Source organism: Schistocerca americana, chromosome 6 (assembly GCF_021461395.2).
Source record: "Schistocerca americana isolate TAMUIC-IGC-003095 chromosome 6, iqSchAmer2.1, whole genome shotgun sequence".
NCBI lineage: Eukaryota > Metazoa > Arthropoda > Insecta > Orthoptera > Acrididae > Schistocerca > Schistocerca americana.
Genome location: NC_060124.1, coordinates 306035173 through 306179351, shown reverse-complemented (window position 1 = coordinate 306179351; position 144179 = coordinate 306035173). Strand labels below are relative to the sequence as shown.

Sequence of the window (144179 nt, the reverse complement as noted above, 5' to 3'; positions counted from 1 at the left end):
TGAGGGTGTTGAAGCAGTACGCGCTCCATTTACGCACAACACACTGGGTGCAGCAGATGCGGCACTCCACATTGTCATGGAAGCCAATGGACTACTGCCAACTGCTTCCACCAGATATGCTCCAGGTCATCACGGAGAAAAATTGGGTCTTTTGTGAGTGGCAGATCACGAGACACCCCGCCGCCAAATGGCTGCTAAACCGACTTCGCGCCAAGAACATGTCAGCAGTCGCCAACCACCGCAACTGAGACTGGGTTGGCAAGACCATCACACTCAGGGTCGATGGCGGCAGCGCCTGCACGATGACGAAGCAGTTCATGAGGCAGGATCGGCGCATCCCATCACTCCAAGTGGAACATTACTTCAATTCGGAGTTGGACGCCAAAGCCAGCGTCTTAGCTGACACCATTGTGACTTGTTGTAGGAAGAGGTAGTCGACAAAGACCACATCCGCTGTGTGGCGAAACGACTACAAGTGTTCCTGGGTGACAGAGATAAAGCTAATGAGATAGACAGCATCATAAAAGAAGAGGTGCAGCTAGAATTCACACACCTGCAGTCCAGAAAAGCAGAGGGATGCGACAAGTTCAACAATATACTTCTGAAGCAACAGCCACCAGACGCAGCGTGCATGTTGACAGCGATTCTCAAGTCCATCCTCCGGACTGGCAGCTATCCATCCACACAGAAACATGTGGAGGTTGTAGCCATTCCAAAGGCTGGGAAAGATATAAAGCTGCTTCACAGCTTCCAGCCTATCAAGTTGCTGCCATCTCTAAGACCTATGAGAGGCTCAACTGCAAATGGTACACCAGACAAAGGCCTGCTTTCTGATGAGCAGTTCCGATTTTGAGGGGGGCCATATTGCACAGCACCAACTTCTGTGGCTGCTGGAGCAGACAATGGGAGCAATGAAGCATGGCGAGTGCTTTTGGGCGTTGTCCTCGACGTCTCCAAAGTCTTTGACAGTGTGTGGCATGACAGTACCCTGTACAATCTGCTTGTACTGGGGTTATCTCTCGCATGTCCGTCTGCTCCAAGATTACCTGAGTAGGCGCACCTTCGATGTGCACGCTGATGCCGGCGCATCAAATGCACGCCCCATCACAGTGCGAGTAACATGAGGTCTATGCTCAGGCCATCTTGTACTCCCTCTTCACCAAAAACATCCTGAAGACATCGAGAGTCCAACTAGCACTCTACACAGGTGGTACGACGCTGTTTGCATGGAGCGCGAACGAGCTACTGATGCACCACCTCCTGCAGCTAGCTTGCAACAAGCACGGAGCCTGGGCCACTAAATGGCGACTCATGTTTAACGCAGCCGAAATTCAGGTGGAAGTCATCACCTAGTAGTCCAGAAGAGGCTGCCAACAGACTTTCAGCCAGTATGAATCATAGGTGGTCCCACTGGCAAATACCTCAGCGTCACACTGGGTCGGCGCCTGACATGGAAGGTGCACTTACAGGAGGTGAGGGGTAAATCGCTGGACAGGATGCACTTGCTGTACTGATTGCTCACCCATCCAACAACGCTGCCCTCACATTGTGATGTCTCGCTGTCCTTGGTGCTCATCAGGCTGTGCTGGAGTACACTATCATGGTGAGGGGAAATGCGGCAGATATGTCACCAAAGATGCTGCAAGACTTCAATGCTGACGGTCAGGGGCCGCCCTGTACTGTGGAGAGTAATTTTAAAAACCACGTGAAGTCAATGGTAGGTGTCACTCATCAGTTCCGAAGTGCTACCAGCAGTCCAACTAGCACAATAACTGTGTGTAGGGAGTTAAAAAGATTGGGATGTTTCCATAATGAGTTGGTAGAGCACTTGCCTGCGAAAGGCAAAGGTCCTGAGTTCGAGTCTCAGTCCGGCACACAGTTTTAATCTGCCAGGAAGTTTCATATCAGCACACACTCCGCTGCAGAGTGAAAATCTCATTCTGGAAACATCCCCCAGGCTGTGGCTAAGCCATGTCTCCGCAATATCCTTTCTTTCAGGAGTGCTAGTTCTGCAAGATTCGCAGGAGAGCTTCTGTAAAGTTTGGAAGGTAGGAGACGAGGTACTGGCAGAAGTAAAGCTATGAGGACGGAGTGTGAGTTGTGCTTGGGTAGCTCAGTTGGTAGAGCACTTGCCTGCCTAAGGCAAAGGTCCTGAGTTCGAGTCTCGGTCTGGCACACAGTTTTAATCTGCCAGGAAGTTTCAACTGGAATTTTGTTAAACAACATTTTGCTAACTTAACAATATATGAATATTTAATGTTTTGTAAGGAATGATTGTTTAGAACTTATGTAAGCTGTTTCTCACTTTGGGCCTTTTGCATTATATAAACTTAAGCCCATAGTGCTTCCCCTCTTAAAAAGAAGTAAGTTTTGGCGCACAAAACGTGGCTGGGGCGAGGCAAAAGGTGGGCTAGAAAAGTCGTCGGAGGGTAACTACCAAAACAGTCGGGGGGTAGTAGCTATAGTGGAGTTAACAGCCAAAGTGCCGAGCGAGGCTTGCATTATCTGTAACTGGATGGAAAGCCTCGGGTGAATGACCGACATTAAAATGTTGCTCTAATAATGGAGAAGATTATAAATGTGGAAGTATGTCACCAAAAACACTATAACAGAGCAATACACTTCCACCGGAATGCCCACCTGCCGTTACTTGCTCGCCACAATATTGTGCGGTAGTTTTCACCAAAGGTGAGAAGTTAATTCTTTGTAAAGTGAAAATCAGCGACTGTACCAAAAGATTTCAATAACAAGGTACCTACTTTTAATTATGTGTAACAACCCTGATTTGTTTCTCATCTTGGTACCTCCTAGGGTCATATCCTCATAACTACAGAATTCCGAGTGTCACAATTAATGAACAGTGCTGCTTAAATGACTGGCTTTCATTTCTTTGTTTAATTGAGTTACAAGACTTTCTTAAAATTGACTTGAATTTTCTGGATAACAAGGGAGGAAGTAATTTTGCTTTTGTGAGTGATTGCTAGTAACTGAGTAACATCATTTAAAGTTTTGCATTTTAAAGTTTGTATACCTAAAATCAGTTTGAAAAGTGCAGACAATGTACAGATAAAAGAATTTATTTGGATTAGTTACATGATACTCTTTTAAAAAGCTAGGTCTGAAAGTAAAAATCTTATGCTACCTGTTGAAGAAATACGCTGCATTCATCTCCTGTAAAACATACAAGCTGAGCAGAAAAGTGTCTGAAGCTTGTATTCTGCTATTTGTCACAGAAAATTATGTTCAGGTTATTTTGTTGGGACAGTTAAGATTACAGTACCCCACATCTGGTTTGCTAAAAATGCTAATTACTATTTGCTAAGAAATATAGTAACTGAAGTTGAAAAAAAAACTGTTGAGCTTTGTGTAATTTGTGTTCAGTGTAAATTCAGTTCATGGTCTCCCACTTATATTTTTTTTTCTTTAGTGACAGTAAAATTTACTGTGTCACATTCATGGAAATAGTGCACAAACTTGCTTAATCGATGAACATAGGGACTAAATGTGAAGTAAATCTGGAATTTTGTGTAATTTGTGTGAAGGAAAGTGTCATAACAGTTTGTGGATCTCACCTTTTTCTTGCTCTTAAAGAAATTAAAGTTGCTATGAGTTATTTATTTATGAATGTAGTTACAACTTTACTAATTAATGAATCTGTTCATTTTATTGCAAGTGAATGTTGATCTATAAATGTTAATTGAAAAGAATCAACTGAAATCAGGTCAGGTCCATGCCAATATTTTGTTGAACATTGACTGTCACTGCCTGTAATGATGAAACCACTTATACAAGGTAAGGTATGTATGGTGATTACTAAAGTGTCTTTTATGTGTGAAAGCTTACATTGATATCCGTTACATTATACGTCTGCTTGTGTAAGGGGTCATTGCACTTCTGTGGAAAAGGAAAACAGGTTGAGTTTCAATAGGATAACAGTTTACTGATTAATTAAATGAATGGAGTTTCACTTCTGTGCCTAATTAGGCTGTCGACCATTATTATTTCACTTAATTAACTTAAATGTTTAAAAACATTCTTCAAAATTTTGATAACATATAACTTTCTGTATTTTTATGCTAAATTCATTTAGTCAATTCATGGTCAAATCTTATAAAATCCTCTCAGAGGGTAACACTTCCTGCATCTAAATACCTCATTTGGTAAACAAACTGTATGTTAATATAGCAAAAAGGTGCAGTTATAGTGTTATAAGTCCTTTCTGTTTTCATTCTTTTGATTGGTCTCATGCAGTGCCCCATTTCCCTCTGTTCTTCATCCTTCATTTGCAAATATTCTACGGCCAACACCTTCATTAATATGTGACTCATTTCTGAGTCTCTGTCTTCTTATACTATACCTATCCTTCGCGTTTTCTTGCAATAAAAAGCTCCCATGACTCCTGATATGTCTACAGAAACTTCTAGCCTTTTATCACTAATCTTTTCCTGCAGAGAAATTTTTCTATTGTTGTTCTAAAAACGTTGAAACTAAGTATACGGATATTTTAGTTAGTAATGCCAGAACATTAAGCTGCCACAAGGTAGTTTCTCAATCCACCCAGAACTTGCAAGTTATTTTGCTACATCTATTGTCTTCTCACTACGGTGTCCAACAGGTTCGTATAGATGCATCTGGAAGCAAAATATCCCACACTGTAATAGAGACTTTCTAGAGAACATTCTGAAGTCTCTATTAAATGTGACACATTTAAATCATGTAATGTGATGTTTTTCATTTGTTGTTCATCTTCTACCATTGACAGTGTTCCTCAGTGCCAGACATAAGACCTGTGAACAGCTGGAAGTCAGGCAGTTTGAATCTCTTCCCGTTGCGGCTGCTAAAGAGTTGTGTAACTGGACCCCAGCAATATTTTTTTTCGTGATTTCGATGCAAAATGGCTTTTCGGTTCCAGTGGCAAGGGATGGTCATAGGCTCTGCCAACTTCTCCTACCAGGGTAAAGATATTTACAAGGTTCAACTATGAGGTCAATACATACTTCAAACTGTAATCGTGTCTTAAATCAGAAAAGCAAACCTAACAGTGAGCATATTGCGGTGAATACTACAATTCCTTTTGTACAGGAAGTGAAGTTTTATTCTTTCCCACTCTCACTTTCTTCACGTACGTGGTAGAATCTGCTAAGAATTTCCTCTTGTGTCTCCACATACAAACCTTTTGAAATAGGTTGTTTGTCATCAGGTAGGAGAAAGCAGGGTAGAACAGGATACTGGGGCGGAATGAAGATTGACGTTTTTGGGTGTCAAGGAGGTGCTGTCAACGAGTGACAATAACTTGAACTAGATCACCTTGGTGCTCTTCGTCTACAGCAGCCAGTTTTGTCATGTTTCCTTGAGCTCTTATATGTCAAGTTTCCATTGTGCGATATTTTGCTTCTGACTTGTAATTTCTTCATTACAGCTATTGTTAGTATACGGTTAAAGTAAATTCAGTAGACTGTAGTTTCGTATTGTTGAATGCTTGTTTATGTATTTTTCTTGAGTGCCTTCATTCCCATAACCTATATCAGGTCCCTCGGGCAGAACGGATGGAGCAAAACGGGGTAGTACCGCATTACGACCCGCATTGGTCAGAAGTAAGTAGAGCGCTAACTTATTTTTCTTTGATTTCAGATGGTTCAAGTATATGAAGACAAACAAAACGGCAGTCTTGGTCTACTGAGGCAATGAACAATGCTGCGGATGAGATTAGATTATTTCTGGCCAGTATGGATATTTAAAGGCTTCAAAACAATTTGCTGTTCACTAATAATAATAATAATAATTTTATTGTCATTCGGCCATTACAGCAATAGACAACATCATATACATACTAAAATACAATTAATAGTTTGAAAGAAACAACAGGTTTGTTGTTGACATTATAGTATTATATTACAGTTGATAAATTCTCTTATATCATAGAATGGATGGAGGACTAGCCAGTCATGAATTGTTTGTTTGAATAATTGTTCAGGTAATTCTTGAACAGATTGAGGAAGATTATTAAATAATTTGTACCCCATGATTTCATAGCTGTTGAGTGACTTTGACAATCTGTGGTAAGGAATATAGAGGCACTTATTCCTTCTTGTATTGTGGCTATGTACATTTTCTCTGGTTTTTGTTCCTGGTAATTTCTTCTTCGTATAAATTAGAACATAGTATATGTACAAGTTTATAACAGTCATGATTTTCTGTTCACAGAACAATGGTTTACAGTGTGCCTTGCAGAACCAGTAATTATCCTAATAGCTTTTTTTGCAGTATAAATATGTCATGTACACAGCTACAGTTCCCCCATAAAATAATTCCATATGTTATTATACTTTGAAAGAATGAAAAATAGGATGTTCTAACATATTCTTCAGGAACACAATCCATAAGTCACCTTAACAGGTAAATAACTCTTGACAACTTACCACTAATATATTGTACATGTTGACCTCAAGATAATTTATCATCTATTTATACCCCCAAAAATTTGACATAACTTGGATCATCTGACAGAAGCTTGTCTCTAAGTCTACAAACCATCTGCTGTGTTTTGTTTTCATTCAGCAGGAATCCATATGCCTTGAACCAATAGGATGCTTGGTCAATTGTCTTTGCTGCACAAGTTTTAAGTCTATTGAAATCATCACTAGCATGAAGAAAAGTTGTATACAAAACAGTGGTGGGCTTGATAAATGATGGCAGATCATTTATCATTATCAGGAACAAAAAGGGGCCCAGCATAGATCCCTGCGGAACACCTACCTTGACTTGGTCTATATTCGACATTTCTTTCCCTACACAAACAACTTGCTTACAATACTGAAGATATGATTTTGTTAATTTAAGGCTGTTATGTCTAATGCCATAGAATTCCAGTTTTTCTAGGACTGGCTAATGCTTTACACAATCAAAAGCTTTGCTTGGATCACAAAATGTGAGTTAAGTTTAGTCCTTATCCTCAAACACTTCATGTAAGTATCTGACTACAAAGTCTATAACATCCACAGTAGACAACTTTTTCCTAAAACCTTATCAAGATTCACTAATTATTCTTAATATTTCAAAATAAACAGATAGCTAAAACTTCCTGGCAGATTAAAACTGTGTGCCCGACCAAGACTCGAACTCGGGACCTTTGCCTTTCGTGGGCAAGTGCTGCCAGGAAGTTTCATATCAGCGCACACTCCACTGCAGAGTGAAAATCTCATTCTGGAAACATCCCCCAGGCTGTGGCTAAGCCATGTCTCCACAGTATCCTTTCTTTCAGGAGTGCTAGTTCTGCAAGGTTCGCAGGAGAGCTTCTGTAAAGTTTGGAAGGTAGGAGATGAAATACTGGCAGAAGTAAAGCTGTGAGGACCGGGCGTGAGTCATACTTCGGTAGCTCAGATGGTAGAGCACTTGCACGCGAAAGGCAAAGGTCCCGAGTTCGAGTCTCGGTCGGGCACACAGTTTTAATCTGCCAGGAAGTTTCATATCAGCGCACACTCCACTGCAGAGTGAAAATTTCATTCTGTAAACAGATAGCTGTTGGCAAATTACACATTCCAGTATTTTAGAAAAAGCTGGGAGTATGGAGATTGGTCTGTAACTAGAAGGTGAGTCTATATCTCCCTTTTTATTGTTGAAACTGCCCTAGCCACTTTGAGTTCTTCGGAAAAATATCCACCAGATATGCATTTATTTATACAGAATGTTAAGGGGTACACAATATAGTATATTACTTTCTTTAGTAAATTACAGGATATGTCATATATATCTACACTGTCTGAAGATTTCAACTGTTTTACAATGCTTAGGACATGACTAGGTCAGACCAGGGAGAACATAAACGTACCTGTGCCTGTCGGTGTTCTGCAAACATTTTTAGAAAGTAACTCTGATGAACTGATATCAGGTTTGATTATAGTATTTCCTACATCTTCAACAGATTTGATACAGAAATCATTGAATTTTTGGAGACTTATATTAATTTTTTTTTGCTTCTTACATCTTTAGCAACACCATTTATTAATTTCCTTGCAGCTTTGCACTTATTTGTGGAATTATCAATGGTATTGAAATTATGTGCTTTTTTGGCTTCCACGATGGCTTTTTTATACTCATTCTTGCATTTTATATAGGCTAATCTGGCATGTTCTGTTTTCTGATTGCTACATATATTGTGCAACACCATAACTTGGTTTTTCATATTTGATAACTGTTTAGTGAACCATGAATTTTGTCTATTTGTAGCCGTGCTTGTAAAGTCTTTGTCAGTTAATTTGCATTTCTTTATGGGAATGTTGTCATTAAATTGTGTCAGAAATGTTTTAAAAAATCTCTCAAATAATAGTTTCCCTGACAAATCAGCACTAAGACTATAACTTGTGTCACCATGACATTGGTTGAACCAGTGTCTCTCAGCAAGGGACTTACAGAGCTGAACAATTTTGTCATCTGTGACAGGTCTGGTGAATATAACTTTTGGGACAGGCTTAGGAATATACTATTATCAATACAGAACCTACTTGTATAGTTTAAAGATACAGAGTCATGATCTGAAAATGGAAACGCTGTAATATCACATTATTCTTCTGTAGTTTTAAAGTTGACAAAAATATTGTCAAGACATGCTTTATCTCTTGTGGGCCTGTTATTGATTGAGTGCAAATTGCACTGTCTTAGAAGGTTTCTCAACTCAGTCACAGTACGTTTATGTGTTGTTATATCAAAATCTGCATACAGATCTCCACCAATTACTATGTCATAATGCAGCCATCTGGTCCCTCTAAGTACATCTAACAGCATGTCCAATTTTTCTAGAAATACATTGATGACACCCTTAGGTGACCTATAAAGGGATACTATTACTAACTTAAAACTGTCCATAACTATACCAGTGGCTTCAAAGTTCTGTTCCTCACATAAATAATCTAGGTCCAACTTAACAATGGAGCAGCTGAATGACTGATTAACATATATTGCCACACCACCTCTTATATGTAATTTTCTACAGTAACTATTTGCTACATTATAGTTATCAAGTTTGACAACTGGAAGTACACTCTCAGTAACCCAATGTTCACTTAGACAGAAAATATCAAATTTGTTATCTAGTCCAAAACTGTTTACAATAAATTCTTTATCTATTAGTCCTTGAACATTCAGATAGCAAATTTTAAGATAATAATTGTTGTTCATTTTAGGTTGAACGTTTTGGTGAGGTGTTATGAAATTAGTTACACTACTTATCTCGTGGGCTTCTTCATCTTGCTGCCTTCCACTAAAAAATGATTTAGACTAAGAGGAGGTGCTGTTTTCTGTCTACCTGTAACATTTGATGCTGCTTCTCCTGCTGCAATTCTCTTTTCTCCTTTTAGAGACATTGTAGTTACTGTTGCTGGTGAAACTTCTGCTGTTACTGCTATTGTTACTTCCTTTTCCACTGCCGCTACTGATAATGCCACTGGTGACTGTGACGCTTTACATGTTTGCACAGATGTAATTTTTTCATTATAGAGTGTATCTGCATATGTTTCTTCCTCATATGCTGTTGGTGCACTTTTCTGTTGTCATTGGCAGAAAATCTGTTGCAGGTAGTGCTATTTTTACATAGGCATCCACTCCTAGTCAACTTTGTAAAGATACGTTAGAAAAAGAAGAAAAAAACCTGACTACGAAACTGAGAACACTGCTGGAAAGTTTAAAAACGTATTTTTCAGAGGACAGGAACTTGAGCTTGTTAAACTATTTAAAAACAATGGACCCTAGGTTATTCAGTCTAAGACCTGCATAGCCTAGCTTATCAGCTGACTATAAAAAACGTCATTTTAAAAATGCTATTACAGTTGAAGATTGAGTTAACAGATTCCTTAAGAGATATCCTTAAGAGACGGCCATTCCACCAGGACGGAGGTACACGGCTCATGTTGTCTGTAGTTCAACCATGCCTAGACATTCCATACCACAGCTCGATCGCGTCCACTTTGTTACTTTGTACCTGGAAGGGCTCTCAACAAAGGAATTGTCCAGGCGTCTCGGATGAACCAAAACTATGTTGTTCGGACATGGAGGAGATACAGAGAGACAGGACTATCGATGACATGCCTCGCTCAGGCCACCCAAGAGCTACTACTGCAGTGGATGACCGCTATCTATGGATTATGGCTCGGAGGAACCCTAACAGCAACATCACCATGTTGAATAAAGCTTTTCTTGCAGCCACAGGATAACGTGTTATGACTCAAACTGTGTGCAATAGGCTGCATGATGCATAACTTCAATCCCAACGCCCATGGCAAAGTCCATCTTTGCAACCACGACACCATGCAGTGTGGTACAGATGGACCCAACAACATGCCGAACGGACCGCTCAGGATTGACATCACGTTATCTTCACCGATGAGTGTCGCATATGCCTGCAACCAGACGATCGTCAGAGACGTGTTTGAAGGCAACCCGGTCAGGCTGAATGCCTTATACACACTGTCCAGCGAGTGCAGTAAGGTTCCCTGATGTTTTGGGGTGGCATTATGTGGGGCCAACATACGCCGCTGGTGGTCATGGAAGACGCCATAACGGCTGTACAATATGTGAATGCCATCCTCCAACTGATAGTGCAACCATATTGGCAGCACATTGGCGAAGCATTCGTCTTCATGGATGACAATTCGAACCCCCATCATGCACATCTTGTTAATGACTTCCTTCAGGATAATGACATCGCTCGACTAGAGTGGCCAGCATGTTCTCCAGACATGAACTCTATCGAACATGCCTGGGATACACTGAAAAGGGCTGTTTATGGACGATGTGACCCACCAACCACTCTGAGGGATCTAGCCAAATCGCCGTTGAGGAGTGGGACAATCAGGACCAACAGTGGCTTGATAAACTTGTGGATAGTATGGCACAACGAATACAGGCAAGCATCAACGCAAGAGAACGTGCTACTGGCTATCAAAGGTACCGGTGTGTACAGCAATCTGGACCACCACCTCTGAACGTCTCGCTGTATGGTGGTACAACATGCAATGTGTGGTTTTCATGAGCGAGAAGGGCGGAAATGATGTTTATGTTGATCTCTACCCCAATTTTCTGTACAGGTTCTGGAACTCTTGGAACTGAGGTGATGCAAAACTTTTTCTGATGTGTGTGTATTAGACTTTTTATAGGTTAAAATGTTTTTGTGGCCCAAAATTCGGCAGTCTTGACTGCTGGGACATTTGCTGATATCAGGTACCCCACCGTGCAGGCTTCAGGAAACTTTAGTTTAGGTAGACCGAGAGCTGTTCACTGTCTTGAAGTTATCTATATCTGCAGGTTGCATCTCCAGTAATGTAGTCCCACTGCTTCAAGTTTTGTTTGCACCGTGTCACTCCAGTTCTCAGTCTGTTCGAAGTCTTCCACATCTGGCAGGTAGTTGGAGACCAACAGCTGGTTCTCCCTTTATGTTTTGTTTATTACTTCCCATTGCCCTGTTTCGCCACAGTTCTATTCGGTGAGCGGAAGGTGATGATGTACATCTACATCTACATCCATACTCCGCAAGCCACCTGACGGTGTGTGGCGGAGGGTACCTTGAGTACCTCTATCGGTTCTCCCTTCTATTCCAGTCTCGTATTGTTCGTGGAAAGAAGGATTGTCGGTATGCCTCTGTGTGGGCTCTAATCTCTCTGATTTTATCCTCATGGTCTCTTCGCGAGATATACGTAGGAGGGAGCAATATACTGCTTGACTCTTCGGTGAAGGTATGTTCTCGAAACTTTGACGAAAGCCCGTACCGAGCTACTTAGCGTCTCTCCTGCAGAGTCTTCCATGTAATGGCTTCAGCTGTTCGGAGAAAACTCTTCTCGACTTACCCTAGGACGTGACGTTTTGATTTCAAACATGAGATGCCTGGAATCATTTTCCTGTTTCTTCTTCTCAACCTCTGTCAATCTTCTTCGTCTGATATCCAGAGGTGCTATGCCTATAAGATGATAGATTTTGACTTGACCAGCATATTCTGCCACAGAGAAACATAGACACAGAGCAGAAGCACATAAAACATTTGATTGAGTCCCCATGTGCTGTTAGTGTGCTTGCATATAATGCTGTTTCTGTGGCAGACTTCGAGCTTCGTGTTCTCGGAATTGTCTTTGAGAGTAAGTGTGTGGTCATACTTTACACCGAGGTGCGTACGGATGACCCAGTGTAGTAGATACTTTCCCTTCTAAATTACTTCCAGTTTACTCCTAGCTTGCCTGTTTCTCAAGTGAAACCCACAGACCTGTGTTCTTTATGGATTAGGCTTTAAATGGTTATTGTATAGTATCCTGTCAGATTTTAGAGGGCTGCAATCAGTTTCATTTCTACTTTCTCGAATGTCCTTCCTTGGGCTGCTACTGCTGGGTCATCGGCATGTATGAAAGATCTTGCGTCTCTTCCACCAGGTTCGTCATTCATACAGATATTGTACAGCAGCAGTGCCAGCACACTGTCTTGAGGAAGACCGTTCTTCTGGACTCTCCATCGGCTTTTCTTGTGGTTCAGGGTGACAACAAACTGCCTGTTTTGTATTAAGAGTTGGATGAACTGAGTCAATCGGTAGTCCTTGGTGATTGTAGAAATCTTCCTTGCGAGTTTGTTATTATTTACTGTGCCATACACACTGGTAGGTTCACGAATGCCATGCCTGTGATCTGCCCTCTCTCGTATCCGTTCTCAGTACGATGGTTTAGGTTGAGGATCTGGTCACACCATGATTTTCCTGGGTGGAATCCTGCCTATTGTTTTATATGGATCTGGTCTACTTTTCTAGATATGCGATTCAGAATTGCTCTTTCCAACAGTTTGTGTATGTGACAGAGAAGCGAGACTGATCGGAAATTCTTGGGGTCTATCCGATCTTTCCCAGGTTTCAATATGGCTACCACTTTAGCTTTACGCCAGATTTTAGGTATCTGTAACTTCCAAATGCAGTTGTTAATTAGACTGAAAATCCACTTTTTAGTACCTGGTCCAAATTTCTTTATTTGTTCTACTAGTAGGTCATCTAGACCTGGAGCTTTGTTAATTACGATGTAACAGGCATTTCAGTGAACCCTAAAAACCAAATTAAAAAACATAGTTTGTAAGGTGAAACTTCAAGTCGTATCGTTATGATCCGCAGAAAACGGCAAAAACCTAGTGATGTGGTGCATTGGTTAACACAATGGACTTGCATTCAGGAGGATGATGGTTCAAACCCGTGTCCGGTTATCCTGGTTTAGGTTTTCCGTGATTTCCCTAAATCGCTTCAGGCAGTTCCGGGATAGTTACTTCGAAAGGACACAGCCAACTTCCTTCCCCATCCTTCTCTCATCCAAAAGGAGCGATGACCTCGCTGTTTGGTCCCCTCCCCCAAATCAACCAAAGTGGGGAAACTGTAATCTGCTTTATTCGTATATCGGCAATTGGAGCTTACATGTTCCCGATGCTCATTTTTCCTTGAAAGAAGAAAGAGAAAGGACCTCAGTTAGGATTGCCATCAGGATGATGGACTGAAGTATACAGCACTGAATGGATAACTGCAAATACATAAAGACTTCCCAGTTCTTCTCATATCAGGTGGCAACTCGACACCAAGAACCATGAAGAGTGGTGTTTCGTTGCTATGTCTACCACCGCATTGCTCTCACAGACTTCAGCCGCTTGATGTTTCGTTAATGATGCTTTTAAGTCTTCATTACAGCAATGAGCTTCAAAAATGGCTATGAAGCAACCCAGGGAAAGTCATAACTCTCTTTCAGATTGCGATCCATTTGAATCAGCTTTTATCAAAAGTGCAACAATGAAAACTGCTATTAAAGCTACCAGAATGTGGCCAACTGACCCTTCTATATTCAGATTTTCTCCCAGCAGATACAATTGATATTTCATCTAGAAGGCCTCTAAGTAAAGAAGTAATCATTTCTGGAGCTGATCAATTGGAATTTCCTTTGTGGGAGGTGTACACCAGTTAGGAGAGATGTGCCTGCGAGGTTAAAGCTGGCGAGGTTTCAGGTGATTGTAATGATTGCGCGCTAGCTAAGGACGTGTACTTTAATGAGGCTAATTGTTCCCCTCCAGGTTGCTTTTGGATGACAATTGACAAAAGGGCTCCTTCATTTTATATTTCTCCTGAAATTAAAAAAAAAAAAAAAAAAAAAAAAAAAAAAAAAAAAAAAAAAAAAAAAAAAAAAAAAAAAAAAAAAGAGAGTTAAAAGCTATTCTTAAGGAAAAAGAGGAAAAGAAATTTGTCAAAGATGAAAGAATGAGGAAGAAACTATTTAATAACAACAACAAAATGAGGAATGTTAAAAGCAAAGGTATGAGCCTGATGATAAATTAAAAAAAAAAAGAAAAGAAGAGAGAACCCAAAGCTAATTAGATTGTTCTGGCTGAATATTTATGCTGTGGTGATCTTTATTCAAAGTCAGTCAGAGGCAGGGTCGTTTGTTCCATGTACAAAAAGTGGGTACACACGCATGTGTGGGACTAGACAGCGAAAATGACGAGGCTGTCCTAGTGTGTGTATTACACCAACAGGCTTAAGAAAAGGACACAGGCGCTGAATACTGTAATTAAAACTTTATAATCTCTTAAAACAAAATAAATGTAGCACAAAAAATCTGTATTTCCACTAGTTTTGTATGTTTTTATAGCTGCTTGTCCTTACTGCTCCATTCTGCCTCATGCCTGGGGCAGAATGGGACAAATGACATAGTTTCCTGTTTTGGAATTTAAAAAGTTATGTTATTTTATTTTCCTATGATATTATTGTAGTTTTGTGATTATTAAACGATAATGAGTTCACTGAAAAACTTGTAGCTCTTTTAATTAACCATCTCATATTTTTTAAAAATATTTTCAACTTTGTTTCCCATTCCATCCCAGGTTCTCTACCGTGGAATTCATAACAAAAATATCGTAAAAGATACTGGCAGGCATGCTGAACACACTGTCAATTTCTTCTGGAAACTGTTGGATGATAAATACAAATAAATAATTTCAGGATACAGTACGAGGGGTGTTTGAAAAGTCCATCCAAAAATAAAAACTACTTACATGTTTGGGGAAAAACTCTTATTTTTTGACATAGTCTCCTTTTAGACTTATACACTTCGTCCAACGCTGTTCTAATTTATTGACTCCTTCTGAGACAAGCCTCGTACAACACAACTTAATGTGTATTTTTTTTTTTAACTGGACATAGTTAAAAACCTATAATTGAAACTTATATGCTTTCGTAAAACTGGTTTTAAATATTAGTTTAGCAAATCATGACAATATCTATGACATGATTAGCATGCTGAAATATTTCTGTTTTCATAATAAAATTTCATGAAATATACATCCATAACAATAATTTAACTATTTATGTTAATTACTTTACAACTACAGCATAACTTTTGAACTTAACATAAATCCTGTGTCTTCACAGTAGGCTCTGTTGTGATTACTGTTACTCTTCAGTACATTAATTATTTTGGCCTATGTTTACATTATGTTTGATGTATTTTTAGTTTGGAAGATAATCTTTTTATAAATATGTCAGAATTGAATATTACTGATTAATATGATCATGAGTCAACCAGTTTTCATAGATACAGTAAGCTGGCAATTTTACAATTTAAACATCTACATATACAATCATGTGCGGAAAAAGCAAAACACCTTGAACGGATAGAGATAGGACAATCATATCACAGGGCATGAACAGTAGTATGATCTGCTGAAAAGTTTAGCATTTGAACAATGTCAGCCCTCGGCTTCAACATCAACATCACAGAGCAACAGAAACTACAGGTAAAATGTGCCTGCAGCTCTCAGTGTTGCTATAACCCAGAGGTAATGGATAAGTGCGACTTGGGCAGATGTGCAGGATGCCTCGCAGATGTATGTGTGAACCATACCATCAAATCAGTGATTTTGAAAGAGAGCACATTATTGGTATGAGGGAATATGATACGTCCATCCACAAAATTGCTGCTAGTGTGGGACAAAGTGTTTTGGCAGTGCACAGGCATGTGCAGAATGATTCACGAAAGGCTGTAAAACATGATGAGATGGGTCAGGTCGTACCACCCAGACCACTCCCTGAGAATACTGACAGCTCATCCTAATGGCAATGTAGGACAGTCCTGCATCCTCTTCGTCTCAGGCACAACAGTGGAACATATCACAAGGGTGACAGTCTGTCACTGTTTGTTACAGCATGGTTTACATGCATGCCATCCACTTCTCCAGCTACCTTTGACAAATGTGCAGAAACATGCCAGGTGGCAATGGTGTATGGAATTAAGTCACTGGGGATACAAATAGCATCAGATAGTGTTTATGGACAAATCCAGGTTCCATTCGTTTGACCGCATTTTGGTTTACCGCAGACAGGGGGAGTGGCATCACAGTGACTGCATTCACACAAGACATACAGTGCCAGCTCAAGACCTTATAATGTGGACTGCTATTGGGTACGACCACAAATCATAGCCGCTGTGTGTCCAGGACCCTGTGACCAGTATGACCTATGTGAATGACATCATGCGACCTGTAGCCATACCTTTTCTGCACAACACCCCAGACGCCATTTTTCAGCCAGGCAATGCATGACCACGTGCCTTTTTGGTGTCACAGGATGTCAGCCTTTTGCCCTGGCCCATCAGATCACCAGACTTGTCATCAATCTAAAATGTGTGGGATATCATGAAATGACAGGTTCAGTGCTGTGACCCAATGCCAACCACAACAGATGGACTTTGGAATCAGGTGAATGCAGCATGGATGGCTATACCACAGAATGCCATACGTGCCTTATATGCATAGACACCAATGTGCATGGAACAATAACATTATCAAGACCCATGGCTTACCATCTGCTATTAGGCAGCAGGGCACATGCTGAACCGAGGTGACTGAAATGCTTATCATTCCTGCAGAAAATATTAACGTACATGTCCTGTGGGCATGAACATCCTGTCTCTAGTCATTCAGAACATTTAGACATTAAAAAAAGGTAAGTACAAGAAATACGTTTTATTATATACATCTGAAAGAGCGACTGACATACTACTTTTTCACATAGTCACCAAACACATTGAGGCACTTTATTATAGCAGTGGACAAGCTTTGAAAGACCTTCGTTGTAAAATTCTGCCACCTGAGACGTTAGCCAGTGAGTCGCGCACATCTGGAGTTCCGCTTTTGAGTGACAGTTTCAAATAACAAAGGCTGTGAAACTTGTAGAAAAGAAAGTGCAAGCTCCGTTATTGTGGAGTGACAGTTTTCACAAATCGTTCCATCAACTTTAGCGACAATATTGTGTCACAATGCTCGGGCGTCCCCTGTTCTCTTCATCATGAACGTTGGTTCGGCCATTTTTAAACTGAATGTACCATTTGCGGACAGAACAACATTGTTTCTGTACATTTCGCATAATTCATTATAAATTTCTATGGGTTTTAGGTTTTTTTGCCAACAAAAACCGTATCACAGACTGCACCACACAACTGGTGGGATTTTTGATTGCAGTGCACATTTCAAATTCGAATATCGAAAAAACCAGATGCGCAGAGACATCACGAATGGATGAAGACTGAGTTGCCAAGCAAGTTCATATCAGAATCTATCCGATCGGCGCACACCTAGTGGCATCAGACGGAAATGTTCCTGACTTTCTGAATAACCCCCCCTATTACATTACACGGCGCTATTAAGGAGTAGCTTGGTACATAACATTCAGAGAGTTACTAGAATCAACAAATCCGAGATAGATGTAAAATTCAACATACTTACTTTTTCAGCTTTAGTGAGTCATTATGATATCTTATTGATTGAAACCATGGAGCTTGAAGTCTTGCCATCACTTTCTTGAATCTCCTAGTCTTGATCGAAAATCTTTGAGGTTGATACTGCAAAAACTTTAAACTTTCAATGCAAGATTTTGTTGCAACATATTTAAGCCAATGCTCCGTGCTGTCTTTTAAAATCAACAATTTAATTTTACAATTAGACAACAGAGAATAAAATCACAACAACATACTGAATTTCTGTAGACAGTAACAAAGACAAATAGAATATACTGTGGTCCAAGAGAGGTGCTAACACGAACAGAATAAACTGTGGCTCAAGAGAGGGGCACGGATTCGCTGTGCCGAATTGGTCTGTGCACCACAATGTTGTACTTGAGTAGGAACTGAACTCTCTGCTCCATGGCATGTATTTATATAGCCCCAGGAGGTAAAACATAGATAGTAAAGAAGCAAGATCATTTGAGGCTTTTGTGGGTTAGAGAGAAAGGAGAGAGCACAGTAGAATGTTCATGGCAAGTGTAGATAATGTGTGTGAATTCGTAAGGGACCAAACTGCTAGGGTCTGTGTGTAGATAAGACATGAGTGGATAGTGATAAGTATGGAATTGCCAGATACCTACTTGCGAAAGCTAAATTCTTTTGTTTGCTGTTTTTTTATCATAGCATTATTGTATATTTATTATGCTGCTTGTCACCTCATTTCAGCTATTATACACAGAGAAAAGATAACATTTTAAAAACCAACATTTGTATGATATTTATAAGAGTTGTTTATCTCATTGTGTGACAAGACTTGATGTGCTTTGTTCTTTTGGTAGAAATTATTTTGGTGGAGCTCTGACAGATATCTTGTGGAGCCTCAAGGCTCCATGGAGCACATTTGTGTATCATCTATTTACATAATATCATATGTAAACTATGAAAAACTGAAGGGAGTCCACTACAAAACTTTTACTGCAATGGCAAACAAGTGGAATCAGCGCATGCATCCCTGTACACAAATGAGATGTTTTCGCAACAGCAAGTTTGAGGTACAGAGCATGGCCTGTTGTTCACCGTTAAGTGAGGCACACATCCTGTGTAATGACAAGTGACAGCACTAGATTTTTATACGTTGCAAAATATTGAACATATTCTGAGATGTGTCAAGAAAAATGATGTTTTTTTTTTAATTTTTATGTACATTATAAATGTTGTTCTTATTGTTGTGCACATGGTTATAAGCTTCTCTCTCTTCCTGAATGTCCATATAGGGCACCTTCTCCACTTTAAGCAAAATCGTAAGATTATTACTAATATTAGTAATGCTGTGTCCTTCTGTGATTATGTCTACATCAATACTCCACAAGCTACCTGACTGTGTGGCTGATGTTCCTTCTGGTAACACGAACTGAGCTTTCCCTTCTCTGTTCCATCCATGAATGGTACCTGGGAAGAATGATTGTTGGTAAACCTCATAGCTCCAATTTCTCAAATTTCCTCAGTGTGGTCACTTCAAAAGACGTACGTTGGAGGAAGTAGTATGTTGTCCAATTCTTCCTGGAAAGCACTCTTGCCACATTTCAATAGTATTTCTCTCCACGATGCACAATACCTCTTGTCGCATCTGCCACTGGGTTTCGTTGAACATCTCTGTAACACGCTCACATGGACTAAATGATCCAGTGATGAAATGGGACTGCCGGCCGGGGTGGCCGAGCGGTTCTAGGCCCTTCAGTCTGGAACCGCGCGACCACTATGGTCGCAGGTTCGAATCCTGCCTCAGGCATGGATGTGTGTGTTGTCCTTAGGTTGGGTAGGTTTAAGTGGTTCTAAGTTCTATGGGACTGATGTCCACAGCTGTTAAGTCCCATAGTGCTCAGAGCCATTTGAACCATTTTGATGAAATGGGACTCACTTCATTGGATCTTCTTTATCAGTTCTATTAGTCCTACTTGGTATGGGTCCCAGATGGCTGAGCCATACTCAAGAACTGGTCAAACAAGCACACTGTAAGCCATTTCTTTAGTGATTGAATTACATTTCCCTAAGATTCTTCCTATGAATTTGCCTGGCATCTGCTTTTGCTACATTGTTTTATGGGATCATTTCACTTAAGGTCACTCCAGGTAAATATTCTTAGATATTTTACAGTAGTTAACTGTTTCCAGTAATTTGTCATCAATGGTGTAATTGTAAAGTAGTGGATTTCTTTTACTATGTATGTGCAATATGCTACATTTATTTACATTCAAGGTCAATTGCCAGTCCCTGCACCATCCATCAATCCTCTGTAGATGCTTCTGCAAATCATTAGACTTCTGATATTGCTATCTTCTGACAAGCAACCACATCATTTGCAAACAACCATAAAGAGCTTCCAACACATTCTACTAGATCATTTATATACATTGTAAAAGTTAGTGGGGAAACAAAGGTGAATTTATATTCTCTGTTTTTTCCCCTTTTTCTTTATGTTCCTTGTATATGATTTTGAGGATTCTGCTTGTTTTGCTAATATAAAAAGCTTCACAATGAGTCCAACAGATTCGATGCATACCAGCAGTTGCAAACTAGTTGTTGGTTTTAAAATTATGTGTAAGCAGCTGACCTACGATAATGTATTAGTGGCCTTGAAAGCAATTCTAGCATTAAACCTGTGGAAGAATGTGGTGAACTTACATGAAACTTTAGCATAAAAGTGAAACATGACAAATTTTAAACATTCTGCAGAATCATTATCATACAGCATGTCCTAGGAGAAACAGTCAATATTCAGGGATGTGATAGGAACGATCATTCAAAGCAAAAAGGTCTAGTAAACATGGACTCTAAAATACATACCTTAAGAGCTATAAGCATGTCATCATCTCTGATACTGGGAAACAAACTCTTCTACCACAAGCTCTTTGCTTTCCATATTTTGAGAAATTATTCTATGGGCCAACAATAGAAAAATGTTCAGTAAACATGGGCTCTAAAATGGATACCTTAAGACGCACAAGCACTTGTTCAGAAGAAGTGATGTGTTTCACAGTAGCAAAGGTGAATATGTGTTCATAACTCTTAAGATACACATTTTAAAGCCCACGTTTACTAGGCTTTTTTGCTTTGAATGACCTATCCTGTCATATCCCTGAATACTGACCATTCCTCCAGCGGCATCTTGTGTTTGTTGGCTGTATTCTAAGGAAGGCCAAGATTTTATGGAGCAGTGAAAGCCATTTTGGATGCAATATGGTGCAACTTATCCTTTGGTGGTTTCATTAGTATTTAGGCATAATATTAATATTCTGCTAATCATTCCCCTAAAGGTTTCTTCATGTTGTAGTGGACGCCATGAATTCTGGCAACGTATGACATCTATATGGGCTTATGATAAATACCAAAAAATTACTCTGATTGACATTAGTAATAAAGAGCTTCAAATGCTTAATCGATATATTTTGCTGATGTTCTACAGTAAAATTAAAATTATGATGAAGTACATTCATCTTACAAGCTAACAGATCAACATCACCCTTAAATCCTTGCTGTAACAGAATATCATCCATATGTCTTTCATGATAAATTAATTTCTGTGCCCCCTTGCAGACATCCATAAAAAAGGAGGTTTTCAGAATAATTAATATATTGGTAGTAATGTCAACAAGTGGAGAGCTTACACGCAGTCCTGTCTGTATAAAAGTTTTATTGATTTAACACAGTAGTTATAATAAGGTACTATTGTTAATAATTTGTGCATCCTGTGATAATGTTTACTGAAAGACAAGATAGTTTTTAAGTATTTCATTGGTTTCATTTACAGGGATGTTGCAATCTTGTTTTCAGTTGGTTCATTATTTTGAGGGACTTCATTTCTTTTTGATTAAGCAAAAAATTACAGTTTCAATCACTTTTCTAATTTCAAGTAGAAGCTAGAAAGGCCACTGAAAATTATAATTTGTCACACACATTTAGGCAAAATGGACACTATTATTTGATATTTATTAAACTGAGGAGCTAATAGCTCTTACGATATTAATTTTTAGAGCCCACGTTTCTAGGAGCTGACAGTTGAATAAAATATCTCAGATGTTCTCAGCACACAGAAATCGTTCATCAAACTGAAACAGAAGCTGTAGAATTCTGCATTTTTAATTTCTTACTGGGCAAATTTTAAAAAAATCTTTGCAGTTATAATGAAAATTGATTTCAGTCATAATCTCTGAATTAATCAGTTTCAAGCTGCTGCTACTGTTTCTTTGATCAGTCCACTTATTGTTCGCAAGAGAAAAAATTCTTTTGAACCATTGCAAAATCTTGTTGTGTTGTACGAGTCGATTAAGAAATAAATAACATAACAAGAGTGTTTAAACATGAACATCTCTGTAATCCTCTTTCATGACTCCTCTTTCAGGATTCCATGTAATTACTGTGTGTTATTTGTACTTCGACTGCTGACTAGTACGAGGCAAGCGCATTCACTGGCTGCCGTTACTGACCGAGAAACAATTAAACATTGCCCTCTGAAGAACCTTATGGACATGTAGGATATGTCATTCTTCCCATGTTCCTCACATTGCCTTGAGCAAAACAGCCTTCCTTCTGTAGAAGCACAGACAGAAAACAGACCATATGTTGACAATAGTATCGAATATTATACTAAAACTTTGCGATATGTCGGTCATGAAGCTTGAACTACTGATAGTACTTAGCGATCAATATTTACAACAGTTATCACTGTCAAAATATACAGGAGAGAAAGGCATACCATAAGGGAGCTAGAAGGATTTTAAAAATATTGTTATAATGCGGGAAATCCCAAGAAATACAGGAGAGTCAGTCACCCCCACCCATGAATGGTGTACCTGGTGACCGTAGTGATGTGGTTTGTTGATCTTCTCTCTATGAGACTGGTAGGTTTCAGCATCTGGAGGCACCTGGATGTTGAACGGGGATGTGAACACCAAGAGGATCTGTTGCTGGCTTCCTCATTGAATATCAGTGTTGGCAGCACCTTGTGGTGTGGGGTTGTCACAAGACAGTCAATGTCTCCATCAGGAGATGATAGGCAGCAAGCAGCAGGAATTTCATAAGGTGAAGATCATCATCTTGTGTACACCTTCAATTAATTCATAGATTGTGCTGGAACATCTAGGACATAAATTCACTACAATATCGTAACCATGGAAGCGAGTGCTATTACTGTGAATGCCACCGACCCCAATGATGAATTCATGATTAGAGCTGGAATCTGGAGTATTTAGAGGGACATAGCAAGAGGCTCTGTAATGACTGAATGTGTCCTCTTTTTCCTGTTATATTCACTTAACAGGCTGTTAACTACTGTGTCAATCCTTGCTACAAGCTCTTGTGTACAAGACCGAGTTCCTTGCACCATGTCTTACAAGCTAACAAATGTGTTGTCATGCTTCCTTTGCTTTCCTGTTGCAGTCTTCTTTCTTCTGAATGCGGACTCTCACTCGGCAGGCAGTGTCACAATGTGTCGAGGGCCTGACCCACTTGGACACAGCGGCTTGCTTCCTGCTTTGCATGACTTGATTTTACCTACGGCAGTGTAAATAAGTTTCAATAAAAATTTCTAATTGCCCACCCTTTACTGTTCTATGCCTTAATGCATCCTTCCTTTTTACAAAAATTTGGGCCAAATTTCCTCTTTCTTTCACTTGTTACTAACTAGTCTATACCTAGTCTATATTACACTATAACTTTTCTGGGTTGCTTTCAGTCTGTCTTGAATCTTGCAATTAGCATGATTAATCTAGTTTGTCATTCTGTCCTGGTTGCATACACTATTTACACTTTCCATTTACATTACTTATTACTAGCTTGTATCTGTTTACCTGGTGGAAGACTGCCTCATTTCAATGAGGCACCTTACACTTTATACAAAAGTAAGATGCTCAAATAGACACTAGAACTAAGATTATGCTTGTCATTGATACACTGAAAATAACTGTATCTTGTCTACATTTATTGTGATAGTATTTCACATGCTGCAATATTCAATTGACTTTATTCTGTTTCTGAAGTTATTAATTTGTTGTAACAAAACGGAATCCTAGGTATCGTCAGTACAACATAGGTGGGCACACATTGATCATTGTTGTGCCCATGACAGCAGCTGGAAGGTGAATTGTCTTTCTGCTATTTCACATCTAGTTCCATTAATTAACAATCCATTGCCCTATAATTCTAGTTTCATTGCCCTCATTGGTTTATCACTTTTATAGCAAGTGATAATTACTGTTTCGGGTGTAAATATGGAGTAAATCCAGTGATCTCCAATTTTCTGGAATTATGGTTCAGAAGCTAAGACTTTTTTCTCTCACTCTAAGCTTCCGTCTTCCTATCCACGATGTGTGCCAATCTACTTTTTTTGTTTCCTCCAATAACTCTTGTACATGAACTGTTTAAATTCTTAATATCCTCACTACAAATTGTTCCAAAGGCAGTTTTTAACTGTTTCACTCCTGCACTTAAGCTCTTTTACGTTGACTAGCAAAGTCATTTTGATAACTTCGTAAGGTCCACAATATTTCATTAAAAACTTTCCTTTTTCTTGTTTGCACTTTGGGGTGTATGGAAATAACTAGCAATACCAGCAATACCCACTGTCCTATTCTGTAATGTGTCAGTTTGCTCGTCCATTGCCCAATACATTCTTGCACCTCTAAAACTTTTGTGTTGGCACACTTTACATTCTGCCAAATTTCTTCACAAAATTCTTCATCGGTTCACCCTGTGGACCCAATTTAGATTGAATTACATCAAAAGGTGACAGCATTTTCTGCCTCTATATTATTTTGTATGGTGAGAGGTCAGTTCCAGTACGAACTTTTGAATTACATGCACTGGCAATAAATCTTAAATATACATCTCAATCTGAATCTGTGCATTTGTGTCATGACTTAACATATTGGATAATGGGGTGATTGGGTTTCGTGTTCCGCTGAATAGGTCAGGTGTCCACTATACGCAGGAGGTGGCTACACGTGTAGCAGGGGCTGTGTGGTGTGAACTGGGCAGTTTTTTGGGTTAGAGGGTCCCGGGAAAACACAAGAAGGGCTTCAGTCACAAAGGGTGCAGGCCGAACACAGGAAGAACATAGATACAGGAATCGTTGGTGTAACAGTTGTAAATTGTCGTAGCTGTGTTGGGAAAGTACCAGAGCTCCAAGCGCTAATAGAAAGCACTGATGCTCAAATTGTTATAGGCACTGAAAGTTGGCTGAAGCCGGATATACGCTCAGCCAAAATTTTTGCGAAGAACCTAACGGTGCTCCAAAAGGATAGGCTAAACACAGTTGCTGTTAGAAGTAGTTAAGTAGTTTAACTTCTCACAAAATTGAAGTAGATACTTCCTGTGAGTTAGTATGGACAGAGGTCATTGTTGGCAACCGGAATAAAATAACAGTAGGATCCTTTTACTGACCTCTCAGTTCAGATGATACAGTTGCTGAAAGGCTCAAAGAAAACTTGAGTTTGATTTCAAACACGTACCCGACTCATACGATAACAGTTGGTGGTGACTTTAATGTACCCTCAATATGTTGGCAAAAATACATGTTTAATTCCGGAGGTATGCATAAAATATCATCCAAAATCATGCTAAACGCATTCTCTGGAAATTATTTTGAGCAGTTAGTTCATGAGTCCATGCGAATAGTAAACGGTTGTGAAAACACACTTGACCTCTTAGCAACAAATAATCCTGAGTTAATAACGAGCATCAAAACTGATACAGGGATTAGTGAACACAGGGTTGTCATAGCGAGATTGAATATTGTACTCCCCAAACCCTCCAAAAATTATGTGAAAAACATACCTATTCAAAAAAGCAGATAAAAATTCACTTTCGCCTTCCTGAGAGACAATCTCCACTCATTCCAAATTAATAATATAAGTGTAGACCAGATGTAGTTTGAATTCAAAGAAATAGTATAGGCAGCAATTGAGAGATTTATAGCAAATAAATTAACAAATGATGGAGCTGATACTCCTAAATGGGTTAGAACACTGTTGCAGAGTCAAACATGCCAAATTTAAACAGACACAAAATCCCCAAAATTGGCGATCTTTTACAGAACCTCGAAATTTAGCATGGACTTCAATGCAAGATGCTTATAACAGTGTCCACAACGAAACTTTGTCTCGAAACCTGGCAGAAAATCCAAAGAGATTCTGGTCGTATGTGAAGTATGTTAGTGGCAAGAAACGATCAATGCTTTCTCTGCGCTATAGCACTGGAGATACTATCGAAGACAGTACTGCCAAAGCAGAGTTACTAAACACAGCCTTCGGAAATGCCTCCACAAAAGAAGACTAAGTAAACATTCCAGAATTCGAATCTAGAACAGCTGCCAACATGAGTAACGTAGAAGTAAATATCCTCAGAGTTGTGAAGCAACTTAAATCAGTTAATAACAGCAAGTCTTCTGTTCCAGACTGTATCCCAATTAGGTTCCTTTCAGAGTATGCTGCTGCATTAGCTCTGTACTTGACAATCATACACAACCGTTCGCTCGACAAAAAAACTGTACCCAAATACTGGAAAATTGCACAGGTCACACCAACATTTAAGAAAGGTAGTAGGAGCAATCCACTAAATTACAGGCCCTTATTGTTAACATTGATACGCAGCAGGATTTTTGAACATATATTGTGTTCAAACACTATGAATTACCTCGAAGAGAACAGTCTATTGACACACAGTCAATGTTGTCGTTGTTGTTGTGGTCTTCAGTCCTGAGACTGGTTTGATGCAGCTCTCCACACTACTCTGTCCTGTGCAAGCTTCTTCATCTCCCAGTACCTACTGCAACCTACATCCTTCTGAATCTGTTTAGTGTATTCATCTCTTGATCTCCCTGTATGATTTCTACCCTCCACGCAGCTGCCCAATACTAAATTGGTGATTCCTTGATACCTCACAACATGTCCTACCAACCGATCCCTTCTTCTGGTCAAGTTGTGCCACAAACTTCTCTTCTCCCCAATCCTATTCAATACCTCCTCATTAGTAATATGATCTACCCATCTAATCTTCAGCATTCTTCTGTAGCACCCACATTTCGAAAGCTTCTATTCTCTTCTTGTCCAAACTAGTTATTGTCCATGTTTCACTTCCATACATGGCTACAGTCCATACAAATACTTTAAGAAACGACTTCCTGACACTTAAATCTATACTCGATGTTAACAAATTTCTCTTCTTCAGAAATGCTTTCCTTGCCATTGCCAGTCTACATTTTATATCCTCTCTACTTTGACCATCATCATTTATTTTGCTTCCCAAATAGCAAAACTCCTTTACTGCTTTAAGTGTCTCGTTTCCTAATCTAATTCCCTCAGCATCACCCGACTTAATTCGACTACATTCCATTGTCCTCGTTTTGCTTTTGTTGATGTTCATCTTATACCCTCCTTTCATGATACTGTCCATTCCGTTCAACTGCTCTTCCAAGTCCTTTGCTGTCTCTGACAGAATTACAATGTCATTGACGAACCTCAAAGTTTTTATTTCTTCTCCATGGATTTTAACACCTACTCCGAATTTATCTTTTGTTTCCTTCACTGCTTGCTCGATATACAGATTGAATAACATCGGGGATAGGCTACAACCCTGTCTCATTCCCTTCCCAACCACTGCTTCCCTTTCATGTCCCTTGACTCTTATAACTGCCATCTGGTTTCTGTACAAATTGTAAATAGCCTTTCGCTCCCTGTATTTTACCCCTGCCACCTTCAGAATTTGAAAGAGAGTATTCCAGTCAACATTGTCAAAAGCTTTCTCTAAGTCTACAAATGCTAGAAACGTAGGTTTGCCTTTCCTTAATCTAGCTTCTAAGATAAGTCGTAGGGTCAGTATTGCCTCACGTGTTCCAATATTTCTACGGAATCCAAACTGATCTTCCCCAAGGTCAGCTTCTACCAGTTTTTCCATTCGTCTGTAGAGAACACACGTTAGTATTTTGCATCCGTGACTTATTAAACTGATTGTTCAGTAATTTTCACATCTGTCAGCACCTGCTTTCTTTGGGATTGGAATTATTATATTCTTCTTGAAGTCTGAGGGTATTTCACCAGTCTCACACATCTTGCTCACCAGATGGTAGAGTTTTGTCAAGACTGGCTCTCCCAAGCCTGTCAGTAGTTCTAACGAAATATTGTCTACTCCCGGGGCCTTGTTTCGACTCAGGTCTTTCAGTGCTCTGTCAAACTCTTCACGCAGTATCGTATCTCCCATTTCATCTTCATCTACATCCTCTGCCATTTCCATAATATTGTCCTCAAGTACATTGCTCTTGTATAGACCCTCTAAATACTCCCTCCACCTTTCTGCTTTCCCTTCTTTACTTAGAACTGGGTTTCCATCTGAGCTCTTGATATTCATAGAAGTGGCTCTCTTTTCTCCAAAGGTCTCTTTAATTTTCCTGTAGGCAGTATCTATCTTACCCCTAGTGATATATGCCTCTACATGCTTACATTTGTCCTCCAGCCATTCCTGCTTAGCCATTTTGCATTTTCTATCAATCTCATTTTTTAGATGTTTGTATTCCTTTTTGCCTGCATCATTTACTGCATTTTTATATTTTCTCCTTTCATCAATTAAATTCAATATCTCTTCTGTTACCCAAGGATTTCTACTAGCCATTGTCTTTTTACCTACTTGATCCTCTGCTGCCTTCACTATTCCATCTCTCAAAGCTGCCCATTCTTCTTCCACTGTATTTCTTTCCCCTGTATTTGTCCATTGTTCCCTAATGCTATCTCTGAAACTCTCTAAAACTGGTTCTTTCAGTTTATCCAGGTCCCATCTCCTTAAATTCAGTTTTAATCTACAGTTCATAACCTATAAAACCTGGTTCCTAAATCTCTGTCTTACAATTATGTAATCTATCTGAAACCCGTCAGTATCTCCAGGCTTCTTACATGTATACAATCTTCTTTTATGATTCTTGAACCAAGTGTTAGCTATGATTAAGTTGTGCTCTGTACAAAATTCTATTAGGCGCCTTCCTCTTTCATTTCTTAGCCCCAATCCATATTCACCTACTACGTTTCCTTCTCTCCCTTTACCTACTACCTACCGTATTTACTCGATTTTAAGCCGCACTCGAATCTAAGCCGCACCTTAAAAATGAGACTCGAAATCGAGGAAAAAAATTTTTCCCGAATCTAAGCCGCGCCTGAAATCTGAGACTCGAAATTCAAGGGGAGAGAAAAGTTTTAGGCTGCACTTCCAAATTGAAACAAACTTGGTCCATTGTAATATGAGACACAATTTAGGTTGAATGAATGACGATACAGCTGTAGTAGTTTGGTTCGAGTCGTAAGCTTAGCAGTTAAGCTTTACCAGGTAGCCGTTGTTATGCGTCAGGCGCTCCATCCGTATTTATACGGGTACCCTTCCTTTTTCACGTGCTTTGTCTGGTTTGAATTGATTGCTTATTTTTCTTTGACCTGACAAGTGCAGTTCTCTTTGTTATAGGTGTTTCCGTCACTCAAAGCTGAAAATGCATTACTGTACTGTGTCATGCATTGTTTGTCGCATTCTGAAAATGAGGGTTTACGGCCTGTCGCCGCTCGCGGCATGGCTTGCTTTTGTGCATGCTACCGCCGCTTACAATTAAAAAAAAAAAAAAAAAAAAAAAACAAAGAGAGGAATCGTCTCATTAGCGAAACAATGGCATGAGACTGCTATTCGTTGCTACTTACACCGCTGCTTTCTTTGATAATGATCAACAAGAATCAAAAATAAACTGCGTATGATAGAAGATGTTCTGAACGAGAATTTAGCGAAAATTTTTTCCGTTTGAAAATCTTTGCAGACGCCTCTTTAGTACATTACATTGTGCACAGAAATTAGAGTCATCTTAGATTTAAAAATCTAGTCAATTGCCGTGCTTCATTTCTGACTGTATCACTATTAGACATAAGAATAATACGAATATAAACAAGACATGGTATGTATATTCTTCCGCATCTGCTGTTGTCTCACTCTAGTTTCGTAGTTTATTAGGCGGACAGGATTTAAATGAGATAGCAGCAAACACGAAAGAATACATGGCAAAATGTTTATATTCGTATTATTCTTATGGTGAAGAGAATACTGCATGTGATTCACAATTCATAAAAGTTCCTATTAGCAACCATTTCTTCTCACAGTTAGGAAAAAATTCAGAAAGCAGAGTTGGCCATATTGACAAATATCCCAAACAGTCTTGCCAGTAGGATTTTCATAGTACATTGAAATGCTGCTACGTTCGAAGAGGAACAATACGGAATTTGTATTTACTTCGTTGGATAATGTATGAAAATGCAGTGGTGGAAACTCGGGGCGGGGAAAAAAAAGCTCGTCTTCCACCTTTTTATTATTTATTTACTGATGCAGAGGTTTTGGTGCCAGTATTTGTCTTTGTGCCTGCGAAGCATGCCTGCGTAGCGCTATATATATTCGACGATAGAAGTTAGTTGTGGCGGCACCTACCAACATTTTTCAGCACTTCCGCTTACTTTGCACTCGATTCTAAGCCGCAGGCGGTTTTTTGGATTACAAAAACCGGAAAAAAGTGCGGCTTAGATTCGAGTAAATACGGTAATTCCAGTCTCCCATGAATATTAAATTTTTGTCTCCCTTCACTATCTAATTAATTTCTTTTATTTCATCACACATTTCTTCAATTTCTTCGTCATCTGCAGAGCTAGTTGGCATATAAACTTCTACTACTGTAGTAGGCGTGGGCTTCGTGTCTATCTTGGCCACAATAATGCGTTCACTATGCTGTTTGTAGTAGCTTACCCCCACTCCTATTTTTTTATTCATTATTAAACCGACTCCTGCTTTACCCCTATTTGATTTTGTATTTATAACCCCGTATTCGCCTGACCAAAAGTCTTGTTCCTCCTGCCAGCGAGCTTCACTAATTCCTACTATATCTAACTTTAACCTATCCATTTCCCTTTTTAAATTATCTAACCTACCTGCTCGATTAAGGGATCTGACATTCCATGCTCAGATCTGTAGAACACCAGTTTTCTTTCTCCTGATAACGACGTCCTCCTGAGTAGTCCCCGCCCGGAGATCCGAATGGAGGACTATTTTACCTCCAGAATATTTTACCCAAGAGGACGCCATCATCATTTCACCATACAGTAAAGCTGCATGACCTCGGGAAAAATTACGGCCGTAGTTTCCCCTTGCTTTCAGCCGTTCGCAGTACCAGCACGGCAAGCCCGTTTTGGTTAGTGTTACAAGGCCAGATCAGTCAATCATCCAGACTGTTGCCCCTGCAACTACTGAAAAGGCTGCTGCCCTTCTTCAGAAACCACACGTTTGTCTGGCCTCTCAACAGATATCCCTCCGTTGTAGTTGCACCTATGGTACAGCTATCTGTATCGCTGAGGCACCCAAGCCTCCCCACCAACAGCAAGGTCTGTGGCTCTTGGGGGGGGGGGGGGGGGGGGGGACAGTCAATATGGGTTTAAAAAATATCGTTCCTGTGAAACACAACTAGCTCTTTAGTGCTATTGACAAGGGATACCAGATCGATTCCGTATTTTTGGATTGCTGGAAGGCTTTTGACACTGTACCACACAAGCGGCTTGTAGCGAAATTGCGTGTTTATCGAATATCGTCTCAGTTATGTGACTGGATTTGTAATTTCCTGTCAGAGAGGTCACAGTACATTGTAATTGACAGAAAGTCATCAAGTAAAACAGAAATGATTTCTGGCGTTCCCCAAGCTAGTATTATAGGCCCTTTGCTGTTCCTTATCTATATAAACGATTTGGGAGACAATCTGAGCAGCCATCTTAGGTTGTTTGCAGATGATCCTGTCATAATCGGCTAATAAAGTCATCAGAAAATCAAAACAAACTGCAAAAAGGATTTAGAAAAGATATCTGAATGGTGCAAAAATTGGCAGTTGACCCTAAATAACGAATAGTGTGAGGTCATCCACATGAGTGCTAAAAGGAATTCGCTAAACTTCGGTTACACGATAAATCAATCTAATCTAAAAGCCATAAATTCAACTAAATACCTAGGTATTACTATTACGAACAACTTAAATTGGAAGAAACACACAGAAAACGTTGTGGGGAAGGCTAACCGGGATCCTTACCAGATAGGACTGACGGAGTACATCGAAAAAGTTCAAAGAAGGCTAGCACGTTTTTTATTATCAGGAAATATGGGAGAGAGTGTCATAGATATGATACAGGATTTGGGCTGGACATCATTAAAACAAAGGCGTTTTTTGTTGCGATGGAATCTTCTCACAAAATTACAATCACCAACTTTCTCCTCCGAATGCAAAAATATTTTGTTGACACCGACCTACATAGGGAGAAATGATCACCACGATAAAATAAGGGAAATCAGAGCTCGTACGGAAAGATATAAGTGTTCGTTCTTTCCGCGCTATACAAGATTGGAATAATAGACAATTAAGTGACATAACTGTTTCATTGGTTTGGATACAAAGTTAGTTCCCTGGTCCATAATAATGGTTCCTAGCATGCCAAATTTCAGTAACCATTTGTTTACCATTACCTATCCTACCATAATTGCTGTCTTACCTGTGTTGGCTAACACAACTAAATATCTTGAAAAATGGTCTAACATCACAAGAACATATTTATTACCTGCTTGTGTTCTATTAAAAAGTTCTAAGACATCCATTTCTAGTGTATAAAATGGTTTGTTAGCTTCAGGCAGTCTCTGTAACTGAATTTTCTGATGACTCCAATCTACTCTTTGTACACATGGGATCACAGCAATGCATTTTCCACTACACGTCTATCTGGTGTTCTTTTCCCTCCATGACCGATAGCATATGGTCCTGCACTTGACATAATACTCCCATGCTCACTGCTGCAGGAACTACAAAACAAGGTTTGCACTTTTTAGATCTGCATAGCAAGCCTCCTTGCATTTCAAACTAATATTGTGTTTGAAACAATTGACACTCACTGTCAGCTGATTGTGCCTTTATCCAATATTCTTGGCTTCCATCTACTACTTGTAAAACTGCTATCTTCCAACTTAGAATATCAGCATTTGCAGGCCTCACTCCTGGTTCATGAATTACTTCGTAATCGAACTCATAATTAGTTTCATCCTTATATGGATCTTTGAACCCCAATAATGATTTTACAGACATATGGTTGTAATCACTTTGTACTCCTGACCATACACACAGCAATGAAAATAAGAGAGAACATTTCTTTTTCGGTTGTCAAATAATCAGTTTCGTCCTTATTCAGTTGTCTGCGGCATATGCCACCAGATATTCTTTCTCACCAACATTCTGTCTTAAAATATAGCCAAAAGTATTGTTGGAGGCATCACATGAAAGTATAAATTGCTGTTCAAAATCAGGGAATATTAACATTGGATCTTATATTAATATTTCCTTGAGCTTCTCGGATGCTTCTTGACACTGTGCTGTCCAGTGAAAACTAAAACCATTTCATAGTAACTTAGTTAATTACTATATAGTTTCAGCAAATCACTTCATGGGCTTACGATAATAATTACATAATCCAACAAACAAATATAATTGCATAGTAGTTCATGGTGTCAGAAAATACATTGACAGATGTAAGTCAAGAAAGGCCAATGGAATTGCCGCAGTGATAACACCGGTTCCTGTCATATCACCGAAGTTGAGCGCCGTTGGGCTGGGTTAGCTCAGCCCTTGAGGCAAACTGAGGAGCTACTTGATGGAGAAGCAGTGGCTCTAATCTTGTAAACAGACATATGGCCGGAAGAGTGATGCGCTGACCACATGCCCCTCACATGCCCAGTGATGCCTGTGGACTGAGGAGGATATGGTAGCTAGTTGGTACTGCTGGGCCTTCATGGCCTGTTCGGGCGGAGTCAAGTCAAGGGTCTGTCCACCCCCATCTTGACTGATAACATGCCGAAGATAACTTATTTTCATTTGAGCAACATGGCATTTCTACACACTAAGTGTAAGATGTGCTGTCGACAATCTACTAAATACACATGGAAGTTTGGGTCTGGCCATGAGTTGTGCTCGAATAGCCAAATGGTAAGGCGACTGCTTGTGATAAGTAGGAAATCCAGATTCTGTTCCCAGTCTGGCACAAATTTTCATTGTCATCATTCCATTTTACAACTGATGGCTGTCCATCTTTGCAACTACAAATACATTTCATGTACTAAATACTTCATCCAGATGTTTAACATGATGATCTATAGTTCTCGAGTGGACAATAATATAGTCAAGATACACTGAGGTGACGAAAGTCAAGGGATACCTCCTAATATTGTGTCAGACCTCCTATTGCCTGACGTAGTGCAACAACTCGATGTGGCATGGACTCTACAAGTCACTGGAAGCGTCTGCAGATGTATTGAGCCATGCTGCCTTTGTAGCTATCAATAATTGTAAAGGTGTTGCTGGTGCAGACTTCATGCGCGAACTGACCTCTTGATTATGCCCCAAAAATGTTTGATGGGATTCATATCGAGTAACCTGGGTGGCCAAATAATCCACCTGAACTATCCAGAATGTTCTTCAAACAGATTGTAAACAACTATGGCCCAGTGACATGGCACATTTTCTTTGCTAAAAATCCCATCATTGTTTGGGAACGTGAAGTCCATGAATGGCTGCAAATGATCTCCAAGCAGCTGAACTAAAGCAGGACTCAGTCCATTCCATGTAAACACAGCCTACACTATTATATAGCCACCACCAGCTTGAACATTGGTTTGTTAACAACTTGGCTCTGTGGCTTCATGGGGTCTGCACCACACTTAAACCCTACCATCAGCTCTTGCCACCTGAAACTGGGACATGTCTGACCAGGCCACCGTGTTCCAATCATCTAGGGCCAAACCAATAGCCCATGAGCCCAGAAGAGGTGTTTTGCTGTTAGCAAAGGTGCTCGCATCAGTTGTCTGCTACCATAGCCCATTAACATCAAATTTTGGCACACTGTTCTCACACATAAGTTCATAGTACATCACACATTGATTTCTGCAGTTATTTAAAGCTGTTTTGCTCGTCTTCTGTTAGCAGTGACAACTTACACACTGCCACTGCTCTCAGTCATTAAGTGAAGGCCCTCAGCTACTGCGTGGCATGAGGTAATGCCTGAAATTTGGTATTTGGTATTCTCTGGCTCTTGGTACTTTTGAAGTGATTGTATATTTCCATGTCTTGAAGGACACTCATGACTCTCAAAAATGATCCTGATAACCTTTTAAATGACCAAATCGACTTGAGACAATGCCTAGATAATTTTTTACTCGATCTTACAGTGTACCCACAAATAGTAGCTCAGGTTAAAAAGCAGTATTCAGAAGGTATGTAATCATCAAACACTATTGACATCTGTAGACATATGGCACTAAGTTCCCAATGTTATGCACCCATTTCTGAACCCAAAAAAACGCTATTCTACAGATGAACACAGCCGATATCTACTGATTAGGCTAACATAATAAAAACATTATATTACGATTATCATAAAATGACAAAATCTCATCTTAACGAGAATGTGCACTACTTGTATGATTAATTTAGTTATGTAACAATTGCCTTTAATACTACATCTCATATGTACCTGAATTTATGCCTATATGTCGATGATCAAGCTGTGTGCTTAAAATATGTGTGAAGTTGGCAGAATGTCATGCCAACTGTGTTTTAATTAAACGATGTAAACCTTCACATATTTTAACTATGAAGTTTTTAAAATACCTATGACGAAATAAATTATGTCGTGTTCCTACACCCATCCAACATTAAGAGTAGGTATTGTAAGAAATTATGTTCCATAATTGTAAAATGAGTGCATAACTCCATGCTTGCTAGTACAGTCGCTGGACTGCAACGGCGCTGTGCTCAGAACAAAAATAATATTTGTAATCCATTTATGCACCAAAACAGCTACCGGTAGTCTGTAAACAGTAGTTCGCTGCTGTGGTTTAGTGCGAAAGTTACTAGTGATGGTGGAACGAACATATGTATGTACAGACTTTACGATATATGGACATGTGTGCTCGCACTACTTAGCAGTGTTATGAATGTATATAACAGCAAACAACAATGACATATAAATGTGTCAGCTTGTATAAAGTAGACATGGCTAAAGCCAAAACATGTAAGTAAACATTGTTACATAGTTGCATTTTTCATTTTGTGTAATCGGCCGAATGTCAAAACACACAACAATTTTTGTAAAATATTTTATAAACATTTTGTATTTCAGCTGCACTTGATAATGGCCTAAGGCCGAAATTGCAATGGTGGGTATAAAAAGCTTAACAGTCACTGGCGTAAACATGATGTCTTTCAAGAAATTTCAAATGACTGTGAATCCCAGTTATGAAAAGTTAATAGACAGTTTGTTTGATGCTTCTGTCACCTCATGATCCATTGCCATCCTCATCCTCTAGTATTTCTAAACTCGCTATAATTAATCATCTGTCCCCAAGTTTTCAAAGCTTTCCAGAATCGTTACTTCCTGGCAGATTAAAACTGTGTGCCCGACCGAGACTCGATCTCGGGACCTTTGCCTTTCGCGGGCAAGTGCTCTACCATCTGAGCTACCGAAGCACGACTCACGCCCGGTACTCACAGCTTTACTTCTGCCAGTATCTTGTCTCCTACCTTCCAAACTTTACAGAAGCTCTCCTGCGAACCTTGCACACCTGAAAGAAAGGATATTGCGGAGACATGGCTTAGTCGCTGCAGAGTGAAAATCTCATTCTTTCCAGAATCATTAGTTCCCCATTAATGTTGGTTTTGCGCACTTTCATCTACTGCTTCATTGTTCCACAACTGCTCAACCACACAAAATGCCTGCTTTGGCACATCGGCATCTACAGTTAGCCGAACCAGCCCCCTATACCAACAGGCACTTTGTCAAACATAATTATCTTTAATGTACATGTACGCAGTTCAGTTGGTGACACCTTAGTAATTGGTATACTGTTGATATTGAAACATTTGCAGCTGTTTAGCTCAAATGGAAACAAGCTTCCGTCAAGCATGGCTGTGTCCTGTGCAAGATTAATTCTTGCATGATGTGTATCCAGGAAGTCAACTCTGAAGATTGCAGGATACCCTTATCCACTGACAGCAACACTTCGATATGCTCATGAAACTCTATAGCTCCAACCCTAAGAATGAGCTGCATTGTCCTAAGTGATATCAAATCATTATTTCCCACCCAACATAATTTATACCTTGGAGTCCCTAGTCTTCTCTTACCCACGAGGTCTAGACTAATCGCAATCCATGTGCTCTGGGATCAACTAAAAATTTACATTCTTTACCATTCACAAAGCCCATCAAACAGCAATCCATCTCTGTATTAATGTCTGCAGTACTCTGGCTCACTGGGAATGTTTCCAATGGAAAAAAACACCCCTGTTTGTTTTTAACGTTTTCCATTGCTTATTTCCTTTATCCTGCTTTCTGTTTCCACACTCGTTTGCCTTCGGACCAAAACACCCACATCTATAACATCACGGTCAATTGCATTGTGCCTTCAAATGCCCTTCCTTCCCACAATGATAACAATTCTTTTCAGAAGCAAAAATTCATTTATCATTGCATATTGTGTAGCAGATACGAGATAACAAAGTGTTGCAGCAAAATCCTCTGGATTTTCCATTCATCCTCTTCATGAAAACTGCACCAGGATTCCTTGCAAAGAAAAAAACTTTTTTCTGCCACCCTGAGTACGACATGATCCGCTTCTGGATCTCTTCTCAACTTGTATGTTTATGCATTGACTTTACAGATTCTGTCTGAATAAGTTTCTACATTCTCATTTGCCTTCTCCGTCAACCCACTCAACTTTTCTCTACAATAACCTGGCACTTCTCTGCTTGCAGTATCTCTGATGCAAACCTTCCACTAATTGTTAAGAAGTACTTGCTTTGTTCAGCATTTCGTGATACATCACGATGTCTTGGCTTCACCCATAAGGCATAAATTGGCCATCTCTAAAATAGTTTCACTTGACCAATTACTCATTCCGGCTGTAGCCAATACATCATTAATGAAAACTATGTCGTCCTCTGTCATGTTGCCAGAGAAAGGTGTGATTAGGTTAGCTACTGAAAAGTGGGACACTGCTACTCGTGACTCAGATTCACTCGCACCAGACTGACGCTTTTGCACAGCCAGCAAAGATTCTAATTGAGCCACGAGATCACAACAGCGTAACTTCTGTTGAGCATTCTCCTCTAACAATTGTGAGTCTTGCTCCATTAAAGTGGCTATACTACCACTAGCAGTAGCTACTATCACTAGTAGCACAGCTATGGGTACTTTCTTATGCCAACCTGTTTACAGGCCATCTAGAGGAAACCTTCCAGCATCTCAAAACCCCAGTCTCCTGGTCTGGTTCAGGTTCACTGGTGACAGCTTCATGATCCAGGCTCACGGCCAAGAAAGCCTATCCCGATTTCTCCACAATCTCAACACCACCTCTCCTGTGGTGGCTACATGCACATATCTGTCCACATTAAACCCACCAACTGGACCTGCACTTCGATAGCTGCCATCTCTTCCACACTACAAAAATCCCTCCATACAGCCTGGCCGTACTGGCACAGTCTATCTGCAGTGACAAGAAGTTTGTCTCCCAGTATGCTGAAGGTCTCCCAAAAATCTTCCAGATAAGTACTACTCCCCAGACATAGTCCAAAAACAGATTTCCGGTGCCATGTCCCCATTAATCCCTAAGAACCAACTACAAAGGAGCACCCCCTTCATCATCCAATTACACTGCCCTCCCCCTCACCTCCCTCCCCGGCTTCTTGAAAAAGTTTTTATTTGCAAATTGATGGCTTTTTGTGCAGGATTATAAGGTTAAGTCATGAATTTTCGAAATATGTGAATCAGCAGACTGGATTGCTGCTCTTTATTGCATTACAGGAACCACAGTCTTTTTGGTGCTATGCCCAGTATCACTGTACTGTTGGAAGACAATTTTTTCAGCTAAATCTTTAATCTGAGAACATCATACAGTACATGGCAGAGGATAAATCATGCACCACTATTTTCACTCCAAATATAAACTGCTGCAAACAAGTTCATGTATAACAACTGTGTCTGAGACCAAGATCTCTGAACTGTTTGTTATGCAGCAAGTCGATACACAGCTTAACCTGATAGCTACACTCCTAGAGAGTAGTACAAAACTATTACACCAATTTGCACACTAGTCAGTGGAGGGTGGCGCAGATTAACATTTCTCAAGATACTTTACGAGATTTTTGTGAGGCTTTACAATACTCCCATGAGTATGGCTCCTTTTCTCTGGACTATGGGATGAAAAACTTCCCATCTCTACCTAGAAGCATGCTGCATCCCCGTTCACTATGATGCCAGTAGTCCATCCCTGCACAAAATGCAGTAAATCCAGAGAGCGTTAAGGAGCCATGATCTACGACCATTCAGCACTCATCCATAACCCAAGTACATTGATCGTAGGGAAGTCCACAAAATATGCATCTCCCTTAAAAAGTTTTCAAGATGTTTTCAATTTTAAAAAGTTTTCAAATAGGATTTTCATCAGATAACACCAGACTAGTTTACTTGCATCCATGGAGTGTTTCTCGAAACAATGGAGCATTTTTCATGCTGTAGTTACACATAGTTTGCAGGATGTTGTAGGTGAACAAATTAATTCACATGGGACAGGAAGTTTCCATATTGCTAACCTGTAATGATGGCAGACTCATCAGGGGCCCCATGGAAAACTGCATTGTCCCATGTGGTTTTTTGATGTCCTAGTACCACATGATCAGGCAATGCCGCTAAGTACCATTTTTTTCTATGCTCTGGGCATAAAGTTTTAACATTCCTACACTAATGCTAATCCCTTTGCCCTTAAAAATGTGTGTGGTGAAGATACCATAATAATAATAATAATAATAATAATAATAATCGCAATCCAGTACTGCATGGGGAAGTGACTTGCTGCTATACGTGCCTTCCACCCACTGCCATAAGGCACAACAGTCACCAGTTACCCAAGTTGTCAAAATGTTGTTGCTATGGTAGTTGGACAATGGCAGCTGTTTTTTCCTGAACTGATGTATGTACCCTTGACAATCCAACACATTAAATGCCTATTGCCAGCATGACCTTGGAGATTGAATTTCTAGACATTAGGAAGCAGTGTTCTGCCAAATCAAGTTTCATTAAATTTTGTCTCTTGCCCAGCATGTACTCTGCCATCCCAACACATCACAGCATGTAACACACAAAATCATTCCACTCACCATTGCAACAAGAAATTAGCATTGTTGTAAACTGCAGCAATATGGACATTAAGGTGATATCATCGCATACAAAATTGCTTTTGAGATATGTTCCCAGCCACAGAGGTCCCTTGAACTTCCCAAGATTAAGATCATGGTAACGCTCAGTAACACACCGTTTCTTAAATGCACACTCATTCTCAGTAATTTGAAATACTAAATTACCTATTATTATTAATTTGTTCAGCAAAATTTGTCAGCATTTAAAAGTTAATGCATTCACTGTCATGTGATAACATCAGATGCCCTCATTGTCTGCCGTTTGGGCAAGCATAGCTCGTAATGTGTTAACCCATTAATTTTTTTCCGAACAGTCAGCAAGACCCCTCTCCATTTATAGTTTCTTTCAGCCAAAATACTCCTTTTTTGTATGTAAATTTTAAAAGCATTTCTAATGTAAGAACTGTCAGTTTTTTACTTCTGTGGATTAACTTTTCTGCAGTTATGAGGGCCAAGCATACTGTCTGCCCGTCCAGCTAACAGGGACGAAAGTATTGTGCACCTGGCCGGTGAGTGACTTTACTGCCCGACAACCTCTTCAGGTTATGGCCATTCTAGGTTAATGGCATGTTCCACTGAGCAGAGAACCAATATTCAGTAACACCTTCTACAAAATCAGTATCACATTACACATTCACAGTGGTTTCAGCTAACCATGAAAGAGAGCTTTAAAACTAACCCACACTTTCTGTTATAAGTGTATCCGGGGCTGAACAAAACACTTAAGAAAAATTAAAGCAATTTTTTTTTGTGATTGAAAAATTCTGTAACTTGAGGTCTACATCAACAATACATGTGCCTGTAACTTATTAAAATTTCATAAACATCAGACAAATATTTTTCACATAATTCTAAAATGAGCAGCACCCAGTGACTTTGCAGGGGGAAAAAAAAAACTGGCAGTTCTTACCATCAATAAAAACTAATTGCTGAACTTTAAAACAACATTGTCTCACACCTAGCCTGATGCAGAATTAAACACCAAAGATATTGATATAACTTTTTGTGATAGGCCTATTGGTTCATCTGTAATTAAAGCCTACACTCGATTCTCCATAATAAAAAGTCTGACAGTAGGGAGTTTACATGCTTCCTACTACTTGTTTCCTCTCAACTCATGTTCAGTATGATCCAGTTTAGCAGTTTCCTGTCGTCATTTCGAATCAGGCTTAGGACTGCAGCTGGCAGAGTCTCTTTTTTTCCCTACATTCCTTTTCTTGGAACATATTAGTTACTGAAACAACCTAATACTTTCTTACAGTATGATGTTTTTCAAAACATGGACCATCATACTTTTTGCAAAATGTGTGTCATTTTTCATTGTGAATTAATAGCATAGGCTGCAAAGCATCTCTTGTAATCTCCTTTTTCTCTGTTCTTCCAAGGAAACCTGGATAATGAATGTTCTTTATTTTGCAAACTAAATGGTCTTTCTTTTTATGGTGCCTGTGGGAACTCAGTTTTACATGTTGGTTCATGAAATTTATTCAGCAACTGCTGGATTAGTTTCAAGTGGAATTTCAAATTGATTTCTTCCGTTGCTTTTCTATTTCTTTTTATTCTGCACAAAGAAGTCACTCAAATGAAAGAATACTTTTTGTGGCACTTAATTGTCTTTCAATAGCAACATACGTAACTTAACATCCTGTCTGTCTTATCAACGGCACCCATTGACTTATTAACTAATTCCAGAAGAGATTTTTAATTTATTTTGGCCCGTTTTATGTTCCTTTTTCTCTGTCTGAACAAAATCTAGTCCATTTACAGTGCAGAGGCTCCAGACTTTCGTTTGTCCATCCATCTTAGTGCCAAGTGTTCCTCTTAGGCAACGGTGGTAAATGTTTCCCATTTTTGCGTATTGTTCTGATGGCATTGATACCTTTCTCATGGGGCCACAGAAGTAATTCAGGGCCCAAACATCAATTGTCTAAATAAAAGGTATGAGCTTTGTTGAAGTAGGGCAATAAACTCTCATCACCCGATTTTCCTCCATCAGCATCTACTTCTGTGGCAGCACAAGTGCAGACAATTTAACCTAGGATATAATGGCTTTGTACACAACAAAAGATAAATTTTAATGATAAGATTACTACATTTCTTTGGTATATACTTCTGCAAATTGGAGCCTTCCTTTGGAAAGTAGCAGAGTTTTACCTATCACAATGTTTTCAAATGTGTGTATGGCTTCTCCGGTTGTTTTCCCTGTGTGTTTTATAATGAGACATTTTCCCGAGAATATATTGAGATGCAGCTGAATTGTCACTAATATGCAATAAATGCAGACTCAGTCTGTGCTGGGCCCTGGCCATTATATGAGCTAATACCAGGGTTTGAGGCAAAGAATCTATAAACCAATATTCACTTCTAACTTACTATGTCTTGTCACAAGTGGGGAACATCCCAAGAAGCAATGAAATTCTGCAGGCTCTATACACTTGCACCATGGTGATCTACTGTGCACTGTCATTCTTTTTATTATAAATACACAGTAACTATTCATCTCTGCACAACTGGCAGAAACAAATTTGAAGGGCAAAGTACAAAAAGATGTAAATAACTTTCTGAACCTTTATGCAATTGTAGCATTTCATCATAGACAGACACTCCGACCAATCATACATTCTTTTTCATGACAAAGTTGTGGTTACCATTCCATCTTCTTTTCCCTCTTCAGAAGAAGAATCTTCTGAAAAAGTTCCTAGTGAATTGAAGACCCAGCAGTAGGTCGACACATATCCAGATCTCCACCCAATGGAAGGTCCAAAGTAGCATAATCTTCATCACTACCATTCATGAGGATTTCCACAATTTCCTTGTCTAAGAATTACATCCCGACATTGCAACCCGCAATACATGCAAACACTGTCATCTAACCAAAAACAGGTACAGGACAGGTCTAATGGCTGACTTAAGCAGAAAGGGTCGAGAAGCAAAAGCTGTAGACCTTTCCAACATTACAAAGTAGAGCAGGTAATGACAGTGTTGGCAGGAATGTCAACTGGGAACAACAGTGAGTCGCCATTCTACTGTGTATGTTTAGCTGCTCATGGACCCATGCATAGATGAATGCCCATAACCATCAGGCCTTCATATCTGACTAGCATAAATTCTTCTCAAAAAAATACTTAATCTGAATTTCAGCAAAACCAACATCACAAACACTATCAAACAATAAAAGAGGATACCACTAGAGCAGTCTGAAGAACAAATAATGTTGTTGTTGTTGTTGTTGTGGTCTTCAGTCCTGAGACTGGTTTGATGCAGCTCTCCATGCTACTCTATCCTGTGCAAGCTTCTTCATCTCCCAGTACCTACTGCAACCTACATCCTTCTGAATCTGCTTAGTGTATTGATCTCTTTGTCTCCCTCTACGATTTTTACCCTCCACGCTGCCCTCCAATGCTAAATTTGTGATCCCTTGATGCCTCAAAACATGTCCTACCAACTGATCCCTTCTTCTAGTCAAGTTGTGCCACAAACTTCTCTTCTCCCCAATCTTATTCAATACTTCCTCATTAGTTACATGATCTACCCACCTTATCTTCAGCATTCTTCTGTAGCACCACATTTCGAAAGCTTCTATTCTCTTCTTGTCCAAACTGGTTATCGTCCATGTTTCACTTCCATACATGGCTACACTCCATACAAATACTTTCAGAAACGACTTCCTGACACTTAAATCTATACTCGATGTTAACAAATTTCTCTTCTTCAGAAACGATGACCCTTGCCATTGCCAGTCTACATTTTATATCCTCTCTACTTCGACCATCATCAGTTATTTTGCTCCCCAAATAGCAAAACTCCTTTACTGCTTTAAGTGTCTCATCTCCTAATCTAATCCCCTCAGCATCACCCGATTTAATTTGACTACATTCCATTATCCTCGTTTTTCTTTTGTTGATGTTCATCTTATATCCTCCTTTCAAGACACTGTCCATTCCGTTCAACTGCTCTTCCAAGTCCTTTGCTGTCTCTGACAGAATTACAATGTCATCCGCGAACCTCAAAGTTTTTATTTCTTCTCCATGGATTTTAATACCTACTCCGAATTTTCCTTTTGTTTCCTTTACTGCTTGCTGAATATACAGATTGAATAACATCGGGGAGAGGCTACAACCCTGTCTTACTCCCTTCCCAACCACTGCTTCCCTTTCTTGTCCGTCGACTCTTATAACTGCCATCTGGTTTGTGTACAAATTGTAAATAGCCTTTCGCTCCCTGTGTTTTACCCCTGCCACCTTCAGAATTTGAAAGAGAGTATTCCAGTTAACGTTGTCAAAAGCTTTCTCTAAGTCTACAAATGCTAGAAACGTAGGTTTGCCTTTTCTTAATCTTTCTTCTAAGATAAGTCGTAAGGTTAGTATTGCCTCACGTGTTCCAACATTTCTACGGAATCCAAACAGATCTTCCCCGAGGTCCGCTTCTACCAGTTTTTCCATCTGTCTGTAAAGAATTCGCGTTAGTATTTTGCAGCTGTGACTTATTAAACTGACAGTTCGGTAATTTTCACATCTGTCAACACCTGCTTTCTTTGGGATTAGAATTATTATATTCTTCTTGAAGTCTGTGGGTATTTCGCCTGTATCATACATCTTGCTCACCAGATGGTAGAGTTTTGTCATGACTGGCTCTCCGAAGGCCATCAGTAGTTCTAATGGAATGTTGTCTACTCCCGGGGCCTTGTTTCGACTCAGGTCTTTCAGTGCTCTGTCAAACTCTTCACGCAGTATCTTATCTCCCATTTCGTCTTCATCTACATCCTCTTCCATTTCCATAATATTGTCCTCAAGTACATCGCCCTTGTATAAACCCTCTATATACTCCTTCCACCTTTCTGCCTTCCCTTCTTTGCTTAGAACTGGGTTGCCATCTGAGCTCTTGATATTCATACAAGTCGTTCTCTTATCTCCAAAGGTCTCTTTAATTTTCCTGTAGGCAGTATCTATCTTACCCCTAGTGAGACAAGCCTCTACATGCTTACATTTGTCCTCTAGCCATCCCTGCTTAGCCAGTTTGCACTTCCTGTCGATCTCATTTTTGAGACGTTTGTATTCCTTTTTGCCTGCTTCATTTACTGCATTTTTTTATTTTCTCCTTTCATCAATTAAATTCAATATTTCTTCTGTTACCCAAGGATTTCTATTAGCCCTCGTCTTTTTACCTACTTGATCCTCTGCTGCCTTCACTACTTCATCCCTCAGAGCTACCCATTCTTCTTCTACTGTATTTCTTTCTGCCATTCCTGTCAATTGTTCCCTTATGCTCTCCCTGAAACTCTCTACAACCTCTGGTTCTTTCAGTTTATCCAGGTCCCATCTCCTTAAATTCCCGCCTTTTTGCGGTTTCTTCAGTTTCAATCTGCAGTTCATAACCAATAGATTGTGGTCAGAATCCACATCTGCCCCTGGAAATGTCTTACAATTTAAAACCTGGTTGCTAAATCTCTGTCTTACCATTATGTAATCTATCTGATACCTTTTAGTATCTCCAGGTTTCTTTCAGGTATACAACCTTCTTTCATGATTCTTGAACCTAGTGTTAGCTATGATTAAGTTATGCTCTGTGCAAAATTCTACAAGGCGGCTTCCTCTTTCATTTCTTCCCCCCAATCCATATTCACCTACTATGTTTCCTTCTCTCCCTTTTCCTACTGACGAATTCCAGTCACCCATGACTATTAAATCTTCTTCTCCCTTCACTACCTGAATAATTTCTTTTATCTCGTCATACATTTCGTCAATTTCTTCATCATCTGCAGAGCTAGTTGGCATATAAACTTGTACTACTGTAGTAGGCATGGGCTTTGTGTCTATCTTGGCCACAATAATGCGTTCACTATGCTGTTTGTAGTAGCTAACCCGCACTCCTATTTTTTTATTCATTATTAAACCTACTCCTGCATTACCCCTATTTGATTTTGTATTTATAACCCTGTAATCACCTGACCAAAAGTCTTGTTCCTCCTGCCACCGAACTTCACTAATTCCCACTATATCTAACTTTAACCTACCCATTTCCCTTTTTAAATTTTCTAACCTACCTGCCCGATTAAGGGATCTGACATTCCACACTCCGATCCGTAGAATGCCAGTTTTCTTTCTCCTGATAACGACGTCCTCTTGAGTAGTCCCTGCCCGGAGATCCGAATGGGGGACTATTTTACCTCCGGAATATTTTACCCACGAGGACGCCATCATCATTTCACCATACAGTAAAGCTGCAGGTCCTCGGGAAAACTTACGGCTGTAGTTTCCCCTTGCTTTCAGCCGTTCGCAGTACCAGCACAGCGAGGCCGTTTTGGTTAATGTTACAAGGCCAGATCAGTCAATCATCCAGACTGTTGCCCCTGCAACTACTGAAAAGGCTGCTGCCCCTCTTCAGGAACCACATGTTTGTCTGGCCTCTCAACAGATACCCCTCCGTTGTGGTTGCACCTACGGTACGGCCATCTGTATCGCTGAGGCACGCAAGCCTCCCCACCAACGGCAAGGTCCATGGTTCATAGGGGGGGGGGGGGGGGGGGGGAGGGGTGGGGGGGAACAGCAACAAGTAAGTTATTCAAATTGAGTGTATCACCACAAGTAGTTTCATGAAAATGTATGCTCTCTTCCAAATTTAACATGTCTGCAGTACTAATACACTAGATGGTTATAATTGAAGTGCAACTAACCAATGGCCTTGCCACAGTGGTAGCACCAGTTCCCACCAGATCATCAAATTAAGCACTGTCGGGCTAGGCTATCACGTGGATGGGTCACCGTCCTAGCGTGCTGAGTGCTGCTGGCAAGCGAGGTGCACTCAACCCGTGTGAGGCCCATTGTGGAGCTACTTGTGTGAGAAGAAGCTGCACCGGTCACAAAAAAACTGACGACACCTGGGAGAGCAGTACGCTCACCACAAGCCTCTCTGTATCCACACCTGGTGACACCTAAGGGCTGACAAAGACACGGAAACTGGTCGGTACCACTGAGCCTTCAAGTTCTGTTCAGACAGTGTTTGTTTTTACTCGCAGAGGTCCAGTGTGGGCCATAATTACTGTATGGAAGTGAAACTTTGTAGATATTTTAATGCATTAATGTGGAACCTATGTGTGCTGGAAACAAATTAATTCAAATTTTATCCACCAGGTGCAAAGCTGGCACTGTGAATGCAAGAAGGACACACAGAAGGTCCCATATGTAATGGATTGTGAACAGGACATTGGCAAAGGAGGTCAAACAAGTGAGAAAGGCACAATGTTGATTTTATTATTAACTACAGTTTACGCATTGTTCAATATGAGCACTGGAGACACTGACAAGATGCTGCATCCATCAAATGACGTGATCAACAGTTGCTTGCAGCACTTCCAGTGGAATCTGAGTAACATGTTCCCGTATACTGGCCTTCAGATAGTGTAGAGACTGATCACGTCCTTGGTACACTTGTTTTTTTAAATATCCGCTGGGCCAAAAGTCGCAGAGATTCAGGTCAGGTGATGTCGCAGGCCATGCATCTGGAAAACCTCTGGAGATAACGTGTTGGTGAGGTGCTACCCAAAATATTCAAGAACGTCATCATACCGGTCAAACCAGTAGCAGTGCGACATTCTGCCACTAGATGTCTTTGGGTACCCATCTTTGCTACTGCACCACAAACTTGGGTCAGCTTTGGCACACGCATTTGTGAGATGTAATGTGTGTCAGGATGTGTTTCAGTGCTTCTGTAAATTGTAAAATGGATGACATGAGGGAGCAACAGATTTGTATCAAATTCTGTTTCAAGTTTAACGCTGACAGAGGCATTTGCTGAGAGTGCATCGAGTCACACAACAAAATCTGAATGGTTCGAGCACCTCCAGGAAGGTAAAGACACTGAGGAAGATGACAAGTGTTCTGGTCGACCGTCAACATGTACAACACCAGAAATGATTATGAACGTGCGCGATGTGATTCATGAAGAACAAAGGCAGACAATTCACAATGTTTGTAAAAGACCTGGGATGTCATACGTTACATATCAACAAATTCTAGTCTAACTGAACATGAAACTAATTGCAGCAAAATTTATCCTTTGTCTTCTTAGCATCGATCAATGAAACCTCGGGATTCAGACTGCACCAAGCTGCAACAAAGAGTTCGAGTGTGTCCAAAATTCTTATCCCGAGTTGTAATGTGATGAATCTTAAGTCTACAGTTATGACTCTGTAATGAAGCAGCAATCATCACAATGGAAAACACCATCTTCTACGAGGCTGATAGGAGCTTGACAAGCTCACAGCAACATGAAGTCATTGTTAATTTTTTTTTTTTTGTCAATGACAGAATAGTAAGTAAGATGTCAGTTCCAGCTGGTTGGACTGTCATCAGAAACTTTTGAGGTGACTGGGGGAAAATGTTTGGTGCAAACAGCCAGAGTTGTGGAAAAAGAACGACTGGTGGGTGCACCATGACGAAGCACCCGTGCACACCTCACCCGTGAATGAGTTCCTTACAAAAATTGGCATGGCAATGGTCCCCAGACCTCCCTACACGCCATACCTAGCCTATCTAACTGTTCACGAATATAAAAATGGCGTTGAAAGGCTGATGTTTTGACTGTACTGAAGACATGCAAGTGGCATCTCAAGAGGTCCTGAATGAACTTCACCCTGCCGATTTTCAGGTGTGCTTCCAAAAATGGGAACAAAACTGGGATTGTTACAAACATGCCCGGGGTGACTACTTTGAAGGGAGGCTATTAGGACGTAAGTATATTTTTCTGATTTTTAAAATGAAATTCTTAGATATTTTGGGTAGCGCCTTATACACACGTCCCACGACATACAACATACACTATTCTATGTGTACGATTCCATAATGTTGCACAGCGGTACCCAACTTGGGTTACTGCCCAAGGGACTGATGTATTTTTCAGTGACATGGAATCGTACATGTGGCAGCAGGTGATATGGAACTGAGCGTTCGTTCCAAGTGGCTGTAGGAGCCGTACCACACATGGAAGCAAAGTGGGGTTGGTGCCCAATGCTAATGAACACATGCCAAACACGGTCATCACAAACTTCCAAAGAACAGTTAAATATTAAGAGACGACACAGGAAATTGCAGTCGAATCTTGATAATGTCACGAGAATTGGTTGCAAATGTGCATTAATGATTGTACAATCTTAATGCACCATTTAATTTAGGTGTTGGACTGTGGCAAATGGAGCAACATCTATGTACAGTGAGGTCTGGAGTACATCTGGATTAGTACCAGCAATAAACATGTGGCATTCCTAAATTGATTTGAGATGTTATTTAACAGTGAATAGTCCTTTCCTTGTCAGACTCCTCTTGGTATGATTTCACAACTAGCAGCATCACCAGCACCATGAGGTTGCAGCCTGCACTACCTTCTGTGACGGAGGGACAACCATCTATACAAGATCCCAGGTACGATCATCTGTAGACACACTTGATGCAGAATGTGATTAACTTGCTAAGTTGCATTAAGTAGATTATTACTGGGCATGCAACATGAGGAGTTGCACCATCTTCTATATAAACAGTGGTTTCCACACAATTGCACTCTTCCAAAGCAGGAATCACATGCTGTACAAGGTGGTCTCAAAACCATGCAGACGCCATAGTACACCTGACTAGTCCTTTGGGTGTGTTCTCCTCAAAGAAGAAAGGACCAAGAATGAAGATGCTTCTGAATCCACACCACACAGGCACATACAGTGAGTGCAATGGCTCATTGTGTACCACATTCAGTTTAAAAGTACCCCAAATTTGGCAGTTCTGTGTATTCACTGCATCCTGTAGTGTAACATGTGCCTCAACACTCTACAGAACATCGTCCTGCCACATGTCATCAACTTTGCTCTGTGCAAGAAACAAGAGCAAATTCAGAATGTTGCTGTAGATTATCAGGTTTCAGTTGCAGCACCATCTGGATCTCATACGGCTGCTAGTGTAAAATGAAGTACAAAATTTTCCACGATATGGACAATTCTCATGACATTGCATGAGCACTAACAATACCTAGAGCATGTGCTGCATGATAGTTACAGCAACAGCAACCTCATCAATAACTTACTTCCGGCAGGTTAGTAAGCCTTCCTCTTCCAGGTGCCACGCCAAGCTCACCCATGTTTTTAAATTTCATCATCACCTTCTTCAAACCATTTAATGAAATCATCAGCGATACTCTCTCAATGCAGCACTGTAGTTGCTGCTGTTCGCGTAAAACGTTTCACAATCAGTATATGTTTTCTCTTCTTGGTAGTCCTCCTGTGTACTCGCATTATGGTTTGTCAAATGATATAGTGGATGTTATACCATCATACAGTGTACAACACCAGATTTGGTACCTAAGTGGACTACATTTGGTTGACTGCAGATAGGACCTGTTCAGTAACTATTGTACCATACCACGACCATCAATCATCCTGTGTTCCAGTTGGGCAGGTACCTCTCCCCAAACAAATAATACAGACCATAAAAAACTGAAGCTGCTGTTCCCAACTACTTTCCTTGATAAAAAGTTTACCAATAACAATGAAATAACAGAATACAACAAATGTTTCTAACACTGACAGTTCCTCATTAGATTGTGACTTCTTCCACCAACTCTTTGATAACAATTTTGTCAGTTTGAAATAAAGTGAAATAATAAGTTGCACCGTATCCGAATCAGCAGTGAGATTCTATCTCCTAAACACAAAAGACGCACCCAGTCAACTTCTGTGTCTGTAAAATAATCAGAAACCTGAAGGTTGGTTTGAACACTGCAGAGCTTTATTGTACACGGTACAACCCTTTCTCCTCCTGTCCTTTGAGGAGACTTACCCATTAAGCTCCAAGTGGATCTACAGTTCAACGTGAACTTCTAAGTGTTGTGTAACTTGGCACTTTTCACAGTAAAAAAAATTACTGCCCAAGGTAAAAGTAGTGGCAAATGGAAGAAGGAATCTTATGATTTAATCTTCGAATTTTTAGGCTGGCATTTAACCACTGAATCATCTGTGACAAAACTAAACATAAAACTTAATATAAATTTGGCACTCACTTAAGATGACTTGCGTACCAAATATGACTGGCATAACATGATCAATATGGGAAGCTCAGAATCCTCTAACTATGATCTGTTACGCTTACATATGTGGAGTGTTGCAGAGTTATTTTGCATCCTTTCGGACAATGACCAAAAGAAAAGTCGCTTTTACAGGATTGAGGCAGAGCACCCAATGATAATCTGACACTTCCATATTAATCAGTTATGTATCACAGATGAATATGTCAATTTTTAGGACTATGTTTGATGGCAAGTAAACAGAGCAACAATTTCTAATACACATTTGTATCTGCATTTATTACCAGTTCACATCTGACATCTCATTAAAATTAAGATCATTTTACAAGCAAGTCTTTAAAGCATTTTAAAAATTATGTCGGCCAGATTTCCTAATATCGAAGAATTTTTCAACCTGGGATGCTTTACATGTACATATACAAATTCCCCAACAAAAAGAGTAAATTGTTACAAGAATCTCTGTGGGGAAATATGGTCCTCCGATAGTTTGTTTCAGAGACTTTCACTGATGTCTACTGAGAAATTATTCAGACAAAGTTCCAATGATTATCCAAAATACATGTCAAATTAAAATTTTCATAATCAACCACACGAATTAACAAGTGTAACTAAGCACTGTTCATTTCGGATGGCAAAAGTCACAGAGTGTGTATGTTCTACATCATCACTTCTGGTATGGTTTGGTAAATTGAATGAATTCATTAATTAAATATTAATAAACCAACAAACAAAGATTTTAATGCTTTGCTCCCCCCATCAATAAATGTCCACCAACGAAGTTATAAAACAGATCAAATATTTGAAGAAATATATGTATTATCAAGCAAATGACGAAACACTTCAATTTTCCAGGGAAAAGTCATCAGGTGCAGAACAAACTCGTGGAAAAAAAAAAAAAAAAAAAAATTAGATAACTGAACAGTTACAACAGCACATATTTCACAGAAACAGTAATCTGCCTATTCATTTAAATAAAAATTTTAAAACAATGTGTAAACAGCAGATTTTATGCCATTTGAATTGGAGCACGATGCTATGAACATTCAAATACAAGTAGAACTAATAAATAACAATTATATGATGTTGGGCAACAGCTTTTAAACAGCAGTTACATATACTTTAAGTATTCGTCATCATTTTGACGAACCAACCAACCGAAAGAAAGAAAGGGGGTCGAGTATTAAATACACATCTACATGTTTACATGCTTGTAAGAAATAAATTTAACAATTTTCTAAAATGAGTATTATTACGTCTGATATTTACATTATAAATACATAAATAATAAACAACTTTTAAAATATTTTATAAAATAAATATCATTACAAAGGAACTATAGATAAAAGGAAGAATAGATTAATTTTGTTGGTAACTTATCAAAAATTGTATAGTAATAAATGCTGCACAATGAAACAAAGGTTTCCTACAAGAAACTATTGGCTAAATAAAAGTACAAAGTTGTGCAGTGATAAATTACACAACTCTGCCTGACACTTTTCTGTAACTAACTGGTGCATTATTTTCTATGGATCGATAATTTACAATTTGTACACAGTTAACGAAATAAGTTAGCGGTCCTACATCTACATCATTTGTTTAATCATTTATTTATCTAGCATGCATAAAACTTGCATGCATTGATGAGTGTCATGTTTTGTCCTAGTCTTGCATATACTTTATTTTTTTCTCCGCAATAACATTCCACCTGTTCCATGAGCAGATATATGTAGTGGACAAAGCCCTGGAGCCCTAAATATAAAAAAAATTAAGACTAAAATTGCCTTTTTCACATTAGTGTACAGGCGTTGTTCTATTAAGAATAAATTTCAAATTATGTCATCAACAACCAATGTGGCTTCAGGTCGTTAAAAAATCTTCACACGTAAATAATTTATATGAAATATTTAATATTTATCAATAAGGAGAAATTGTGTGTTTAACATAAATTTACAGTCCGTAAATAGAAAATGTTTGATTCTAGATTACTGACATATAATATACAAAGTAGATTAAAAATGAAATGACCATATATTAATTCTGAAGCTACAAAGTAGTTCTACTTTAGATACAGTAGTTTACAATTAAACACACATTTTATGATTCTTTTTAATTTAATACTGTGCTAATTGGGTATAGGTACCAATTGCACACAATGTGCAGTCTTCTTTCTTTTTAAAAAAGAAAAAAAAAACATCACAAAATTGAAATACCACAATTTTCATAACAATTACAATGAAAATGTCTCCTCAATTTCTTCACATAGAGCAGGTGAGAATGGGGAGGGATGCAAAAACTCTGCGCTAGCTACTGTCAGTCTGGGTGTATAAAATCAAGAGACTGTCAATAAAAGCATTCTTAACAGTTTATGATGTAAAGTTATATCGTACATTCAGCATAATCTTCAGCTGAAGAATCACTGTTATCAAATATATTCATGATTCTGGTCAGAAGAGTGTGGGCTCAACACAAAAAAGTAAGTAAAGGGAGAAAATCCGTTCTGCACAGACTGAGCAAAAACGAAGAAGCACGATGTGGCAGATCAATGCAAAGTAATTTCAGTTTAGAAATCTACTGTACACAAACACAATATTGTTCTAGTCTTCTGAACACACTTCAATTTTAACCGCTTGTCCGTCCCACTCACAAGGATGTACTGGCACGAAGAGGGAAATTATACTGAGAACATAAAAAACTTATCCGCTCCCTTTGTCCATCTTCCCTCCTATTAGAATAACTCACCAGATTCGAGAACAAAAAAATAAAATTAAAAACAATAAACGCGTGTTGCACTCTAAAAAGTCTTGCACTTTTCTGGTCGTACATCATGTTCCTTACCAATAACTTCACACAAACACCTTTGCAAGTGCATCAGCGCCTGCACTGGCAATGTAGGGCCTGGATGGGTGGAAAGCCACATCAAATATACTCTCGTCGAATTTCTTGCGGTGAGCTGTAATTTCTTGTACACACGTCTTATTTTCCAGGTTCCACAGACGGATACTGCAGTCATGACCTGTTTTGAAAAAACTGCATGTTAAACAAATGAGCACTACGCCACATTATAACTATTAATGAATTTGTTTAGAATACTCAGGTCGCTGCACATATAGCAACAGTACATAAAAGATACAATTAAGAACAAACAATACTGAGGAGAACCTACAAACCACCCTCTGCGCCAGCTATAATCATAGCAGAAAGATATTACTGAATCTCAGCTATTCAATTTTATTTATTAATTTTTTTAAAAAAAGTCTGAGTCCTTCTACACTTATCACTGTTTTGGTGGCTGGCAACAAGGGGTTTTTTTTTCCAAAATATTATTAAGATTTATTTTGAATTGTTACACATTCCACATCCTGTAATGCAAGAACTCCTAAGAACAGCGTGCTACTCTGAACTAATCTGGAGAAAATAAAATGTTTTCTTCTATGAACTGTACAGTATTCTACAGAGATGAATACTCTACTCTACCCTAAGGTAAGGAACTGTGTGTGTCCTTTAGAGACAGTTAACAGCATTTTAAAGAAAATCATATGTTCCAAAATGTGCGAAGGAGAAGGAAGATGCTGAATGATGCTTGGTAGCTAATATAGAATTTGTTCAAGTAGCTTAATATTACACAAGAAATTGATTTCAGTAGCTGTCTAGTGACATGACGAAAGCCGTACTGACATGCAACACGTTTTTCATTGCGAATCTTGCTGACTTTGTATCCATCATTGTTGCTACGTGCTCAGCAATGACCTGCTACATCTCACGTAACATAATCTTCATTGTGATTTGCAACCATAGCACTCTCTAGCAGCAGTTATCGGCTGCAGTTAGGGTGCTAATCTCACAGTCCATTTACGTAAAATAACACACATAAAATAGTTAAACTATTAGCTATCATCAAAGGAGGTCAGAAAAAACCATGAAGAACATTCCGTATTCACTAACAGTTTGAACTGTGGATTGCTGGTTGAGGAACACTACATACACTGCACAACAATTGGAGATAAGATTCTAGTTTGTTAACTCAATTGAATCTCCATCACATTTTCATTTTTAAAATGAATACAATTACAGTATAGTGTCCAATGTCAAGTTTCTGCATGCATAACAGCCATATTCCTCTACGTTGTGTTGACTACTGTCTCACTGAAATAACTTACTGCATCACACAAGTTTCGAGATAGAGATTTGTTTCATAATTCCATTTGAATGGCAAAAGTTTGGATGTAGCTAGATACAAACCTGCTACCCTTCTCTTTATATCTCACATCACTATCTCCTATCCTATGGCTTTCACATGACAGAAGTATCCAAGTCACATATTTTACAATGTCTAAAAGCTGTAACTACAAATGTCATTACTTAACTATGACAAACTGCAACAAAAACACTAAACCATTGTTGTGTTGTAGCACTGAAACAGCATACTTTCTAGCTCAGAAGCCATAACACTGAGTGGAAACACACACACACACACACACACACACACACACACACACACACGTGTATGGCGGTAGGCGTTGTGAAACAGTGTCACGCGCCGCCAAGAGGGTAGACACAGAATATGCCGTACAAGACATCATGGTAGCAGGTCTGCAGGGCAACGATTTCAATGTATGTGACATTAAGGTAAAAGAGATGTTAGGTTTGAAGTTTCATGACCTTTATTTGTAAACTCTCTATTTGACACAGTTGTGGATATTCCACAAGTGACAACACTACGGGTTTTCCACCTCTTATTGGAACGTGAATGCTTTCCTTCTGGCTGTGCAAATGGCTGTTTAATAGGTGTTGCATAGAGGGCAGCATCTGTGCACATTGTGGAGTCTTTTTCACCCTGCATCAGTTTGTCATCAAATGGGGAGACATTTGTTTGTTATTGTGTAGAGTGGACAGGAAATGGGGCATTATTCGTGGGAGGAAAGGGCAGATATGCACTATGCTTATGGGGCAGCAGATGGAAAGGCTCACATTGCCCAATGTTTGTACGTTTGGCGGTTTCCAAATCTTTGAGCGCCAGATCCACACTCATTTACTGCCACCCACAAGTCCCTATGAGAGCAGGTTCACAGAATGTAAATTTTCCACTGGCACATGTGCATTCAAGGCCTACTTTGAAAACTGATGTAGTCATTTTGTGTTACAGATGCAAAGGCCTTTGGGACATGGTTGCCAATGCACAGTGCATACACCAAGCCTTGAAGATGAGGTGTTAGCACTGCTGGAAAACACACGCTCAAGAAGCTTGCGGCATATTGCCTGGGAAATGGGTGTAGACCATTCCGCAATTTGGCGTGTGTGGCACGAATATGATTTGCACCCCTTCGGAAGGTTCAGAGCGTTCATGCCCTTAATCCAGATGACCTTCCATATCAAACTGAATTCTGCTAGTGGTTTTTGCAAAGGTGTGCCATTCAACCAGACATTCTGAACCACATACTTTTTACTTATTAGGCATCCTTTGCATGAGAGGGTATGTTCAACAGCCACAACCAACACATGTGGGCACAGGAAAATCTGCACGCCACTTTTGTTCTTGGTTACCAAGATCACTTCGCTATCAAGATTTGGGCCAGTTAGTCTGTCCATACATGTTCCCCCATTGACTGAATGCAAACACATACTTTATCTTTTTATGAGAAACTCTGCCCAAGTTGTAGGAACATGTTCCACTCAATGCTCTACAGTGAATATAGTACCAACACTATGATGCACTTGCGCACTTCATACTTGCAGTGCGAATACATGTGGACGAAACGTAAGGTGAGAATTGGATAGGGCATGGTGCATGGCCCAAACTTTCACCCAACTTTGTGCCCAATGATTTTTTTCTTCTGGGACCACCTGAAACCTGTTGTCTATGAAACACCAATTAGGACTGATTATCTGATAGTGCACATTATGGCAGCCTCTGATGCAATTTCCACTTTCCCAGGTGTGTTTAAACGAGTGTGACGGTAACTCTAGCATCATTGCAAGGCATGCATTCAAGCAGAAAGGCCTAATTTCAAGTGCTTTATGTAAATGTTTTCAAATAAAGGTTATAAAACTTCACCCTGACATCTCATTTACCTTGATGCCATTAATACATCGAAAATGTTGCCCTATTGTCCTGCTACCATGACAGCTCGGATGACTTCTTGTGTGCCTACCCTCTTGGGGGCCTTGAAGCTGTTCAATAACACCTAGGACAATATGCTACGGATGCAGACGTGGGTTGCTATGTGAAACATGCTTGTTATGATCCACTAAAGAAACAGAGAGAAACTCCATACAGCTCCAAACAATTTTCAGTTTGTGGCATACAACTGATGTTGCATCTCATTGGCCACACTCCTCTCCACATGGCAATATTCAGACATTGCAGATTCTTCCTTTCCCACTTCGCAATGTACTGGAATGCAAAATTCTATGCTGAGATGTCACCAGCCCCTCATCCACAAATGATTTCACATCCTAAGACAGGACGCTGCCTTCAACATCACATGTATGTTAATGTGACAATCGTTTTGCCCGTTGCACCTCCCATATGGAATAAATCTACTGTATGAGTGTACACTGAGAGAAAGTACTCCTGGGAAGTGTTAGCCACAGTGTAAAGGGAGAAGAGAGAGAGGCAGTGGGGGAGGGGCAGAGGGTAAAAATAAAAGAGCAACAAAAAATGAAAAATCATTTGAGTGTGCATCTAAAATGTTAAGAACAATGAATCAAACCTTAATTATACATAAAACAAAGGAGCTCTCTCAATGGACCTACCACACACAACGTGAAAGAAAAGATGAGTGAGAAGATGGGTTATGGAACAACTTATTTGTGGAGTCAACCGAACATGGACCACAAAAATTGAAGTAGTAGTTACAAAGTAGTAGTTACAAAGTAACAGTCTCTCTCTCTCTCTCTCTCTCTCTCTCTCTCTCTCTCTCTCACCCCCCCCCCCCCTCCGCCCCCCTACCCCATTTGTCTGTTTAGTGACAGAGGAGGAGAAAAGTAATATGTCAGGACACAGCCTTCATTCTCAAAATAATGTGCATCTAAATTCTGAAATGGCTGCCAAATATACATTAAATACTGACTACTTCTGCACTGATTTGCATAGTCATCATCCTAATTTCGAACAGATAGTCTGCAAAATTCCATTACATGAAAATGTACGCTCATATAATCCTCCACATACAAAATTAAAGTCAAGGTACAAATGTATTTTACTCACTTCCTGAGAGAAGATACAGGCCATTCGGATCAACAGCTAGACTTGTAACAGAGTCTAAATGAGCAACCATTGAATGAACCAGCTTGCCAGTCGTGTTGTCAAAGAATCGAATATGTCGATCCTCATGGGCAGTGATTGTCAATGGAAGAAGAGGATGAGCCACCACACAATTTATTTGGCGACCCATTACATTATTGTCAACTTCCTTAAAAATAAAAGCACAACAATCAGAAAAATTAGTAGCAAATAAGGAAGCAACGTGAATATTTTTGTTTGCCACTAATCAATTTGGTTACAGAAACAAACAGCACTATTGGTACATACCTCAAAATCTGTAATGCATGAATGTGTTAAACTTACGATCAGAATTGCACGAAAGTAAGTTTACCATAGAATTACTAAAAGCTTTTTTGATAGGTTTCAGTAAGTTCAAGAATTTGAAAAAGTCTCACTTGTTTCTTGTCCAAAATGGTATAAAACTGCTTATCTGACTGAACTATCAAATTAGTTTAAATGGGCAAGGTTCACATACAACTAAAACTTGCTGATGGGCTACAATGAAATTGAAATACATACACAGACAATTGTAAAAGGTGTAATTGATATACCTCACAAATTTTTTGCTCTGAACTGCTCATCAAAACACAAATTAAGTTCACAGAAATTAAATTATTTTAAACTTGTGTCAGAAAATAGGAAGGGAGAGACCATGCCAGCAACAATTACTATTTGCATCTATGCATCTGTACCACGGAAAATTGCTCAAGGTAAATTCACCACATACCAAAATAATTAAAATGGTCAGGTACCTACTGAAACAGTTAATAAAATGTAATATGTCTATATATCTGCAGATCATTTAACAGTATAGTACAAGATACATTACAATTAGAATAATTCTTAACATGTGAGACAACTGAAATAAAGAGAGAGACTCTTTCAGAATCTATCAAAAGGAAAACTATGTACTTTGATGTTTGTGTACTGCCAGTATTGAAAATTTCATTTTCTGAACATAAGTAATGGCCAGCTATTCTGTCCCATAACACAATGTATGAGTATCAACCTTACCTTTAAGTAAGATTAAACACCAATACTTGAGGTAGTAAAATGCTACCTTCCCTTCTGGGGGAAAGGAGAAACAAAAAAGAAACAAAGAGGGTTGTCATACAATACAAGGAGAGAAAAAATTCTCAGCCTGACTCAAAGATGGTGCTTAATGAAATTTTGTTTCTGTAACTCCTTTAAATCAAACTGTGGTTTCACACTGCCACATTTGCAGTTTATATTTCTTTTCGCTGGTGTACCACCAAAGAAATTCATCCAGTGTTTGAGTAGGCTGATTAAAGTTGCTCCTTCTTTTACAATAACCAAATGGGTAACTGAAATCAAACATACCATACCTCTCAAGGCTGATCATATTGAACATCCAAAGACTGCAACACAGATGCAATCATAACATAATACAGTTTTATGAGTGGCAATTAAAGGGGTATTTCACAGCTCATGTCATAGGTGTACCAAACAAATGAATTAACTATGAGAATGCACGCCAATTTGTAATTGTCAATCAGATTTAAGTCCATCACTTCACACTGGAAATGAAACAGCACAAGCACAGGGTGAAAGCCAGTGGCCCTGAATCACATAAGGTGAAATTTATTTCATCTACTGGAAAGGTTATGGCCTGTGATGCACAACTTGTGGAACAGCCACCCTTTTCAGACATGGTACCCTCCAACCTCTAAATATTCATAAATACAAAGAAATTTATTAACACAAAACATTTTGATATTAATGAAGATTCATGGCACCCTTATTTCAGACCATACATCTCACTTCAGGGATTGTATCAATGCCCTGGAAAATACTGGCCAGAGAGGGATACTTAAAACTTAACAATGCCTTCACAGACAAGGAACGAAGTTCTCCTTCACATTTATTAAAGTGTTTTGCAGGCAGTCTTCCTGAAGAGGGAGCTACATCTGCACAATGATGTACTTGAGATATGTGAAGCAGCATTGTTAAGCTGTCTTTTCTTAAACTGACCAATTTTAAACTTAGCTGACAGCTGTTTATCAGCTTACAACTACTAACATGTAGCCGACTAATCTTTTTCCTGTCTGAAAATAGCATTTGCAGTAGGGAAGCATTCTAACATTATGTTTTATTGTTAGAGATGGAAATGTGGTAAGTGACAAAAATCTTAGAACAGACCAGACCTTTAGATCTGTAATCTGGCACTTACCCACTGAAGCACTAAATCACAATATGACAATGGAAGACAAAGAAAAGGGAGGGGGGGGGGTGTTAATCCCATTCTACTGCTACTATCAATACTATATCCAACACCAGCAATAGCCTGCCATTGGCAAGGTCACATGGCAGCCTCAGTACTCAAAAGTTTACTTATTACGGTGAACATAAAATTCTGAGCAGTTTTAAATATACACTTCAGATGATTGTCAAACCCCATCAGAAAAAAATTGTTCAAATGGCTCTGAGCACTATGGGACTTAACATCTGTGGTCACCAGTCCCCTAGAACTTAGAACTACTTAAACCTAACTAACCAAAGGACATCAAACACATCCATGCCCGAGGCAGGATTAGAACCTGCGACCGTAGCGGTCACGCGGTTCCAGACTGAAGCGCCTAGAACCACACAGCCACACTGGCCGGCAAACCCCATCAGAATGTACAATATTAAATTATACTGAAATCTAAGGAAAAATACATACTGGACTTGTCTCAAGACGTAGAAGCTGTTTTCCTGTTTCTATATCAAAAATGACACAATGTGCTGAATTGTATGCTGCCACCATTCGATTCTGCTCATCTCTAATAAAATCAACTGATGTTGGAGCACCATCTGCAACAAAATATTATTATACAAGTTATTAGCAAACAGTGTTAGTGTACTGATACATGCATGTAAATGCAAATACACACGTGATGTTTAAAACACCACTCACGTTCCATCATAAGCTCTGTATCACAATCAAATACAGTAACAGTTTTACAGCTTTCATACCACAAACCAACCTTGTTTGTATTAGTGTTTATCCAGTTGTTTCTAAATCTACACTTATGCTCCCATACCTATCAAAATTTGTATAGCAGGTAGTGATTAGAATTAGTACTATCTGCACCACTTCCAGCCATGGCAACTACAAGGAAAAAAAATCACTGCCTATAAAACATTATCAATTTACTATTGTGGTCTGCAATGACTGCAGCCATCCACCTGAGAAAGAAGCTGCTGCTGAGAAATGGTATGGTGTGGGTTCGTGCCTACTGTCTGTGAAATATTATTTATATTTTAAAGAAACAAGACAATATAATAATTCAATAACAGCACATAAAAGAAAAAACCCATGTTACAAATAGTCATTTCATGAAGAGATGGAATACCCACTTCAGGAACAATATTAGAGGGCAACTTCAGGGTGTATATGCGCACAAGGAAAAAAGATTCCCAGATTTCCTGATTAAAAATACACTTTTCCCGGACTAACATATTTTACCATGTTAAGTGACAGTATACTTTCCCTTGGAACTGTAAAACATGTCAAACCTTTCAATGGTTAAAAGTTTTATACACGAGCGTAGAGCTTCCCAGCACTTTGGAAAAGATCTTTGATGTGCAGAAACATGTACAGTTCACAATTTTATATTGTGATATGTTGCGCATCTTCGTATAACGAAAGTATAAAGTCGACTCCAACCAAACTCACCACGTTAGTTTTAGACGCACTGAAATCGAGATTGTGATGCGTTTTGTAAGCCAATCACAGCTCCTGTCACATGATCTAGTCAGCTGATAGCAGCAGATATTGAGCGCATAGGACATGTCACGTCGTCAGCCCACAGCAACACTACTGTTAAGTAGCATAAACACACAAACAGGGAAGTTAATGGTTTAAATTAATATACATATTGTAGCTACAAGAAAAGCTGAGCTTTCACACTTTTTTTTCCTCTTTGCATGTGTTACACTTAAAGATACATCACACATATGTGCCAGTAAAATTTTAAATAATGACACAAATGTCTGGTCTGCTGGGCACAAAGTTGTAAGTGGCTGGTTCTCTAAGTGTAAAGTTTTAAATGAGGGTCAAACGCTCTGATTTAAGAAATTGATTACACATTCAAACATGTAACATAATTCATATTGCGTAAAAGAAAATTTACTTTGAAAGTAACTTTTCATACCATCATTCGCAATATTTTCCAGCAACCTATTAGAAATAGGTTCGTTTCAGCAGTTGCCAGGGAGTGCCAGAAAACAGGCGTTACTGCGCATGCATCGCTACAATAACACAGGAAGCCCATATGTTTGACCATGTATAGCATTAAGAGATCTTACATTACACCATACAAGAAACAGGATATCAGAGGATACTCCAAGAGCATCGGAATTTCATAAACTATACTAAAATGCATAATTCGGTTTAAAATGCAGGTTCACATGTCCAGATTCATAGAGCTTAGTTTTAAAAAGTTAGCAAGTACCTACAATTTCCTTCCACTATTCCAAATTTTAATTTCTAGCTCACTTTTTTCATATAAAAATCATAAAAACTATAAATTTCGTTATAAAATTAAGAGAAAATTAAAAAGTAATCAGAGGTAAATCATTACAGTAAATTCGCATAATTACAGTAATTCACATTTGCCTAAAATTTTAATACAAAATACGTAAAAAATTAGGGGGAAAATGAGTATGTATGTTTTCTTACGTTTCCTTTTTCAGAAAAAAATCAGGTTTGAAAAAAAGGAGGTAAACGGAAGTAAACAAAACACCAAAATAAATTTATTCAAGTTTATCTTAACGTTTTTCTTTAATAAGATTTCAAAAAAGTGCAGAACAGCCCCGACATTGTTCACCACACAACTTCTGTTTGCTTCGGACTCCTCTGGCCCTATGTACATGGCAATAACTTCTGGATTACTAGAAGCCCTCCATTTATTCGGGCCACTATTAAGTACATAAGCGAGTGTTGGTGGTTTTAGCCAAACGAAGCCCCAACCTGGTATTAAGCCTTTTCAGTGTGATTTTCAGGATGCAAATTTTCTTGGTGTACCAGTACTGTATTATCTCATTTTCTGTTCTTCATTATGGCATAATGCCGTATGTGCCACAAGATGAAAACATGCACTTGAAAATCAGCGAACAGTTAAAACTAGCCAATGCTGTGGAACGAAGCACTCCATTTCAAATAAATTGACTGTGTCTGTGGGAAAGATTAATGAAGGCCAAATTTCTTTAGCAAACCGACAAATACAACTTCATTGTTCCACAAGGCAATTTTGCTTGACTACCAGAAACATGGACATAAGACAAAAATCACAAAACTGCAAATAACAACATACTTTAGCCCTCCATAATTATGTCAATGTATTTTAATCCACTTGATAGGTCCCGGCCACAGAAAGCCATTATACTTCCTTTTGACGTGAGAGCTCTAAACAAAGAAGAAACAGCAAAATCACAAAATGTAAACATGGGTCACATTGAGAAGCTTACGTGCAGAAGAAATATTTTTCCGGGTAGCATCTACAGATTGTTCCTACTGCTGAAACAGCCAACAGCCCCACTTCAAGCAGCAAGGAGCCGGGGAAGGTACTGTCCATTCACGACTCAACTGCACATGTGCACGAGACAGGTGGCAATGGCTCAAATGAACCTGATGTAAATAATTGTGATGTCATGCTCATCAGAAGCAGTTTGTTGTTACACAGTATTGCATAGTCTTCGTTCTAAGGCCATTGACACATTCTGCTGCTCGCAGAGTATCAGTTCTTGCTGGTCAAAATTAAAAAAATTTTACTGGAAACTAAAACAATGAAAAATTCCCAGAATTCTAAAAAGCTCCCAGGTTTTTCCCGGAACTCCCTGTTGTCCTGGGGCGTATACACCCTTAACTTATTAACATACTACTCTACATGCAGTGAGCTACAGAAAAAAAGATTAATCTAAAATACACTTGCAAAATTTCACATTTATAGGTCTTATCCACAAACTGTTACTCCTGCGAAAAATTTTTTCCAGTCAGTAATAAGGAATTGTAAAATACATTATGATAAGAGCAAACCCGTTTTACATTCACAAAGGGTTCTGTCTATTTTGAGACTACCAAAATTTGAAGCAAGCAATACATTCATTTTCTTGGGAGCAACTACCACATTATTTCTTTATTATTCAGCCATTGCAAGATTATGTTTTAAATACAAGTATGAGGTGCATCCGAAAAGTAGATTTCCCCATTTTTTTAAAAACAAGGAATACATAGTTACATGAAAACCTTTATTGGCAACAAGTACAGCAATGTTTGAGCTGTTCTTCGACAGTCATCAAAAGAATTGAGACACTTGTCATGTTGTGGGATAACTTTTGTATTCCTGCCTCATAGAAGTCTGCCACCAGTGAATGGAAGCATTGTGTGACAGTCGTCTTCAGGCCTGTGTTGTCATCAGAATGGTGGCCAGAGGACAAGAAATTCTTGAGGTGCAAGAGAAGAAGGAAATCACGGGCAGCGAGATCACAACTGTATGCTGAATGATCAAACAGCTCCCAGTCAAACTTCTGTAAAACAGTTGCTATGTGCCGACTCATATGGGGACGAGCATTGTCATGGAGGGGCGTAACACCTGCAGTAAGCATTCCATGCCTCTTGTTCTGAATAGTACTTCACAGTTTCCGCAGGTAGGACCTGTCTGACCAGCATCTGATTGTAGTGTCATATCTGTTGCGAATGCACAATTTTCTCGGCTAAACACGTCACAGTTAGCCTTCTGCCGCCGGGCGGTGTGTCAGCAATGCGCTGAGCAGTGTCAGCAGTGCGCAAGTAGCAGCATTACTGCATTTACTAGGCAGTCTTTTATTATAATAACTAGTTAAATTTTGTGTCTGTTTGTGCTCTCTATAGATCAGTTCAGACTTTCTTTGCACAACAGTATTTAGCATGGATAGGGACTGCAACTGCTGTGTTTGGATGCGGGCTGAGTTGGCATCCCTTCGCTCCCAGCTTCGGTCACACAGCTTGAGGCTGTTGCCAATGGGCATCACTGAGGGGGTCCGAATGGGGGTTTGTCAGGGACGGCCAGCTCGTCCCATGCATCCCCCAATTGGATTACGGCTGTGGCTAACCGGGATTCTGCCCGCATTGAGGCTGACCCCTCACCCGTGGTAGAGTGGGAGGTCATCTCGAGGTGTGGCAGGGGGCGAAAGACATTCCGGAAGGCTGAACTGAAGGCCTCTCCAGTTTGTCTGATGAACCAGTTTCAGGCTCTGTCTCCAACAAACTGAGAAAACCTGGTAGTAGTTTCGAAAAAACAGCAGCATCATCACCTGTATCAGCTACACTTAACACCACAAATTTACAGATTATTTGGTACTCAAACAGTTTGTTACTTAACTTCGAAACAAAAAATAAAATGAGACCTTCCACATCAATCATGCACAGGCCAAAGTAAAAACTTTGGGAATGATACTCATTGGTCTGAATGAAGCCAATAGATTGTGTGCACATTAACACTGGTAGTACAACAATTAACATAAAAATCAAACTGAAAAAAAAAATTTAATTTTATTTTAGAAAGCTGCAAATAAGGGGAGAAAAAGAGCACTTCTGGATAACTATCAGATACTATTACTACATCACATACCTTGTTCTGAAGTGTATGTAGACAGAAGAGGCATTTTACTAGTTGGAGACCACAGCTTCACCGTTCCATCAGCAGAACATGAAAGCAGCTGCAGCTGCTGGCTTTGTATACTGAGACCCCAAACCGCATCTGTATGTCCCTCCATGCTGCCTGTCAGAACACCTGGATCTGTCAACACACACATTAACAAGATCAGTATTTCTTGTTCGTGCACTCTTACTATATATGCTGAGAAAGAGGACACAGAATATAAATGTGGACTACCAATCATTTTGCATCCTGTCATCACAGTTAAAAAAAGGAAAGTCTTAGCTAGAATACACAACTCACTACACTCTGCACAGTATCTGTCCTCACAAATGTAAGGGCCACAACTACACATATTATTAGGACTAAGATTTAAATTGCTCTATCCCCATGCAGTCCTGTAAACACTATGTCTGCAATGTTAATTAATTTTGCCCAATTTCAAGTTTAACACACATACAGATACAGTCAGTTAAAAACCTTCACGTGCTACAGAAAATCAGTAAGTTTCATCACATTAACTAACACTCATAAAGGAAAAGACAACACAAAATTTACTGAAAGTATGACAGCATGAAGAGTTGTTATTAGCACAAAAGTAAATATAGAACTTTCAACCATAAAAACTATACTTCTTTGAGTAGCACAAAAGTATTGTCAAATACAAAAAGATACAGACAGTGAATTGCGGTTACTCAGGCTGTTGCATCACTTATTTTACTCCAACACAATCCCCAATCTGGAAATGTTCAGTGAAGGACAATTAACAATATGTAAGGGTCATCCAAAGCAGATTTTACTGAAAAGTGATACATTTAAGTGTCAGTAGTACACACAGGTGAGTAAAGAGAAAATAAACTGTTGTTGGAAATCCACAAAATTCAAGGCCATACATGTTTCATCATGCAGCATTTTGTCCACTTTTCTTTTTTCACCTTGGCAACTGTTCTAACGTCGGCTGAAGGCTCGGAAACAACCACAACATTTGAAAAACACTACATGTGATATAACTTACTGCAGCCATACAGATAACATGACATAAGGTGAAACGTACAGCAGGTATACAAACATTGCATTGTCACCAAATATTCATAGCAGTGCTAGCCTTTGTATGAAGGTCTACAGAAAATTTTTGGGAAACCACTAACAGGACTTGGCAGTAGTTTTAACAAAACAAGTGGCACCACACACACACACACACACACACACACACACACACACACACACACACACACACCAAAACCATTTTAAAAGTGATGAACAAGAAGATGGCACAAGACATAGCAAATGTTCAAATTTCCTGCTTTGCAAGTGCAACATTGTGCAAAGGATGATTGACTAAACAAATGCAGTCAATTTCAGAAATACAGACTAATTTATGTACGGAATCTGGATTAATGGCACTGGTACATTTATTTCATTGACAGAAAAAAAAGGAGAAAGTTATTAATTAGTCCCAAACACATCACTAGCTCACTGGCCAAGGTTTGGAGACGTGGGAACTGACTCCAAAAGAATCATTCCAGCATTTGTCAGTACATATTTAGGGGAAACCATGAAAAAATGTCACCTGCATGGCTAGCTGTAGCTTTGAATCTAATTTATCTGAACATGAATCACGTATCTTCCTACTGTACAATACTCGCAAGTAATCATATGGTAAGTTTTATCCCATTTCAGTGACGTTAGGCCTTTCAAATTATATTACAGCAGTATGTACATGATCAAATGATCAGTAAATATGCAAAGTAGAATCTTCTCACTAGTAACCCATAACATTAACTGGGAATGCTTTTACAAGTCGTCAGAAACAGGTCTCCCAACTGAAATACACAAAATGTGGAGGACCGACACCCAAGAGGGAAAATCATGATGGAAATGAATACTTTTATCACAGTTTATGGGATGATTCAAGAACAAAATTTCTTTTTTTAATGGCCAAGTATATGATGTGAGAAAAAGTCACAATGTTCACTCTCTTTAGATAACTGTTTCATCACAGGAGCCACAAAGCTCAAGTTGCGCATGGATTAATTTTTATCACACACATCATAGATGCTAACTGCACAAAAGCACGAAAACAAATCAACATTAAAAATGAACAATGTAGGACCTGTATGTCCCTGGAATGCGTACAAAGGTTCCACATCCAGAGATACTGCCCTATTACTGAGGGGCATCATGTTAATATTTAAGTATGTTGAGGAGACTGCTACTTACTATAAAGGAGACATGTCTAATGTCAGACAGTTACCATTAAAAGACACTTGCTCAAAGCCTTCATCAGCAAAAGCATTCTGGCCCGACCTGCCAGAGTTGGCAGTCCTGTGTGCCTGACATGTCCTTGCTTTTGTGTATGAATGGTGTGTGTTTTCTCTTTTGCTGCTGAAGACTGATCGAAAGCTTTATGTAAGTTTCTCAACTGTGCCTGTCTGCAACTTAACATGTCTTCTTTCCGATAAGTAGCAATCTATCTTTTCCTACACTGTTGATATTCTGACCTGGAGTTTCCATTGTCCAACATCAAAAATGTTATGATTAAAATACAAGAACACAAAAACCAACATCATCTATAAAACTGCCATATATCTAACAGACTGATAACACTTCTTAAGAATTTCGATCTATGATTGGTAATGCGATCAAATTCCACTTACTTCATTGTTTAATCAAAGACAGCCACCTTTATTGTAGTCAATATATTCTCCTCACACCCTCAAATGCTATATAGTGATTCAAGAAAGCTAGAGTTTATAAATTGTTGCACTTTTCATTCACCTTATTTTCAAAGTTCATCTGATTTTGTAGCTCACCCACTAGCAAAATAAAAACTTTACATTTTATCACTAAATCAGAAATCTGATGTTAACCAACAATTGCATCCCCTTACCAATTCCCCCATTCACATTTAACATTAAACATTACATAGCAATCGAAGGTCTCTGTTCAATACATTTAATTTACATGTAGAAATTAAAATAAATAAGCAAATATTGCTCACCAAATGAATCGTAAGGATCTATATTTGTACATGGCAGGTTCCAACAATGAATGTTACCATCGAGACCACCACTGTAGCACTGCTCTCCTGTAGCAGTCATGGCAAGACACAAGACAGGACCCGTATGTCCCCGGAACGTATACAGAGGTTCCACATCCAGAGACGCAGACCTATTAATGCAGAGAATCAGGTTAATATTTAAGTATGTTGAGGTGAAGACACTACATATTACACAGATATAAATGCTCTATATATTTATTTATATTTGGCTCTGAATGCAACACTAACTATTCGTCATTACCTCTGGCATCCCTGCTACAAATTGGTTATACAATATGGGCACAAAACATTTGTATGTTTACTGTTTCAAAGCACCTGGTATTTCAAGAGAAATCTTTGGAAATAATCAACTATTTTGCTATTTCAACATGGGAGACCCCCTGCTTTGGTGCAGCTTGAGAGCTCTATATGTATGCATTCTGAAACAGACCTATGTGATATTCATTTTAATTTGTTTTTATTGTGAGGATTCTATGGTGACTATCACCTGCTCCTTGACAATACTGAGCTGCATTGGGCAGCTGGCAGACTATGCTTTTATTGGGAGGGAGGGGGGGGGGGGGGGGGGGGTGAGCTGATCGAAGTAAAAGACATCCTGGACCTTTCAATAAACAAATCTGGATAGTTTGCCTTGGATAGCATTGTGTACAGTGAATTGCCACTGTCTAAAATACTTCCATTAAATTTAAAACCCCAACACAATGGCAGTCAGTATGTGTTTGATCTTGTTTTTAGTTTAGCCTGTATACCGAACAGTTTGGTCTACACAACACTGTATTTACAGTTTCTCACTCACTTCTTGGCAGGTGCAGTTTTCAGCAAGTTCCACAGCTTTAACGTATGGTCTTCACTCGCTGTAATAAGAACAGGCTCCACAGGGTGGAACGCCAGCGCACGCACCCCATCAAAGTGACTGCGTAAAGTGTATTTAGCAGTCCATGTCTTCCTATATGACTCTTTAGTTGCAGCAATCTACAATGAAAAGAAAAAAATATATATTATTGTCATGACCATCCAATTTTATAATAATTAATGAAACCAATGTTAACAATACTAATTAGCAATCCAAATATTTGTCTTAGAATTATCTGCTGTTAAACATCATCCAGTTCAATGACTAGTTCTTGATGCTTCACCAAAATGGTACACTTTTCACGATTTGTTAGTGAAAACAGGAAGGACAATTAAGTTTAATATCAATTGGGCAATAAGATCAGCGGATGACTTTCACTTGCACCCAAAATGTAGGTAATACAATGCAAAATACAGGCAATACAATGACAACTCTTCACCACCTGGTCGCATACATCATAGTATCTAACAGAGCACCAACATATGAATCAGCCAAATTAACTATACTTAAGTAATGAGCATCGTACCGTTGAGCCCAGGAGATTTTCAGCTTGTACTCTTTACATAAAGAGTCAAATTTCCTGAGCGTTTCAACACATACATACCTGAAGTTTTGTTGCAACTCACAGTCCTTTTATTGCCAAGCATTTCAAGATGCCAGGCAATTTTACATTGAACTGTAGAGTTATTTAAAACTTACTTTAAATTCTGGATTATTAATTTTATGATTGTATCCAATAAACAACTATTTGTTTAATTTTATTATCTGATATTACATGGTGTACATAATTTATCTCCACAATTTAAGACTTAAATAACTTTAAACTGTGCTAGATAATAACTAAATGTCTTCAATATGTAATAAGAAATCTCATGAAGTTTTTTAATGCAAAATTGTACTTGAAAACCTCATAAAATGTGGACATCACAGGTGAAAGCTCAGTGTGTCGCCTCATTCATACAGAAGACAATGTACGGAAAACAAAGTACCTAAATGCAACGAAACTTTCAAACACAGTTTTGTGAAGGATCTGGTGTACCAAACAAAGGTTTGAGACCTACAGAACTTGAAAGCACACATTCACAATGCACTTGAACACACCGCCATGGAAATCTTTAATTGTTCCTGGAGAGAAAGAGAGTTCCTACCATACATTATCCATGCCACTAACACTGTACACGTTGATGTGTATGAACGAAGAAACAAAACTTATCACATATTGAAAATCATCTGTTAATATCCAGTATAGTTTGAAAGGTATTAAAGTCTTAACTTGTAAAGATAATTTATGGACACACTGTATTTCTCGTCTTCAGGTAATACTGCTGTCTATAGCAAGTTGTGAAGAGTAAAATATTAAACTATCAGAAAGTTATATGAGTAGCTTCATATGATAAAATTAAAAGCCATAATTTATGAACAATTTAGAAGTAAAGGAGACAACTCGTGGAATAATAGAAGCATTTGGTCATAAAAAAAGATTGAAGACTTCACTAGCTTTTGGATGAATCTCATCATGAGCTGCAGCACACGTACAGCGAGAGAGAAAGATTCTGTTCAGAGTGTTGTCTCCTTCATTCCTGAATTATTTACATTTTGGCAGAACTGTCCTGATTATATAAATGTCATTTTTTTTAGTTATACAAATTTACTCTACAATTACTTAAGACTTCAAATTACTCTGTAACTTTGCCCTATGTCCAAAATACAAAGTGGTTTTCAGTTTCTACATACTATTCTAGATAATGTTACCAGAAGTAACTTGTGAAAAAACAACCAAAACATGATAAATCTGTCACTAAACATTCTATTCTTGCACCGGAGAAACATTATAATTGACAATTTGCATTATGTCAAGTTAGATCGGCTAGAGTGTCACAGCAATGCTGCAACGGCAGTGTGTGTGTGTCTATAGCAGACAACACCGATTTCCGTTTCACAGAATAAATGTAAGCTATTGAGCAATTTCAATGTATATACCAATCATTTCTGAGTTGCTACCATACTGACAGCAGATAAACAACCAAGTAATAATGTAGATATATGTGTAACAAGGCACACACTTTCAATGACAGAACAAAGAAATACAGGAAATAAGCACTGTTTATGTTCATACAAAACAAAGCAGGCAATGCGGGAGCTTCAATGTCACAACTGGAAGCAACTACTGTGCTGGAAATGGTTCTTGCCCCTCGCAAAGCACCTCATGATTCTCATTCTTCACTTGTTAAACTGTCATGTTGCCAACTTTAAATGCATACTACAACTGCAAAATTTCAGCAGCCTAGGTATAAATCACAGAAGTGCTAATCTAAAAACTTCACACTGGCATGTGAACGTCGTCAAACTGTGTGGGATACAATCCCTTTCTTTTCTACAATGAAATCTCCAATTCACCAAATGTGATGTTAAGTAATGTCGTGTTTAATAAATTATCTTGAACAGAATAGTGAAGGAAGCACCTAGTTCTATACAGGAAAGCCACCACATCAATCATCAATGAATGAGTTACATCACACCTTTTCGTCAACATCTTGTCGCCATTCCTTCAGGTACTGTTACCACAGTAAACGGGATGGCAACTGAAATTTCAGATTCAATTTTTGTGACCTGTTACCACTATGTACTTTGCTTCTCTATGTCACAGTATGAAATGATCCTCTAAGCTGTGTCTATAACATTTCTCCTTAATATCCTTTATTCCAGGAGTGCTAATCCAGCAAGGTATGCAAGAGAGCTTCTATGAAATTTATGCAAGAGAGCTTCTGTGAATTTAAAAAAGTATGTTCTTCTACTTGTCTTTTTCTCCAACTTGTCTAACAAGATCTATTTACTAGAACAGCATTCCAGATTTGATACAAAAAGTTATGAGTTTCTGACTCTAGGACCTCTTAAGAGGATTGTCGATCAAAAACCCAAATTGGAAGGGTTTTCAGAGTTACATCTGTATTAACATTTCTTCTGTAGGTTAACACTACTTCTGCAGGCATTGAAAAAAGAACATACAGTATTTCTAATCCTCACCGTAAACATCCTGAGCGATATTATTGAAGAACTTAGCAGTAAGAGGAGCTCCATGCACATTTGGGATGTGATCAAATAGCATAAATGTAGTACCCTGACCCAGTGTTTACTTCACTACAAGCAGTTTAACATCATGTTATGAACATTACAGAATTAGAATGTTTAAACAAACTTCTCATGCTCACATCATATGCAGCCTCCGCCTCATTATTTACTGTGAGTTGTGCCAGATCTCCCAAACCAAGTGTTGAATCCAGGACCTCGTCGTCTCCCAGACCTGGACCTAGCTGCCTGCGATGACCACTGCCTACCTGGAAGCCCAACCCTCTACCCCCTGCAAAATAATGAAATATACTAAGTTTTAGTGAGCCAGGCAAAGTGCATTGAAAATATTAACAACAGTAATGAAATATTATTATATCAGCCTTTCTTTTTGTGGAACCACGATCCAAATGCATGCAGCATGAATTAACTACATCATTAAAGTTGAAAGAACTGCAACTTACTCTGTATCATCTATTTATTATACCAAAGAAAGGGTTTCAGGTTCTAAGGTGACTACTCACAAACACTGCCAGACATCAGTATTTATAACAGAGTGGTTTCTTTCCTAAACTTAAAGACCAGTCTAGTTTCAGTGTGCTATGTTACTGTACATACGCGACATGAGTAAGCTACATTTAATTACCTTATTTCTAGTACTTTTCAATTTTATCACAATGTCTCAAAGAAAATGGGCACAATATTAACTGCAATCTCACTATGCACACAGCATAAAACCAGACAAACTGCTGCTTGTTCTCACATGTGGCCCAATCTGAGACAGTGATGCTACTTACCACATACAGCAAAAAGAAACATTAGCTATAGCCTTATATTAGGAATCCCACAACATAACATATTGTCACTACTCAGTTTCATCATAGCTTAAATTTCAAGATGGAAAAAATAGGCAAGAAATGAAAACAGACAACCTGTCACCTCATAGGTGAATTGTGTGATTTGCTTAAACAGCTCTTTTCTGCCTTTGGCCTAAACAGATCCCACCCCCTCCCCCTTCCCACAAAGTAACTGGTGGCCTGTCCTCGTTTTACAAAAAGTTTTTATGTACAACAAATTACTTGTTTAAAAATTTGAATCAAATAATGGAAAGAAAAACTGTGCTTAATGAAACAAAGAACAGTAGCAAAATAATGAAACAGCACTAATCTCTTCTCTAATTCCATCGACTGTGCAAGTGTCTGAAATGGTAACTATGAAATCTTAATAGAAATAATTGTTTTATGTATATCTAATAACTTTTACATTACCCCTCCCCCAACCTTCCCCGAAAGTGCTCATTGCCCCCAAAACAAAGTAGTTCTCTCACTTACTCCAACCTGGATCATTTTGAGAATGTATATCCCCTCCTGAATCTTCTACTTCAGTCAGCATATTGAGTTCATTTAAAACTTCTTCTGCTTCAGCATCAACATCATCTGTAAGACTTTCGTTCAGCATTAGACTCTGGAACAACATCAGTACAAACTCTATATAATTTATCATCCACTTAAAAAAAAAAGAGTAGTTAGCATTCAATCTCATGTAATTTCAAAGTAATGCAAATATGTTTAGTGTTACTGAAGTCCAAATCAAAACAATTATTTTCAATAAAATATTCACCACACTATTACGTCAGTTCTTCTGTAGAATACCAAATTTATGGTAACAGTATTATGAAAAGAAAAGTGGAGACGCTGAGTCGCAGATAGGAACAACTGTGACAAATAAAGCTTTCAGCCAGTAAGCCTTTATCAAAAATACACACACACACACACACACACACACACACACACACACACACACACACACAACATAGTTTGAGTCTCAGACTGGGGCACTTGTGAGAACAAGCAGCAATTTCTGTGTGTGTGTGTGTGTGTGTGTGTGTGTGTGTGTGTGTGTTTTCGATGAAGGCCTTACTGGCCAAAAGCTTTGTGACAGTCTTTTTGTTGTGCCTTTCTGCAACTTAACATCTCCGCTACATGGTGAGTAGCGACTTTCCTTCATAATATTGTTACATTCCGTCCTGTATTTTCCACTGTCAAGTTTATGTTAAGAGTCATTCACCAATTTATTTTTCGCCTAATCCTACAAGCCCAGTAAAAAAAAAACACATTACAAGTCGTTTCCTGCTAAAGATACTATTAAAAACCTTTGTACAGGCCTTTCACACGATTTCAGTAACATACATCAGTAACAAATTAATTAAGTAAGTTGGAATAATGTGCAACTGCTTAAAATCCAAGTCCACAATTGTATTAACAATATGTGAATTTTTCAATTACTTAATGTGATTACCATTTCTTTCCAGGTAATACTCTCGGGCACAGAGCCTTAACTAATGTTCTTTCAATATATTTAATTGGTCTTGCATACTGTACCTTATCAGATATTTCTCATCAGCAGGTACACAACAGAGTAAATTACTTGCTTCTTTAACACACAGAATAAAACCCCATTATGTTTTAGGGGCAGTCATATGTAGTAGTTATCCATGTTCAAAATGAGATTACAATTATTGATTTAAAATTAAAGTGAAAAATCTGAAGAAATTCAACTGAAATATTGCTACAACACCATCTTATGTGAGGAAACAGCATCTGAAATAAAGCACCTTTCAAACATTTACAAGCCCAAAAGTTGTTCTTATGAACACAGATTTTGTTGTTATGTTTCAAATTGGATGTTGTCCGATTTTGTTACCATTTTATATCTATCACACATTTCGATTTTTTTTTAAAAAAAAGTGACATCACTGCAAATGGTGAAGGCTTGTAGAACACAGTCAACAAATGGAAAGAAAACGAACAACTACACAGCAAGAGAAATGTATGTGTCAGTAAATGGCACTCTTAAAATAAACATGAGCAGACAATAATTACAATCCTGCAGTTGAGTCCCAAACGCTATATACACACATCTTCAATTTACCTAAATACACTGATGAGTCAAAACACTACGACCGTCCAATTAATAGCTTGCTTGTCCATCTTTGGAATGAAGTACCTCACTGATTCTGCAAGTCAGGGATGAGACAGTTTTTTGGTAAGTTTTTGGAGGTATGTGGCATTAGATGTCTACACAAACGTCATGAAATACATGTGAATAATGGGCTGCAGATTTGTTGGCAAGGTAGTAATGAACGATAGCGACCCATATGTGTTCCATAGGTTTTACATCCGGTGAATTTGGGCACAGAGACGTCAACATGAGTTCACTATAATGCTCCTCAGGGGGTTGTTTTCCCCAAAAAGAGCTTCAAATGACCAACGTCATCTCACTGACACTAATAAACTTAAGGATGTGATCGGCTGAGCACGTGTCATCTGCTAAAATGGAAGATATATCAGGCTACAGCTGTAGACTGGTGCGTAGCAGAGTAAAATAGTGGCAGTCAAGTAAAAGGTGTGTCTCAGTCCACAGTTGAGAGCAGTGGGGAAAAACCGGGGGAGGATCGTCACTTAAAAGATGACGATGGCTAAAAAGACAGTGGTGCTCTATCCATAGTCTAGTTACAATTACCTCCACCCGACGACGAGTTTGGGAGGAAGAGGTCCAAGCACAGGGAAGAGCTTTCACGTCCTGCAATTTATTATTGGGAAGCATACACCAATGTGTGTGCCATAAAAGAGCAACACGACGACATAAAACACTCCGTAGATTGGCGAAGGGAACCATGCGAACAGCAGGCTGAAAATGAGAGACTGCAGCCTTGGCCACTATATCGGCCGCCTCGTTTCCACGGATACCAATATGTCCTGGGATCCACAGGAATGCCACAGAGACGCCCCCAAGTGGAGCAAGTGGAGGCAGTCCTGAATCAGGTGGACCAGGGGATGGACAGGGTAAAGAGCTTGGAGACTGAGGAGAGAGCTGAGCATATAATATACTGTATCCACTGATGGCGACGGATGTATTGGACAGCATGGAGAACATCGTAAAGTTCCGCAGCAAAAACCGAACACTGGTCGGGAAGCCGAAATCGATTAGGGGTGTCGCCAACAATATAGACACTCGCAACACCAAATGATGTTTTAGAGCCATCAGTATAAATAAATGTGGCACCCTTCATTTGTGCGCATAGAGCAGAAATGCCTGACGATAAACGAGAGAAGGTGTACCATCCTTGGGAAGCTAACAAAGGTCACGGAGCAGGTAGGTCCGGGGGCGGAGCCAAGGCAGTGTTGTACCCCCAGTTGTCAAGAAAGTTTCAGGAAATTGGAAGGAAAGAGAATGTAGCAGTTGACTGAACTGGATTCCCAGTGGTAGGAGAGAGGAAGGGCAGCCTGCATACCCTAAATCCAAGGAGGAGTCGAAGAAAAAGTCATGGGCCGGATTAGCAGGCATGGAAGACAGATCGCTAGCATAACTACTCAAAAGGACAATTCACCGATTGGACAGCGGAGGTTCAGCAGTCTCAGCATAAAGGATTTCCACAGGGCTGGTGTAAAAAGCTCCAGACGCTAAACTCAATCCACGGTGGTGGACAGAGTCGAGACAGCGAAGAATAGATGGCCGAGCAGAGGAGTAAACTATGCTTCCATAGTTCAATTTCGAGAGACAGCAAGCTGAAAGATAGGAAACGTGGGAGGACCAGCGCAGTTTTCTGTCAAACATAAGACCCAAGAATTTAGCGACGTCTACGAACGGAAGGTCGACAGGGCCTAGATGTAGGGAAAGCAGAAGAAACTCCGTATGACGCCAAAAATGGACACAAATGGTCTTACTGGGAGAAAAGCGGAAGCCGGTTTCGATGCTCCAAGAGTGGAAGCGATCAAGACATCCTTGAATACGTCGTTCAAGAAGGCTGGCCCGTTGAGAGCTGTAGCACATCGCAAAATCGTTCACAAAGAGGGCGCCCAAGACATCAGGAAGGAGACAATCCATAATTGGATTTATGGCGATGGCAAACAGTACAACACTTAGCATGGAGCCCTGGGGTACTCCGTTTTCTTGGGAGAAAGTACAGGAGAGGGTAGCGTTCACCCACACTTTAAATGTGCACTCTGCCATAAAATCACGAATAAATAGGGGCAGCCGACCTCTAGAGCCCCAAGAGAACAGTATGCGAAGGATGCCTGTCCTCCAACAGGTATGTATGCTCTTTCCAGATCAAAAAAATATTGCTACCAGTTTGGTGTTTCCAGAGAAAATTGTTAATGATATAAGTGGAGAGAGCAACAAGATGGTCAACTGCAGAATGATGCTTTCGGAAACAGCATTGGGCAGGTGTTAAAGGCTTCGGGACTACAGCCACCAGGCTAAACGGCAATCCACCATATGCTCCAAAACCTTACATACACTACTCTTGAGAGAAATGGGGCGACAGCTAGAGGGGAGATGTTTGTCCTTTCCAGGTTTCGGAACAGGTACGACAATAGCTTCCTGCTATCTTCTAGAAAAAGTACTGTCAGTCCAAATTAGATTATAAAGGTGAAGGAGTTAACACAAACTATGGTATGATAAATGCAGCAACATTTGGATGTTGATACCATCCAGTCCTGGGTCGGTTGGTTGGTTGGTTGGTTGGTTGGTTTCGGGGGAAGAGACCAAACAGGAGGTCATCGGTCTCATCGGATTAGGGAAGGCAAGGAAGGAAGTCGGCCATGCCCTTTCAAAGGAACCATCCCGGCATTTGCCTGGAGCGATTTAGGGAAATCACGGAAAACCTAAATCAGGGTGGCCGGACGCGGGATTGAACTGTCATACTCCCGAATGCGAGTCCAGTGCGCTAACCACTGCGCCACCTCGCTCGGTATATCCGGTCCTGGGGCAGAAGAGCGAGAAGAAGAGAGTGCGTGTTGGGAGTTCCCGCATGAGAAACAGCATTATAGCTTTTGCTATTTTGAGAGGAGAAAGCAAGAGGTCACACTTCCGCTGCAAGTTTCTTCAGGAGAAAGGCTGGTGGGTAATTTGAAGAGCTCGAAATCTCTCTAAAGTGTTGACCCAATGAATTAGAAATTGCGACATGGTCCACTAAGGTATCATGCGCGACAGTGAGCCCAGAGATCGGGGAGAAACTAGGCACGCCAGATAACCGTTGAATGCAACTCCAAACTTCTGAGGAGGGAGTGAAGGTGTTAAAAGAGCTAGTAGAGAAGTCCCAGCTTGCCTCCTTGCTATCGCGGATGACATGACGGCATTGCGCACATAACTGCTTATAGCAGATACAGTTGGCCGAAGTAGGATGGTGGCGGAAAACACGAAGAGCACGTCGTCGATCACGCATTGTGTCACAGCACGCCTCATTTCACCAAGGAACTGGGGGACGCCAGGGCAAATCGGAGTTGCAAGGTACTGAATGTTCCGCAGCTGTAACAATAACTTCTGTAACATGAGTGACCTGATCATTGACACTAGGAAAGTGACTGTCATCAAATGTAGCTACAGACGAAAAAAGTGTCCAATCGGATTGGGCAAACTTCCAGAGTCTCTGGCGCATAGGTGGCTGCAATCGAAGGACTCGTGGAAAACGGTCACTCGAGTGAACCATTCAATGCGCCGAGCTAGCTGAACAGTACTGACCGAAAGGTCCAAATGAGAGAAATTTGTCGTGGAGGCAGATGAAAATGTAGGTTCCCCCAGTGTTGAGGCAAACAAGATCCGCTTGGTGGAAGACATCAATGATTAGGGAGCCACGCGGACAAGGACACGGAAATCCCTAAAGTGGGTGGTGGGCATTGAAGGCCCCAACCAGCAAATAGGGAGGGGGGGGGGGGGGGGTGAGAGCTGACCAAGGAGATGAAGGAGATCAGCTCTTTCCATTGGTGTGGATGATGGAATGTATATGGTACAAAGACAGAAGGTGTATCCAGAAAGGGAAAGACATACAGCAACAGCTTGGAAGGAACTGTTTTAAGGGGATTGGGTGATAATGGACAGTATCATGGAGAAGAATCTTAAGTCCCCATGTGCTTGAGTGCTATCAACAGATGGGAGATCAAACTGGACTGACTGGAAATGAGGGAAAACAAAGCGATCATGGGGACGCAGCTTTGTTTCCTGAAGACAGAAGATGACCGGCAAGTAGGATCGTAAGAGGATTGACAATTCATTCCGATTGGCTCTAATGCCGTGGATATTCCAATGGATAATTGACATAGGGTGGACAGAAAAGGGAAGAATCTTACCACGGTTGCTCTCAACTCAACGACTGCTGAGAGCCAGTAGCTGACAGCACGGAACGGCATTCGGCCAAAGCCAGAAGATCCTGATCCATTGGTTATTCAGGGGCAGCTCCTGCCACCAGCGATTGGCCGGTTGATCGGCTGCCAGCTGTGCGCCTTGGCGACACAGAAGACAGCCGAGGGCGGTTACTGCCAGGTGGCGCTGGCGCTGTATATGAGGCACACCGTGGCAGAGAGGGAGAGGAACTTGGTTTCCTATGAGCCTTCTTGGAAACAGGACATTGAGATGAGGGAGGAATCGATGGTTTGGAAGTCGGGGTACATAAAAAAATCTTCGCAAGTAGGCTCTTTTTTGGAAGTCCGAGTGTCTGATTTTGGGGCTCGTGATTTAGCAGAAGCTGATGAAGGGTGAGCCGTTGAGTGAGCAGGTGATAGTGGGGAGGTTGAACGGGCGATCTTTGTGCTGGCCGATCTGACAACCATGGCACTAAAGGTGAGATCACAAGTCTGTGTGGCTGCCTCCTTAGTACGCCGAGGAGATGCAAGGACAGTGCTGTATTTACCTGCTGGAGGCACAGTGGGCTTTCGACTGGAGAATAACTTACGAGCAGCAAATGAAGACACCTTTTCCTTCACTCTGATTTCCTGAATAAGCCGTTCATCTTTGAAAATGAGGCAATCTCTAGAGGAAGCAGCGTGGTCATCCATACAGTTGATGCAATGAGGGGATGGAGGTGGAAAAGCACCCTCATGGGCATCCTTGCCACACGTAATGCATTTGGCCAGATTGGAACATGACTCGCTGGTATGACTAAACCGCTGACACCTATAGCAATGCATAGGGTTGGGGATGTAAGGGCAAACTGAAATTATCTCATAGCCCGCTTTAATGTTCGATGGAAGTTGAACTCCGTCAAATGTCAAGAAGATAGTATGGGTTGGAACCAAGTCCTTGTCAACCCTTTTCACGACTATGTACAGCTGTTACGCCCTGTTCAGACAGGTAGTTTTGAATTTCCTCGTTAGACAATCTGTCGAGTGAACGTGTATAAACCACCCCGTGTGATGAATTTAAAGTGTGGTGCGCTTCCACCCAGACAGGGAAGGTGTGCAGTAGTGAAGTTTGCAGCAATTTTTGTGCCTGGAGGGCAATGACTGTTTCTAACAACAAGGTGCCATTTCGTAATCGGGAACAAGACTTTACAGGACCTGCAATTGCATCAACACCTTTCTGAATAATGAAGGGGTTGACTGTGGAGAAGTCTTGACCTTCGTCCGACCGAGAAACAACAAGGAACTGTGGCACTGATAGAAGAATTGTCCGTGGCTGAAACTCATTTAACTTCCGCTTGTGAGCATAAATTGTAGACGTAGAGGAAGCCATTGCAGTAGTACCTCCATGATTACCGGAGTCTCCGATGGTGCGCTCCTTCCTTGTGGGGAACATTAAGTTGTAAAACAGTCATCAAAATTGCACTATCTTAAGTGACACGAATTGCGAATTCCAGGAAAAATTGATTTAAGTAAACAAAAGCTACCCTTTTTTACATTTATCAAATCAAAAGCCCACCCCAGTCAGACAAAGAGTGCATAATTGTACATTTAACAACATACAAAGCAATCACAGTCAAGACACACAGAAACGTGGTTACAAACTGTAAATTGTCCCAGAACCAACTACAGGAGGGAAAACAAGAGGTCTGTTCAGTGGCAAACAATAAACACTGCTAACTTACTTTGTAAGTATTTAATTAACATGAGAAATTTTGTTAAGATCAGAACATATTTTATACTGCCAATGGATGGATGTGGGTTTTTATTCCATGCCAAATCAAGAAGTGCTACAACCTGACCCTCTTAGATTTATGTGAAATTAAATATGCGTGTAATATTGATAAATAGTAGAACAAAACTTTTTTCACATTTTCTGTTGAGTGGTTATCTAGTGACTGGTCCTAAAAAATATAAAAACAAATCTAATTTTTGCCTCACAGCACGTCATCAATTTGTTCACAATTTTTGTTCTGATTAAACTACACAATGAAACCATGACTGAATTTAATGAGTTTTGAAAAACCATGCTTTTTAAAATTGTAAAAAAAAGATTTATGCCAACAATAGTGCTTTCCTCTGTGTAATCTGAAAGTTAAAATTTACAATGAGCATGATATCACTATCAAAAATAATTTTGTGTGTATCACAACTCTGTTAAATACCATTCAGACCATCAATTGTTATTTTTATTTTGTTACCCATGATAATTTTACAGAACTGTAGTTGGATTTATTACTTTTCCAGCAAAATTTTACTTTTCATACTTATAACTGTGTTTTAAAGCATAGCGCTAGCTAAATTAATAAACTCCTCAACATATCTAAAATATGCATCTTAAAACAAGCAATAAACTTCACAGTACAGACTGTATACAGGATGACCAGTTGGTGTTATTATCTCCCATTTGTTAGGCATTTTGTCACTGGAGAATATTCATTCAGCTACTGTAGAAAAGTGACCTGTACATTTTCTTTTGGTACAACGTGGCATAGTAAAGTAAAATAATGTGACTAATTCTGAAATGTGTTTTGAAATTAGCTTGTTCTTGTTGTGGTCTTCAGTCCTGAGACTGGTTTGATGCAGCTCTCCGTGCTCCTCTAGCCTGTGCAAGCTGCTTCATCTCCCAGTACTTACTGCAACCTACATCCTTCTGAATCTGCTTGGTGTATTCATCTCTTTGTCTCCCTCTACGATTTTTACCCTTCACGCTACCCTCCAATACTAAATTGGTGGTGAAATTAGCTTTAAGATACTTTAGTACAATTCTTGCAGAAGTGCAGAAGTTTATATGCCTCCAACCAGTTAGTATCTGCAAACTATTAACGTAACCATAAATTTTCTTCCAGGATGTGGAAAGACGGAGAAGTAATGTTACGTACTGCTAAATCAAATTTGACGATTCATTTCAGAATGGCATAACATGCCTAAAATTTTTGCTGTGACAAGTGCCAGAAAATACTTCCCCAGTAGAAGTTTCTGATACATCTAGCACAGAAGACTATGACAACCTAGTGTGTTCTGAGGTCAAACAACAAAGTGAAAAAATGTTAAGGTGTAGTGACGTACAAGCAAGTTCAACCCTAAAAACTATGAAAACTTGTTTGCAGTCTGTTGCGGAATTGTGTTAAGAAAGAGAAACTATGTGAGGTGCAGTATACTAAAAAACAAAAACTAACTTCAACAATACAAAGAAAAGCATTGTTACTGCCTTCTGGTGAACTATTACATGATCATTCAGAATCGGAGATGATCTTTCAGCTGAAAGAGACATTTAGTAGTTGCTAATCTCGAAGTAAGAGAGGTGAAATTTCTTATTTTTACCAAAAAGATGGAATGTTAAGAAGCTTCAAGAGGAATTTAATGTTACTAATTACAAGGATAGAAAAGTAAAAGATTTGGTGAAGGCCAAGAGTATTTTACCTTCTCCCAATCCAAAACCTGGCAAGACTCTTAATCAGATGACTGTTGATTCTGTAAAAAAACATTGTTCTTACAAATGCAAGCAGGTCAGTACCTGGTAGAAAAGATTTTGTGCTTATAAAAATTGGTGGAGGGGAAAATCAAGTGCAAAAAGGTTACTTTCACGTAATTTGATAGAAATTTAATTGCCCCAAAAATTGCATTTTAGCTAGGAACAGTGATACACATAGAGAGTGTGTGTGTGTGTGTGTGTGTGTGTGTGTGTGTGTGTGTGTGTGTGTGTGTGTGTGTGCGTGCGCGCGCAGCACACGCGCCGTCCATATCTTTCACATTTCGCTGTCATGTGGATGTTCTGTCAGTAAGTAGCAGATAAGTAAAGGCAATATTGAACCCTTAAATGTCTACAGGGCAAACATATACATTATCCCATACAGAAATGGTGATGGGCAAAAAAACTGATTGGCTAGACGCGTGATGAATTTGACATATGACTCATCCCAGTAGCAATAACTAGTAACTGATTTTAAGCCTATCTCTGGTATTCACTTTTTCCAGGTTTGTAACCTTGTCTTTTTACTTAGACACTGATTAGGTAACCTTTTTTTAATATCTATTACAAACTACTTTACTTTGATGTCATACAGTAACACACAGCTGATAAGCAGGCCTAATACTTAAATTAATTTCTGAAGGTGTTTAGAGCTGAACACCCATTACTCAGTAACCTTTCGCCAGAAATATGTGAATAACTGTTTTGTGTTACTGTTTATGAATACTACAAGCATACTTAATTTCAAATAAATCTTAAGAGGTTTAGGCTGAAAAAAGTTTGTGGATTGAACATGTACTGGCCTATGCCATTTATATACTGAATGTGTTACCACAGCATTAAAAGCAAGGATTTTTACTATGGCCAAGGTGAATCTACTGGCATACACACAGATGACAGTAGAGTAACAGTAGATCATCTTTATTGGACTTTAATTCAAAGTGACAACTTAACATAGTGTAAACTTTGATTGTGACCATGTACAGAAGGAAAACAATATACAATGCTTTGTTTTCTGAGAGTTTCAGTTCAGTGCAATATACATCCACTTCAAATGACAATTTACATTAGCTTATGATCCAAAGCGCACACAAACAAGAAACTATTGGGCACAACTTTCACTGCAAGTTCTCTGAATTAACTGCATTGAGTTACTTAATTTCCCAATGCCATCATAAATGTGACCAATTTCAAAGGAACACCAGTTGGTTGGTTGGTTTTGGGGAAGGAGACCAGACAGCGTGGTCATCGGTCTCATCGGATTGGGGAAGGATGGGGAAGGAAGTCGGCCGTGCCCTTTCAGAGGAACCATCCCGGCATTTGCTTGGAGTGATTTAGGGAAATCACGGAAAATCTAAATCAGGATGGCCGGACGCGGGATTGAACCGTCGTCCTCCCGAATGAGAGTCCAGTGTCTTACCACTGCGCCACCTCGCTCGGTGAACACCAGTTCATTATAAATCTGCAGATGTCAGTAAGGGAGAAAATAACCAAACCTGTTGTCAAATACAGATCAGCAAAGTCAATCATTATGAAGCTTCCATTTCCCTATCATACCATTGTCACCTGTACATTTCTATCCAATGACTGGCTGAATTTTGCCAGATAATCTGCAAGTGCAATATGAGCCTTACGCATAACAGGGCACACACATAACCTCCACCCCACCCCACCGCCACAGCCTTAGTAAACACACACACACACACACACACACACACACACACACACACACACACACAGATTCAATTAACTGCAACATCAACCACAGACTTCTTTTTTATCAAAGATATTTGTGAACAGCACCTGTGCCAATACTACAAAATTGAAAAATCCCTGCACAATGTCTGATACAAGGGTGCCTGGTGTTTGCCTTCATAAAGGTCATAATCTTTCTGCCCAAGAATTCCCACTGGGTTCAGAGTGCTTTTCCGTAATATTCGCATGATGATTGACATTACTGGTAACAAATCTAGCACAATGCCTCTTTAACTGCTTTGATGTCTTCCTTTAATCTGACCTGGTGAGATCCCAAACACTACCAAGCGAGGTGGCGCTATGGTTAGCACACTGAACTCGCTTTCAGGCGGACGACGATTCAAACCCGTCTCCAGCCATCCTGATTTAGGTTTTCTGTGATTTCCCTAAATCGTTTCAGGTAAACACCAGGATGGTTCCTTTCAAAGGGCACAGCTGATTTCCTTCCCCATCCTTCCCTACTCTGAGCTTGTGCTTTGATGTCGACATGACATTAAACACTAATTCCCTCCTCCTCCCGAACACTAAGCAGTACTCAAGAATGGACTCCACTAGTGTTCCGTGTGTGGTGTCCTTTATATGAGAGCTGCAGTTGTCTATATGTCCTTGGTAGATTATAAGAGATGTCCCCAGTGGTGGGTTTGACTTTTTTAACCATCTGTGCGATTGTGTAGGTTACGGTCAAGTATCATGCTCAGCAGTCATTCACTCTCATGGGCTTTTGTTTATGAGTAATGGACAGAGGGGAACACCTCAAAATTTCGTGTGTTGGTCTAGAGCCTTTAAAGTAATACAAATACACAGATTGATAGTGCAGCATAAGCATTACTGTGGATTCCCCACATTAAGAAGGTTGTGCATTCGGATCTCTTCAAGTGTTTTGTAATTTTCCATCTTTATTGAAATGGCTTTTATCATTATTGTTATTCAACTGATTGGTTTAAATGTAATTTTTCTTATTTCTAATCCTTATTCATATCATTTTAATCTCCATACTAACTTCTTGATTTGCTCTCATTGTTTGTTCCTTTCCTACTCTTCTTTCATTTGGTATCATTGTTCATGTAATTTTATTATTATGTGCAAGAAGAAATTTATGTCTAAAATGTTTGTATAAGTGTTACCACCCAAAAAAAATTTAAATCTTGCAACAAATAGATTTGGTTTTTTTTTTTTCAAATGTTTAAATATTATGATATACAAATAAAAAATAATTAAATTCAGACCAGTGTTTTTATTAATATTTAAAAATGAAAAATTTCAACATACCCGATGAGATGCGAACCGACAACTTTCTGTACGAGGGATGTACCTTAACCATTACGCTATGCCATTAGCCTGTACAATACACAATTCTAAAGCTCTAGAGCAATATGCAAAATCAGAGTTTTTTCATAAATTACCCACAAATAAGGGCCCAGCAGGGCGAGATACATGGAACATAAAGCTACATCTCTGAACAGAACATTTTTAAAAGAAGAAGAAGAAGAAGAAGAAGAAGCAGGAGGAGGAGGAGGAGGAGGAGGGGGGAGAGAGGGAGGGGGGGGGGGGGTAAATCAGTCCCACCCCTGGGGACGGTGCCTTCCTCTTAAGGCTACTATCTGCAGCCCCTACAACCAATGTTAAATGCTCTTTTCATTTCCTAGAACATTGTAATGTTATGCCTTGATATTTAATTGACGTGACTGTGTCAAGCAGCAAACCACTATAACACTGTACTTTAGTTACACGATTGTTTTTCCTATTCATCTACATTGACTTACGTTTTTCTATATTTGAAACAAGCTGCCATTCATCACACAAGACAAAAATTATTTAAGCCTTCCTGCATCCTTCTAGTCACTCAACAATTCTTTCCCATAAGCTATAGAACAATCAACAAATGGTCATGTATTGCTGTTCACCTTACCTGTTTAGGAGAACAAGAGCAGTTCTATCTTAAGTCCCTGGTGCTCTTCTGACAATACCATTGTCTGATGAACCCTGGCCATCAAGGACAATGAACTGGACTCTATTATTTACAAAGTCTTCGAGCCAATTTCATATCTGACAAGCTATTCTAGATGCCTGGACCATGTTAACAGTCTGCAGTAGAAAACTTTCCGGAAATCCACAAATATGTAACCTGCCTGTTGCCCTTCATTCATGCTTCGCAGAATATCATATGAGCACAGGAGACACTGAGTTTCATATGTTTAGTGCTTTCTAAATCTGTGGTGATTTGTGTACAGAAGCTTTTCTATCTGAAGGAAATTTATCATATTTGAACTTCAAACATTCTGCTGCAAACCAATGTTAACAATAGTGGTCTAATTTTGCATGTCCACTCTTTTACCCTCATTATATTCAGTTGTTACCTGTGTTTACCCAGTCTCTTGGGACTTTGCAATGGGTGAGAGATTTGTGTTAAATGCAACCAATGTAAGAGGCCAATGCAATGGGGTACTCTATGTAAAGCCAAATTGCAATGCCATTCAGACCTGGTGACTTATTTGTTTTCATCTCTTTCAGTTGCTCCTATACTCCAGGGATGCCTATTACTATATCCTTTTCTGAAGTCTGTGCAAGGGTCAAACAACAATATGTCTGTGTGAATAATTTATTGAACATGAAATTTATACTTCCTCTTTCCTTTTACTACCTTTACTACTGCCACATCAGGCTAGTCAATAAGTGACTGGGTAGAAGCCTTTGACCCACATACTGATTTTACATACAACCAGCATTTTCTCATGTTCTCGGCAAGATCTTTCACTAAAGTATGATGGTGGTAGTTGTATGCTTTGTGCATCAATGTTAAAGAGCATAAACACAGAGAAAGGACTATTTTTAAATGAGAAATTCAGATATGAAACTTCCTACACCACTGAGGTGGTTGCAACTACAGTGACAATAATCCAGTTAAATTCAAAAAGATCGGTGCTGTATCATAAAGTAACTTGGTTCACATACCTGACTTCTGTAACTTTTTGGTTAAGTATCAGGAGTTTTTGTAACTTCCATGCATTTCTTACAATTTCTGATCAATCTTAAAAATGGGATTGTACAGTACTTGTTTGAAAGTCAACGTTAGGATAATGGGACATTTAACTCCTTAAGGGGATACGGAATCGGATTTTGGGTTAAAAAATCGAATTTTTTTTATTGGCGTATTATATTCTGCCATGTTTCCTCTTTAAAATGACGTATCATACATAGCTCTACTACAATTATAACTATTTTATTTTTATATATTTGTGAGATCGGGTATTGCGCTTTAGTTATACACGTCTCTCGTGGCTGACCATGAACTTTTTGGCAGTACCTTTAAAGTGACATGAATTCAAATATCCCGGTTTCCAGCGACTATTTATACACTAGTTGCCCGAAAATGTTTCTCTCTGGTTTCCTCAAGTTACTCTTTGACTTTGTGGCGGGACTGTTTTGTAAACAGTGTGATATAAGAAAGTAGTTGTTGTTGAGTTATTTCGTATTTAGTGCTTCATTTTTCGCAGTGAAAATGCCTAGAGCTAAAGCAAAAGTATTTAAAAAGCGTGTGAACTGGCAAAAGAAAAGAAATAATGATTCATTAGCAAAGCAAAGCAGTTCATCATCATCACTGTTGGAAAATGTGAATCCACTTATTACTGATTTGCCGAACGAACTTACACCAAATGAAAACAGTGCTTCTCATAAAAAACTAAGAGATTTGGAAGAGAAATATAATTTACTTGATAGAGGGAATGAAGTTTTTGAACTCATTGATACGAATATATTGTGTGAAGCTCTTGAAAACAGTTTGTGCTGCAAAAAATGTCATGGAAACGTTTCTCTGAAAGTAGAATCCCATGTTGGCCTGGCTGCCCAGTTTAATTTAATATGCAGTGTTTGTAAATACAGCTGTAAGTTTCCAAGTTCGGTTTCAGTAACTGTAAATAATGGATACAAGAAAACTGAACTTTATAGTGTAAATATTAGGTTAGTTTATGGATTGCGAGCAATTGGTAAGGGCAAAGCAGCTGGTGATATGCTATGTGGTGTTCTAAATCTTCCAAGTGCACCTTCAAAGTTTGAAGCTTACAATTATGTACTAGGATCTGCAGTTGAAGATGTAGCACAGAAGTCAATGCAGGTTGCTGTGGAAGAAGCAGTGGAAGAAAATGACGGCAGTCGTGACCTCACAGTGGCGTTTGATGGCACGTGGCAGAAAAAGGGCCACACCTCCAACAATGGTGTTGTAACAGCAACTAGTGTTGATACTGGCAAGGTTATTGATGTTGCAATAATGTCTAAATACTGTAGGTGCACAGGCAGGCTGAAAAATGAACACAGTGATGACTGTATTGCTAATTATTATGGTAGTAGTGGTGGCATGGAGGTTGCTGGGGTGAAGAAAATTTTTCATCGCTCTTCACAGTGGTATAATGTTCGCTATGTCAAATATCTGGGAGATGGTGACTCTAAAGCATTCAAAGAAGTTTTGGAAAGCAAACCATATGGGAACAGTGTAAATATAAGCAAACTTGAATGTATAGGACATGTGCAGAAGAGAATGGGTGCCACGCTGAGAAGGTTAAAATCAGTTATGAAAGGGAAAAAACTAGATGATGGGAAAACCTTGGATGGCAGAGGAAGATTGACTGATTCCATAATAGACCACATTCAGAACTGCTATGGCCTTGCAATCAGGCAAAATACAGGCAATCTTGAAGAAATGAGGAGAGCTATATGGGCTTTATATTTCCACACCGCATCCACGGATGAGCATCCACAACATGGTTTGTGCCCCAAAGGTGAAAACAGCTGGTGTAAATACAATAGGGGACTAACAACAGGAGAGAAATACATTCACCACCACAGTCTACCATCAGCCATCATGGCAGAAATAAAGCCCATTTTCAGAGATCTGGCTGACAGAAGTCTTCTGATGAAATGTCTTCACGGAAAAACGCAGAACCCCAACGAGTGCTTGAATAGTGTGATATGGCATCGTCTCCCAAAAACAGTGTTTGTCGGAATTAATACACTACATTTTGGTGTGTATGATGCTGTGGCAACCTTCAATCTTGGAAATATAACTAAATGCCAGGTCCTTCAAAAGTTGGGTATGTGTGTTGGTTCCCGTACGGTACGTGCTATGTTCTTTTTAGATCAGCACAGACTAAGGCATGCTGATAATATAATCAAGACATTAGTGAAAAAAGCAAGACAGGTGCAGAGGGGTGCCAAAAGAAGACTTGAAGATGATTATGAAGACTGTGAAGGGGGTATTAGCTACGGATCAGGAATGTTTTAATCTTCTTTCTCCGTTTCCCGTAAGTTTACTTTTTACTTCATCTAGGAACATTATCTCAGGTACTGGTCAACCTAGAAGTCTGAAATTTTTATGACGTAGTGACATAGGTCCCTATTACATACTGAAACAACGATTTTTTAATTACTTGATTTACAAAAGACTTAGGGGTGATAGTCTAGTAAAAAGCGATGGAAAAAATTTACTTAAAAATAAATGTACAATATCTCTGTAAGAAAATACTTTGACAATAAACTGTTGTTTCAGTATTGTTGTAACATATGAATGCACATACAGTAAAATTTTTACCTCTCTGTCTCCAGTAGTTTGTGAGAAAATGTTCCCTATAGTAGGCACATATTAACATTGCGGGGATAGGTGATTCCGTATCCCCTTAAGGGCCATTTTTGTGAATGACTTCCATAAATGCTTCCAGGATAAGGACAGCTAAACTAAGCCTTCTTCAGGACTTCAAGTGGACCATAGCCACCACATCCTCCACAAACAAAGTATTCATTCAATAAATTTATGAGTTTTTCACATGTGATAACCAACTGATAATAATTTTAAAAATGACCTACTGTTGGGTTACACACACTGATGTAATACTATGTATATTTTACAGTTTGTGGACATAACTTGTTATGTCCATATAAAATACGAGAAACCTCATTCAAGGAGTTATTTTATTGACTAATAACTTAACTGCATATTGTCATCTAAATTAATTCTCTGACTGCAAATTCTTTGAAATCAGCTGTATTAGGTATAGATTTACTACCTGTTTAGCATCAGACTGGGACCAACTGATTTCCCAGGTCTGGCACAAATTTTCACGATGCTATTAGGTAGTTCGTCTATATCTAATACCGCTGATGTCAAGCAATTTGCTGTCAATGAATTTCGAAATATTTTGTACAGCTGTGGATCATCTACAGTGTCTGTTCTTTCAGACATGCATGTAAATATGCTTATATCATGTTTGCAGTACAGAACTCCCGATTTAGTACCAGTGCAGGATTTTGTGTGTGTGTGTGTGTGTGTGTGTGTGTGTGTGTGTGTGTGTGTGTGTGTGTGTTTGTTTTAATAGCCAGAATAATTCCCCACCACCTTCGTGGAGGAGGGGGGGGGGGGGGGGGGGACCAGGGCTTGTTATGACAAAGTCCAACCGAGTCAAAATTCTTTAACACCAAAAATGTGTGTACATAAAAAGGAAACAATTACCTTCCCTTTGCGCTTAGCTGTCTTAACATCATCCTGTTCATCATCTGGTGCTTCATCCAAGTCATCACTCATGTCGTCATCGTCATCCATATCAACCTCTTCCTGAGCCAAGAATTCAAAACTTGACATAACTGCAGCTTCCGTATCAAGAATCATTGCTTCTGTCAAAGACGGAGGAGCCTACAAAAGAATAATTTTGTACAGTGTCATGCCACAATCACCGGAAATTACAAAATGAAGATGAAATATGATACAAAGGAATATCACTAAATCAATTAGTCTCCAAAATACTGTTGGCTCACAACAGCACCTGTAAAATAATTCATCACTATAATCTTTTATATTCAATTTTATTACAGCAACATGAAACAGTTTTGATGTTGTTGTTTAGGTACATTTCCCATTATCTCTACAGGCTCAGTCAAGATCAAACAATGCAGTCAGAATGGCAGGCAGTTTTATGTATTCTCGGTATTCGAGGTTCTGCTATGCTACACAATATTTCCATACAAACTGACAAGTCACAGCTTCCAAAGCCATACAGTTACAAGGATTATCCTTAAACTAACATTAAATGTCGAAATATCTAGGGGGGAAGCTGGTACCACTGCCGCGTAGTGGGAAGCCAACGGAAGGAATGAGCTTTCCCAACAAATTGTAGCTCATCGATTAGCGTTGTGGTGACTGTTAGAAATGAGTGTTCTCATTCCTAATCCCACCAACTGTGAAGCGCGGACTGTAATTCGCTAACTAAATGCTGAAGCCATGGATGCCACTGTGATTCATCATGAAATTGTTTCAGTTTAAGGAGATGACGTAATGTCAAGGCAGCACGTGACGAAATGGGTACGGAATTTCAATTTTTGGAAGGACAGAAATTCGCAACAAAGATGGAAGCAGAAGGCCATCTGTTGTGACCGATGATGTGGTGCAGAAAATTGAAGATAATCATCTATCTTATCGCCATTCGGCTATTTATGACCTGTATGCAGTCTGTCCGAACATTTCAGGAATTGTTGTTCGTGAAATCTTAAATCGACAAAATTATCGCAAGTTGTGTGCGTGATGAGTGCCCTGGATGTTTACCAGAGCACACAAAATGAACAGAGTTATTGCCACTTACAAATTTCTCGATCATTTTAAGACTGAAACGGTGATGCTTTTCCCAAACCTATAGTGACAGGAGATGAAACTTGGGCTGATTACCACACTCCAGAGAGCAAACAACAATGCGCTGGCGCCGTACTCTCCCCCCTTCAGCAAAAAAATTCAACTCGACAAATAGTGAGGAAAATCATGGTGTCAGTGTTTTGGGAGAGAAAAGAGATTCTGCTCATTGACTTTTTTGGAAAGAGGTGAAACAACAAATGCTGCAAGATACTGTGAGATCACGAAGAAACTTCGCAGAGCCATATAAAACAAACATCGCAGGATGGTCACGATGGGAGTCTGTCTCCTTCATGACAATGCAAGTTTGCACACCACTCATGCAACACAGCAGTTGTTGACTTCATTTGGTTGGAAAGTGTTAAAGCCACCCCTCTCACAGTCCCGATCTCACACCTAGCAACTGTAATCTGTTCACTAAATTGAAGGAACTTTTTCGTGGAAAACACCTTTCCGACGATAGCAAGGTGAAAATTGAAGTCAAGAACGGGCTGAAGACGGCAGCAGGAGATGTCTATGACACATGAATCAAAAATCTTGTCCCACGGATGACAAAATGTGGTGAGGTAAATAGTGATTATGAGGAAAAATAATACAAGACCTTCACTACAATGCATGTAAATTTTATTTTACTTTTTTTTTTGTACTTCAAAAAATTCTTGTAACCTTACTTTCCAGATTAGCCTTTTAATTCATTTCTCACTGGAAATAAAGTATTCCACTAGAGCTGGTCCTATAACTGTGATTTCTTTCTGTTTCAGTCGCAGTGTCAAAAAACAGTTTTTGGGTGACATTTTTATTTCGGTGGCTGTGTATGCTATGATTGATGCTGTAGATTACCCGTTTTTTAATAGCAATATGGAGCCTCACGAAGCTTAATATCCATTTTTGACAGATGAATCACCAGCAACAGTGTCAGATATCTCACTTCATGAGCTGTCTGAAATTTAATCACAGATATTGGTACAGAGTATGTATGTCACCACTTCTCACTATTAATCAAATACTGGTGATAGATATGTCTTCCACCACTAATATTTTAACCAGTGATTTCTGGCATAAGATCACTGCACAAGAACAAGCCAAGCATCACACCAGGAGATGCTGCCTGATACATTGCAGAGCATCAGCCTCAATGGAAAAAGCCCTATACTCTAGCACTTGTCAAAGAGACTGCCAGAAACAACACTGCATTGCATTTAATGTTTAGTGCACAAGTCTATAATTTCACAACACTGATGTAAATGAATTATCTTTAATAAAATATCTTTGATTGTGTTACATTGTAAAGGCATTATTGAATATGCAGCCCCCACATGGCAGCAATCAATGAAAGTATAAAATTTCTGTAAAAATTTGAATGACTTTTTTGCATTAGTCTGGATCAATTTCTGCAATCACACACTCCATTTAGTTCTTTAACTGGGGAATCTGATTTCCTTTTTTCAATAACCACTTGACTTCATGTAACCTCACACAAAACAGTCGCATGGCAGCCTGTAGCAAGATCTTTGTGGCCAATTCTGGTCTCCAAGATAGGCGATATGACCCATGACCCTTAAATTTCTCCTGCTACAATGAGCATGATTAACTTGAAAGTGGTGCCATCTAGCTCAAATCACTTTTTTTTCAGTCTATTCCCTCCAACTGGAGCCGAACGAGACATTTACCATATGAGATAATGTAGGTCATTTGTGTCACTGCATTACCAGTGGAATACTCAAAAAGTAGGACCTAGTCACTAGTTGGTTAACAGGAGCAGGAACAAGATTGTGGCAAAGTGAATCAACAGAACACTCACTCCACTTGGCACACAGAGAGGAGGATGAAGACTAAGAATGTGAATTTCACATATCTTGATAGTGATGTGGCAAGTGATGGGAGGACCAACCTTGGGGTTCTGAACAGGGTAGTCAAACATGCCAAAATCTTCAGTCTGCTATGATGACTTCCCTGGGATAAGTACATTCCTCTAAGAGCTAAACAGACCTGCTCAAAAGTTTCTTTCTGTCCATCACGTTCTCAAGTCTGCAGAATGTAATGTCACTACCCTTGTGGGGGAGATACAGCAGTCACCCTAGTTCTGTGTTTTAACCAATTAAGGCCAATTGTGTGAAGCAGTTCATCTTAGATCAGCACAAGATATGAAAATCTGCTATGTATAAATGTCGATCTCAGAGTATTTCACTATGAACAAGGATCAGCTTTGCCCATCAAAATTACAGCAGCAACTTCACAACCCAATAACACTACAAAATTACTGATTTTACTTTGGGCAAATAGAAGCTGAGAAGAAGGGATAAAGAAATTACTGTTAAAAGTTTTCAAATCATATTTTTTATCTCTAAAGCCTATCTAACACAGTAAGGTCTACCTTAAGTTTGCTAGATGTCAAAACTGACTGCCAGGAGGTGTGGCAGCTAGCTCACATTCTGAACCTCTCACACAGTGTAAGATTTGGCACAGAAGCTAGCAGGCATGCTCGACTGCAAGAACAGCAACACACAAAAGCCGGTTGATCTGTAATCTTTCTCAATCAATTTTAAAGAAATTGTTTGGTGAAAAAATTTAATTCATCAGCTTCACAATAAAACTGACTACCATTTCATCAATTGTCAAAGTTACTGCGATATTTCAAAATTAAGTGAACTACTGGAAGAATTTCTACAGATTTGCTACGAAAAATAGGGACCACTATGAATTTGTGTTTGGTGCATTTTAGGTCTTGTGTTGCTGCTTATGAAATATAGCTAACATACTGAATCATTCTCCACAGTTTAAAGGATATTGTCATCTGTTTCTGATCGAGAAACTGGATTTTATGTGAAGCACTCTGCCCCCAAATGCCCACACTAGCGAAAAAGCCAAATATTAATACATTCCTCTTACCTCAAACAGTGAGATATCTACACAAGATTTTGGCAAATGATAGAACCCAAAGAGGAGGGTATTTTGCCATTTGATTAATATGCTAACTTCACTATCTACAACAACATTCCAGAAACTACAGATGTTTTTCAATGAAATAATGTAATTTTTATGGGCCATCGATAGATGGTCAAACAAAAACTGCTCTGGATTTTGCAACAATATCGCTGGAAAAGTGGCACATCTATTTTTATACCAAGAATGGGCTTTTCTCATAAGCTATTGACCTGTCTTTCCCTTAGTTGCTAGTTTAATAATATACTGTTTGAAGTGTCTACCACAATTTTAACTGCTTTAGAATGTTAATGAGATGAATATTTGTAAACTTCACTGTGTTTTGGCAAAAGAAGCAATTTTAACATGGTGACATGTGAAGTCACGTATTACCAAAAACTCTTCACTAATAACTTATCTCTGAAGAAAAAAGGAACAGAATAAGAAGCCTGGGAAACATAAATCACTACATCCGTTGAAATTTCAGCAGAATCCTGTATTCAGTGTATTTTTAATAATGAATGACTGGTACTGAACTAGCCACAGAAAAAAATATGAAAACATTTCAATTTGCAGAACTCTGTCAGGTACCAGTTAAGGCGTACAGAGATTATCAATCTCTCTTACAAACTAAAAAATGTTTTTCAAAAAGTACAATTCTTCACTCTGTACAGGGATAGTAATGAAGAGACAGTATACTATGTATTACTGTTTTCATATTTCTCAGATAATCGGAATGTAAGAATAATACCCTCTGACCAGTTTCAATATGAATCGTTCATTAACGAAAATATATTGGGTTATACGATGAGCTGACAGAAGTCATGGGATACCTCTTAACATTGTGCTGGACCTCCTCTTGCTTGGCATAGTGCAGCAAATCATCTTGGGTTGGGCTCAACAAGACGTTGCACTAAATATCGAGCCAAGCTGCCTCTATAGCCATCCATAATTATTAAAGTGTTGCTGGGTAGGATTTTATAAACGAACTGACCTCTCGAATATGTCCCATAAATGTATGATGTGATTCATGATGGGTGACCCGAGTGGCCAAATTATTAACTCAAATTGTCCAGAAAGTTCTTCAAACCAATTACAAACAACTGTAGCCCAGGAATATCGCACATTGTCATCCACAAAGATTCCATCGTTGCCTGGGCACATGAAGTCTATGAATGGCTGCAAATGGTCTCCAAGTAGGTGAACACAACCATTTCCAGTCAATGTTTGGTTCACTTGGACCAGATGATCCAGTCCACTCCAGGCAAAACCAGCCCACACCATTATGCAGCCACTACCAAATTGCACAGTGCCTTGTTGACAGCCTGGGTCCATGGCTTCATGTTGCCTGCACCAAAGTTCTTACCTACTGAAATTGGGCCTCATCTGATCATGCCACAGTTTTCCAGTCATCTCGGGTTCAACTGATATGGTCATGACTCCTGGAGAGGCACTGCTGGTGATGTGATGCTATCAGCGGAGGAACTCGCGTCAATCATCTGCTGCCACAGCCCATTAACGTTGAATTTCGCCACACTGTCCTAATGGATACATTCGTCGTATATCCTGACTTGATTTCTGCTATTATTTCACGGTTGCTTGTCCATTGCCGACGACAACCTCATTAAGTGAAAGCCATCGGCCCTTGCTTCGTCCGTGGTTAGTCAGAGGTAATGCCTGAAATCTGGTATTATTAGGACACACTTGACACTGCGGATCTTGAAATATTGATTTCCCTAACGATTCCTGAAAAGGACTGTCCCATGCTTCTAGCTCCAACTACCATTCCATGTTCAATGTCTGTTAATTCTCGTCATGTACCAATAATCACATCAGAAAACTTGTCCCATGAATCACCCGAGTACAAAAGGTAGCTTGGTCAATGCACTGGACTTTTACACCTTGTGTATGTGGTACTATCACCATCTGTATATGAGCATATCGCTATCCCATGACTCGTCACCTCAGAGTAAGTAGAGCACTTTGTCATGGCGAAAGCTTTTGCCCGATTTCTAGGTTTTTAAAAGCTATTTCAGTATATTTTTTGCTGTTTTAATATCATTTTATCAATTATTTCAGTAAACTTTATTTCCGCTTTTCACCAAAGAAAGCTACAGGAAAATTTACGTAAATTCAAGAAGCATGAAAATCATGTGTCCAGTGAGAATATTTACATTAAACTATAAATGCTTAAAAATATTTATCCTTCCACTTTAAAAAGTAGGACCTAGCCTATGTACATAATCTACAAATCAGTCTGAAAGAGATACTATAAATTCCATATTACCGCAATTACAGCAGTTCTCCTGTCGATATTACAATATGTTGAAAATGACCTCTCCTCATCAGCATTACTGACTGGGATCCAAAAAGCCTTCACTGCAGCTTCCACAAAATGCCCATACTCTGATTTCAGGGAAAGAAGAATAGCGATCACATCAACATCTTCACCTTCCCTATAATAAATAGCAACTAAATCCCCAACTAAATTCCTGGTTCAGGAAATTCTGATGCTGAAGGTTCTAGTAGAATGGGAATTCACTTCATTAGCTGAGAGACTTCAAAACTGTGTAAATCACCTTTCATTATGTTTGTTGGATCAAACAAATTACTGATAGAAGGAATGGCAATCTTTCCTACGTCACACTCCGTTAAATGGTGAAGGGTCACTAAGCTAACACTGTCTAACATGAATTGATGCTATCTTGAAGCTCTCTTATGTCACCGGCAAGTCGCAGCCTTTTGAGCGATGCTTGACAAGAAAAATAACTAGGCACTGATTTTTTTACTGTACTGGAGGTCAATGTTTTAAAATAGTTCACAGCACCATCTTCAACAGTTTCAATTAATTCTACCGTATCACTGAGATATTCTCGGTGTTTGAACACAATTGAAGAAATAGAATTATCAACTTCCTTGCCTTCAAAATGAACGAGCTGAAATCAATTTGAAAATACACCTGCAAAAGTTCGATTGTCATTTGTGCCAACGTAGCAAGTACAGAAAGTGTATTCAATCTGATTACAATTTCCATGTAACTGAAGTGATTGATATGGAAAAATATGGGTGTTAGTTCAATTACGAGGCTTCTGATTGCCAATACAGTGACCAACACAGCATCACGGCCGACAGGCACATATGTAAATAAATAGTTGCAAACTTCGTTACATCCTCCCTGAACTTCACATTGGAAAACATTATAAAATCCTGACATATGACAGTTTGGTTAGGTTGACAATATTATGAAAAAGTAAGTTGCTACTTACCAAAGAGCAGAGATGCCAGGTCACAGAAAGGTACAACAAAAAGAATGTCAAACAAAGCTTTGACAGTCTTTCGTTGAAGCTATCTGTGACTCAACATCTCCACTGTATAGTGGGTAGCAACTTTCCTTTTTATAATATTGCCATTATTTCATTCAGGATTTTCCATTGTTTTGTTACGTTGAGTAAGTTATTATTTCTACATATTATAATTTTTGCCACTTGACAGATGGCAACAAAGAAAAGGCCAAATTTTGCTCGTTCACAAGGTCTCAGTCTCATTCTTGCTATAAAATTAAGAATAGTTATTGCGACAGGATGGTGGGTTCGAAGCAACATGAAGGAATTATCTTCCCTCCCAGCTACATTTTGTTACACAAAAGTGCATTTGTTCATTTTTGGTAACACTAGGAAAACAGCTGCTCCGAAGCCACACAATCTGACACTAAAAACACAGTACACATTTTTTCACCCTCTCCCTCAGCTTTGGATGAGCAACTCAACTTTTTCCAGCAGAATATTAGCTCAACAAAAGCTTGAGTTGTTAATAAAATGAATTTTTCTTTAATGGTTTTTGCTCATTTTGGTATTACACCGACATCTCGAAGCAACTTGTCTTTTGACACCTGTCATCGTTAGTGCCTCTTCCTTATTCTTCTTATGTGAAGGACTGTTGTTAATAGGTTTTAGGCGCAAGTGCTTTCTCTGCTACTAACACATCGCAGTCTTTGCACTTAACACCTTTCTAGTTTTTTCAAACACGTAAAATCATTCTGATGAAAATTCCTTTTCTGGAGAAAAAAACTATCACTACCATACTTGTTAAGATTTACTGTAAGTATCAACATAAAAGATGAAAATCAAACAATGGAAAATCTAGGATGAACTGTAACAATATTATGAAAAGGAGATGCCGAGTCACAGGTAGGCACAACAAAAAGACTGTAACAAATAATGCTTTCGGAAATTAAAGCCTTCGTCAATAATAGATGTAGACACACACGCACGCAAACACGACTCTCACACCCGACTACAGTCTAAGGCAACTGAAACCACTCTGCGAGCAGCAGCACATGTGCATGGTGGCAGTGGCGACTGGGTGGGGGTAAGGAGGAGGCTGCGGTGGGGAGGGGGAGGGATAGTATGGTAGAGGTGGTGGACAATGAAGTGCTGCAGGTTAGACAGACGGCAGGGGATTGGTGGCAGGGAAGTAGCGGAATACGAGAGAAGTAAAAAGACTGAGTGTGACAATGGAATGATGACTGTAGTGCTGGAATGGATGGGTACGGACAGCGACTGACTAAGGCTCCCATAAACCTCCTGGCCTGACCCTTGGTAAGTCACTGTCCTCACCCATCCAGCCCCTTTCCTGTTCCCATTCCAGCACTACACAGCCGTCATTCCACCATCACTCAGTCTTTTTACTTCTCTCTTTTTCTGCTACTGACATCAATATTTGGATTTCACTGCCCTACTTTGAGTTGAATTTCTGCTGTTAACTTCAAATGGTGTGATTCCACACAATTTTGTCAATAACTATGTGATTTTGCTGAAAGGTAAACTGACATCAATATTTGGATTTCACTGCCCTACTTTGAGTTGAATTTCTGCTGTTAACTTCAAATGGTGTGATTCCATACAATTTTGTCAATAAATATGTGATTTTGCTGAAAGGTAAATAGTTTCTCACTTTGAGCAAAATTTGTAAAATTTCATGATTTCGCACTTTGTGAAAGACAGGTGGCCTCTAGTTATAGGATTCCACTGATATTTCAATAAAAGTAGCAACATTTTTGCTAGACCCCTTACACTCGAGAACAAAGTAGTAGGTAGCATTCCTTGTTCGAGAGTCTTAAGCTTCATTAATTACATAGTTACTTTTCATTTACTTTACACATGTCTGACAATTCTGATGTTCTTTTGGCCATGGAGAAAACTCCTGAAGTAGTTTGAAAAGGGTCATTCCACATCAAGGGAACCAGGGGTCCCCATTCGACCATCTACAAATCTAAGAAATTTGGTGTGAAAGTTCTATATGGTCTTGGATGGATACCAAACTTCAGTTCAGTATCTTCAGTTGCTGAATTTTTAGGAGCTTTTAAAGAGAGGCTACTCATCTTCACATCACATACAAATGTGCCATGTTTGCTAGGCTTTTTTAAAAGTTCTAGCACACATTTGGTCTTTAACATAAAAAAAAATTGTCCATGCTGAATCACACCATGGCAAAAATTTGGGATTTAGCCACACCCAAATAGAGATAAAAGCCTGTAAAGTGGCTAAGAAAGTTGTCGTGCTATTCTGACAGCCAAGGTTTGACTGACCACTGCTACTTTTCATATGAACCAATCACACCAAAACCTCAGAGTGTTGTTCCTACATATGATGTCTATATATGGATCAAATTTATGTAACATTCGATGCCTAGAAGAAAAGATAGCATCTACTAAGTTTGCCAAAATTTTCTATTTGAAAGTCCTAGGAACTTTTTTTTTGGGGGGGGGGGGGGGGGGGTAATATCTGAACTGTTTTGTTCAATCCCTTTTTCTTGCCAATTATTGAAAGGGCAGGCTTTAAGCTTTCAAAGCGATATTGTTTAATTTCTGGATGTAGCATATTGATGGATAAGAATACATTTCAAACTTATTATTTTAGCACTTCGAGAACATTGAAAAGTGAAATATTTTGCTCATTAAATCCCACAATTAATTTTTTGAGTGTATAAATCAGTTTCAAACAATTTAACATATGCCACAAAAGAAGTATAATACACAAGGCAGCAAATTTGCAAAACAAAAACGCTTAAGAGTCAGCTCCACTTTTGATTAAATAACTCTACAATTTTGTCCAGGGCGGATCGAGGAAAACGATAATTTCTTCCTGATGATTATGTCGATGGTGCTTCAAAAGTCATGAAAATATGTTACTCATGAATCCAGCAGGTGTCTTTAGCAGCTTGCCAGTAGAAGTAACGAGCAGAACATGGATGCATAAAGCTGATAAGGTCATCATGTTGCTCATGTGAAACTTCACACACTTTTCCAATCCACCAAAAATTGTCATACATACAACATGGAACATACTGTCCTGGTTGTAAACTTACAATTGAGGCTGTTGGCATTTCTTCATCTGCATCTGAGGCATTATCTGTAAATGCTGTAGCATCATTGGAAACTCTGCTCACTCTGAGCCAATTACAATTAATTGGCTTAAACTGATGTTTTTCCTATTCTTCCAGATATTGTAAATCCTATGAGAAACCTTGTTTCTTGATCAAGTTAATTTTTTTCAAAATCTTTTTGTACATAAAAACTCTTTATGCTTGGAATACAATCATCACACAATTTGAACAAATCATATGGAGTCAATATCTGGTTATGTAAGGGCCTCTGCAAACTAGCACGGGCTGCTAGTCTTTTTCGTGTTCTCCCAATGTCACAACAAGGCGATTTACCCGGGCTTGTTCCAAAAAAATTCCATTCGGCAGTGATGCCAAAATCCTTTTCATGCAGACATGAATTGATGATTTTTTTTTTTTTTTAATTCTTGTTTGAGCAGCTGAACCATCAATAAAGAAATAAATATCCTTAATGTGTTCAATCTTTGTCTTCAAATGTGCTATTAACTTTATTTGAAATGCACGGACAGCAATGGTATCATGATGGATAGTCACTGATCATACAAATGCTAATTCTCTAACATTCTTTGCCACCAAAATAGATAAACTGACTATTCTCCCACTGAAATCTTGTGCAGCACATGTAACAACAAATGAATAATTCTCAGCAAAATCCATCAATACAATTAATTCATTTTCTGAAATATTTCTTTTTAACTGCTTAAGGTATAAACTTCAGTGTTGTTACAAAGTTCTGCTTGTGAATCTTTTTCCCCATTTATTCTTACTGCAACACAATCCTTTTAGCCCGAGCATAAACAAGAAAACTCATCTCCAAAAAGAAAGTAAGGCCTTTTTGTTTTACTTTGTCATAGAGATTTTTCCCTGTTCGGTTAGTAGGTGTTGCCAAAATCCCACCTTCCATCTTTAGTTTCCCAGATTACTTCTCCATTTTAGTCGAAACAGCAAATTCTTTACTTTTTTTTCCCTCCCAATAGTCCTGAAACTTGGGACCAGGGACAAAATTTGAACTTTACTGCAATTTCCTGAAGCCTGGAGCTTAAGATTAAGTTCTTTAATTAAGATATCCATATCTTTAAATTTTTGGTACTCTCCCATTCATATTTTAGCAGTATCTACTTGGCTCACTCCAGCAGCTGTGGCAATTACCTTAGTAATGCTGCCTCGGGCTTTCAGAACTTTGCACTTTATGTATTTCATTGAATCCCTTTTGCTGATCTGTTGATTTAATGGTGACTCTTCAAATGATGGTGATTAAGTAGTAGCAGTAAAGCAACCATCAACAACATCAATGTCTTTCGTGGATGGTGATTCTTGCTTATCCTGGCAGGATGATTCTTTTTGGGCCACTTCGTGTCTACGTTTGGTAGAAATTTTTCAGACTCTGCAATGGTTACTGCTGTTGAAGCCTTCTTGGTTACATGTTTTTCTTTCCCAAATGGGTTGCAGCAAGTCTTCTGCAGGAACTGAAATTTTGTCATCAATATGGCATTATGGTATGAACAAATTTGGGCATCTTGAGTAAAATCAAGCCCAGACCTACATCGCAGAAGCTCCTTGTCCATTCATGACATTTCCTTAGCTGATTGTAGTTGACTTTTGTCATAATAGAATGGTGATGACTTATGACAATCGGCTCCATCTGATCCACTGCAATAGCTGGGTGAAGGGATATTTTGGTTCATTTCATACAATAGTTTATTAACCTATAACAATCAATTTTGGAAGCTCGTGAATATTCAGGTTTGAAGCACAGAAGATCCAGTCTTGCTTGTACATAAACTATACAAATCAGGCCATAAGAACATATTGTTTTAGTGCTTACCTTCAGCTACAACAATGATTATTGATTACTCAAACACTCAATACTCAACCTACGACTGTACAGTGTCAGCACCAAAGATTACACTACACAGAAGACTGACAGTGAAAATTGCCAATAATGAAAGCAGCAACTGAAGTTGGTGATTCAGCAATTTATCACTGCTGAAGGATAGAGCCTTAAAAAACTATTGCTGCTTTATAATGTCGATGGAAACTGAGTGACCAAATTTGGTCATTAATGTTCAAAGCTAGTTAAATTTATGATCCTAAGAAAGTAAAAAATCATCATAAAGAACAAGAAAAATTTGGTAAAACTGCAAAAGGAAGGAGTGGTCCACGCTTATGAAATGCCAAGTTTCTGTTGGTTAAAATCAGTTTACACACATATGAATATTCCTACCCAACACACTGTATAAAAGCCGAGAGTAGAAACAATTTTAACAAGAATTATACCTTCTTCCTGATAAATTGAGTTCAACCTTCCAAAATGCAGCTATGAGACATATGTATACTACAAGAATTGCACACTGGTGGGTCACCCTGCTGTGTACTATGCGGAGACTATCAGTATCTGGTAGGAGCTACAACACAACAGTCTACTGTTTCAGTGACCTACAGCTTTTAGTCTATCACTTACTTGCCCTCCTCTTCCTCCTCCTGACATCAACCACACACTTATGACAAACTGAGGTACAATAAGTACTGTTCGCTGCATTCCTTTGTGCTGCTTCATCCATTGGCTGTAATTCCTGAATACTTGGGTACCATGCAGAACACCACCTTACTAAATTGTTATAGGTGAATGGAGGTGTCCTACCCCTAGTTAAGTATTTCTGCTGGAAACCTGCACAAAATTACTTTCATCTTCATCTACATCTACACTCTGCAAGCCACCTCGCCATGCGTGGTGGAGGGCACTTTGTGAGCCACCGTCACTTCGCCTTTTCTGTTCCAGTTGTGATGATTCATGGGAAGAATTATTGCTGATAACCCTCTGATACAGAGCAAGTGATTTTCTTAACTTTAATTGTTTAATTTGTTCCGATCCCCATAAGATGGCATGCCCTTCTGCATAAGACATTTAATTCATGTAGTACGTGGCTCTTGAGAACAAAATTTGGAAGAATATGAGGGAGCCAAAATTGTCCCTCAGTTTGGACCCCTCACTGTAAGTCAATGCTGAAGTGGTTGTACACGATGCTGTACAATGACGTTATTAACAAATAATCTGTACATTCCCCTTAATTAACATTTAATAGTCATGGGTGACTGGAATTCGAGAGTAGGAAAAGGGAGAGAAGGAAACTTAGTAGGTGAATATGGATTGGGGAAGCCGTCTGGTAGAATTTTCCACAGAGCATAAATTAATCATAGCTAACACTTGGTTCAAGAATCATGAAAGAAGGTTGTATACATGGAAGAGCCCTGGAGATACTAAAAGGTATCAGATAGATTATATAATGGTAAGACAGAGATTTAGGAACCAGGTTTTAAATTGTAAAGCATTTCCAGGGGCAGATGTGGACTCTGACCACAATCTATTGGTTATGAACTGTAGAAACTGCAAAAAGGTGGGAAATTAAGGAGATGGGACCTTGATAAACTGACTAAACCAGAGGTTGTAGAGAGTTTGAGGAAGAGCATAAGGGAACAATTGACAGCAGTGGGGGAAAGAAGTACAGAAGAAGAAGAATGGGTAGCTGAGGGATGAAGTAGTGAAGGCAGCAGCCGATCAAGTACGTAAAAATACGAGGGCTAGTAGAAATCCTTGGGTAACAGAAGAAATATTGAATTTAACAGATGAAAGGAGAAAATATAAAAATGCAGTAAATGACGCAGGCAAAAAGGAATACAAACTTCTCAAAATGAGATCGACAGGAAGTGCAAAATGGCTAAGCAGGGATGGCTAGAGGACAAATGTAAGGATGTAGAGGCTTATCCCACGAGGGGTAAGATAGATACTACCTACAGGAAAATTATAGAGACCTTTGGAGAAAAGAGAACCACTTGTATGAATATCAAGAGCTCAGATGGAAACCCAGTTCTAAGCAAAGAAGAGAAAGCAGAAAAGTGGAAGGAGTATATAGAGGGTCTATACAAGGGCAATGTACTTGAGGACAATATTATGGAAATGGAAGAGGTTGTAGATGAAGATGAAATGGGAGATACAATACCGCGTGAAGAGTTTGACAGAGCACTGAAAGACCTGAGTCGAAACAAGGCCCCGGGAGTAGTCAACATTCCATTAGAACTACTGATGGCCTTGGGAGAGCCAGTCATACCAAACTCTACCATCTGGTGAGCAAGATGTACGAGACAGGAGAAATACCCTCAGACTTCAAGAAGAATATAACAATTCCAATCCCAAAGGAAGCAGATGTTGACAAATGTGAAAATTACCGAACTATCAGTTTAATAAGTCACAGCTGCAAAATACTAACGCGAATTCTTTACAGACAAATGGAAAAACTGGTAGAAGCCGACCTCGGGGGAAGATCAGTTTGCATTCCATTGAAATGTTGGAACACGTGAGGCAATATTGACCTTACCCATTATCTTAGAAGAAAGATTAAGAAAAGGCAAACCTACGTTTCTAGCATTTGTAGACTTAGAGAAAGCTTTTGACAATGTTGACTGGAATACTCTCTCTCAAATTCTAAAGGTGGCAGGGATAAAATACAGGGAGCGAAAGGCTATTTACAAGTCGTACAGAAACCAGATGGCAGTTATAAGAGTCGAGGGGCATGAAAGGGAAGCAGCGGTGGGGAAGGGAGTGAGACAGGGTTATTCAATCTGTATATTGAGCAAGCAGTAAAGGAAACAAAAGATAAATTCAGAGTAGGTATTAAAATCCATGGAGAAGAAATAAAAACTTTGAGGTTCGCTGATGACATTGTAATTCTGTCAGAGACAGCAAAGGGCTTGAAAGAGCAGTCGAATGGAATGGACAGTGTCTTGAAAGGAGGATATAAGATGAACATCAACAAAAGCAAAACAAGGATAATGGAATGTAGTTAAATTAAGTCAGGTGATGCTGAGGGAATTAGATCAGGAAATGAGACACTTAAAGTAGTAAAGGAGTTTTGCTATTTGGGGAGCAAAATAACTGATGATGGTCGAAGTAGAGAGGATATAAAATGTAGACTGGCACGGCAAGGAAAGCGTTTCTGAAGAAGAGAAATTTGTTAACATCGAGAATAGATTTAAGTGTCAGTAAGTCGTTTCTGAAAGTATTTGTATGGAGTGTAGCCATGTATGGAAGTGAAACATGGACGATAAATAGTTTGGACAAGAAGAGAATAGAAACTTTCGAAATGTGGTGCTACAGAAGAATGCTGAAGATTAGATGGGTAGATCACGTAACTAATGAGGAGGTGTTGAACAGAATAGAGGAGGAGTTTGTGGCACAGCTTGACAAGAAGAAGGGACCGGTTGGTAGGGCATGTTCTGAGGCATCAAGGGATCACAAATTTAGCTTGCACAGGATAGAGTATCATGGAGAGCTGCATCAAACTAGTCTCAGGACTGAAGACCAAAACAACGGCAACATTCTTCATTCATCATTGTCATATCCACCTTTTGTACACATCAGATTCTCAACACGTTGCATTATATACCCCATCACATTACTGTTATATTCTGTATGACAAAATGCACAGCATCACAAAACAGTAGCCTCAGCACCTATACTATTAACATGGTCACTAATGCTCTTGGTGTTTGGCATCTGTGCAGGACAATGCGATGATCCATACCTCATGCAGGTTGTACTTTCATTGGGGTCTGCATAATAATTAATACCGCCACATCAGGTACAGAGTACAGTGAGCATAGTATTAATAAAAGATACTGTTCTGTAGGCATTTACGTAGGCTTCCACGCTCACTTGTGATTGACTGTTAAATCGGTCCATGTTAAGAGCTGACTGTAGGATATTGACATATGTTTGACTCAGAAATAGTTCAGATGAAGCTTAAAGCTGATGACCTTAGACACATTTTCTGAGGAAGGCTTTGGGTGAAAGCTCAGTGTGTACCAGTCTTTTTGTTTTGCCTGTCTGCAACTCAATGTGTCATCTGTATTGTGAGCAGCAATCTATCCTTTTCATAATAATACAACATTATGAAACGGATAGTTATCATATAGCAGACATGCTGAGTTGCAGATAGGCACAATAAAAAAAAAACTGTTTGAGTGTGAGCCTTCGGCCAACAAAGCATTTGTCAAAAATAGAACACACACACACACACACACACACACACACACACACACACACACACACATAGTCTCTGGCAGCTGGAGCCAGACTGCAGCATTAGATGGGAGAGGCAACTGAGTGGGGGTAAGGAGGGGCTGGAGTGGGAGAGAGGGAGATATAGCAGGGTAAGGATGGGGGTGGGGTTGGGGGACGGTAAATTGCTGCTAGTGAGAGCATTCAGGGAAATGCAGGAAAGAGAAAGGTCAGAAACTGAGTACAGTACTGTATTATCTTATTTTTTATCTCATTACGACTTCACGTCAATTTCATTTGGGTTTCGCCTTTCAGTATTAGCCTACTCCCTCAGATATTATCTTATTTCCCCTTATTTCATCCATCTCATTCTTTCCATGATTCATGATTTTTCCCAGGTGTTTGGGTGTGTTTCTGAAAAAATTTTCAGACATAATTCTACATTATTGACATATTTTTACACTTTTTTTTTTACCACCATGGATCCTTGCTCCTTCCATCTGCATCAATACAGAAAAGTTTCTTTATTCCTAGCCAGAACCGACTCCCACATACTGTTCCTGCCTTGTTGCTTAGCACAAGGAATTCCCCCAAATGGCCATACCATCAAATTACCCACCTCCGGCTGCCACCCTTCGTTCCACAATGACCTCCACCTGTTCAATTTCCACCAATCCTTAGCCCTCGTCAACACAATCCTGCAAAACCATATCAATCACACCCAAACCACCTTGCAGCACCTTCTCTCCATCTGTAAAATTCTCCTGCTATGTAATCCCACATTCCTGGCTCCCACAACAGGCACAATGAAATTGTCCTCCAGGAACTAAAGCAACATGCACAACACCCCGAAAAACTCTCCACCTGCTCACTTCCTACTCCCACCTTGGACTACCACTGTCCACCACCTCTCCATAACCTTGAAACCTTCTCAAGTCCACTCATAGCTGAAAAATCCTGTCTTGCAGACCTACTACATCCCCCCCCCCCCCCCCTCCAAAACTCCCACACACCACTCCACACACAATACAGAACCTAAACAGACCAAAAGTCATGAACCTTTCCTCCAAAAGCTTTAGCCTCAGAAGTATCAGTCCTTTCCAAAGGTCTCACCTTTTGCTCCACTCCGAATTCAATCATGCAGAACTTTTTAAACAACTTCTCTCCTTCTCCCATTCCCTACAGTGTAATTTCACTTTTTTGCCACCAGCACTACCAATCAGGCTCAGCCACAGACTAATGTTGAACCCTACCAGACAGTTTACTCCTCCATCAAACCGTGATCCAACCCCAGTGTCCCCAAATCACCCTGCGTTAACTTTCCAGAATTTCTTAACCTCAAACGCTGCCTCACCATCATTCCCCAAATCCCTCGACATGCAAACTAACCTTACATCCACAGAAAGAACCACAATTCACCATCTAAAACCTGATCCTGACCTTATAATCCTACCTGCTGACAAAGACTCCACAGCTGTTGCACTGAACCACAAGGATTACCTGAGAGAAGGACTCCGCCAGCTGTCAGATTCATCCACTTACAAACCCCGCCACACTGACCCCATTCCAGAAATCTAGTCTCTCCTCAAATCCCTACGCCCATCTCAGAACCTCTTCCTGGAGTCCATCTCTCTCCTCATCCCTACCTCTCCCCACACTCCTACATTCTACATCCTTCCTAAAGTTTATAAACCCAACCACCCAGGACACCCTATTGTGGCCAGTTACTGTGCTCTCTCTGAGAATCTCTGCTCTTTTAGACATACACCTTCAGCCTATTATCTGCAATCTACCCTACTACATAGAAAATACCAATCATTTCCTCCAACTCTCCACAGTTCCTGTTTCTTTAACAAACAGTACCCTGCTTCTCACCTTTCCCAAACCAACAACCTCCTTCCCAATCGCCATGACTAACTACATCCTCACCCACAATTAGTTCTCCTTTGAAGGCATTACCAACAAACAAATCCGGGGTACGACTATGGGCACCTGCATGGCACCAACTTATGCCAACCTATTTGTGGGCTATCTAGAGGAATCCTTCCTAAATACCCAGAATCCCAAACCCCTCACCTGGTTCAGATTCACTGATGACAAATTCTTGATTGAATCAAGGGTGAGGACACCCTACCCACATTGCTCCAGAACCTCAACACCTTCTCCACATTTACTTCACCTGGTCCCACTCAACACAACAAGCAAACTTCCTCAATGTTGCCCTCCACCCACAGCTGCCACAGAGTGTGTGCGTGCGTGCTTATTTTTGACAAATGCCTTGTTGGCCGATAGCTCATTCTCCAACAGTCTTTATGTTGTTTTTATCTGCAACTCAGCATCTCCGTTATATGGTGAGTAGCAACTATCCTTTTCATAACATTGATATAATCCACCCTGGATTTTTCCCCATTTTCTTTTCATAATATTGTTGCTCTGATACTGAATTTTCAGAGACTCCCTATAGTTCTTGAGAAGAAGACAAAGATACTTTTCTTTTGCCAAATACTTCTGAACACCATTCCTTCTCTCTGTCCACAATTCACAGCTGGAAGCTGTCTACCTCATATTAAACTGAATAGAATCAGCCATTGTGCTGGCAATATCAGAAACAGCCGATTTTCAGACGCAATATCTGACCGCTCTAGCAAAATTGCTTCTGCCCTTAACATTTAAACACAACGGTGGAAAACAATTCATGAACTTTTTTTTCATCTTTCGGGAGTTATCTGTGTATGTAGCTAATAAGCCAACTTTCAAATTTTGGTTAGCAGACAAACATATGCTTTCTTTGTTCCAAGACAAGTGCTTGTTAAGAATTGTCTTCACGTTTTTCTGGATGAGAAGGTAAAATTAAATGGAGCTCGCTACTTATAGTGGAAAACTTACACAGGTGTGCTGATCAGCTGATGCTAACATTTTACTATGGTGAGTAAGAACTTTATATTCTTTCACAAGAATAACAAAACACCATCATCTCCAGTCAGCTCAGTTTATTACTTTTTACCATCTGCAATCCATTTTGAAGCAGTAAGGCTTCATCTTCAAGTGACTCACACAGTAATAGAAGCTTTGTATATTCACAAGTACATAAGGTTACCACAGGATAGTATCATCTGGTATGGCTATGATGTAACTGCCTGTAACCACACCAGATGGTGCTGCATTATGGTAACCCTAAACACTTGCGAAAATGTAAAATATGCATTACCATGTTGCGTGCTTAAAAAGGAAGTCTTAGTGCTTTGAAATGGATCGCAAAAGGTCAACTGACAGCCAAAGCAGGTTGTGCATGTACTTGGCACCGAAAATCAGTCATGGAAGTTTGCATCCAGCATCTGGAACTGCTGTTCCAGAATAAATACTGAAGTGTTTACATGACCAACCAAACGCGGAATTAGGAAACCTGGTTTAAGAAATCTGGCTTTGGGAGCCCCAAATGAACACAGTGATTGTGGACATTTTAAAACAGCTGTTTCAGATTCTAGTGTTTTCAACTGTGGTCACATCAGAGACCAGTAAAGGATGGACCTGAACCACCTTATTTATGACAAAGCTATGCATGCAACAGTGTGGTAGATGTTTCTGAATAATTTATGTTGTGTGTTGCCTGTTGTTTTCTTTTCTTATTTTGGTTGGTTGGTTTGTGGGATTAAAGGGACCAGACTACTAGGGCCATCGGTCCCTTTTTCAGGAACTTTAAACAACCACAAAGAATAAGAATAAACAATGGAGATGACAAGAGACAACACAGGACAAGAAATACACAGACAAAGACCAGAAAAAAGGAATTAAAACCACACTGAGTGCGACAGTGGTTGGCCGACCATAGAAACAAAAGGAAAAGCCAACCACCAAGAAATGCACTAAAAACCCCAGTCTAAAATCGTAGGCCAAAGGCCAGACAACACTAAAAAAGGACAAGCACTTATATCAAGTGATAAAAACCCCCTGCACAAATAAAACTCAAAACTAAATCTGCCATTGTAACGTCATCTGATAAAAGTGCAGGAAGCGTATCAGGCAGCACAAATGTCTGCCTCAGCGGAGTTAAAAGCGGGCAGTCCAACTAGATGTAGACCACCGTCAAAGCTGACCTGCAGTGACATAAAGGTGGGTTCTCGCGGCACAATAAATAGCTGTGTGTTATCTAGGTGTGGCCAATGCAGAGCCGGCAGAGGACTACAGAGTCCTTGCGAGAGACCTGCAAGGAGGAACGCCACGCACCTGTAACCTCCTTGATGGCCCGAAGTTTAATGGGTGAAGGAAGGGTGTGCCATTCTTCATCCCAGGTGCGAAGTACCTTCTGCCACAAACTCTCCGAAAGGCCAATCTCCAAGGCTGGTGCACCGACAGCCTGTTTGGCTAGCATGTCAACACGTTCATTTCCCGGGATGCCAACATGACCTGGGGTCCACACGAACACCACAGAACAGCCGCAACAGACAAGAGTATGGTGGGACTCCTGGATAGCCATCACCAGACGAGAGCAAGGGAAACACTGTCGATAGCTCATAAACCGCTCAGGGAGTCACTACAGAAAATGAAGGACTCACCTGGGCACGAGCGGATACACACTATGGCCCGAGAGATGGTGACCACCTCGGCCACGAGCAATCACCAAACCATCAGTACAAACAGTGTCTGAGCCTTGAAATGCAGCAAGGATTGAAAGAAAGCGGCGGCGGAGGGCCTCAGAAGGGAGGGAGTCCTTTGGGCGGGGCACACACCATGAGGGTATATGCAGAGGAGCCCAGAAAAAGGGCGACCACCAAGGCACAGTCCTCCACCGAGGGGACCCAGAAGAACATGGAATGGCAGATTATGCGGCAGTAACGATGCCGGTGGTGACCGAGTGAATCACCACATCAATGGTGTCATTGGAAAGAGGCTCAATAGTGGCAATGGAGGTGAACAAGTCCCAGTCAGCCTTATTCATAGGCCATCTGCAGGGGTGCCCAGAAGAGTGATGCTGTGGCAGTGACAGAAAGATCAGAAAGTGGTCACTACCGCCCAAGTCGTCATGCACACTCCATCGGACAGATGGTAATAGGCTAAGGCTGCAGATTGAAAGGTCGATGGCTGAGTACATGCCATGCGCCACACTGAAATGTGTGAAGGCACCAGTATTTAAAAGAGAAAGGTCGAGCTGTGCCAATACTTGCTCAATGATGCTGCCTCAGCCCCTTGCCACTGATCCACCCCACAGAGGGTTATGGGGGTTGAAGTCGCCTAGTAACAGAAAAGGTGGCCGCAATTGGTTATCAGTGCAGCCAGGACATGCTACGGGACATCACCATCTGGTGGAAGATAGAGACTGCAGCCAGTAACAGCCTCAGGCATCCACACCCGAACAGCGACAACCTCTAAAGGTGTTTGTAAAGGGACAGACTTGCTGTAAAGAGAGTGAAGGACGTAGATGTAGACACCACCAGATACCCTCTCATAGGCTGCCCGGTTCTTATAATAACCCCAAAAGCCACGGAGGGTGGGGGTTCGCATCACCGGAAACCACGTTTCCTGAAGAGCAATGCAGAGGAAAGGGTGAAGGCTGAGAAGTTGTCGGAGCTCAGCAAGATGGTGGAAAAAACCGCTGCAGTTCCACTGGAGGATAACATTGTCCATGGCCGAGAAAGGCATGAATGGACAGTGGAGGCAGATTACGCCGCTGGGTCGCATGCTGCCACCAATTGAGTACCGACGGGAGCGACATCCATCATGTCTGAGGGACTGGCGAGATCTAGGTCCTCGGCGGATGCCACAGTCTCCACCGCATCCTCAGACGCAGAGCTTGTAGGTAACGGTGGAGTGGGTGCCACCGCAATTTCCTTGGTCTTTGGGGTCTTCAATTTCCATTTCTCCCACTGTTCCTTTGGTTGTCCTTGCTGGGAGGGCTTTTTTGATTCAGTCTCCGCGACTGAAGAGGACTGTGAAGCCCTACGACCAGCTACTTGGGGCACCTTCAGCCCCTGGCGGGTGTCTGGTTTTCCACTGGTAGGAACCTGGGAAGAGAGTGACCCAGGGGATTCCTTCCTAATGAGAGAAGCCGAAGACAACTTATGCTTCTCCGGCTTAGAAGTGGGGACTGGTGTCCCCAATGGTTGGGGGGGTGGGGTGGAGGGGAGGTGCTGCTCCCAAGGTAGGTGGTGCGGGAGCAACAGGGAGGGAAGTACCCACCCCCACCATCAATGGGGCAGGTGTGGTTCTTCAGCTCTGAGAGCTCACTGCATGTTGCGCAACGAATGGAGCTGTAACAGGAGTGACAGTGGAGGCATAAGATGACATCATACACATGGGATGAAGCCGTTCAAATTTCCATTTAGCCTCAGTACGTCAGTAGGTCTAAGGTCTTGTATTCCATTATTTTCCGTTCCTTCTGTAGAATCTTACAGTCTGGCGAGCATGGGGGATGGTGCTCTCCGCAGCTGACATAGATGGGAGGCGGGGCACATGAAGTATCAGGATGGGATAGACGACCATAATCATGACGTATGAGGCTGGAAGCACAGCAGGAAGACATACAGCCGAACTTCCAACACTCTAAGCACCGCATCGGGGGAGGGATATATGGCTTGACATCACAGCGGTTGACCATCACCTTCACCTTCTAGGGTAATGTGGCACCCTCGAAAGCCAAGATGAAGGCAACAGTGGCAACCTGGTTATCCCTCGGACCCCGGTGGGCACGCCAGACGAAATGGACACCTCGTTGCTCTAAGTTGGCGCGCAGCTCGTCATCGGACTGTAAAAGAAGGTCCCTGTGGAATATAATGCCCTGGACCATATTTAAGCTTTTATGGGGCATGATAGTAACATAAACATCCCCCAGCTTCTTACAAGCGAGTAATGCCTGTGACTGGGCAGAGGATGCCATTTTCATCGCATTTTTGATAAGCCCTCCACCTCCCCAAATTTGTCCTCTAAATCCTCTACGAAGAACTGAGGCTTCATAGACACAAATGATTCCCCATCAGCTCTCGTACAGACTAGATAGCGGGGCGAATACGTCTCGCTGTCATTCATAGTCTTCCGTTCCTCCCATGGTGTGGCCAGGGAGGAGAATGATTTGGGGTCATAGATGTTTGCATTAAAGTGATCCCTCGAACACTTGAAGACTGCTGGTAGTTGGGCACCAGCAAGAGATGATGTGCCATGCTTCATTGCGTGTCATCCACCCTGATGCCACGTACTCCGACCAAGGGCCCTACCATCGGGCGCCACACAGCCACAACAAGGGCCACCTAGCAGGATGGCCATTGCCGGGAGTCCCGATGCCCCAGGGAGATGGGCATCTACTCCTTGGTATATATGAGGAGTTAACGGCGAAGGCATCAGTAGAGCAGTCCCTGTGTTGTCAGGGGGCTACAACCAACAGGGTACATGGCGGCCCCACCACAACGGACTGGCTACCATGCTGGATATTAGGTAGCAAGTGGTCCATGATCGTCGTCAGCGCAGAAAGCGACACTGCAGAGTGCATGACGGAAATCGCACCCAGGAATGTATCCTCGCCCAAGAGATGGAGAGCGAGCAGGACTGCAATGCAATGACGAATAAGCTGACTAAAGGTCTCAATGCACGATAGACACAATGCATCAAGTAAGGCGCCCTTTCCCAATTGGCTCGCTCTTCGGAATAATTTTGAAATATGATGGTCAAACCCATGATGGGACCATCACATAACGGCCCAAATATTTGCGACTCCTTTTAGTCGCCTCTTATGACAGGCAGGAATACCGCGGGCCTTTTCTTATCCCCAAACCCGCAGGGGGTTTTCTTATTTTGAACTGAGTGAGAAGTTAATTGTGGTCCATGCTGGGTTTTTTTATGACGATGCTCAAAATCCCGGAAGGTATCACCAATCCCTATAACCATCCGTCTGGCAGTCTTAGTTTAGTTTATTTACAATCATGGCCTACTGTCAGTTTATAGTGTCTGCACTCACCACTGTAACGACAAGAAAACTGTCAAGGTATTGCGACCATGTCCAAAGTATCCTCTTAATATGTGAATAGTTATTATTGGCTCCACATCTACATAAAGTACCTTGTCAGTTCTACCTGCAGTATTTTTAGGTATGCATTGGATTGCTATCAAAGGTCACAAAGCATCTAAATCAATATACTGCTGATTTTGTAATTATAGAATTAGGTCGGAAAAGAAAAATGTTGAGAAACATCTTGAATCAGAGAAACAAACTGTTCTCAGTAGGAAAGTGTTGCTGGTTCTCAACAACCATGTGTTGGAAGCTATTTGAGCCAAAAGAAGCAAATAAGGGAAGACCATTTTGGAAAATACTGTTTAAACTTTTGCAAAACTAACATTCCAACCAAAAAGTTTTTTAACAGTCAATTTCAACACACTAAAGCTTTGTCTCCAGGCATGTACCATGACAGCGTTTTAAATTTGTACTTGTAATAAAATTGCAATCCAATGCAAACAACAACAACAAAAATAACGTGAATTTTGCCAAAAGTAGATGCTGTTTTCTGATCCCTAGCAATAACAACAATGTAGCATGTGGTAATGTATCTCAAAACTTACAAGAATATCACAAAATTGAATGTTTCAACAACTGATTTATGATTGCTACAATAATGTTTTTATTACAAAAATTGGCAGGCTGGGTACTCTTATTTCATGACCGTTTTGGATAGCTGTAATTTTCGGGTTTTCTTTACTTATATGTGAAAGGTAGTGTCCCACTGATGGGCTGTACTAGAGTGTCATCTCAGCAATTAAGACCTTCAGCTCAGCACAAACTAGTGTAAATATAAAGATCTGAGTTTTCTGCAGTCCAATATTACGGTGAGGCTGCAAGTGGGAGAGTACACTACCCCTCCAACACTTCCATTACTCTTTAGAGTAGTTCACTAGCACATCAACTTTTAGCAACATTTTCATGTAGTTGTAGCGCCATCATACCTGCAATATTTGGACTGTGCTAATTTTTTATGCCTGTGACAGGAACTAAATAGCTGTACTTTCCATGTGCATCAACAAACAAACATAGGCAAATAAGTGAGGATTCATAATCCTCAGGGTAATATAGCACCAAAAATATGGTCAATACTTTCATTAAGAAATTGCCATTTCTTTGTTGTGACCACTGCAGCTTAGCAATGGTGAGAAGGAGATGTGGCTATTACGCACACATAATAAGTTTGTTGAATTAAAACTATAGTTTATAAGCATAGTGGTATGATGACCGTTTACAGTTCTTTTTGTACGTCAATCTTCACAAATCAGTTACAGACTTCCGACATGTTGACACTTCTTATTTTATCTGTAATGAACACTGTAAAAAATTATAGTTCAGTTGTGTGCTGAATCACATTTACTTATGAAGTTGACATCAGTTGATATCATTATGCTTCCTATAAAATCCTAAACCAGTAGTATATCTACATACTAACTGAAAAATGCTCTTATCTGAGCACAAAAAATGCAAATATGCTCCTGTTTAAAGGTCTGATAAAAGTGGGGATCTAGTGCCTCAATCATCATCAAACATTCTGGCACAAACATATTTGCATTCTTACCACAAAACGTTCGAAATTCTTTTGCCCTTTCTTTGTAATGAAGCCTTCACAATCAGCATCTCCCTCTCACTACCATGGTCTATAAATGTCTCTCCCCATTGCCTCCATTTTCTCCCAATGGCACTGGTTCCTGTCTGTCTCACCTACTGTCACTGTCTTCATCCCTTTCTCTCACTATTCCTTACAACTGTCTCCTTTTCTGCCACTTTCACTGCCTCTGTCCCACTGCCTTAGTCTTTGTTCCATTCTCTCTCCCCCCCCACTGCCACTGTTCTTTCTTTATACTTTACAGTCTGCTGCCTTTTTCTTCACCTACCGTTGTCTTCTCTTCACACATTTTTCTGAGGATGGTTTGTTTGGGTTTCGAGCCCTAGAACAGGAAACTAACACGTGGGTATGATGGATGGGGGACGTCAGCAAATTTTTTCACAGTAAAGTTCACTGATCTGTGATGTCCAGACACCCGAAGCCTGCAGATCGGTGTCCACTCATATCTCTCTATCTCTCTCTCTCTCTCTCTCTCTCTCTCTCTCTCTCTCTCTCTCTCTGTCACTGTCTCTCACCCATTAACATTGTCTCCTCTCTTCCATCATCACTGTCTCTGTTGCACTCTTTCAGCACTAAAATGCACAAATATGTTCATGCGCAAAAATTCTTGGCAAGGAAGGCAGAATACGAATTGAGGCAGCTGGTTCCCCACTTTTCTGTCAGAAATTTTTTAAGAAATGCATATTCACCTTTTTTATTGCTCTGACAAAAGTATTTTTCAGCTGGTTCCCTTTTTCCCCCATGTTACAGCAGGGTATACCGCTTATATAAAACGAATTATGAAGGTCAGTAATGTTTTGACCATTTACTTATATACTCTGACACAAAAAACAAAAAATAAGAATGCATAATATAAGGTTAACACAAAATCGTCTCCCATCCAAAGCAAGTTTATTTTGCACTACTCTACATATAATTCACAACATTTTTAGGCTACACCTATAGTATACCAAAAATCTAGTGTTTTATTTGTAAGTACAAAAAATTTTGTAGGATTAATTTTTGCTAAAGTGTTTACATCAACAGGTAGCAACATCAAATAATTTCTAGGTCTTGAGGACCTGTTACGCATGAAGTGACCCTTATACAGAGAGAGTGTTCCAAAGATTTATTGGTGAAAAAATGATGACTAAAATCTTAGTTTCGTGACCCCAGAGCCTGTGTCATGTGTTCACTGTGTCAATTAAAACAACATTTACACCTCAAACCCTACATTACTCACGTAACTACAGCAACTTCGAACCTGGATCTCAGTAACGGACGACACTGAAAAATGTTTCAAGGTTCCTCGAGATCTTAAATATTTTCAACATTTTACGGCCCTGTCAGCAACTGTATAAATATTAATTTTAAAAACCAACAACCTCAGTTGCAAGTTTACCTAGCTTTACCTAGGTTTCAGTTGGGATAACCCAACCTTCTTCAGAATAAAAGTAACTATCGTTTGTCCATAGTGGACATCGTCAAGCTAAAACTACAAATCGATGAATTATCGTCATACTGTAAAAACTTATCTGAGACTGCCTCGTCCCACTTTGCGACCGGGATGCAGCAGCCACGAGTGCTGTACTGGAACCGACCTAGCGTCATGAGGACCGCCTAGACAGACACAATACCTTGCGCCTGCACATAAACTGTGTGATGGGTACTTGTTGGGACAAGACTCTAACCTAACTCCTGACCTTGAATTTACTAGTAAAGTTATAAGGAGCATATTCCGACTAAAACTGGAGATTGCACACGTGGTTCGACATTTGCTGAACATTTAGTGCAACTGGCTCATGCACCCATAACTACAGTCCGTCTGCTCTTCCAATTGGTATCCAAAATTGTCACTAGTCAAGAGCTATTCGAAATACTTTACTCCCTACCTCTATGATTCAACACAACCAGACATTTGTCTCCCCCCCCCCCCTTTCCCAGCTTCGAAACGGATCGCGCATGATCAAAAAAATAATAAATCAATTAATATAATCTCATTCAAAATAACCTGAAGACGATTTTTAACAAGAGTTCATTTTAATTTTGATAATGACTGATGTAGTTCTGGTTTTAGTTACATTACACTCCAATACTGATTAAATTCACATCTTGCTCCAACAATTTTATTTAAGTACAAGCTTTTATTTGTCACATTAAGAATAACAATCCAGAAGGAAACTACATACACTTTGAGAAGAAAAAGTCACAGCTACCTTCTTCGCTGGAGTCCGACGTCCCTGGCTTTCACTAGCACGTTTGTTAGAAGATTCATTCCCATTAACGTTTGTAACAACTGCAGCATTGTTCTGGTTTTCTTCATTTTCAGCATTGTTATTGATACCTAGTAGTGCTCTGACCCTATTTGATCTTACATCTATTATAGTATCTGTATAGCCAATTTCTTGAAGGTACCTGGAAGATAGAAGTAAGTATCTGTATTAATTGTTGCAGTAATGCCACGCATCCTAACAACTGGTATGAATAATGGGAAAATCTAATTTTCAAAATGGTCACTTTATTTTTCATTAATAGTTACAATAAACAGAACTCAAAATTGTCTCAACTGTCGTTTTACCAATTAACTATACAGTTAGGCACAAAGTCTAAACAATTAACATTTAGATTAATACACAAATCAAATAATGTGATTCGGTGCTTTTGAAAAGAGCATAGCAATACAGGTACACTGAGAAACACTGTCTGCATAGTGCCACTGTTTAACATTCTGTAACTCCTTATCACAAATGGACACAATGAAGTTGATATGCACAGAAACTCCTCAAGGAGCTAGTGTAGTCAGATTGAAGTTACAATTACAAATCTCACTGTTCATTTATTAGGATGATAGTGGGGGAGGTGTACAAGGAATCTTTTAATCCACAGTAGCACTTTTGTTTCATATTTCAGTCAATAGAATCCTGTTTTTTAATAAATACAGTTTACAGTGCACAATGTGCTCTACAAAAGAAGCCAAAATTTAGGTCACAAAAATAAAGAAAACAAAAAGGAAAAAAACCGTTACTTGAAATATATAAGGAATTAAACTAACATTTCAAATAACATTTCAACTAACATTTCAAATAAACAACTACTTTTGCTCATACGGAACAAGCAATTCACGCACAAAACCCAGAAAGTTATCTGAATAACTATGCCAATAGAAACAATTTTTCATCAAGTTGATTATATCACGTTAACAGAATCTTCCGTTGGTTCTTGGTAGAACAACATTATAATAAATGAAAAGCACCAGTTTGCTTTTGCTCCACAGTATTACTTGTATTGTGTTACCCGGTTTTTGGCTTACAAGACGTGTTACTTCTCTTCCAATGTTGTTTGCAAACATTGTAGCTTCTTTGGTGACAATACTCAGTAAATGTCTGCAGATGGCCTTGGAAGCTGAAAACCAATTAAAACAATAAAAGTAATACTGTGGAACAAAAGCAAACTGGTGCTTTTCATTTATTAAGCTCATTTTACATTAGCAACTCTCTTCTGAAACAATACTTGCTACTTACTCACGTAACAAATGAGTCACAAACCAAGTCATAAATTTATCAATGACTTCAATTATCAGTATTAAGAAGACATAGGAATGGCGGAGTATCTTCAATCTTATTCTCTTTGTTCATTCGGTGATCCGTTCTCCATCAGAAACGTGGTTGTGGTGGTTTGGTGCAACGGAACCCTCGTGCGAGTCTTCACCATCATTTGTTGACAAACTTATTCCAGTAAATTTATGATCAAACACTGGAAACTCCAGGTTGGAATATCAACAACATAAAGGTGACATTCCATTGCAGACAGGCACAGTTAAAAGACACATTAACGTTTGGCCACAGCATTAGTCAGAAAAAGAAAGAGGGGGGCGGAACACACACACACACACACACACACAAAAGACACATTAACGTTTGGCCACAGCATTAGTCAGAAAAAGAAAGAGGGGGGCGGAACACACACACACACACACACACACACACACACACACACACACACGTACGTTCATAGTGGTCTGAGCTGCCGGAGATGATGGCCATGTAGGCACACGATGTGCTTGCTTCGAGTGTGTGTGTGTGTGTGTGTGTGTGTGTGTGTGTGTGTGTGTTTTTTTATCCCCTCCTTCGTCTGATGAAGACTGGCTGAAAGCTAATTTGTAAGTGTGTGTGTGTATGTCTGCAACTTAATGTGTCATCATCTTTACGATAAGTAGCTACCTACCTTTTCTACACACAATTCATAAATTTATAATGATTTGTATCTTACAGTTATGCGGTTCTTTGCAGAAAAGACAGTACATTGCTTGCTACAAGAAACTGCATGTGTTCCAAGATAATTCTGTAATATCTTTAATATTCTTGGTGGTCTTTAAGCTGTGCATTATCAAAAGGTGCAAACATACGTACAGAGAAGTGTCTTAAAAACATTTGGTACTTTCTAACAAGACGTGAAAGAAGTTAGAGGAGGTAGAGGAAGAGGTCAAAGATTTGCCAGCAGTTACCACCAAAGATTGCAAAGTGAAGTCTTCCAGATTGCAAAGTGAAGTCTTCCACACTGCTGTCATGCTGCAGACATTAAGGGGACCACACCCTGCCTATCTAACCCATGTTCATTTAGGCAAGTATTTGACCCATTTCTGAAAAAACTATTTGATGCAGGACCTTAATATTTTTACTGTATGTTACATGATGCTAAGAGAGTCAACCGAAAATCTACTTATCCATTTTATAGTTTTTAAGAAAAACTTTTTTAAATTTATTAACAAAAAATATTAAGTTGTTTCTACGGAAAATATTTTTTGTGAACTTCCTAATGGGGGAATATTAATGAACGTAGTACCAGAGGTGGCTTTTTATGTTATGCGGAGTCTCTGAAAATTTCACTCATTTATCTATGATAGTTTCTTATATAATGGGGTATATGTACCGAAAATTTTGGTTTGCAGGAATTTGAATTTAAGGAAAAAACTTTTGAAATTTGTTAATTACAGTGAATTAAAACTGTCCTGCTTCATATGATGGCCCTTCTTTGGCCTCTAGCAGGTCTTCCTGCTTCTTTTTCACCTTCCTGGGTGTTTGTCTTGCTTTCTTGGCCATATTAGATGCAGATCTGTCTGCATCGGCTATCCTCATTTCATCGGAATGTTGCAGCCCAATGATCATATTTTCACCAGGATTAATTCCCAGCTTTTTCAGTACCCAACACTTTCCAATATTACCACAATTTAATATAACAACAGTATCATGAACTCCTTGTTTCATTGTATGCATGCCTACAAATACAGTTTTAGGAAGGCGGTTCCAAATTATGCTGTTGAAACATTCATTTGCGTTCTGTGTCTGCCCATGCAGACATTTCCTTAGAAGGTCAGTATGTGCCAAGTCTCTGAAAATAGGTTTAATTGCTGTAATAACAGCAGCAGGAAGAGAATGCTGGTGAGAATAAGATTCTCCAGTTGCCTAAGCCCTATTGTATTTGCACTATGAATTTTCTCCTGATGGACACAATCCATGACATGGCTTATAATCAGTAGAGGACTTATGGAAGAACACGGCCCAAACATCTCTCTTCACTGCCTACAGATTTTCTTTATTTCTCCTAATTGCCTGCCCATAGAATACCTGCAAGTTTTCTATTTCAGTTTTAGTTAACCGATCCTGTCCAGTCAACAATTTTCCATCATCTAATTTTTTTCCTCTCATATCAACAGTTAGTTTTCTCAGCCTCGTTTCCAAACATTTTTGAACATGGCCTACACATTCTATTTTGCTAATAATTGCATCTCCATATGGCTTAGAGTTCACCACATTGTTGTATGCCTTACTGTGACCACCGCCCAAATATTTGGTGTACCGTACGCCTCTTGTTTCTATGGAGCGATGAAATATTTGTTGTACTCCATGAACTTCCATACCACCACTTGTTCCTCTAAAATTAGCCCCACAGTTGTGTTCTTTATGTTCATTGACTTTACAACATTTGCAATATTTAGACATTATCTCCACAGCTAAAACTTTACTGGTGTCTACACTCATGGCAGTCACTATTCCATTCAGAGAAGTACGTCCTCTTTTCTGCAAACTTCCATCAAGTGCAACTGCAATATCCAAACATCCATCATTTTCTTCCACTGCTTCCCTAGCAGCCAGTTTCATGCTTTCCTCACTGACCTCATATATAGCTTTCTCTAATTTTGCAGTCAGTTTTTCAAATTTATTTGGTGGTTGATGTAAGTTCATCACTGAACAAAATGTTCTACTTGCAGCCATGCCCTTGCCAATGGATCATAAGGCATAAACTAATCTAGTATTTATTTCATATGGGCCACTTGCATCTGGTTTTGTAGAACTCATTAATGAAATCACAGCTGAGCATTTGGTGCAAATTAAATCCAAAGAAATTGCTAGGCCTTTTCTCCCACTGGCACTCTCACAAATTTTCACACTCTGTGACTCACCACACTGTCTACATTGTACAAATTTAGAAATTACATCTGACAATATTCTCAAATTTACAATAATGTTACTGCACCCCTCATCATTTACAGTAAATTCGATTTAACTCTCTTGAAATGGTGAGAGCTTCTTTGATGATGCACGTGTTGAAGAATTACAATTAGAAACATCATTGCCAGGCGACATAACCTCTTGTACAGAAAGCTTTCTAAACTTATTTCCTCTAAATTGTCATTTCTTGAAAATGCCTTTACATTTCATCATTTTCAATAAACACAACAAAACACACGTAAACAAGCACTGCAAACTTAAGTGTAACAACTGCTCGCAATCAGCAATCACACTTGAACAAAACTAACCGTGTGTTTGAAAGCGTGTTGTTTACAAACGGCAGAAACAAAAGAATACCGACCGTTGCATTCCAAGGATAGTCAACAAACTCGGGAGAAAAAAAAAAAAAGAAAAAAATCCCTAACATGCAATGTAGGGGATATAAAGATCTAAAATACATGCAGAAAAGCGGGCGACGAAAGTGGGCATGGCACGCAAACACACGTGGTAGGAAAATGCTCTTAAAAAAAAAAAAAAAAAAAAAAAATCCAGCAAATCCTTTTCAGAGTACTTAAATAAAATCTTAATCTATCGAAATATGAAAACTGAAAATCAATTTTTTTCGACCTGAACCCCAGTGTGGTCTCCTTAACACCTGCTTTCTAAACCCTTAACAGAGTGAAAACAACAGATTCTCTACAAAGAGTTGCATTTCCTGAATGTGTGATTGTTTCTATTGTGCAGTCTCACAAAGGTTCAGAAATTGTTATGGTCCTCTGCCCACGAATCATTAATCCAACATGACAAGGTGTAAATAGTAACTGTTTCCAATGTGTTGGTTCAAATGGCTCTGAGCACTATGGGACTTAACATCTAAGATCATCAGTCCCCTAGAACTTAGAACTACATAAACCTAACTAACCAAAGGACATCACACACATCCATGCCCGAGGCAGGATTCGAACCTGCGACCGTAGCAGTCGCGCGGTTCCGGACTGAAGCGCCTAGAACTATTCGGCCACTGCGGCCGGCTTACAATGTGTTATTGTGACACGGGAGGAGGGGGGGGGGGGGGGGGGGGGTGATGTACTATTTTATGTAAGATCCTTGTAGGTTATCAGGCCAGGAAACACCCTGAAATCAGCCTATAATATCAACATAAGCTACAGCACATGTACACCATGTGATGTGCTGAATTATCTTCTCACTGTCTTAGGACAACAGCTTTCACTAATATCATTAAGTTAACACATCCTGTAATAATCAAAGAAAAAAATACTTTTGAACACATTATGGAAAAACAAATTACAAGGGTTGGAACTTAAATAGTGGTAACTATTTCTTCACAACTGATACAAAAGAGTTACATATTTGCACCAGTTACTGTACTCCGAAAGTAGTCACCAGCGTTCTGTAGAACACATTGCCAACAATGTGGAAGGTGTAGTATACTGCTAGCAGAGCCTGTTCTGTTGATGGTGCAAATGGAGCGGTCTAAAGTTATGGTGATCCTGTCTAAAGTTATAGTGATTCTCATGTACAACTGTGATGGCATTAGCCTCATGCATTACGTTCCTCAACAGCAGACCATCAATGCACAGTATTACTGTTCATTTTTTGAGCATCACCTGCGACCAGCTTTGCAAAAGAAGTGGCGACACTTTCTGCCCATCCCACCCATCATTTTGCACAACAATGCATGGGCGCATACAGTGCAAGCTGTGGCTGCTCTATTTGGTCGATGGGACTGGGAAGGACTGTACCATCCACCATACACCCTGGACTTAAATCCTTGTGACTGATCTGATTCCGAAGATAAAGGAACCACTTTGTAGAATTCACTTCAGAACTGTTCCAGAGATTCAACAGGCAGTAGACAACTCCAATCGCACCATCAGCAGAACAGGCTCTGCTAACGGTATACTACGCCTTCCAAATAGATGGCATTGGGTTCTACACAACAACGATGGTGACTACTTTGAAGGAAAGTAACAGGTGCAAACATGCAACTCTTTTGTATCAGTTGTGAATAAATAGTTGCCACTATTTAAGTTCCAACCCTCATACATTTCAAATTTGATCTAAACTTGACCCTTACAATCACAGTTGTCTAATAGTATGAGACTGGGAAAAAATAATTAAAAAAAATTAATTGAACAGTGGAAAGTCTAGAATGGATAACAAAATGAGAATGATGGACTGCTACACCATGCTACAGAATCATTGATCTGCAAACACACACAACGAAAAGATTATTGCCTGCCTGCAGGCTGCACTTGTGTCTGACGTATGATGGTGAATGGGGGGGGGGGGGGGGGAGAAGGGTAGCAGTGCTGCTATGGAAGATGTCCTGAGGGGGAGGGGAAAGGAAGAGAAGAGACAGAAGAGGGAAAACTGAAAAAACTTAGTAGCTGGGCTACTGGACTAGAAAGTGTGGGCAGTGCTGGAGTGGGAGCTTTCAGCACAGCTTCCCGACTCTTGTAAAGGTGGAAGGGCATGAAAGGGAAGTCTTGGCTGAGAAGGGAATAAGAGAGTTGTAACTTATCCACAATGTTATTCTATCTGTACATTGAGCAAGCAGTAAAGGAAACCAGAGAAAAGTTTTGATTCAGAGACAGTAAAAGACTCGGAAGAGCAGTTGAATGGAATGGACAGCACCTTGAAAGGATGATTTAAGATGCACGACAAATGCAAAACAAGGATAACAGAATCTAGTAAATTAAATCAAGTGATACTGATGGAATTAGATTACAAAATGAGACACTAAAAGTAGTAAATGATTTTGCTATTTGGAGAGCAAAATATCTGTTGATGGCCAAAGTAAAAAGCATATGAAATGTAGACTGACAATGCAAGAAAAGCGTTTCTGAAGAAGAGAAATTTGTAAACATAGAATATAGAATTGTGTTAGGAAGTCCTTTCTTAAGGTATTTGTCTCAAGTGTAGCCACGTATGGGAGTGGAACAAGGACGATACGAAGTTTAGACAAAAACAGAATAGGAGCTTTCAAAATGTGGTACAACAGAAGTATGCTGAAGATTAGATGGGTAGATCACTTAAATAATGAGAAGGTACTGAACAGAACTGAGAAGACAAGAAGTCTGTGGCACAACTTGACCAAAAAAGGATCACTTGATAAGGCACACTCTGAGATATCAAGGGATCACCAATTTAGTATTGGAGGGAAGTGGGGGAGTAAAAAATTTGAAGGGAAACCACGACATGAGTACAGTAAGCAGATTCATAAGGATGTAGGTTGCAGCAGTTATTCAACGATGAAGAGGCTTGCACAGGATAGAGTAGCATGGGGTGGGGAAAGTTACCTATGTAGTTCTCTAAGGCTCAATCATGGGTGCACTACTGTCTCCCAAATGTACATGACCTTCCATCGAATACCCAACAAGCAGAATTAGTACTCGCCGTGTATGACAATGTTCCAATTAATTCATACATACACACAGCAAAAGAAGAAATAGTAAACTATGTGTAATTGTCTTGTTTTCTGTGAACATTCTCACTCAGGTCAAAAAAACATTCAGTTAGGGTGCAAGTCTCGAGTTGGGCCAGTGGCATACTTACATGTTTCACGCAGGAATATTGTCAGTGCCTGCCATGAGACATGATGGGAATTAAACAGTATGTGTCAGCTGTTTGTTCTATGCAAATAATGAGAGAACAGCAGGTAAACATATTTCGAAGAAAGATGCAAATAAATATCACATACTCACGTTAATGTACCACAATGTCAGAGGTAATAATACTTTCCGAAAGAAAAAGTGAAACACTGCAGTTAATAAGGGTTATAAATTTAATTATTCCCTCTCTGATTCACTGCTACTTAAACTGTGCTAGCTGCTGGTAACCAAAAGACACACTAGCAATCCATGATACACTCAGAGAGGGGGAAGTGAAAATTTTTTGATGATCAAGACAATAAATTTAATTGCTCATCTAGCTGGCAGCCATTTAAACTGTGCTTTCAGCCCCAAAATTAATCAATTTCATAATTTGTAACATACTCAGAAAAAAACCCAATGAAATACCTGTGACAATGAATATTATTAAAATAACTCCTGCTTGTTTTATAATGCAACCTATCCACAACTTCATAATTTGTGACATGTTTGGAAAAAATTATTCATCACAACAAAGGTAATTAATGAAACTGCTTGATGTTTCTTTAGCAGCAAATTAAGATGTGCTACTAGCTCCCTACCTAAGTAGAACTTGCTACTACCTAACATGGTTAAAATAAAAAAAAATTAAAAAAATTGTGATAATGAACATTAATGTAATTCTCCTTGTTTATTAGCAGTAAGCTATGCAAGCTGCATTACTAGCTCCCAAACTCAGCAGACTGTCATAGTCTGTCACGTGTTCAGTGGGAAAAAAAAAAAAACAACTGAAATAGTTTTGAAGAGAAATATTAAGTTTCTGTGAATCAAACTGTCACATCCCTTGCGTAGACCTCAGGATAAGCTGCAGGTCACACTGTCGCTAGGTTTTTTTTATGTTACACGTTCGCAAGTAGTGTCACAGTCCAACATGATGTAGACCTCAGGGCAAGCTACAGATCAGTGTCGCCACAAGAAGGTTTTTCAGCTATCAGATGTGTTGGCTTCACTAACTCACAAGTAAATGTTCACACCAAACTTAACAACCTAAGTGACAATCAGAAAAAATAGTCAAATATTTGTGGCAACCAAAAATATTCACAGCAATGAAGAGGAAGCAAAATTAAATTTACAAATTTCATTCACTTGCATTATACGCCAATCCAGCAGCCCATAAAAATGTATCATTTCGATTTTGTTTGCTCCACACATATTCAAAGCGTTACCTGTCAAAAAACGTCTTTCACCATCTTGTTCCATGCAGGGACCATCCAATTGCAGCCACCGTGCCTTATGTACTATGCGTATGGGTATCTGTTGCCACATCCTTGAAAGTCTGCATCTACATCAATACTCCACAAGCCACCTGGCTTCTGTGTGGCGAAGGGTACTTTTGATACCACTAACTGATATCCCCTTCCCCGGTTAATGGCATGTGAGAAGAATGACTGTTGGTAAGCCTCTGTATTAGCTGTAATTTCTTGAATTTTTTCATTGTGGCCATTTCACAAAGTATATGTGGGAGGCAGTAATATGTTGTATGGATCTTCACAGAAAGCATTGTCTCAAAATTTCAATGTTAAACCTCTCCGTGATGCACAAAGCCTCTCTTGTAATGGCTGCCACTGGAGCTTGTTGAGAATCTCTGTAATGTAGACTAAATTATCCTATGAAAAACACGTTGTTCTTCATTGGATCACAGCAATATGCTTGAATACTTCGTCTCTGGAACATTTATAGCAGAAAGAATGTTGTCTCTGACAAAATACTCTCTCTAATAATTTTCAGGAGCTTTCAAATGCTTTGTCACAATGCTAAAAAACATTTGATTGTGCCTCTTTGGACACCCCCAAAAAGCCGATCTGCCTGGTTTCTGGCCTCTCCCTTAAACTACTACTACTACTCTAAAATTCATCGCTCTCAACAATTAGCCCTTCACCACGAAGTTTCTTGTTCCATTACACACATACTTCCACATAAAATGCTCTACAAAACTGTCTCCAATCGATGACAATAAGCTTGGTTGAGTCAACTTCTCGGCACATACTTCTCGGCACAAACCAACAAATATGTAAATGTAGAATGGTAAAAATTTTCAATCTGCTTCCAGAAATCTCATGAACTCCTTTACATAGAAAACTTCGAAAATTGACAGCTTTTGCTACACTTCAAGAAGATTCGATCCAAAGAAACCTTTGACTCTTTCCGCCCCATTTCTCCACCTCATCTGATACACTTTCATTCTTTGTCAATTAATCCACGAGATATGCTCCACTGGATGCCATCACCATGCAGAACTAAATCACTTCAATCACTCCTCTTCGTAAAATATACTGTCATAATCATATAAAAATCTCACCAAATACACGCACTATATTGATGACTAAAGTGGAAAGCGCACAGTTTGGAACTCTTAGAACAACTTAGTTCAACCACATTTACACTTAGAATCAAAGTAAATCCTAGAGAGAGAGAGAGAGAGAGAGAGAGAGAGATCAATAAGTTGACATATTCTGCATATTTTCATTCAAAAATGTCCTATGAAATAATGATCTGCAGTAGCTCATCTTCAACAAAGAAGGGCTTCATTACTCAAAAATGTGTTGTAAGAATAATATATGGTGCTCACCCACGAACATTTTGTAGCCATCTGTTTAAAGAGTTAGGCATTTAGACTATTGTTTCACAGCATACGATTTACATAATTGCAATATCAGAACAAAAATGGCATTCATTACTCCACATTAAGACTGTCTAGTACAAAATGAAGTGAACAACGTTGCAGCCAAAAATTTTGATCACTTAACCAGTGATATAAAATGTCTGACAGACAGCAAAGTAAAATTTGAAAACAAACTGAGAAAGCTGCTTCTTGAGAACTCCCTGTATTCTATAGAAGAATTTCTGTTATTGCAAAGGGTAAAAGATAGTCTATAGGAATTACTAACTCGCATCTGTATATCTTTCAGAAGGGAAAAAACTTAAATGCTCAGTATGTAGCCATATTTATCTGTGATATGAGCGTAAAACACTCATTCTGCATCCTTACAAGGTACTGTGCAAATGATACACAGAACATGAAACGAACTTTCACCTCCCACCATCCAGCAGCATAGCTTCAGGCTTCAGGAAGTGTATGCCTCTAAATGCAAAGATTTTTAGTCGCTTCACCATGACATATTGATATCAGTTGAAACAAAATTTAGTGTTACTAGTCACAATGTTGACAATACACTGAATTTATATCTGCCTATGTAAAGATGATCTTTAGAAGATGGCACCCACTGATAAGTACAGTGACACAGTGCTCTTAAGTAGGCAAAAGTTAAATAGTGCATTATGTAAAAAGTGTCAGAAACAGGTTATAAAAGGAATTCGGTGTGTGAAATGCAACATGTGGCTGCATGAAAGGTGTGCAAAAATGCACCTAAAACTTATTAACAACGATATTCACTGGTCGTGCCTTGACTGTTTGCAGGACGAAAACACAAAACTAGAATCTACAGCAAATTCACAGGAAAATAATTGAAAACATGCTTCGTAGGAACATTGACACTTTAAAAGCAGAATTATCATCACAAAAGCAAGAGCACTGACCTGGAACGCGGAATTTTTTTTTTTTTTTTTTTTTTTTTTTTTTTTTTGCAAAACAGTAGTCAAAAGACTAAATTAACCTCAACAACAGGTGTAATGATACAGTTACTGGCTCAAACAACAAGGCTGCTGGACCTAAGGAAGAAATTCGTGCAGAAGTCTCAAGAACCAAAAATAAATAGAAGTAGACAAGCATAACTTACAGTTAAAAGAATTCAATATGTCTCAGTTAATGACAGAGTGAAAAAAATGAATTCCTTGTTATATATGATTCTCTGCTGAAAAATTTTCTGGTACCGAATTCCACAATAAATGTTCGTCCAGGAATCGAGACCCACCAGTTGAAGAAACACGTTAGCAACATACATAGCTTGCAGGATGGTTCAGCAGAGGCACCTCCGAAGAATTACAAAGGAGTCTTCATCCAAGTAGGTACAAATTCTATTAGAAGCAGCACTGAAGATGAAATGGTAAGTGAAACACGAAATTTACTTCTATCTGCCAGTAACCTCTACAAAACATCTAGAATCTACAGCAGATCTATCAGTGATCGATATACTGAGAGAATAAAGAACGATTTAAACAAAAATTGTAATAATCTAGGAGCTGTGTTCATAAATCCAAGTAAATGCTAAAGCAATAAAAGTTTGGGTGAAGACAGTCTACATTTAAATAGGTTAGGATTCAAAATTTTCAGTAAAATGTTTACAGATACATGTAAAATTCTGTAATATAGCGGACACTTTAATAATGGGTATGAGAAACAGTATTTGGTAATGAAAACAGCAAAACAAACTCGTTCCCAAGAAAGCATATGTTTGAGACCATAAGTACAAAAGAATGTCCCTACATAATGACTTTTCAAACAAAACTCACGAAGCGGACAAATTACAAATTATTATATCTGAACGTAGGACTATCCAAGTTATTTGCCTCAATGGACATTGGCTTATACCTGGCCATATTAAAGTTCTTAATAAAATGGAAAATTTTGAATTAGCCAACAGCTTTTGTAGACTAGAGAAATCACATTGAGGCTCTTGCATACTTACTCATTCTGCTATAAAATATTAAATAAGGAATGATTTTAATCATTTAAATGAACAGTGTACATATGAAAGCTGCTGCACAGACTTAAGGGAACTAAATGATGATGTTTCTATTTACAGAGTACCAGAGAAAGCTAAAATTGAAGCTTTTCTGGTGAAATTTCATTGCCTGCTTGAAAAATTCAGTAAAGAAAAAAGAAAAGAATAGCTGCCAACTTCAATACTGATATCACAGTTGAAAGCAACAATGTGTCCAAATTCACAGACTTATCAATAAAAAAAAAAACACTTGCTTCAAAATGAATACCATGCAACTCACTAGGGTAAATGCACAGTCTGCTACCTATATTGATAATATTCTAAAAATTATGTGTTTGAAGGTGTTCATATTCTGCATAGATTTAGGAATCTGACCATTTTGTATTATTCATTTAACAACCAAAAATTAAGAATGAAATTCCACATAAAACAAAAGCCAAATGAAAAGTAATTTCAATGAAAATAATTCAATTACATTTATAAGTACGTTAAGAGAGGTTGAATGGCCTTACAACAGTTATTTCGAGTAATAGTAACTTTAACCATTTAAAAGTAGCTTTCTTGAAATATTTAATGAAACTTCACCTAGAACCACATGCAACAAAACTACTAACAAACTTAAATGGATAACCCAGTGTACAAAAATTTCTAGTGCCAGAAATAGGAAACTCCACAATGAACAGAAATATACTAAAAAAACAGACATTTTACTGAGTATGTTTGTCATTAAAAAGCTACATTTAAAGAAGTTGTGAAGGTAGCCAAACAAATGGCAAACAAGAAGTTCGTTGTACAACATGAAAGCAGGACAAAAGCAGTGTGGTCTGTTGTCAAATCAGAGTTGACTGTCTGAGTTAGTAGTACTGAAATGTCTAGGATAAAATAGATGATAGCTTCATTGTAAACTCACCTCAAATATCAGAATGAATTCATTTAAATTCTTCATAAGTATGGCAAAGTCAGATGTCGATTTATCAGAGTAGAGTAAATCTCTTTGGAATCCAATCTTATGGATTTTAAAAAAGTCACAATAAAGGACTTGGAAAATGTTGTAACTATCATTAAAAAATTAAAACTCTGATGGGAGGGATGGGACACCAACTAAAGTGAAAAACGATGCGGCTTAATGGCACCTCTACTAACTAAAACATTCAAATAGTGTTTTGAACAGGGATGCTTTCCCAATGTTTTGAAGTATGCTGAAGTCAGACCCCTGTTCAAGAAAAGGTCGAGGGAAGACATGGGAAATTATCAGCCTATTTCTACTCTTCCAGTCCTATCAAGAGTGTAGAGAAAGTAGCTGCAAACAAGATCAAAAAACATTAACGTAAAAAAGGATACTATAAGTAACCAGATTTGGATTTCAACGAGGAAAAAACACTCTGCATGCAGTTAATAACTTTACTGAAAAAGACGGGCAAATCATTGAATCAGAGAAGTAAAGTTGCAGGTATATTCTGTGATCTCACAAAAGCATTTGATTCCATGAACCATGATTTGCTGACATACAAATTAGATAAACATGGGAGTAAGGACAATGCTCTAAATTGGCTAACATTATATTTACATAACAGAAAACAAAGAAAGAGTAACTACTATCTCAGATGCAGTAAATTATTAGTCTAAATGGAGTACAGTACCGCAAGGTGTGCCTCAAGGCTTCATTTTGGGGCCAATCCTGTTCCTATTCTATGTAAATGACTTACCCAAAAATATAAATTCCGCATCATTTCTGTTTTCAGACGACACTTCTGTTTTAATTAAAGATGACTAAGAAGAAAAAAATTCCAAGCGCCATCGCAAGCACACTGGATACCTTAGAAAACCGGTTCAAGTTAAGGGGGGTGAAACTGAACATTGCTAAAACCCATATGGTACATTTTAGAACCAAACATTCAAAATGTGTGGAACTTAAAATACAACATAACAATCAGCCTATGAACGAAGTTGACTAGGTTAAAATTCTGGGACTAAATGTGGCCAAGAACTTAAGCTGGAATACACATATTCACTTCCTATCACATAAACTAAGCACTTTTGCATTTGCAATACAAATTCTAGCAAACTCCACTAACTTGAGTACACGAAAAATTGCTTATCATACTGATTGTGAATGTCATTAGATATGGGATCATTTTCTGGGGAAGTCGAAGCAGTCTATCGCAAATACTGAAACTGCAAAAGAAAATTGTCTGATACATATGCACTGCACAGCAAACAATCTTATCACCAATTATTTCAGAAACTTCAAATCCTAACTGTTCCCTCCATATAAATTTATGAAATTATAATCTTCCTACACAGCAGACAAAAAGTATTTGAGGAGAATCATTTTAACCAGACATATAACACAAGAAATAAAAATAATTTTATGCTATCCACACACCAGTTGAAATTATGTGCACGGACTCCGCATTATATGGGGATGACAATGTATAACAAGTTAATGAGCAAAAACATATTTAATATGAAGCCACAAATTTTAAAAATGAGGCTACAGCAAATTCTGTGGGAAAAATGCTACTATTCAAGAGAAGAGTTCATAGAGAATGAAATGATAGTTCAAGCAAGGGGTAATTGTTAGATGTATTGTATGTATACGTAACAAAATTGTTTTATATCTAAAAACAAAGATGATGTGACTTTTATAAGTTTGCTCTCTAACATGTGAAATCCATTTCCTAATGACACTACTATATTTCTATCTATCATAAAAGGTGTGCAATAAACAGCAGAAAAATATGTAAATGCTTTTGGATTTGTTCAACACAGATTGTAAACACTGATAAAACTTGTCTTGAATCTAATCAAAAGTAGCCAAGCAAGATTAAATGAGAAAATTACAGAAAAAGTCAGTGATGACAAAATGTCCATTCTGCAGGTTCAGTATGACATTAAATGGGATACACATATACGTCATGTGTCACACAAAACTCACCAGTAAGATACGATCTGATGATACTAAAATACAAAATGAAAACAAACAGTGGCACTAGCAACTCTAAGCGCAATTCCATTCACTATGGAATCATTTTCTGACGTTACACTACTTGGATCATGAACTTGTTTAGAATGCAAAAGACGAGCATCGATAATTATTTGTGTGTTTTTTTTTACAAAAAAAAGAAAATCTTGTAAACAAGAGGATACCAAATCTCCATTAACTTTTTCCTGATCATCCTACCAGAAAACAGTACTCCACTGTAGCATAACATTATACAATAACACATCATTAGATGAAATAAAAATTGCTCCAGAACCAGTACTTGTGAGAAAACTAAACACATTCTCAGCTTTAATTCTGTACAATAATTTCTAAATGCGCACTATTTTTCGTCTACTGTAGATTCAAACAACTATGCACAGTGGATTGCAGAGTATCTGCAAAGATGTACATGTAGGATAGTTTAATGATGTTTCCCTGTTTTCCTGATTTGGTTTATACTAAACATTATGTTATTTTGACAATTCTAATGACACTTTTGTTACAACCTATTGTGTATGCTAAAATTGGGCAAACAAACATAACACACAGACCATGGAAGTAACAGCATTGTTTGGACGGGGAGGGCAGAAGCTATCTTGCTTTAAAAAAGCCAACAAATTTACTTCGTTTATCAGCAATAGTACCTGGAAGTGGCAACTTAAATAAAATTTTTATGTAAACAGCTTGTGCTGTTAAAATGGTGTGCTTTTAAATTGGAAGCACCCTTTATTGTTTGAACTGGTATCTATGGAGATAATTTTTTTGACAACAACAATCCCAAATTCTCATTTCTGACACATTCATTTGTAATGCCAAATGATAATATTTACTTAATGTATAGATGAAGAGAGATCTAATATTCCTATTTTTTTCAATTTATGGCTAGAACTTTTTAAACCTACAGTCCTACTTCACTGTTTAAGTGTTAAGACAAACGCAACAGATACTGCTACTCACTGTCTTAGAAGCTGCCTGCCTTGCCTCCAACTAACATTGCTTACTGTAGTGAAAGGGGCCTCTCCATCAACCGGTGCTTCAGGCCCACCTGGTTCATCAAAAATTGGAGGTTTAACATCACCTTGCTGTAATTCTGTACCATATTTTAATTTATGATACTTTGCCCTGCAACAAGAGACTTACTATTAGTACCAAAACCTCAAGCATTTATCCTACACGAAGATAAGAGCGAAAGTACACAACTAACAAATTACGAATGTACCTTTCTTGTTTGAGAGCATATTCCAACATTTTTATTCTTCGGACCAAATCATTTTTCAAATTTTCTTGACCTTTCCTTTCGCCCTGAAGAAACGCTATCCTGGCCTGTGTAAACAGTGATACAGTCAGTCACCAAACAAGTGCGTCATTTTAGTAGTACATTGTAAACTTGACACTTGGGAATCAACTAAGTTGTTTTGCCTAATAGTAGGCCAAACCAAACGTGTCATGAATAAAACACTAGACACTAAGATGTTATGTCCTGGAGATGGCAGTGCTGTACGCAGATTAAAAACTGAAGCTTCATGTTCTAAACCATCTATTAAGTAGACATTTACCTGCAATTCGGCTCTATCCACTTCCCACTGCGATCTCTCCATTTCGAACCTTGCCCACTCATGTTGAATGAAATGCAGTATTCCTGGTATAGAATATTGCGTTATTTGACTCCCTTCTTCATTTTGTTTGTTTCCTACGTTGACTGCACCACCAGAAGGTCCCAACTGTCCATTGTGGTTTTGTGACGGAGAACTATCTTCCATTGTAGATCCACCGCACTGGCTGGATATCTTCATGACATGGCCGCCATTAAAGCAACTTCATGAGCTCTAATTAATACTTACAGATGGAATCTAATACTTAAACTAAAATCCACTGCTAAGATGTCATTCTCTCACATTATTTACACACGCTTTTCGTCAGTATTTCCAAATTATTACGACAATTACGTATTGTGACACTCAACTGACTACTGTCAACCGCATTCATGGAGGAGAATACAGACTGCCTTTCGGCTCCCCTCGGAATTTCTGCTCCACTCGGCTCTTTCCGTCACGGTCACGTCAAAGATTTTCTTCTAGTGTCTGTGACATGGTCGTGACTGTAAGTAATTATATGAATTGAATAATTAGCTCATACTTGCACCGTTCATCTCTGAAAAGTGCTCGTTTGTCTGGATCCCTACAAATTTATTTGTTTTTCATATTTTATTTCTGAGGTGATTGACTCTTTGCGCCTCTCGCGGTCATGTCAAAGATTCTAGCAAAAAGAGTGAGTATCGTACTGAGTAAACAGCGGAGTAGAAATTAGTGAACGAAGTGTGATTTCATTGTCAACTGGTTGTTGTTTGTTGTATATGTGGTAAGAGAATCGCGCTCACTAAGAACTTATGCGACCATACAATAACAAAGATCTGAATTTTAAACAAGCGTGGTATAGGTAACAGTTGTGGCCATGTTTACGAGGGTAGCTGCCCATAATCGTCACATAAGAACATACACAACCGCATCTTAAAAAGTTGGAAATTATGTGAGATTCATTGTCCATAAAGTTATTATTCATAGATATATTTGGCTAGTATTTAAATTAGCTACGTATTGTTACAATTGATCATTTCGTTGCTTACCCCTTACCCCCTCCCCCGCGCAGTGTGAGTGAGTAGTGTATTTTTCGCGAGTCCCTACACAAAACAGTTTACTCTTCAACTTATAAAGAAATATAGAGATGTCGTACACACAGAAGAAAAACTCAAAGTTGTACGCAGTCTTCCCACCACTATTCTTTACAATTTGTTTGCTTGGCTTCCTTTAGCTGTCTGAGTGACGGGAACGAGAAGAGAGAAACAGCATCGGAAAAAATCAGTAGAGACCATTTGCATCTTCCTGCTTATGTATTTAAATTGGCGAAGATGTTCTGTCGAAAGTATCTCTTTAATAACTATTGTCTACGTATTCTTTTATGTTACATGTATTGGCTGAGAATGAACAACCTAATTTATTTATAAATGTGTTACCTTCTTTGGTTCATGTATTTTTATCGTATATTGTGATTAACAAACGTGCACAGGTAATACTTTCAAGTACACAATTGTGTCCTAGAAATAGAAGGAAGTATCAATACATTTGGGTAATGAGAAAGCGCCAGTCTTTGGCACTCCTTCGTTGCTGAGACTTTCCTCAGTTTTGTCAAATAGTAATGGAAGTAAAACCTTTCTCTTTGGTATGGATCTGGAGAATTTTGTGTGTCACGTGGCAACATTATAGGTTAGCATATCCGGAAGACTAAGTTCTTTTGGAGGTAAAAGAAATTGTGAAGTAGTTGATGTTCTGAGAGCAATTTTAACTATTTTCGTGATGACATTTGTTAAGGTAGGCCTAAGGCACTTCTGCAGTCCATTATATGTAGTATTTACAACTTAAAAAATAGTGTTATATTGGATTGATTCATGATATTGTTGGAAGTGAAATAACTTGTTAAAAGTACAATTGAAAGAAAAACAGCCCTCGGTCACTATTTTTAACAAATTAACGTGGTTTCAACACTGCTAGGAGTATCTTCTTTAGAATTTAAAAGAAAGAATGGTATATATTCTGTAACATGGTCACAGTATAATGATTAAAAACATATAATAGGGTATAAGTACGGAATCGTCGTAAAAGACTGACTCTTGGTCCTCTCATGTGTCTTACATGGCCACCCGCTGAATGCGTTCTCTCAATGTCCTGTGTGTTCTCAGCTGTACTTCCAGGGGAGCGGAGTGAACCACCCTCCTCCGTTTGTACCGGCCCCTTGTCCATTCGAAACTAGACTATTGATGTTTCATTTAATGCAGCTGCATGCCCATCCATCTTAATGCCATCTCAATAGAATCCACCATTATTGCATCCGTTAGGCCACTGGCACCTTTTACACTAGCCCAGATGAGAGCCTGTATGCAGAAGCTGCCGAACTACTGCTCTCATGTGACTGATTTTCTTCTCAGCAGATAAGCATGCTATTTCCCTGCCATGCCTGACCACCCATCCTATGCCTTCATCTTTGATGACTCATTTGATCACCAGCATGTGGCATGTCACTCTTCTCTATTACCTCCTGGAGTTTGCTTTCAGCTATTGCTCCGACAGGTATAACTTCACACTATCTGCCACTTTCCCAGTGGGTATGAACCATTTCCACTTTGGCTTCCTAAGGACACTACTCCAGCCTCACTCCATCATCGTATGTTTCTCAACCTTCCCATGGAACATTGCAATAGTACCTTTGTGTTCACTGATGGCTCTTGGACTGACCATTGTGTGCCTTCATCATTGGCACCAACATTTTTCAGTATCAGCTTCTGGAACACTGCTCAGTATTTACAGCAGAGCAGTATTTACAGCTCTTCACCCTGTGTCAGACCATGCATTACATCCAGCGACAAGGCTTTTCAGTTGTGTCATTTGCTCTAACTCTCGGTCCCCAGGACACCAGGTGTCACGTGGGCTGCCAGGCCGTCAAGACCGCCAACCATGTCCTACAGGCTTGCTACAGAATGCATGGGTCCCGAGTCAAGCGGCATGACACTATCGTGCAGTATGTCGCTCATGGGCTCGTGCAGAGGGGCTTCAACGTCTCCGTGGAGCCCCACCTTCGAACGCCAGAGGGACTATGCAAGCCTGATGCGGTGGCGGTAAAAGATGGCATCGCCCATGTGATAGACGCCCAAGTAGTCGGCGACCATCTCTGGCTCGACTGGTGTCATACACAGAAGATGACCTACTATGACACGCCGTCCATCCGGCGTGCAGTCTCCAACCTGCAACGAGACATCCAGGAGGTGACAGTGTCCACCGCGATGTTGAACTGGAGAGGGGCGTGGTCTCTTGCGTCGGCGAGGGACCTCATCAACTTGGGGTTCCGACCCCGAGAGCTGGCGGTTTTAAGTGCCCGAGTTCTGCAGAGCTGCTGCATCAGCTACCGGATTTTCGAGAACATGACGGCGAATAGGCTGATGCCACGTGTCGGTGTCGGATAGTGCACTGGTTATCTCTTTATTCCCTGACTCCTGGGGACTATCACAGGAGGAATAATGTCTTTGTTCCTCTGTGTACCATACATCATCCACCCCTTAGTGCAATGGGTCCAGGAAAAATTTCCCTTGCTCACTCTTGATGGAGCCACTGTGATGTTTACATGGGTCCTTGGTCACTTCGGTCTAACAGGAAATGAGGCTGCTGATGCTGCTGCCAAAGCTGCAATCCTCGTGCCTCAGACCACTAGGTCTTCCATTTCCTCCGATGACATCCGTGTTGTTGCCTGTCAGCAGGTGGTGTCACTTTGGCATCATCACTGGTCTTTCCTTCATGGAAACAAGCTCCGGGGAATTAGACCTCTCCCAGTGGCTCAGACAATCTCCTCTCAGCTCTCTCGCTGTGAGATCATTTTAGCTAGCTTGCATATTCTGCACTGTCTTTTTAGCCATCACCATTTGTTAAGTGGTGAACTTTCAGCAGTTTGTGCTCATTACCTTTGACGATTCATCATTTCGTGGCTGAATACACTTTTTTAACCACTTACGTTTCATTTAGGTTTGCTGTCTGAGTTATCAGCCGGTTTAGCGAATGACGTGGGCTGTCAACCACATTTTACTTTTTATATGGTTGGTTGGTTGGTTTGGGGAAGGAGACCAGACAGCGTGGTCATCGATCTCATCGGATTAGGGAAGGATTGGGAAGGAAGTCGGCCGTGCCCTTTCAGAGGAACCATCCCGGCATTTGCCTGGAGTGATTTAGGGAAATCACGGAAATCCTAAATCAGGATGGCCGGACGCGGGATTGAACCGTCGTCCTCCCGAATGCGAGTCCAGTGTCTAACCACTGCGCCATCCCGCTTGGTACTTTTTATATGCTGTAGCAATATGGCGAAGGACATTTAACCTTTAGTTTAGGACCTCTGTTGTCTCTATAGCATATTTTGTGGACCAGTCTTCAAGTCCCTGTTTTTAGCTGTCTTTCCTTCCACTGATTTTGATTAGCATTTTTTTTGTCTTCGCATTCTAATGTTCTGACATGGACACTTACGGCCCTAGTTGTTTCTTGCCTCCTAAAACAAAACAATGCAGAAGCGTGCTGCCCAGTGACAAAAGAAATATTGCTGAAGTGAGATAAAAGACAAAACCTGTTTATTAATGAAAGACCAGGTGTAATATAGTGGAAAGTCAAGCCAGATAGGCCAGAGGTCTATAAATTCTGTCTTCTGACCACAGCCATACCATTCAGAACACACTTTTATATACCAAAACCCAATTTTATTAATTTTTCTGCCTTACATAATACATGCCAGCTGTAAGTGTTTGTTGTGTACCTATTGCACACACAAAAAAATTATTACAAGAAACATACAACAATGTGCACGGTAAAGTATGATGTATGATTACGTGCATGAAAATACAGGTCTAAGAGAGAAGATGAAACATATAGATTTGTATTTTGACAATCTCCTGACAAATAGTAAGTGAAGTGAGTATTATATTCAGATGTGCTAAATTTCTTATATTGTAGTTTCTGGCACGTTCCACATCCACGAGAATCACCTCATTTTTATCTGTGAAACGAAAACTGGATCTAGTCTAATCTAATCGCTTCCTTAAGCTCATTAATGTACTGCAGTGCTGCCTCAGCCTTGAACCCTCCTGAATGTGGGATGAGATTTCTCCTTCACAATATTGTTGTCATTTATTTCATCAGCTTCATCATTTGCCATCTATTCTGTGCCATCCTCTGCATCAACATCCTCACAGTCCATCCTTGACTTCAATTTCAGACATGGATTCAATTATGAAATGTCCTCCTTCATGGTCTAAAAGAATTTTCCAAGGCATTACAAATGATGTATCGCAATCTCTTCCCACACATCAACAGACCACCTTATGACTTCAAGCAAGTCAGCCCTCTTCAGAATCATTAGATGGTCTTTGTTATCATCATTAGCTGACATCGACAAGCTGGGAAGGTGGCAGCCATACAAGTGATATATTCACAATCTTTTCCCATGCATCAGCTGACCACCTTATGACTTCAAGCAAGTCAACCCTCTTCAGAATCATTACATAGTCTTCATTATAGTCAATAGCTGATATCAACAAGCTGGGAAGATGGCAGCAATACTTCGTCTTTAGCATTTCAAGTATGCCCTGGTCCATTGGCTGAAAAATACGTCACTTTTTGTGGCAAAAATAATGCTTTGATATCCTCATCTGTGAGTTCATCACTGGCAGGATGTGGAGGCGCATTATCAAAAAGCACCAGAGCTCTCCCAGTAAATTGTTGTCTTCTGCTGCTGGTAAAAATTCATTTTGTAACCAGATTTTAAAGTTTTCTAAATCTGTCCATTCATTCTTTTGATGAGTGTAATGTAAGGGCAGTGATTCCTGATTTTTTTTAGGTTTTTGAAAGCTCCAATTTTCTTGATTTCCATGTTAATGTAAACTGAAGCTTGTGTTTGCTAGTTATAACAACTCATTCCTTGTTTTTCTTGTATCTGGGTGCCGCAGCTTCGTTTTTTAAGCAAGTATTTTTATATGGAACATCTTGTAATTTAAACCATGCTCATCACAATTGTACAACTGTTTGCCAAAAATTCCCCCCTCATCAATTAACTTTGAAAGATAGTCTTTAAACAATGGCTTAGCCTCTTTGTCAGTGAATAAACACTCTCCACTAATGGTAATGTGGCAAATACTGACCAATTCATTTTTCCACTGATCCAACCATCACTGGCAGTAAATTCTGAATCTTCTCCTTCCATTTGCTGCTGAAACTGCAATGTTTTTTCTCTGCATTATCAACCCAGCAACTTGAACCTTTTCCTCTTAAATATTTGTGCTTCCTCAATGTCTTTATGCTTACCTTCCAACATTACTTATTTACTTTTATTCCACTTCCACTAGCTTAGGAAGCACACCACTTTTCAATTTATGCTTGATTCTTCCCCCCCCCCTCCTCCTCTCTCTCGGTCTCCAGAAGTACTTTTTCCCACACCTAACTCCAAAGCAGTAATTTAACTTTTATCCCAGAATCTAGTCACATTATAGCACATAGTTTCTGATCCGTAGTCACTACAAGTTTTTTCATTTATCACCCATTTTGGTCTCATTAATTAAAACACAGAGGACTGCACAAAACAAAGAGTTTAACAACACACACACACTGTGCCCACCTGATGTGCAACTGAAGAGACGAAGAAAACAAAACAGGGTTGCCAACAGAGCTGCTCTCTACATTTGTTCATTGTTTCCTGTGAGCACTGGAAGAGGGCTGCTAAGTATTGTTTGTTGAAGAGTAGTTCCGAAACAAATACTA

At 39.4% G+C, this 144179-nt stretch overlaps 1 protein-coding gene across 2 annotated transcripts; it reads right to left on the bottom strand.

Annotated features, from left to right (window-relative positions):
• Positions 1-51406: 51406 nt before the first annotated feature.
• Positions 51407-137876, bottom strand: LOC124619334 (striatin-3). 2 transcript variants are annotated; one of them, XM_047145644.1, is made up of 13 exons: positions 137400-137876; positions 137063-137166; positions 136801-136965; positions 120269-120467; positions 91941-92120; positions 74371-74503; positions 73183-73331; positions 69917-70092; positions 69061-69230; positions 66033-66200; positions 61103-61233; positions 58363-58567; positions 51407-54168 (listed from the first exon to the last, which is right to left on the bottom strand). In XM_047145644.1, the coding sequence occupies exons 1-13, from the start codon at positions 137634-137636 to the stop codon at positions 53999-54001; spliced, it is 2187 nt and encodes a 728-aa protein (XP_047001600.1). In that variant the 5' UTR covers positions 137637-137876; the 3' UTR covers positions 51407-53998. The 2 variants fall into 2 exon arrangements, with proteins under 2 accessions (XP_047001600.1, XP_047001601.1); XM_047145645.1 differs by having other exon boundaries at positions 74377-74503.
• Positions 137877-144179: the final 6303 nt, after the last annotated feature.

Coding starts and splice junctions, on each gene's coding strand:
- LOC124619334 (XM_047145644.1), bottom strand. CDS start 137,636: ATGAAGATATCCAGCCAGTGCGGTGGATCTACAATGGAAGATAGTTCT. Junction 120,468..136,800: donor GGCAGGCAGCTTCTAAGACA/GTGAGTAGCAGT, acceptor TCTATCTTCCAG/GTACCTTCAAGAAATTGGCT. Junction 69,231..69,916: donor AAAACTGCACCTGCCAAGAA/GTGAGTGAGAAA, acceptor CTGCATTAATAG/GTCTGCGTCTCTGGATGTGG.